The 144,179-nt window shown below is 39.6% G+C and overlaps 6 protein-coding genes and 1 long non-coding RNA gene across 9 annotated transcripts; 4 read left to right on the top strand and 3 right to left on the bottom strand.

The window, feature by feature from the left end:
- Positions 1 to 7,631: 7,631 nt before the first annotated feature.
- Positions 7,632 to 9,280, bottom strand: LOC310949764 (ras-related and estrogen-regulated growth inhibitor-like protein; the record flags this gene model as incomplete). The annotated part of the gene is made up of 4 exons (XM_083917312.1): positions 7,632 to 8,057; positions 8,941 to 9,017; positions 9,097 to 9,150; positions 9,232 to 9,280. 4 exons carry the CDS (start codon positions 9,278 to 9,280, stop codon positions 7,632 to 7,634), a joined length of 606 nt encoding a protein of 201 aa, XP_083773438.1.
- Positions 9,281 to 27,783: 18,503 nt separating this feature from the next.
- On the top strand, positions 27,784 to 61,323 carry slco3a1a (solute carrier organic anion transporter family member 3A1a). Its single transcript, XM_083917409.1, has 10 exons — positions 27,784 to 28,389; positions 35,049 to 35,505; positions 54,947 to 55,045; positions 55,134 to 55,406; positions 56,008 to 56,172; positions 56,263 to 56,461; positions 57,693 to 57,861; positions 58,224 to 58,396; positions 58,494 to 58,558; positions 59,516 to 61,323. The coding sequence occupies exons 1-10, from the start codon at positions 28,231 to 28,233 to the stop codon at positions 59,866 to 59,868; spliced, it is 2,112 nt and encodes a 703-aa protein (XP_083773535.1). The 5' UTR covers positions 27,784 to 28,230; the 3' UTR covers positions 59,869 to 61,323.
- Positions 61,324 to 69,343: 8,020 nt separating this feature from the next.
- st8sia2 (ST8 alpha-N-acetyl-neuraminide alpha-2,8-sialyltransferase 2) lies at positions 69,344 to 80,025 on the top strand (the record flags this gene model as incomplete). Its single annotated transcript, XM_083917213.1, has 6 exons — positions 69,344 to 69,453; positions 70,924 to 70,980; positions 72,220 to 72,360; positions 72,455 to 72,712; positions 75,368 to 75,661; positions 79,713 to 80,025. The coding sequence occupies exons 1-6, from the start codon at positions 69,356 to 69,358 to the stop codon at positions 80,023 to 80,025; spliced, it is 1,161 nt and encodes a 386-aa protein (XP_083773339.1). The 5' UTR covers positions 69,344 to 69,355.
- A 2,105-nt stretch (positions 80,026 to 82,130) lies between these two features.
- fam174b (family with sequence similarity 174 member B) lies at positions 82,131 to 86,389 on the bottom strand. The gene is made up of 3 exons (XM_083916061.1): positions 85,833 to 86,389; positions 85,036 to 85,167; positions 82,131 to 84,205 (listed from the first exon to the last, which is right to left on the bottom strand). Exons 1-3 carry the CDS (start codon positions 86,105 to 86,107, stop codon positions 84,202 to 84,204), a joined length of 411 nt encoding a protein of 136 aa, XP_083772187.1. The 5' UTR covers positions 86,108 to 86,389; the 3' UTR covers positions 82,131 to 84,201.
- A 6,076-nt stretch (positions 86,390 to 92,465) lies between these two features.
- On the top strand, positions 92,466 to 99,810 carry LOC310949230. Its single transcript, XR_014593272.1, has 5 exons — positions 92,466 to 92,634; positions 94,035 to 94,100; positions 94,240 to 94,308; positions 97,998 to 98,051; positions 99,532 to 99,810. It is a non-coding gene; the product is annotated as an uncharacterized lncRNA (long non-coding RNA).
- Positions 99,811 to 100,540: 730 nt separating this feature from the next.
- chd2 (chromodomain helicase DNA binding protein 2) lies at positions 100,541 to 121,786 on the top strand. Of its 3 annotated transcripts, XM_083917058.1 has the most exons (39): positions 100,541 to 101,476; positions 102,964 to 102,998; positions 104,940 to 105,174; positions 106,071 to 106,157; positions 106,370 to 106,431; positions 106,906 to 107,040; positions 107,356 to 107,541; positions 108,996 to 109,135; positions 109,245 to 109,470; positions 109,558 to 109,658; positions 109,763 to 109,804; positions 109,949 to 110,127; positions 111,081 to 111,205; positions 111,309 to 111,525; positions 111,613 to 111,702; positions 111,816 to 112,006; positions 112,101 to 112,289; positions 112,405 to 112,567; positions 112,716 to 112,868; positions 113,439 to 113,510; positions 113,866 to 114,015; positions 114,122 to 114,270; positions 114,356 to 114,452; positions 114,540 to 114,632; positions 114,736 to 114,909; positions 115,122 to 115,291; positions 115,387 to 115,428; positions 115,536 to 115,675; positions 115,761 to 115,899; positions 116,021 to 116,171; positions 116,771 to 116,893; positions 116,978 to 117,115; positions 117,612 to 117,752; positions 117,968 to 118,084; positions 118,186 to 118,364; positions 118,461 to 118,560; positions 118,667 to 118,859; positions 119,602 to 119,839; positions 119,935 to 121,786. In XM_083917058.1, the coding sequence occupies exons 4-39, from the start codon at positions 106,071 to 106,073 to the stop codon at positions 120,215 to 120,217; spliced, it is 5,175 nt and encodes a 1,724-aa protein (XP_083773184.1). In that variant the 5' UTR covers positions 100,541 to 101,476; positions 102,964 to 102,998; positions 104,940 to 105,174; the 3' UTR covers positions 120,218 to 121,786. The 3 variants fall into 3 exon arrangements, with proteins under 3 accessions (XP_083773184.1, XP_083773183.1, XP_083773182.1); XM_083917057.1 differs by lacking the exon at positions 102,964 to 102,998; XM_083917056.1 differs by lacking the exon at positions 102,964 to 102,998 and having other exon boundaries at positions 101,400 to 101,476; positions 116,993 to 117,115.
- A 1,621-nt stretch (positions 121,787 to 123,407) lies between these two features.
- On the bottom strand, positions 123,408 to 136,968 carry rgma (repulsive guidance molecule BMP co-receptor a). The gene is made up of 4 exons (XM_083916212.1): positions 136,473 to 136,968; positions 130,681 to 130,796; positions 128,275 to 128,792; positions 123,408 to 126,258 (listed from the first exon to the last, which is right to left on the bottom strand). Exons 1-4 carry the CDS (start codon positions 136,484 to 136,486, stop codon positions 125,551 to 125,553), a joined length of 1,356 nt encoding a protein of 451 aa, XP_083772338.1. The 5' UTR covers positions 136,487 to 136,968; the 3' UTR covers positions 123,408 to 125,550.
- Between the last annotated feature and the right edge of the window lie 7,211 nt (positions 136,969 to 144,179).

The following is a 144,179-nucleotide window of genomic DNA, read 5'->3' as shown; positions in this document are numbered from 1 at the left end:
CCCCATTTCATTTGACACAGAGGTGACTGCTGTTTCCCCAAATCTATTGGACCTTTTCTGCTTTTGACATTATCGATTGCATTCTGCTCACTCGCTTAGAAAATTGGATTTGGCTCACTGATAACATCCTAAATTTGATTAAATAACATCTTGCTGTGAAATTCAGTTGTGAATGAGGGTCTTTCAGGATTCAGAGTCAGTGGTGAGCTCTGCTGCCACAGCAAGAAGTCTTTAAATTTTCCACAGGTGTGACATGGCATTGTAATTAGTCCATGGTGTTTCTCTGCATTTGGCCCAACAACAGGAGATTTCAATGCCTGAAGCCTTAAGGATCCATTACTATTAAAGATAACTGTAATGTCTGTCTACGTAATATTTGACCTACCACTGGATGTCTTGCTGTGTGACCCTGAAAGTAGCTCTCAGAGAAATTCTTTGGAAATGCAAGCAATGGCATTCTTCACATTCAGTACACATTCCCTGCAACTCCCCTTTTCTCAACATAATTCAGAGAATGATTATCAGACAAAGGGGCTTTTACACCACATCGGACCCCTGCAGCAAGTTCATCTTGGGAATCAGCCAAAGCTGTTCAGATGTATATGTATATTGAGAGGGAACGTTATGCACATGCTGCGTGAAGCATGTTGCATGTAAACTGGATATTATTGACTGTCATATTAGGAGGTGTTGCAGGGACAGTTTATGGGGCCATGTATCTGACACAATCAATCAATGAAATCTGGTCCAAACAGATGATGAAGCCGATTAGTTGAAAATGTAAGTGTTAATTAAGTCTAAAAACATAAACAGAGGGTGACGGATTTGTGCTTATCTGACCATGAATATGAAATATTAAACACAACTACTTGTAATTTTACACCATACCAGTTTTCCTTATGTATGTTCCACAGTAGGTGAAATACAGACTCTTTTTCAACAAATAAATTAAAATATCAATACATGGTTTTATGTGTGAATCTGTATGAGACCACCTATGGCCAGTTACTGCAGACAGGGTGTGCTGCAGGGGGGCGACCTGGTCAACACCCATAACAGTGTGATGAGTCACTCATCACCATGCTTATTTCATTTACTAGCTCACGTGTGAAACTCTGTATAACCTCCCCTCAACATGAAACCTTCATGGGAGAGGAAACGTTTTTCCAACACAATCACCCACTTTTTATTAGATCAAAGCATCATCAGCACTGCCCTCCAGTCATGACTACCCTGCACTCAGTGGTGTGTCTGATTATTAAAGGCTGAAAGGAGCAAATTATATCTGCAGGATCATGTTAGTTATAATTAATTTAGATGCTAAACCTTAAATGCAGATTGCTTGTTTTGACATTTGATTATCGTTGAGAAATGTAGTAAATTCGAATCCGTTTTAAGTATTGTGTCACTTGCGGCTGACAGTTTGGCTCTATAGTAAACTCTGTAGTGTCTCTATGACAAATTTCAGAAATGCTCTCTGGTACGAGAATATTAATGTTTACATAATGGCAGAGAAACCTGCTGTGCCCGTTACTCTAACTACAAATGTTCTCATGAACCTATTATACGCATTAAAGAGCACTTGACAACTTGTCAAATAAACATTGACACCGCTGCCTTTAGTGGGTGTTTGAAATAAGAATAGAAAATGGTAGAATGACAATAAAATTGCAGTAACAATCTAGCACAATGCAAAAGGTACTCAGGTTTTCTTACTATTTGCAAAAGTGCTGTTGGGCTCATGAAGCACAAAGAAGCACCAGATAAGCCATTAAAAAGTGCGAGTTCTACTGAACTTTGAACTTTCACTACATTAGCGCTGAATTATGGTGACTTTGTGTACATGCCAGGACCTTATTTGGAAAGCTGTTGAGCTGCAGAGCGCTGCAGGGGGTCCTTAAGTCTTTGCAGGGGAGCTCAGCAATGTCCAAAGGGTATTAGCAAAGGGATAGTTGGCATTCTTGAACAGTTAACACATTTCTTATTAAATCTGGTTAAGGAAAAGGTTCATTGGGCACCTTAGTTTGTTATACAGTCCACACATTCCAGACCCCCTGTGTAAATCCAGTATTGGGAAATTAAAAGTCATTGTCAGGTTGACAAAGCCTGTAATGCCACAAGGTAAGAGTGCAGGTGTGAGTCTGCCTCGACAGAATCAGGGGACATTACATGCTGTTTGTTATGTGACAAAATTCTGATCATTTTCCTCCCATAAAAGTGAGTGGGCTTGACTTGTGGTTTACAATTTAAAGGAATAGTTTGATATTTTGAAAATTCTGTTTGCTTTAATTCTAGGAGTTAGATATTGACCACTAATGATTGTTTTTTCTGTACGGAACCCTAAGGGTTAAAGTGGCAAGTTGCTTAAAGTGTACCCTAACTCTGGCGAAATTGGACCCCACAGTCTTTTCAGCATTTCAATCTACCTCAAACAAGTGGATGATCACCTTATACCAGAGAAATCCCAGACAGTCACTAGGGGGTCACCCCTATTTTCCCCGGGTCCTATGTTCCCTGATCGCATAAGCCTATGCCTTTGCTGATTTAATTCAGCATTTCATTATAGTTAGGGGTTACTGTTAGGGTCAGGATTAGGGTCAGGGTTAGGGGGTAATGTTAGGGTCTACATAGGCCTATTTGCCGTGGAATTTGGGACTGATTGTGGAAAAAATAACAGACCGGGAAACATAGGACCCTTTCTGTGAAAAGCAGGGACTTCCCTGGTCACATCCAAAGCAAGGAACATAGGACGCGGGGACCTGGAGTACACTTCAGTCGCTAGCAGCCAGAATTGGTTATCACTGAGTAGCTTGGGGTGGAGCGCTAAACCATCCAAATGGCTTTCTTGAACCACGAATATAGCTCAAAATAGCACCAAACCTCTGTAGTAGCATGACAACAGTCCCTACCCATAAAATGTAGCACCAACAACGTAGTTAGAGAACCTGGAGTTTATAAAAAAATGAACACTTTTTAATGGTGCGTTCTATTGAATTTGAACTGTCAAACTTCTAACTGTGGACATGTTAAGGCGTTGTATACGTTTGTAAAACCCCACTATGAAATAAGTGGTTTTCCGACGTGTATTGGCAGGCAGTCAACTCGGTTGTGACGTCGTTCCCAGCTTCTGAGGTAAATGGAAAGCAGCATCAAGTTTCTCAGACAATACTTGTGGTCCCTAAAAACAAATCCAGATCAAACAATGAAGTCACCAGCAGTCGTAGTTTGGACTTTTTGATGGACTTTCTTAATTAGTTTTAAAACAAGACAAGTCTGTGGATTTTTCATCTATAATGTCTGCTGTCCATGTCCATCATACTTAGAATCTCATAGTCTCTTCTCTCCTGTTACATGAGAGTAGAGGCCAAGTGTATCACTCCCTCTTAAGCGGTTGAAGTGCATTTAACTCTCCTTTCATCTGAGCATCTACAAGGACAACATCATCAAAAGGCAGCCAAACAAGTCGATTATAGAAGTTCAGTTCTATTGAACCACAATATAACTATTACACTTTAAGGAAGTTAAACCAATATGTCTATTTCTCAGCTAGGAACCATTGTCAGATCCCAATAAACTATAAACTAAACATGAAAAACAAAGTTAATTTTAGCGAGACATGTTTTCCTTCCCGATGTCGATTCTGAGACCCAAACTTGAATTTCGACCAATACCAAGTAGCAATCTGATACCAGTGCATTAAAAATAACAATTATATATATATATATAATTATTTAATTTGTTATTGTGTGAATGTGATATGATTGCTATCATCATTGTATGGCCTGATAAATACATACAGAGAATGAATGCCATAGAACTTTATTTTATCATCCAGTTTGACAGAAAAAAAACACATAAATAAATAACATTACAGTAGATTGTTTTCCCTGCTTTTGTAGGTGCTGTATGGACCGGAGTGTCCTACTGCAACTAAACACATTTTACAAGACCTTTCAGTTCACATTTGTTCATTTTTGTGTTCAGCGCAGTACTGTCTCACCCTTTCTTTGATTTCTTCGTTCACCTGGTTCCTGAACTTGCCATATATCCTATTTAAGTTGCTCAGTAATGAAATAAGGCCTGCTTAGATTGAATAAGGGAAAAGACAATGACGTTGTGTGACTGCATTGATCAATTATGTCCTTTTGAAAACGTGCTGCCATCCAGGCAGGGAACAGTGTCCAGTTGAGGTCTAAAATGTGACCCGAAGCTTTGAGATATTGATGCGTGTGATATAATTAGAATGTTTTTGGTATATTTTGACTACATTTCAGATATACGATTTCTCTGACGTTATTTTTTCAATCAATCCTAGAAAGAATGCAGAAATCGTTTCATGCTGTTTTTTATTCCTTGTAGATGAAGGTTGGTTGAACAATTTTACTTCCATGGAGGTTTTGTTTCTTTGAAACCAAAGCAACAGAGACACTCTGAATACCTGCAGGCAAAGCTAGAACATAAATCTCTACAACAAATCATCAGCTGTCTTTTGATGATGTTGACCTTGTAGATGCTCAGATGAAAGAAGTTAAATGCACTTCAACCACTTAAGAGGAAGCGATACACCTGTCTGGTACTATCACAATAAGGCAATCATGTAACAGGAGAGAAGAGACTAGGAGATCCTGTATGTATGTATGTAACCTGTAAGTATGATGGAGCACAAGGACAGCAGGCATTATAGATGAAAAATCATTACAAATACATTAAAAGTCCAAACTTCGACTGCTGGTGACTTCATTGTTTGATCTGGATTTGTTTTTAGGGACCATAAGTATCGTCTGAGAAACTTACTGCTGCTTTCCATTTACCTCGGAAGCTGGGAACGACGTCACAACTGAGTTGACTGCGTGCCAATACACGTCTGAAAACTACTTATTTCACAGTGGGGTTTTACTCGCGTATACAAAACGCCCTAACATGTCCACAGATAGAAGTTCGACAGCTCAAATTCAAAAGGAACACACCATTAAAAAGTGTTCTTTATGTTTTTTTCATCAATATTATACTTCCTTGTGCACTCACTTACTAAGTGACTTTGGCTTAAAGCATCCTGTCAGGGTCCAGTGATTTAGTTACTCTTTGACTAGATGTTCAAAGGTGAGAGTCACGATATGCAATTTTATTAAAATGGTGTTGTTAACAAACATATCAAGCTGGATTTGTGACTCAAGATAACAGCTCAGTCTCACAACAATCACACCATCACACAAGCACATGTGCCAGCTCTACCTGCACGTCCGAACCCTGGTATGAACAACATTAACTCACGGATAGAGACACTGCAAGTACCGCATAATGATGTGAAGACTGGTTTCTTGCTCCAGGGCCTGTTTGAAAGCAGGTTCTAAACACTGTTACTGACAATACCATCTATTGTTCCAATATGGTTGGCAGTGTCATGTCATGAAGCACTTCCCATTAACAGTTAGTTTCAGAAAAATGATACCTTGTATTGTTATTCTGACTCAACAGATCACCCTCAGTCTGTTATAATATCATGTGTGGAATATGCAAAATCTTACAAAAAAAAGTGCACTTTCATTCGTTTTTGCAGAAACAGAATACAAAATAGAATAGACTGGTGCTACATGTCATAGTGTTCACAATCTGATCCGTCCCTATGGGCTTTTATAAAAATAAAAATAAAAATACAAATACAAATAGATCAAGGCAATACAAAATACATGTGCAATGATGGAGAAAATTCACACAAAATACAATTTAGAATAGGGTCTCTTAGATGAATGTGATAGATATCTGAGATGTGCTGTGAGGCATTAAAGTATTATATCTTTAAAGGCTGCATGACAGTGAACCAAACACAAATATTTTGTTCTGAGTCAGTGTCAGATGTAATACATGATGATGCACAGCTGTTTAAGGATCATCAAGTGTCACTTCTTGTACCATTAGCTATATGATACAAGCAACATGTACTGAGTTGCCAAAATATTGTGCCCACAGTATATTTTCGTGACACTTGGCTCGCAACTAATGCACATGAAGTTAATTTACCAACGTTAAGTGCTTTATAAATGCCCTTTGACATCTTTTTACACACACTTTGTTTTGCCTAAATGTAATTCATGCGTCTTAAAAGTGCATCTTGTATTTTGTGTGCTACACGTCCCCAAAGTATCTTTTGAGGTACAAAAGGTTTGTCAGGTTAATTCAGATTTGTGCTGTAAAGTGACCAGAGACTGTGACAAGGACCTGCAGGGGCCAGGCTGCTCCTGTCTTACTTGTTCCTGTCAGATTCCTCACACATGAGAATAGAAAAGAGGGGGAGCTGCCACCAGCTTACCTGTCATTTTCCCTCCCATGCTGCTGCCTTAATAGCCATAGAGATGGACATTTTCCTGACACCAAAAGCCAGAGGCCAAAGGGAGGAAAAGAAGAATAGACTTGTCTGCCGCCTAATGTTGGGGGGGTCAGACCAAGTTCACTGGAGCAGGCCGGCCATAAATTAGAGGAACTTTTCATGGTCTCCCAGTTTCAGAGAGGAATTCACAGATTGTCATAGGAAAAGAGGATGGCTCTAAAGTTTCAGCATGATTTAAGATTTGTGAAGACTGAGTGAGAAGTGAGAGGATTTACTCAGGTATATGAATGCTTTAAAGACAAAATCACCTGTGTGGATAATCCCATTCAAAGAACACAGTATTACCGAATACTTTATTATATATCTCTACATGCAACAGACTTTAAGAACTGTGCAATTGCTTTTAGAAGAGCATTTTCAATGTGATAAAAGATCCCAAAACATCTTTTAAGGCTGATTTGCTGTAAGAGAAAGTATTGGGATTGTCAGATAACGTAATCAGTAAGAGACCATCCTTCGTCCAGTCAATGACGAGGACACTGAGTTTCTCCCAAATCCTTACTGATCTGAAGTTGACCCATTATCAGCACTCCTTATAAAAAGGTATATGAATAATCATGCTACAGTAAAAAAACAACAACATTTGAAATGCTTTATTTAAATCCTGGTCAGCCATAAAACATGGTTTAGACAGACAATACATTTCAGTAGATGACCCATTATTAATGAATCAAACATGGGAGAGCTCATAAATATAGAAAACACTTAGTTTCACAGTGTTCAGACTTGAATAAATAAAACAGGACTGAGCAGGACATTTTTCAGTTACGAAAGTTTGTGAATTGTGACTTGATGAATCTTTGGTCATTAACATGAGTAAAGGCACATTTCATTTGTGCATAAAACTTCTCCCAATCTGAAGCCACAGCTTTGCATACTTCGTTGCACACAATAGTATATTAGTTACGTGTCAAGTGTCTGTATAATGAATGAGACAATCATTGCATCAGTCTCATGTAGCCTGAAGTGCGGCTAACCTCCGAGCTTGTTTCTAAAAAGCATCTGTGAATTTGTTTTGTCTCCAGGCTTTTTTTTCTCCCTCTGGAGTCTTTCCACACTTTGTAATAATGAAAAGCAGCTCCCATCTCTGCTGTGTCTTCGCTCCAGGAGACTTCATTGTTACCTTTGGCACAGTAACATGATAATCTTTCACTGAGACTGATATCCATCCAGTTGAATAAACATAATGTGTAACCTTTCTCATGCAGACTCATAGAAAAGTCCTTCCTCTTCTGTCAAGTTCTTACTAAAAGGAGTCCGTCCGTCTCCTGGTGAACACTGCAGACATGCTTTTCACTATGCCCCTCAACCCCAGAGACCTCTTCACGGTCAGTTTGGCATCCTTCAACCTGTCCACCAGCCCGTGAAACACCATGAGCACGCTGTGGTAGTTCTCAGCCGCTGACACCTCGTAGAAGTGGCAGTCCGTGTGGAGAGCCAGCAGACGGCCCTCCTCGCTCAGCACTGTACGTCTGTGGTGCAGGTCCCTCTTGTTACCCACAATCACTATGGGCACTTTGTCTGCATTCAAGTAGTCTTTAGTGGACCTGATGGTCTGAATGAGCCTGCTGACGGTGTTGAAACTGGCTCTGTCGCAGATGCTGTAGACAAGAACGTAGCCATCCGCCCACTGGACCTTCTTCTCAAAGAGTGACGTCTCCGAAGTCCAATCCTGTGAAACCAGATCATTTCAATTCATGGTGGAAAGTATCAAAATACTTTTAATCAAATACTGTTCTTATGTACAAAAATACCACTTGAGTTTTTCCAGTTTGTCACATTATACTTCTACATAGGGCCAAAAGGTTCTATCCCGATACAGGTATTTTCATATCTAGATAACAATATATAACAGGACATAGCATGTTTTCGGATTTCGGAACAAATAAATAGTTTATATGAAAAAAATCGCACAGTACAGCCTATTTTTGTATACTCATGTATGAATTATGACAAATGAAAAGTATTTTCTTAAGAACGTTAAAGTTTAAATGAACATAACGTGCAATGATCAATATGTAAAGCCAAATGGTGTAAATATTGTTGTTTTGCAATTTGGTTTTTCAACATTGTGATAGAAACGATATAGAAAAATATGTACAATAGACATTTTGAAGGCACATATTGTCATATCTACTTCAAAGCCGCAACAATTCAGACAGAAATAGTGTACTTTTTTTTGCATTACAGCTACAGTTATTAGTTACCTTGCAGATTAAGATTTTTTTGAAATATGATCAATTATAATAGATCACACGAAAAATATAGTAAAAATGTATTATGCATTTAAATACTGCTTAAACAACATACTGTTTTAAAAGTCCATGACCTTCAAGGCACATTTTGCTGCACTTTCACTTACACATGTTGAAGGAAGTAACTTTACTTGTCATGGAGTATTTTTACATTGTAGTATTTCTTTTACTACACTTTAGGATTTAAGAGTACTTCATCTGCCACTAACAACACAGCTTGTCAGCAGAATAAGAATTATTAAGCTCAGAAATGATCTTAATAATTCATAGCAACTGCCAGATATTTAGATCTCTGCTCACCTCTGAATAAGGTGAATCCCAAATATTGAGAGTGATTTCCCTCCCATCCAGGATAAAACTGTGGCTATAGATGGATTCTGCAAGACATAAGTTAAGTTAATGGAAAGTTAAAGTGAAATTTAAAGGCTGCATTGCATCGATAAAACAGAAACTTACCAATATCTCCATACTCTCCGATGAATCTTCGAGTTAAGAGACGCACAGTCAGGGCTGAAAGACAACACATTTTTAACGCATGTGCAACAGAAACGTATGCTACAACTATTTCTCCTGCTGCAGAAATGTATTCACCTGATTTCCCGACGCTTTCTGTCCCCATAACAACAATGTTGGCATCCATGTTCAGTGAGACAGCTGTCTGTGTGTGGAGCTGAGCTCCATGTGAGGCGGAGGAAGCGGCTGAAGCTCTTATTATAGGACACACAGGTGGGAGGGGTGGACAAATCACCCTTCACAGCAATAATTTAATGAGGTCTCCTGCACGTGCTCTCGCACATAGGCCCGTGTGTGGCAGGAGCTGAAGTGAGCAGGTGAGTGAAAAAAAACAACATCATGGCTTTTTGTAGCCTATATTTATGCTTTTCCTGAAATGCCGAATAGACGCGTTATTTTGTAATGACATTTTTAGGGAAATCTGCATAAACTCATATTTTCATTTACATTTCAGAGGAAAATATTGCACTTTTTATTATGTTACTATTATCTTATTATTTATCTGACAGCTACTTTGCAAATATTTACACACAGATATAACGTTGTAATATAGTATAATAAAATATATAAATAGCTCAAACTCAATCAACTGCAATATTGAGCTGCTGCTTACGTATGAATGCAGCAGTAATAACAATCTAATATATGATAAAACTCACAGGGATCATGTTTCTGCATTTGCATAATTCTAAGTTTACTTCTGATGTATTTTGCTGACACACTTTTATTTAAGTAATATTCTTTTAATGCAGGATTTGTACGTGTAATGGAGTGTTGTGGTATTAGTACCTGAATACTACTGAAAACTGGAGTAAATCAATAAACACAAGTTGCTCTAAAGCTAAAGGTGAAGGAAGTACGTCTGACTATTTGGATTACAGGTCTAGGTACATATAAGAGTTGCAGCAGTTCACCTTTTGTTGTACCACCAGTCCAATACATATAAGAGATCAATTTCTCTCTATTTGCTGCTGCGATATTAACATCAACCACAAGGGGGAAGTAGATTTCAATAAATGTCTTCGACAAAAAACTTTATTTTGCTTCCTGGAACCAGAAACGGAGACCGGCTGGAATCTGATTGGCTGAACGAAAACAGACCCACAGTGTGTGTGTGTGTGTGTGTGTGTGTGTGTGTGTGTGTGTGTGTGTGTGTGTGTGTGTGTGTGTGTGTGTGTGTGTGTGTGTGTGTGTGTGTGTGTGTGTGTGTGTGTGTGTGTGTGTGTGCTAGAGAGAGAGAGAGAGAGAGAGAGAGAGAGAGAGAGAGAGAGAGAGACCTTTATCATTCCGGAGAAAGAGAGAAAATAGTCTATCTTTTCCAGTTTTACTTACACTTTCCCATTTTAATCCGATCTCACAGTAGTTTCTCATATGCAGTCATGAAGGATCAAGTCAGGTATCATTTGAATATACACTTTTACTAAAACATGTTTTTTTCCTCAATGTCTTGTCGTAACAAAGGCTCGTCAGAGACAGTAGCCACTTATTAAAGCTGCAGCAGTAAAACCAGATCAGAGGCCCTTCATATCATCTTTGATATCAGTTCCTCTCTTTTATCTCATGTAAATAAGATTATTCTGAGACTGGAAGCTCAAAGAAGATGGCTATTCAAATATTTGGCTGTTTCCCAGTTATGATTTCTGGGCATAAATCCCACACATTATATGTTGAATAGTCTTAGTGGAGAACACTGCAAACATTGCAACGGTTAGTGTGCCATAGGATAAATGTGCTCGTTCCTTATTTAGCATGTATGTATATTAGAAATGTCTGAACATGTATTTGTGTTCATCATCCTTTATCCTGGTTTACTGGTGCATTAATTGTGAATGTAGTTATAATAAGGAACCCAGTATAATGGAAATATTACTTCATAAATGCCTGTATTTGTCATTATGAGAGGTGTTAGCATGTGTGACACAGTCTCATTAAAACAACGAGGTAAATAAGTCCATTATGTGTGAAATTACCCTAATGAAATATAAACATAAAAAGCACAATGCTGTGTAATGGTTTGAATAAACCAGTAGTCACATCATCCAGCATCAACGACCTTTATCATCATTACTTATCTGTGTGAAATTCATCACAGATATCAGAAGCACATTAAGTTTCCTGGCAGGCGAAGGTGCCACATTCATGAAAATTCCTATTGTGCAGCTGCAGAGATACAGTGGTGAGAAACGTTTTTGGTCCAAAGACATACAACTGATAGGGAAACAAACTAGTATGCAACGTAAACAGGGAAATTCATTCATTCATCTTCAACCGCTTGTAATAAATATTCATATTTATTTCCTTACAACAGTCTTATGACAGTCTGTTAAACTATATGTCTCCAAAAATACCTGATTTGTCTAACAATATAATCTATAACATCACAACAATGTTTTAGCTTTATAGAAAGACATTATTTGTGTTGTTTTGTCACTGTATTTGTTTTTTCACCTCAGTCTAGATAATTGATGCCAAAGGGAGAAAAATAAGGTTAAATGACAAACTTTGTCATTGTCTCAGTCAGTGATTACACAAAAAAAGCTACCATCGACTCAAAATGACTACAAGAGACACTAAATGACTGAAAATAGACACAAAAACACCACAAAGAAACATAAAACAACTGAAAAAATAGATGCAAAAACCACAACAAATAGATGCATAAAGACTAAAAACAGAAAGAGACGTAAAACAACCACAGAATGACCACAAGGCGGTGCAAAAAGCCTAAATTAGATGTAAAGCGACCACAAAGAGACACAAAACGTCTACAAAAGGCCCAAAAGACGTGCACAAGGCCAGCTAAAGTTGCCCGAGCAGCAGCCCATTTGCTCACTTTGGCTGAGTTGCCCCTCTGGATGAAAACAAAGGTTTTATTTTTGCTGCTGTGGTTGCATAAATATGAGTAGTCCATAACTGCTAAAGTTAGACCAAATTAAATAACCTTATTTTTTATCTTTTTATTATTTTTATTATTTGACATACAGCATAAGGTTGAGGAGAGAGTGGGCAACATGCAACAAATGGCCACAGCTCGAAGTCAAACCTGGGCCGCAGGTCGGCCTCTGTGTATGGGGTGCCAGGTGAGCTACCTGCCTCCCCAGGACACAGAGATGGGGGGACTCAGAGCCAGTAAAAAAACGAAAAAGGTGACCCTTTGTGCCCTGTCATGAGACACTGTAACATCCAAATTTGGTATTTTTGCCATTCTCCGACTGAAGGTGGTTCAAACAATGTGCAGCTTGTCATGTTTACATCACGTAGTGCAATATGGCCTGATATTGCCCTTCTGTCAGAGGATTAGCCTCTTAAAATGGCTGTGCACATTTCTGCCACAAAGAGACACAAATGGAATACACAGAAATGTAAAACATACAAAATAGATGCAAAACAACAAGGATATGCAAAATGACTGAAAGTAAACTCTTTGAGACTGTGAGTTTAAGTGCCTTGTTTTTATGTAGGGTCCTCTTGTTCAACTGTATGAACCTTTCCAGCATGTGATGTATGAAGAAACATGCAGTGAATATTGACTACAAAGACTGTTGAATGAAAGTGGAATGTTAAGGATTTAATGAAGCAAAACATCTTTATTTTGCATGTTTAATAATTCATTTACATCCCTCAGGGACTTTGAAAAGAGATACATTTTGGGAGTGTAATCATTTTATAAGACTCAGGTATGACTGTATTAGGTTGCTACCGAACATATTTAATAGAACATTAAAATTCATATTTTCATAATAAATTAGAGGGATAAAGACACAGACCTCTGCAGCATCCAGGGGTACAGAAGTTCTATACTCTTACCAAGGCCTTTTCATCCAAAGCTGTTTCACAGGAAGCTGCTTTGGCTGTGTGTGCTTATGCAAATAAATCTTCTTAGGGTCTTAACTTACACTCACTGTATGTGTGTGGTAATTCCACTTTGCCTGTTTCAGGGCTGCGATACGAAAATAAACTGAAAACTATCCTCCTGATAAAAGACGTCAGATGGCAGGCCTTATTTAAATGTACACTTGATTTGCAATTCCGTTTGAAATGTGCCACTTTAAATAGAAGAGGATAAAACAGAAAGGAAGTGAGGCAGTTAGTGTGATGCTCAGCTTGTCAGAGGAGTGCGCACATTAAATTTACATTCATGTTTAGCTTATTTTAAAATAAGTATGCAATCTTAAGTGTGTTCTAGGATGACAGTGAAGAAGCCATTAAGTTTCCATGCATCCAATGTCTAGAGAGTCATAATTTGTGAGATGGTTCATGGCCTCTGAAAATATGTTTCACCTCCCTGAGAAGATGCAGTGGTTCTTATACGTACATCAAGCTAAGAAACCATAATGCTCAGGGTTTCTAACTTTGGTTTAGTTGGTATATGGTATGCAACAACAGTTTGCATTTTCTTGTCGTAACAAACACATATTTTTGCAGTCTCTTCCCACTAAGTTCACATTCATGTTATAAACATGGCTGACCATACAGGAAAAATGCAGAAAGCGTTTGTGTGTTCATATCGTGCCCTGTGCTGTATTATTTGAGCAGCAGCAGAACAAGCTGTAAAACAACATCATTGACATATTGTCCCTTTATAAAGTTGTCAAATGTGTCAGCAAATATGTTGCCTATTTATACATCCAGCAGAAAGGAACATGCTTATTTGGAGTTTCGTGTCTGGTTATGAATGTTTGTCCAGTATTCTCGCCTGATTTGGTCTCCTCCAACTACTAAGTGAAATATCTGACTTACGTTGATTAAATTGCCACTATTTTTAACCACCTAATTTCTAACTATGTCCGTCTGTTGTTTGATGCTAAGTAGGAAGTGTACAGTGTGTTCATCAGACAAGGGCTATCTGCAAAACAATAAAATTGCTGGTTGGTAGAGTTGGGGGGAACTTCAGAGTGATGATAATTATATGTGGGTTCATCACTACATTACACAGTCAAAAAATCCATTGATAATAATACAAGACTAGAGTCTACAGCCATGCTAGCAGCTTTGTAAGGCTGTATATGTGTTCACACCATGAGAGATAAAGCAACAGGCTACAAGTCATTTTCAATGAAACTCATTAAAGGTAAATTTCTGTATTTTTCAACCTGGATCCTATTTCCCTGTGTCTAAGTGACTTGAGAACAACCTTTTAATTGGTCCAGTATTGCAGGTGCAATGAAAACTACAAATGTAGTGTCTGAGCAATGAACACTATGTAGTGTCTGACTACTACTGCCTTCATCCTGCTATGCTTTGGTGTGTAGCTACTGATGCCAAGTTAACAAAGCAACTTTAACTTATAGCATCAGCTCTCCAATCCTGGAACAGCATCTTTGTTCAGGAAAATGTGCTTTGGTAGGATTTCTTCCCTTCTTTGGCTGGCAGTAGTGTCCCGGGTCAAAGTGCAGACCTGATGGTCTGCAAGGGGCAGTGTTTGGATCCATTTGAGGTAAAAACTAGCCACAACTTCAGCCTGTCTGTATCCAAATGTAACATTTGGAATCTATGAAATTTGCATTGAGTGTAGCTTAACACTTTGCTGGCACGGTCCAATGGTGACTCAGCTGGCCACGCTTGCCCACTTTGAGCTTTTGTTCCTCGTAGTGTGAAAACAGCATTAGGTACAGCAGTGCTTTCAGCTAAATGCTCAACATTTGCTAAAACAGCACCAAATACAAAGCTAAACTGAGGCTGATGGGAATATCACTGGTTTTTGGTCCTTGGTAGGTATTATGAATATCTGGACCAGATATCATGGCAATCCACCAAGTTGCTTAGACATTTCTCAAGTGACATACACTGAATACGAAATCATAAATACTAACCACATGGTGGCGCTAGAGGGTAAAGTCAGAGGATTAACAAAATCTTTAGGGTACACTGTCTGTGAACCACAAATGCCTGTAAAAGAATTAATTGCAATCCATCAGATATTCATTAAATTTCAACCGCTTGTCCCTGTCGGGGTCGCGGGGGGCTGGAGCCGATCCCAGCTGACATCGGCAGTGAGGCGGGGTACACCCTGGACAGGACACCAGACTATCACAGTGCACATAGAGACGAACAGAGACAGACAACCATTCACACCTACGTGCAATTTTAGAGTCATCAATTAACTAACTAACACATGCATTTCTTTGGAAGGATACGGGGAGAAGATGCAAACTCCACACAGAAGGGCCCCAGCCAGGATTTGAACCAGGAACCCTCTTGTTGTGAGGCGACAGTGCTGACCACCACATCACCGTGTCGCCCGCCCGCCCCCCATCCATCCATCCATCCATCCATCCATCCATCCATCCATCCATCCATCCATCCATCCATCCATCCATCCATCCATCCATCCATCCATCCATCCATCCATCCATCCATCCATCCATCCATCCATCCATCAGACAGTTGTTGAGATATTACAGTCTGGACCAAAGCAGTGGACTGACGGCCAACAGACACCGCTGGGCTAAAAGCATTGATTAGGGCAGCTTTAAATATGTGCACATTGAACAGCACCGCTGCATTGTGTAAAACAATGAGAGTTTAAATGGGAATATTTCTATCACTGAAGGGTGCGGAACAGAAATCTATATTTGGACATCTGCAGACAAAGACAGATTTAGATTTCAGTCCAATGCAAAATCATCATTTTTTTTCAGAACTAATCAGTTGCTTGCAGCTGATAAAACTGAAGGCATTCATCATCAGCGGCCACTTATACACTGATGCTCTCATTAGACAGCTGTGATACAGGAGAAGAGGAGAGAAGAGGGAAGAGCGGGCCATTAACTTGTCATTTCCCAGGCAGGAAGGAAGCTTTCAGACTCATACCATCAGAATTACAGGATGAGGAAAAAAGACCAGGGCACACCAGCCTTTATATACAGAGACTAAAATAATTCCTCCTCTCCTCCTGCCAGCATTGGCAGCAAAAGAGGAGGAAAAAGGCCTCTCAAAACAAAATACAGCAAATATGTAGACGACTTTAAGCCATGTTTTTAGCTTGCATGTGATTGAAAATACTGTATAACAAGTTTGATTTGTTGTCCCTGCAGATACGATCATATTTAATCCCTCTTTGAGGTATGATGTGATTCAATGGCACACATGCATTACTGACTTCACTTTGCCAACATCCTCAATGAAAAAACATGTTTTCCAGGCTGCTGTCCCACTGCGGCTGAGTTTATCAAGCGACCATATGTTCACATGTTGCTTTTAGTTTGGTTGCATTTGACTTCAAGAATGGGTTGTGTGCTTACTGAGAAAAGCACTGCCTGAATATTTCATGGTATAAATATGGTAAGTGGTTTGTAATGGTCCCTGGAGGCTCTTCAGAATTTCACGTAATGTCCTCACCATCTCTCCCATGTCTCCACTCAGATTGTGCTCCAGGGCAAAAGAGCTGCTCAATGTTTTCCACACCTAAACCACTTTTTGTTTGAAATAATTGTAGATAGAAGAGCACACTGGTTAGCAAAACATTCACTATTTTAACGTTATAAGCATGAAGAATTATCAGATCAGGATTTTTGTGTATCTTGAGTTGAGAAGAACCAAAAAGTCTGTTGAAAATGTATTACATAATTAACTGTGTAACTTTAAAGATTCACTACCCAATATTTTTATATTAGCAATGGAAAAATTCTACTGTAATGTGGAAGGCTCACCCATGTTTAGTTTTAAGAAAGATGGGTGACATTTTGCAATCTGTAGATCAGAAGACCGCAGTATATTTATTTAAATGCTATAAAAACAAACGGGATAACATTTACCATTTTTGCTAAAGCTATTTTCCGTAGTTCTGGATTTTTTTTCTCACTAAATCCTTAATTCTCCGTAGATCAAAAGGAGAATCACATTTCTCCTGTGCTACTGCAGATTGTGGAGGCAAGAGGGTTCATGTGTCCTTAGCTTCCTGTTTATTTGCATACATTTACTGTATGTAAATGTGCTCAACTGCAAAAATACTGCCTATGTACATGGCTCTTCTCGCTCATTTTAATCCATGTTTTGAGCCAGGATTGCAGAAAAGAAATACCAGCCTATACTATCAAAATCTTAAAAAGCTGTGCTGAATTGTGATAGTAACAATATCAAATGTAAAAATGTATTAAACTTGTCAAACTACACTGAGGCAAGAGAATCACTGAGGCCGGGAAAGTCACATGAATGTCTTGTGCTGTGCTGGGCAAAATGTGCAAGTGAATTATCTCTTCAGTTGCCTGAAATCATCTTAACTCTGGACAGCCTCCAGTGACAGAGAGCCTTTTGGATGTGGTGCCCAATTAGTCAGCTTTTCAACGTGAATTATCAGCCCACCACGTGCCAAACATTGACAATCAAAATGTCAACGACTAAAATATCTCCCTTGCAAAGGGAGCGATGAAATCTGCTGAGTGAAGGGATGAAGCAGACAAAACTGCTTCGCTGTCACTATAGACTGTTTCATGCTTAAAGACCAAACTACAGAGGTCTGTGCTGATTACTGTTTCTCATACAATAAGGGTGGCTGTCCCCACCCAACCTAAACAAGCCTTTACTTTAACTTCCCCTTTAAGTTCAGAATGGCGACATTTGATTTATGAGTCTGTTCCTCCATAGTTGCCAGTTGTAGCTGAGCCGTAGAGAGAAGGTTTTAATTAAAGGGATTATAGGCCTGTGGTATTTCACATTTCAAAAGAAGTGACATGACAAAACATATACTTCTTTCACTGAATGCTTTTTAAGCTTCGTCTCCAGCAGCTGGTAAGAGCTGTGACTCTCTTTATTTCTGCTATTTTTCTCCTTTTCACTCGGGTAACTTAAAACCTGCAGCAGAATCAATATGTCCAATGTGTTGAACATTTTAGCAAACACTTTCACAGTTACACATCCAGCAGACACTGAGAGAAATGATCATTCATTCAGTCGTGGTTCTGTCCAATGTTCGCTCTTTTTTAGCTCTGTTTTTGTTCTCCACCAATTGCTGAGGGGAATATCTGCTCCGCTATGTTCACTGGCTAGTCACTAACTGTGTCTGTCTGCTGAGCATGCAGTGTACAGTGGGTTTTTAGAGCTTTTATGCAGAAAATAACGCTATAAGATCAGTGAGAATGAATAATAAAGTTCTTAGTACTACAAGTATTGCTGGAGTTTTGATCCCTTTAGACTTGTTCATTCAATACCACCAGACATATGATTACATCCTTATTTTTAAACAGAAAACCCATAAAAACGTACTGACTGTGTTCCTTGAGGATTGACAAAATTAGTTTGGGCTCAAGTGTAGGACATTGTGGTAAGAAAACAACTTAGAGGCATGTGACTGCTAAGACACACAGTGTACATTACTACCTCTGAATGTTAGTCTTCACATCTGTATGACCTAAGCCTTGTGACACTTCCATTTGAACAGCAAACACTGGATTGACCCCCCTGCAATAAAAGTACTTTAGGGTATTTTCATGAGAAATGTGTTTATTTCTGGTTCACATCATTATAAAGCTATGAAATGAGTCAAAGGTCATAAAAGTGCCAGTGCCACTTGCTCCAGGTTGTACATGTTGATGACATCATGTCAGCTGTGTGGTGTCTCGCTTTGGGAACAAGTTGTTCCTGTTTGCAAATATTGTTTTGACAGACAAATGGAGGCTGATGTGAGAAAAACACACAAAAAAACTGACTAGTCGAAGTCTGACTGAAATGTTCTCTTGTGTGCTCCCCGGGGCGATCTATTTTGTCCTGCCATTGTTTCCATCTCACCCCACTTGTAACTCAAAACTTTAAATGTGCATTTCCCATGCTCAGCCAGCCCACAGTGCTCCTTCTTCGCTCACTATTTGTTTTCATCCATTAGACTCGTTTGTCTGGTTTTAGCAGCTTTGCAGTTTTCCCTATAATTGCATTCGTGTGTCATTCCCATGAAGTAGGTTGGACTGGTGCCTAATGCCACCTCTGCTGGGTGTACTGACTTTTATGTGAATCTAACGAGTTTTTAGTGTCACATATTACATGACAGATCATTTGGATTAAAGCTGAGTGAAGAGCAGCTTCATGAGGCAAGGTCTGAAAATAAGCACATGTATCTCTCGGCTTTATTTACCCCCAGGGAGGAAACTGGACTACGTTGCTTTTTATGTGCTGTTTGAAACCTTCTCCCAGGCAGCGCAGACGGTATTACTCTATTTTAAAACCACAAGCTGGCCTCTTTATTGATATTTGTGTAAAAATAGACTGCAGAGTGGCAGCATGAAATGGTTTAAAATGTAGAACAGACAGCAGCACGCTATATTTAGACAGGACACAATCAGAAAAAGTGCCATGTGACATTTTAGTAACTCCCCATTGAAGCTGCAAATGCCATTTCACTGTCCTTACGTTCATGCAGTATTTATGTGCCCTGAAGATTTCTGCTGATGTCGGAGGAGAACATTGACTTTGAGGTTCACTTCTGGTCATTCCGAGTAACTGCAAGCAAGTGGACTATGGCAGTAAATACTGGTATGCAAATCTGCACTCTATGAGTCTGACCCCTCAATTACTCTTTCCTTCGTCAGCGTTGTAAGCAATGCAAGATGAAAACTTCGATCTGTTTTAAATGGGAAAAGAACACTCATGGTTGGTTATAAAGCCTATAAAGTGGCACAATATGAATCCAGTTAAAAGCAAATCCAACACATAACACAGATAGCATCTCATTACATTGCTTCGTTCTAGCAGCTGAAGCGCTGTCTGAAATATTTGTTGTGTTGCTTGGCACAGGATGAAACTAAATACTTTGCAAGTTCTCCTGTGAGTTATCTGAGGGAGCCTTGACAAGAAACATGTCAGGAGATTTCCACCAAATATTTCCTTGTGGGAACTGTTCGTTTTAAGTAAGCGTCGTTCTGTGCAGAGGCTTCTCCCTCCAGGTGAAATTCCAGTTCAGCAGAGCTGCATGGCTGAGTGATGGAGCGCCAAAGGCTAGAGTGGCTGTGCATCAGCCTGACAGAGACAGCTGTGGGCTCAGAATGAAGGTGGATGCTGTCGCTGTCTGAACACGCAGCGGAATTCATAAAGAACAGGATTCGGTCTGCTGTTAGAATTGAAAAACTGCATGACCCTTTGTGTGTTTGTGGATAAGTGAGGGGGTAACTTCGGTCAGTTCAGTCACCATTATTGTCTTCAGGTTACATAACAATGACAGTATCAGTTTAGATTATTTGAATATGTATTTTCCACTCCATACCATTAGATTGGCAGAATTTAAAGTAATAATCCCAAAAGATTTTTTTCCATTTAAACAAATGTCTGTTGAGTCACTAATTATCGCTGAATGAGGTTACACAGTGGTGATGTGAGCCTATGGCCCACTGACGAAAGCCCTTGCATTTGCAGTATTAAACTGGATGTCTGTAGGAAGAATCACAAGCAGCGCACAGTTAGTGACCCAGAAGTCTCCCAGCAATGGTCTGGTCCACCAGAGAGTTGTAGGAAGAGCTAACGCAAAATTAAGTTATTCAACTCAATTGCGTGTGAATCGGCGTACTGTTGTGTACTGTTTTTCCAGTCCCTGTTAGTTTGCGAGTTATTGGTTAGCATGGCCATAGAAAGAAAGAAAACGATCTCTTTGGTTTCACGCAGGACACGAACACCAGTCTCTTGGGTGAAAGTCATGAGTTTGTTTGACCCGTGTCTCCCTCCCTGATCCCAAACAAAGAGGAGTCAAATCTCACTGTCCACCCCACCTCTGTTGGACTAGTGCACCTGGCGCTCTGCGACACTTCATGCCACTATCCTATTACCAACATCACAATTTTTTCCCACACTCCCTGCTTGCACATCGCAGTTGCCATACTAGCTCTAAAGTCAAGATAGTGGCAAATCTAACAAAAACTGGGATTTATTAATGTCATACAGTGCCTAACTTAAGTGGATCATAACATTTCAAGTGTAGAATTAATCTGCAGATGCTTTGGTTCAAGAAGAGACAAAACTTTTCTATGGTTGTCTGTTTTTGAGCCACGACAAAGACGGTGAGGAGTCTTAGAACACTGTTAAGCTTCTTGGCATTTATTCCTTTAAATGGCAACGTTTATATCTTCATTATATCTAAATGTGCTTTTACAGTAACTCGCACAATCCCATTTCCAATTAAAGCTGTTGATAAGTTCACAACGTTTGCAGAAAGTCCCTCAGCTCTGTTCCCGCCGCCCATAGCCTCCCGTTTCCATGGCAACAGCTGTGATGTAAAGAGAAAGGCTGAAGATTTTCAGGATAGATGCAGAGATCTAATGACAGATAAGAAGAGGACTGTGGAGCAATAATTTGTATTTCTTTAAAAAAAACAAAAACTGAACAGTTTTTGCGGTGGGAGCATTCTCAGTGAGTTGAGTAAAGACAGAACTGCAGATGTCCCCACTACAGGTCATGTTTAAATTTGTGTTTGAGGTTTCAGTAGCAGAGACAGCGACAATAACTACTCTTGACAGCTGCAGGTAACAGGCAGGCAAGGAGAAACTGTCCTGAGCTTTTTCACTGGAGGTGAAACCCTGTGTTGGACCAATCGTGCAGTAAACCATGAAAAGTCAGAGACAGTGTTGGTCTGTGAAAGCGATGGTTCATGGCTCTTTTTACACACTGGAACTGAGAAAGAAAATGCTGTTCATAAGGGAAATTATTACACTGAAAAGATTCCAGTCAGAGTTTCCAGAGTCCCAATACTGTTCGTGCTGCAATGTTTATTATGCGAAAAAAATACTGGACACATTCAGGACCTTAACGTGTAACAGTCAGGAAAGAAATTTCACCTGAAATGTACTTTTTACTGAACTAAAAAAGTTATTTATGAAGCAGTGCAGCTTTATTAATCTATATAGCCATATAGTTTATGACTGATGAAAGCATATTACTTGTGCAGTGTTTTAATTACACAGCAGTGTTTGAAGATCTATCATCTGTCCCATTTCCCTTTCAAACAAGGACCACAACAGAAATAAACGTTTGGCCCTATTGTGTCAATAATGAAATAATATGTCAGGCATGGTTGATTCCAATCGTGCATTACTGTCAAAAAAAATCTACTCTCCAACCTCTACGAGGACATACAGTACTTACATGCTTTAATGTAAAACCAAATCACAGTCTTTTTCTTATATTGTCTGTCTGAATATACCTGTACTCACCCTCTGTTTAAAAGGCTCCATTTTAGCGCCTGTCTCTTTAAGCCCCCCTCCCAAAAAAGCCTAGTCTGCTCTGATTGGTCAGTGCTTCCATGTCTTACGCATCTGCACCCACGGCACCGTCATTGCAGACGGACAATGACAGTTTATGTTTCTAATATACGTCTATACAATTTTCATCATGGTAAAAGCAATACTGAGAATGTTTTCAGCATCATATCCAGGGTTATGAGGAATAGAGGAATAGACAAGTGAAATTAGAATCCATTCTTAATACAGTACAATGCCAATAGGAGTCCGCAGTGTAAATTTAATTTACTTAATCAGAATACAAGAGTATTGACGATCACACGACTTGAATTGCAACATAAACTTCACCTCATGTGCTTCACGATGGGCTTTCTAGTAGTTGTTTATATTAGGGAAGAGACCATTATCTGTTTGTTTTTTTTATCATGGATAGCACACACATTAATTTGGTCCATAACACTTTAAAAGTGAAAGTGAAATTGTGTAATTGCTGTATTTTTCACCCCTTCAGGTCCCACGCCTAGCTTACACTGAATGTACTAAAAAACACAACACTTTTCTTTGGTAAACAACAGGAAACAACAGGTAGAGTTGTTTTCCTCAAAAGTTTCAGCAGGAAAAGTTGCTTCACAGCTGTATTGTTTGTACTCCAAGTTATTCCTTGAGAAATTTCCCATTACCCAGTGTCTCCCAGCAGACGGGCTGGGCTTCTTTTCCAGTCCACCCTTTTCCAAATCCTATAAATAGCAGCTATTTCAGAGGGCAGAACAATAGTCTGCAGGCTTTTCCATTCATACATTCTTGGCACCGGTCCAAGGCATCTCCGCCCACTGCCTGTTACTACCTGACTCATGTCCCGGCCTGTCTACTGTATGTAAACAGTGCTATAAACACACACACTGACAATTTTATGATCACACACACATATTTCTGTACTGTTTTCAATCCTACTATTCTTGTTAAACTCTGATCTGAACAGACTACTAGTGTATAACAATAATAAGATTAATGTGTTTTTGCCTTTGCTATTAAGTATTAATGGATGGTACATAAACTGTACACTTAGATCGTTCTGTAACAGTTTGCAGTTTGACTTATTTTCAGCACATGCACAGCCTGATTTGAATGAACTCAATCCGTGGTTATAAGATGAATGCTTCTTAAAAGCATTGTTGCACTTACTCTTTACTTGATAGTGATACATTATATAGATAAAGACAGGACACATTGACAAGAGGGATGAAATGCACCAAACGCCCCAGACTGGAATCAAACTGTCGGCATATGACTTTCAACCACAAGACCACTTCTAGAACAAAATTATATTGATTGAATGTATTTTTTTTTTGTACTTCTCTCTATCTGTTTTATTGTGAAATGCTGGCCTCTAAATGATCTACGATGTTGAATACGAGAAGGGTAAAACTAACTACTAAAAACAACCACACATAAGGTGACTGATCACATGATGGGGGTTTTATGTTGACAGATTCATTTTAAAGCTCCTACATACCTGTAGCCCACCCAAACAGCTGTTTTTACCTACCTTGATGTTCTCAGGAACGAGTGGCCGCGTACAGTCTGACTTCACTCACGTTGGTTGCTCTTGTTAAGGCCAAGTTCATCCATGAATGCTCATGAAAAAGGTGATGCTAGAAAAAAATGCTAGCTGCTAAGATAAATGCTGTTGCAATAGCATTCTGAGCAATCTAGCTAGGTCACTGGTTTTGTTTTAGCTATTTAAATACTGGTGTGACTGCCTTTACCATCATTATTCACAGACTCTTTCAGGTCTTTTTAGGTGGAACATTTGAAAGCAACTATGTAGGTATGCAGGGCCTTTAGCACTACAGTTAAATTATAACCGTGCCTTCAGGGCACACACACACACACACACACACACACACACAAACACACACACACACACACACAGGTTGCTGTCGGTTACTGGGTCTTTGAACCATTAACCTTTAATCTACCACTAAATTTGCAAAAACATGTGGCCCAAACCACACTAGGGACTTTTAGTTATATAGGCCCACATTAGATTTTACATTTCTCATAACTCTGTTCATTTAGCTTTCGATATTTACATACTTTTCTTAGCTTTGGCACATTAGCGCTCGGTGGGATTTTAACACGGATTCAAGTTTCTAACTGTAAAACTGTCAGCTTGACAGTCAACGTTTTAAATCCTACCGGCAGGCTGAACGTATAAGCAACATGAAGTGTAGGAAGGATTTCTGTGTGGGAGTATGCTGGTCGAGAGGGAAGGAAGCCTCTACGATTGATGACCATTTTGCATTGGACACCTGCCAAAAAACCCGGCTGAGAATGAAAGGGCTGCCCTGAATCACAATCCGCTGTTAAATCATGTAGCAAGTAGCATGTAGAGTCAGTTTCAGGTCTCTGGGTTTAATATAAGAGCGGAACTGGGGACAATATATATATATATATATATATATATATATATATATATATATATATATATATATATATACATATACATTTTGTAAAAGAATATGCTCTCATGTATTCAAGATCTCAAAAGTAATGTATGTTGTATTTTTTAAACAAACTTCAGTCCTGAGTATCTCAATATCAGATCAAATAAGAAAATTAAAGAAGAAGTTTACTAACCAAGAAATAGTTCATGTCCAGGCAGTACTAGTTCTGCAACTAATGATTATTTCCATTATCAATTAATGTGCCAATCATTTCTTTTTAAATTCATGTGCATCACAGTTTCCCAGAGCCTAAGATGACTTCTTCTCATTTTTTTTTTGTCAGAGCAACAGTCAAAAACTAAAACAAAAAAAGACAATATACATAGTGCATACATAAATAATATAAAATGGACAAAAATGCAAACCCTTACATTGGAGAATTGCATTTAGGGACATATCCAAGCATTGATCTAAAATAACTTATAATAACCATCTTGAATGTCACTGTGGTGTTTGGACCGTTTTTTAAATGCTGACTTTGGTTCAATAACATAAATCAAAGTTCATCAGTTACCAGCTCATCTGCTCGACCTTTACATGTCCTCCTGCTGCGGCTGAGGCTGAGAGAGCAGCTGTGCAGAAAACGCTCGCAGCCTTTACTCAAGATTTGTTTATCATCCTGTGCAACGTGATGTTACCCCATCATGATGGCATTATGTGGTTACATTACATCATAACCACCGCAATACCTCATCCCAGACATGCTGACAACATGATAATCCAATAATAAATATTGGAAAACATACTGCGAAAACATCTCAGCCTCTGCTCCAACTTCATTAAAGTGCTGTTAAAGAGTGAGTGCTGCAAAGATTAGTCAATTATTAGGTGAGCCACAGATTTGATTTGAAAGCTGATTTATTAAAGAAAATGTTTTTGCAAATATTCTCATTCACATTCTTGCCAGTTTAGATGAAAAGATTAATCCCACTCCCATGTATGTATGATAGATATATAAAACTACAGCCAGCAGCCAGTTAGCTTAGCATAAAGACTGGGGGAAACAGTTAGCCTGACTCCGTCCAAAGGTAACAGAATCAGTCTACTGGATTACCTTTAAACTCACTAAAACATGTAATGCATTGTTTGTTTTATTCGTACAAAAGCCGAAAAGTAAGATCCACACATTTTTGTTTACAGGCGGTTTCTTGCCGGACTATTTCTTGGTTTGGAAGATCATCTGGACAGAGCCAGTCTTTAACCAATCTTCTCACCTTATCACCAAGACCGTCGTCCTCCTGAGAAATTACCCTATTGGCCATTAGAACAAGTAGCTTGTAACGACCCATATTTACGTTTATTGTGGTGGCGGCCTCTAGAGGTCATAGTATTTCTGACAGGAGGAGGAGGGAGTTAAGTGCTGTAGTATACGGGAGGAGGTCTACATGGGTAGATGGTCAAACTAACACTGAATGGGGAGAATGCAGAACGTTGAGTTGTTTGAACTTGTAAGTTAGGTAGAAAAAGTTACATAACCAGAGGAAGTTTTGATCTGCTGCCACCAGTAGGGGTGCTAATTTAGGAAACGAACCTGTGAGTGGTATTAGAGGGTAGGAACCAAGCCCCCACCACAGCGGTTCCCTGGTTAATCTAATACGGAAGTGCCAAAAATAGCAGTTCGCTGAATGGCCACTAGGCAGGTTTCCTTATAGAGCAATTTCTCATTGACCCCCATGTTAAATAGTCCGTTTCCACAGCATTATTAAACCTATTTAAGGCCTGGTACAAAAAAACATTCTAGTCTGTATGTTTAGGTCATATCTCCATGACAACAGTGAGTGGGGTGATTTTTTTTGTACAAGGCTAGTTTTTATTTTATTGGAGGTTAAAGTTTATGGATATTTATGAGCCAGGCTTCTTAAATGACCGCTAGCCGCTGGCCCTCACTTCTCCTCGGAGGTATACGTCAGCCAGATGGACGTATCTCCCTCACCCCAACGTCACTTATATGCCCTTTTTCGGTAAGAGGAAATCAGGTGAAGTCAAAGTCTGACAAGATAGCGACTTCTGCAGACAAGTACAATTCATTTAAGTTGAGAGAACGGACCTTGACGGGGAGGCTACATCCGTTTTTTTTATACAGTTTAGGTTTTTAAATCCAAACCATGATCTTTTCCTAAACCAGAGAACGTGTTGATCTAGTGCCACGAGTAGGGGCGCTAATTTAACAAAAGCCTTTGAGGGTGGTATTAAAGGTTAGGCTAACAGACGACCTATGTGCCCCTGAACAATGTTTGCCATATTTTGAAAGGTGATGTAATGGATTAAAGATGCAGTAGGTAAAAAGAAAAAAAAATGAAATTACCTGTGATTTGCCTCCCATGTCGGCTAGATTTTCTGACGCCTGGAAACCGAGCCAACAAGATGTGTGGACGTCTAGTTTTCCCTCAGAACACTTGAATTACAATACAATTAAAGGTTTATTTTTGCCCAACCTCGCCAAAAATAAACTGCCTACCCCAGGTTTGATTATTTCATTACTGATTATCAAAATAATTGTCAAATAATTTTGTGTTGATTGACTTTATGATGTGCAGGTAGTTTCAACATACAATAATCCTTAATTGCAGTCCTGAAACTCAACAATCAGCACCCCAGATAAAATCCCTGTAGGTTTATTGTGGGGGAAATTAAACTGTATCAGAAAAAAATACAGATCAGAAAAACTGAATCAGAAAAAATATAGATCAGAAAATGGCAGTGACTCTCTTTAAACACCACACACACACGCACACGCACACACACACACACACACACACACACACACACACACACACACACACACACACACACACGGGGCCCCACAGGACAACCGTAGTGATTTTTCAGAGTCAGAGGCAAGTTGAGCAGACTTGCGAGGCTGCTACACAGCAGTGCCTCTAGGGCCGTGCATGTGCTGACAGAGGAGGAGAGTAGTAGAGAGGGAGGTGGGAGCACAGACACGGAGAGCAGTCATTGTGCGTGAAGGACCTTGACAGTCCGGAGCGGCGGCAGGAGTTAGAAGAAGCAGAAGAAGATAAAAGCCTGTAAACTGGACCTCCTCCACCTGCAGCTGAAATTCACAAATCCGCGCGAAACATGCGATTTGACAGAAATTCGCCTGCGCGTGGTTCACTTGTGCCTCTGCAAACACCTTCAGGGAGTTCTCATGTCCCTGCGCGTCGACGACGAGGCAATGTTTAGCCGCAGACTACCGGAGAGCCCCGCGGAGTTTGGACGTGTGTTTCGCAGCTTGCCACATGTATGAAAACAATCGACTTGAACCAGGAGAAACAGCGACAAGCAGCACCGCGAATGTAGTCAGGAGGTGGGGGGGGACGAAACGCTGTACCTGCCAGTGTCTTCCTGCAGCCATCCTCCCGAGTGTGTGAGCGTTTCAGTGTGTCGCGGTGCTGTGTGGGGAAAGTGAGGGCAAGATGCAGGTGAAGAAGCACCGGGAGTCGGACCAGAGCGGCGGAGACATGCTGGAAGGAGACGGCCTCCGCAAAAACTCCTCATGCTTCTCAAATATCAAGATATTCTTGATTTCGGAATGCGCCCTCATGTTGGCCCAGGGCACCGTCGGCGCATACCTGGTGAGTGCAACACAAGCCGAACTCATGCGGGACTCCCATTTATGAGACCCTGTTATACTGTAGGTCACATTCAGACCTGTGCTATCCGGGTCTTGGCTTCGCGTTTGGGGTTCCTGCTGCTCTGCACGCTCTGGAGTAAAACGACACGTAGCATAGGAATGACAGGGCACATAGAAACCTCTCTGCTGCACAGTGAAGTACAGCCAGCAGGGCAGATTTCATGCCGCTCCACTGTCCCTTGTTTGTTACAGTTGTGAGAATATATAAGGTTGGTTGTGTGTGGCGATGTCTAATGTATCTTCAGTGTATCGCAATTCAAACTGAGCCCTTGTTTCAATCGACCCATGCAGCAGTCACTGACATTAAAACTCTGCTAAGCATCTATCACGATAGTCCCATCGTGTTCAGGGAGGCAGTTATTTGCTGATTTTACCCAAAATGTCATTCAAGGTCAAGGAGCCCTCCTCCCATCCCTTTAACTTCCTGTTTAGCCTTTATCGTTTTTTTTCTTTTTTGTTTTTTTACTTTTACTCCTTTCACTTTCAGTATTAATTAGTCATAATATCAGGGCGGTAGCCTATATCAGATAAGTCTGCTTTTTAAAAAAAAATACATCCTCTCTTATGAAACATCAAAATGTGTATTTGCAATAAAGACATCAAAACACGGGAGGATCTAAACTCGTGCAAAGACTCGTATAGATTTTGTGGGGCAAAATCTCCCCGAAATGCTCCAAAATATTCCTCAAAGCATCCCAGAGGAGCTTCACAGCCTCAGGCAGCCACTGTCAACATCTAGTTTTGACATTAGCTATGTTTATTCTCCAAGAATCACACCGCTTTCTCTGCACACTTGCAATTAATAGACTAAACCCTGAATGCCTTGACCATATTTGGAGTGGAACATCTTATCTTCTGTGTTAGTGGACCTGCTGAGCATCAAGCATCCCGCAGCTCGTAGTAGCGACAGCACGGCGGTGCAACTCAGTGTCAGTTAGGATGATTTCCTAAAGAGGACTTCCTCTTTATCATTTGTTTCTGATAAAACATACAGTGCAGTTGTTCTGCTTTTCTATGGTGAATTAGTTTTGGACACCTGTTCAAACAGATTGAACAATAAACCAGATGAGGCTCAGAGTCATTTACTCACAGAAACGCATGACACTTCCTAGCCTTTACTTTTGTTCGTCAGCACAACAGAGCTAATTTACGTGGAGCCTTATTTACACACTGTAGGAAGGAAATTAGGTAACTGATTCTGTGACAATCTGGTGAACTGCTTTCGACCTACATGAGCTTCTGTGGTATCTCTGATTGGATGATGGGACTTAAGAGCGCTTGGTGGCAGTGAAGGGACAAAACTCAACTATCATGGCTCCCTTTGCTTTCTGTGAGCAGCTTACTGTACAAGACACTTAGCCGCATGCTGGTGTCCTCATTTAGCATATGTTCAGTCTGTGGATGTGGCTGCATTCAGCATGATCTGAATCCCACTCACAGAATAAATGCATACAGCTCTATAGACCGATGTAATTTTCTATCTTTTCTGTAGTAAATCCATCAGATTTTAATTGCAGAAATTGATACTATATACTAATCCCGGGAGAGCTCTGTTTCTGACTTGTGAGTATGCAACACCCGAGGCTCTAAGTTTGGTTATCTTAACGCTTCCCTGTTAAGAATCATTTCTGATACACAGCTCAAGCTGCTAAGTGCAACTAACACCTGAACTTCAACTGTGTTCGTCTCAACTGAGCACACCTGTCAAACTGAGGTTGCACTAAAACAGCTGAGCGCTGGAAGGAGGGAGAAGACCATATTGATTAACAGAACATTATTGTCATATCAATATTATATATTACATATCAGTGTTAATAGCTATGTTCTAGTAAACCACATGCTTTTGTTCAGAAATGAATTATCAAGTCATTTTTATTAATTAATTAATTACATTTATGTTGAGATGTTAAATAATTCAGGTTAACATACAAACGTATATCAAAACAATCATCACCCAGGTAATATGTTACTGCTGTCAGCCTTGGGCCTTTTTCATCAAATAGCACAGGTGGCGCCATTAACAGAGTACCTCGTGTTAGGCATTCTTAAGAAAGTGTTCAAACTTTGAAAGACATCAGTGACAAGTGCCTTTACATACAGTTAGGACATTTGGTGTTAAGGATCAATAAATAGGCAGTCAAAATCTACTATACTGAAGTTAAGGCACTTTTCTGGCACATGCATGAATAAACTGAGAAAAGGGTACACGTGTTAACTTTGCTCATGTGCTCAAGAAATAAGGCAAGAAAATAAAGAAACTTAAAAAATATAAAATACGCTGTATGATATGATAGATGTATAACCCTGTTATCAAAAAATTTAAGATGCTGTGTAAAATATAAGTAGAAAAAGATTTAAATCATTGAAACCCCATATGTCATTGAAAAAAAACGTTGGGACAGGATCAAGTTTACCACTCTGTTGGATCACCTCTTCTTTTAACAACACTCTTTAAGCGTTTGGGAACTGAGGAGACTGTTTTCTCATTCTTGTTTGATGTAGGTTTTCAGCAACAGTCCTCCTTTATGTTTGCGGCAAATGTTTTCAATCACTGCGTTTACATACACATCAGTACCCCAAAAATGGCCTTACCCTGGTTAAGGGAATAATCAGGTCATTGAAGTTCCCCTCGTATACATGAGCAGGATTGAATGGGAAAAGGACGGGAGTAACTCAACCTTAGGTACAGTAGGTAGCTCACCGCTAACTGGTGCTAGCTGGTCGGACTACGGCTTTATTTTCCTAATGCACCCCCATACCATCACGGATGCTGTCTGTTGAACTGTGCACTGGTTGGTCCCTCTTCTCTTTAAACTGGAGGACGCGGCGTCCATGATTTCCAAAAAAGTATTTCAAATGTTTGTCTCATCAGACCACAGGACAGTTTTTCACTTCGCTTCGGTTTATCTTGATTGAGCTCAGGCCCAGAGAAAGTAGCAGCATTTCTGGATCTGGTTTATATACGTTTCCTCTTTGCATGGTAGGGTTTCAACTTGCAGTTGAGGATGCAGCGACAAACTGTGTTCAAAGAGAATTTCTTTTGAAGTGTTCCTGAGCCCATGCAGTGATGTCTACTTCAGAAGTGTGCTTGTTATTAATACAATGAGAGCCTGAAGATCATGGCCATCCAATATTGGTTTTCACCCTTGTCCTTTGCGCACAGAGATTTCTTCAGCTTCTCTGAATCTTTAACAATATTATGTACTTTATATAATGATACCCCCAAACATTTTTCTTAAATTATTGAACTATTTGTCAGTGCAGTTTTTCACAGAATGGTAAAGCCCTCCCCATCTTTACTTTAGAAAGACTCAGCCTCTCTGTGATGCTCTTTTTATACCCAATCATGTTACTAACCAGTTGCAAGTTAACCTCATTAATTGTGAGATGTTCCACCAGGTATCTTCTTTTAGCTTTAACTTTTTTTTAAAGGTGTTGCTAGCATCAAATTTAAAATGGGCCTATCGATTTAAAATAAATAAATTAATTCTCTGCTTCAACATTTGATATGTTGCCTTCTGTTTCTATTAACATTTGACACAGTCCCAACATTTTGGGAACCGGTGTTGTAGCTTATTTTAGACACCAATAAAAGAACTCTTTAAAATAGCTTATTCAGAGCAGTTAAAGTACCTTTAGCTAATCTTCAGTCAACTTTCAGTAGGTTACACCTCATAAAACTGAATGGAAATGATCCTCAATAGCCACAGCTTCAGTTATAAACAGCTGCCGTGCCTTTAAATGGCACCATTTCAGCACTTTGACAACAGTGCTAAACCTTAATGTGCTGAAGTGAATGTCAGCATTTAGTTGTTTTTTTGCTTGAAGTCAGGATTCCTCATGTTCAGACAAGACCCTCTCTTACTTGTAGGTGATGGGATGTGGCACTACTTTGAGAGGTTTATTTTGTTGCCATGCAACAGATTAAACATTTCCATAGTTTGAGTAATCTGGAGAAAATGTGGTTGTGACCACTTACCAGTATGCAATCCACTTGATTTTTCCTATATAATTTATTCTGTGTGTAATCCTACTGGAAGACTGTCTGTTAAAGTGACTGTGGAAGTGCAAATTCATGTTGAACCTGGAGACGAGAGCGTTTCCTCTGCCGAGCTGCGAACAGAAGCTTTCAGTCACTCTGCTCGCTCCTGTAACAGGACCGGATCTGGTTAGATTTGAATGATGACTTATCTGCTATACTTTGTTGCGGTGTCACTGTCTGTGTAGAGCTAAAGCTTTCCTGGCCTGGCAACATTTCTAAGAACAACATGAGACAATGTTTTGATCAGGTCCCAGGCGGGCTAAGTCAGCCAGGCATAAATGCAGCCCATCCAGTGTGTCCGCATTCTGTGTGAAAGAACCACCCGAGGGGCAGATACATCATGACTCACAGTGATGATTTCTATCCAGTAAACATCACCAAAAGTACTCGGTCAAGAACGGCTCCCAATAATCATCCTCCCCATGCTTTGATGTGTAGTGAAGGAGTGACTGCAGCTGTGTTCAGAGCGGCTGCAAGAATGACCAGCTGTCAATTATGCTTCATAAAAGTCACAAAGGGTGACTTTTTTCAACTCTAATGACAAAGCAAACAGGCTGCCCAGTGTTTGTTTCAGTTCAATTGAATTTTATTTATAGTGCCAAATCATAACAATAGTTAGTATAGAATGACATCTCCCCGTTTACTGGCCTGCATTAAGAGGACAGCGTGAAAAGAACAGAGATAAAAAAATAGAACACTCACATTTAAACCATCAATTTTATGTGTAGCCGGTCATTGTCATTGCAAAGAACTGTGATTGTTGTAGCTGTAAAACAAAGTAACAGCAATTGCCATTTTTGAGAATAGGGATAAAAGCAATGTGTTTGAATGTAACATTAAGTTGGGGAAAACACACCCAAATATAATAATAATAATAGTGCTTTTTTACCTAGATTTTCCCAACATAGGAAGATCTGTTACTGATGGGATTTAATATGCAGCAAAGTGTGATATTTAATGTCAAAGTGAAGGTAAAATTCAAGTGTAGTTATGAAGCTGAAGAAGTCACCACACACACAAAGTTCATTTCTCTGTTTAAACACATTCTGGTCCAGTCCAAATCAACTGTGTACATCAAGTTAGCCTACTTGAGCATTTGATGGTAACATTTTCCAACAGCAAAAACCACAAGTGGATTCGCTTTTTTTTCAAGGGATGTTTGTGTTGGCAGGATCTTTTTTTTTTTTTTTTGTAGCGCTCAGTCAAAACTCTTTGATGGAGTCCGTTGGGGAAATGGAAAATTGTGGTGCCCTTTCAAGGACAGTTTGGGACAGATCTGAAAATAGTTTCATAACTGTTTAAATATGACGCTGTGGTTCACATGGCACAGACAGACTGTTCCCAGTTCCCACGTATCACAAGCAAACACAGCCCTGCTCTGCTTTACAACAGCTTCTTTCTAATGTCTTTGACTTTGAGATATCGTTATGAACTTAGTATGTAACAATGTACTCACTCAGACAAAATTAATAATATGTTATATTATTTAGACTGTGACAAAAGTGAGCTTAGCTGACATTTTGCTGTTTGCTTCAGCTGGAAGTTTCTGGTAGGCTCTCGCTCTCGTGTGGATGGCAGCTGGTGAAAGAGAGAGAAGCTTGTGATGAGTTCTGTTCTCGCTAAAGCTAAATGTTGCTGTGCCCGGCTAATCAGAAACAGAGGTCTGTTTCCAGGGAGGAGTCACAGCGTGGAACATCTGAACAGCTTGTTATTCGGGTTATTCCAATGGAAAGACACTGTTTAAAACTGATGACGAATACACACACAATTTCTCCCAGAATATAAATCCCATTTTCACCTGTTATTAATGTGTGATGTGTATCTGGATAATGACATCAGATCCGCAGGCCTTTGAATGGCTGTGATCTAATCAGATGTGAACTGGCTGATCTGATAGCGCTCTGTTAACAACGCATTTTGCATGCATCCACATCTGGCATTAACATGTTTTTATTCATACACATGGTAAATCAGAAACAGACTGAATGTTAATGCCTGGCATAAATGGAGTCACTCAATAAACTTGACATTGATCAGTCATGCAATGAATTTTCTCTCTCAGTTGGTGACATTAGATTACCACATTTAGGGCTAGGTGATATGACCATTTATATTGTCAAAACAATGGAAACATTTCTGTTGTATATATTTTTCTATATCGTGTACCACAATGTTGAAGAACCAGTGGCGAAACTGCCTTATGGCAATATTTTTATCTTTAAGACACTGCTTTATGTTCTGATCCATGCACTGCAACAAAATAACAAAGTATTTTTCATTTGTCAAGTATTTCACAGGAGTACACAGAATAGGCTTTACCATGTGGTGATTTCATGAGGATTTTTTTTAATTTTCAATTAAATTTCAATTAAATTTTTTAATAATTAAACATGCTTTATCATGGTATATATTATTATGAATATATTAAATTATCTATATCAGGATAGAAGCTTATCGCCCAGTCTTACCCACATACTTGGTTTCCTATCTGTTATACATTTTTGCATCCTTCAGCATCATTCCCATGACCCCGGTTTGATTTTATGTCCTTCTTTCAGGTGAGTGTGCTGACCACTCTGGAGCGGCGGTTCAACCTGCAAAGTGCTGATGTAGGAGTGATTGCCAGCAGCTTCGAGATAGGCAACCTGGCTCTGATCCTGTTTGTCAGCTACTTTGGGGCCAAAGCACATCGGCCCCGTCTGATCGGATGTGGGGGCATTGTCATGGCGCTCGGCGCCTTTCTCTCAGCGCTGCCTGAGTTTCTAACTAAGCAGTATGTTATAGGGGAAATGACATGGACTGACATGGGCCGGGATGTTTGTTCCAACAACAGCAGCACGGACGTTCAGCTGGCTGAGGACACAGTATGCGGCAACAGGACCAACACCAACATGATGTATCTGCTGCTGATTGGAGCCCAGGTCCTGCTAGGGATCGGAGCCACACCGGTGCAGCCCCTGGGGGTGTCCTACATCGATGATCACGTGAAGAAGAAAGACTCATCACTCTATATAGGTGAGGCGCACTCATAAAAGTGGGAACAAGATGTTAAAAATCCAGATTGTAGGGTAGAAATCAAAGTTAGATTGCCAAAGGTGCTTAAGGAATGTTTGAAAATCTGAATTAAATTCTTGTTCAAGATAAGCAGTGTTGAAGGAAACAGATGATGATCACACTGTAAATTAAAAATCTAATGGCTGCGACACACTGATTTCCCAAGGCAACTAAAACTGGTCCAGCGGAAAGACAGCCGTGAACATGTTTGCTCATCAGGTTCAATGTTTGCACACTTTGAGTCAACACAGTATATGTGTGTACTCTTCAGCTGCACACCATATCCCTTTGTTCCAAGCACAGGCCTGTTCACGTGAGTACCAGGTGAGCAGATCTTGGAGCTTTTTAATCTCCATTACAGCCGTTTCAGTGGTGAAGAGGCCAGATCCGGGTTAAATGTCTCTGCTCCGCTCAATCCTCTCTCAAAGGCAAGATGCTGCTGATGTGGCTTCTTTGAGGTTTAAAGGTGCATTCAAAGTGCTTTCTGTGCAAAATTCTGAATACACAATGGCTGTTTAGGGATATGTATTTGCTGTGATATGTATATTTTGCCATTTCAGTGTGCAGAAGGTAGCTTTATTGCTTGGCTCATTAAACCAGCGAGGATTTTCACTTCTGGAGCTTTTTTCTGCAAATCCATGTCAGATACTTTACAGCAACTACCACCCAGTGAAATGTGTTTCAGTGATGATAAATATATATAGAAGAGCAACATATGTTAAACTGTGCTTATACGCTTCCTTGCCAAGAGTAAGATGAGAATATTAATACCACTCTCATATCTGTGCGGTAAATACGTAGCTGGAGCCAGCGGTCGGTCAGCTTAGCTTAGAAAAAAAAAAAAGAAAAGTTAAAAACAACAATTTGCCGTTTTACAGCGGTTATGTTCTTCTCGGTTGGGAGGCTAAGGAATCCGCGTTCCTGCATAGTACACCTATTTTCTTTCATTTTGTGGGTCATAGGAGCAGAGAAGTTAGCTTCGAAAAAACCACAGTCACAAATGCATGTAATAGTATGTTTACTTGTTTTGACATGGACCTGCCTGTTTGTTGTCCAGACTGCCATATCAGCCTTTGATGGAGTAGATGAGATGTGTCTGCATAGTGTGCGCTGTGTGTTATCAATGTGGAGCAGAGACAATGAGAGGCTGAATAGAGGATGAGTTCAGGCTGGCACTCACCCCTTGTCGAATGTGTTCACACAGTAGCATATGGCTGCCTTTTGTCACTCAAATACAGATGTGACCTGCAAACAAAGGCAACAGTGTGCTCTGTAATCTCAAGCTCAAAGCTGATTTTCTTGATTGCCATTCATTGTGTTTATTTATTCCGAACATGAGCTGTTTTTACAAAAAAAAAGTACCTAAAGCTTTGTTTGGAACAATACATAGCCACAGAAGGCTTTGACATTTTGGCACCACCATAGTGGCTTGTTAGCAGTTTACAGTGGGAAGTGGACTGCGAGTGATTGAAGTCTGGCAGGCGTAAGGGAGGCGAGATTTGATTCTGTCCTCCTCTGATAAGCTGCAAGGAGAGTTGGAGGAAAAACAAGCAGTGAGCATGGAGGAACAATGTGGTATTGAGTCGCACTCAGCTGATCGTCCTAATCCTTCTGCTGCAGGCATGTCATGTGCCCCCAGCTGCATGAATGGAGTAGATTGTCTGAGATTCTGTGAGATTTCCTTTCACATACTGGTAATGTATTTGGATTATTCATCAGTTTACGTCAACAGGTTCACATTGTTACAGCAGCGATAAAATGTTTTGCTTCAAAACACTTCGTCATGGCCAAATATTTGCTTATTTCCTGTAGGTTTTGCACAAGTTCTGTAGGCTTTGGCCTCAGTTTTATATTAATTTTCAATTCGCTTTAAACACTGTATCATGATCACTGTATGTATGATTTTCAAATCATGAGAGAGAATTAATCCATTGTCTCACTTGTGTTATTTTGTCTCTGCTGACAGGTATTGCTGATGGTTTGAGGGAAAATTTTTGGAGTGGTTAGAACAAGCCACTGCACTAGAAACTTTAAATCTGACACATGTCTCATAACAGCTGCAGATAGATTCTGTATGAACACGTAAAATAAAACTTCCTCCGGGCTCTCATTTTCACACTGCCAGATTCCAAGTGTGTATCTAGTGTATGTGCTGTTCAGCAGACTCTTTCACAGCTTTAAGTGAAGAAACTTTCTCACACACTCAACGGGAAACAAGGCTGAAAGCAAAGTATTCACTTTATTTGAAGTCTTTAATTCACACTAATTATCTGATATCACATGATTGGTTCAGCACAAGATGAAAAACATCACGATTAACCCTGATTCATGATACATGACACCAAGTGTAATTGAAACTGCTATTTTTCCCACCGCAACTGTTGCCTGCTGCTATTGTCAGTGCACATTTTCGCCTGGTGATGTGTTATTGTTAAAATTAGAGCCTGAGCCAAATAGCCAGGTGGACCGTGTGTGCCTTCGCCAGAGGCTGACCCCGCCCTTTAAGAGCATGGCAGGGCAGGGAGAGCAGAGCCGAGCGGCTTGGAGAAGAGCCATAATTACAGAGTGAGGCAGGAATGCCAACCAGCCAGCCATGAGGTAGGTCTGAGTGGGCTGGGACGCACATGCATACCTCACAGGCCTTTGAAAAACAACTCCTCCAGAGGCTCTGACTGCCTGCTTTTACTGTGTATACTGCAGCAGACACAGCTTACTGCTGTTTAAACAGCTGTAAAACACACTCAAGCAAAGTTGGCTGGGACTCTTTAGAGAGGTTGTTGTCTCTGTCTCGTTAAGATATGTCCACTGTCATCGTTTAGATTTTTTAGGAGCTTGTACTGCTACATGCTACGTGCTATGCCACATGTCCTTCTTAAAAGGAAGTACTTGTGTGTTCTTGAGAAACCGGTTCGAGTCCAACATAAACACATGTATTTTATGGCATTGTGTTGTTTTGGTTTATTTCCCGAGTCTAGACGTAGGCACTCGTCTCTGGCCAAAGGAAATAAATATGATTGGACAGATTGCGTCAACAGGATCTCTATTCCCACTGCTCTATGACCTTTCACTATCCATTGCTAATTCTGGCTCTTCCCATAGGGACCCCTGACTGCATAAATATACTGTACAGGACACACAGAGAAGGGTTTAGTGCTGGTGTCGCGATTTGTACAGCACAAACTCCACCCTGCTGCCTCCCCAGAAGCTTTTAAACAGCTTGAGATTCCTTCATGAAACTATAATGTACAGTATGTGCCTGTGGTACGGTGCATATATGGGATGGGGGACTTAAAAGGTGACATTAATTAATTCATCAGTGTCAGGCCTTTTAATACAAAATCCCACAGGTTTATGGACATGTGGACGTTGCTTGTTGCATAATAAATATAAGAAATGTATGATAAGAGTCAAAAGTGCTAATGGAAAGGAGGCTTCAAGTGAAATTTTCTAATGCAGCTTCTTTTACTGACAGAAGTGACAATCATGCTGAAGTTTTTATAAAATAATAAAAAGTTATTTTCTGCTAAAGTATTCATACTGTAAGTGCTCTGTAAGTTACACGTGCTGTTCTCACTACCACGCTAGAAACTCATTTTTGCAGTGAAGAATTCTTGAAATATCACAAAAAGGTTTTTACACTTTTCTGAGACAGAAAAGTTGTTGAATCGATAAAAGCAAAATGCATTGGAAACATATTTAGAGAATAAATTATGATGCATAGGAAGCATTTGCAGTGTTTAGATGCTAAATGTTATGGTTCTTACTCTGTAACACCACCACTAAAGAAAGCTGTCTTTGACTTGTAACAGTTTGTTTACATCATGTTCAGTGCGTATAGCTGTCAAGCTAACATATACACCAGCCTGGCCAGTCAGAGCCTTAAATACTAAAGGAGTTATTTCTAATATTTTTCCAAATACCCTTTTGCTTAATTTCAATAAGGCCTTAATATGAGCGGTATAGTTTAAATGAATGTGATTTTGAGTGCAAAAAGGAATAACTAATTCTGATTTCAGTTGACTTCATGCACTAATGTCAGACAGCAGTCACAGTTTTCAGCAGCACAACAGCTGAGAGTATAAAGAGCAAGCCTGTCAGAGCATCTGTGTCTTCTCTCTCTCTCTCTCTCTCTCTCTCTCTCTCTCTCTCTCTCTCTCTCTCTCTCTCTCTCTCTCTCTCTCTCCCCCTCCCTCTCCCAAACTAGGAATGACAGGCTATGTGAAGCACAGAGGTCCTTTTTTTCCATTGTGGCCTGAGACAACTGCCTCCACCTGGAGAATGATAGCATAAAAAAAGCTTTTCATATCTATTTGCTGCCAACCATTAGTTTGTGTTATATTTTCAGGACTTAACTCTGTCTCTTCCAGCAATTTTCTTGTGGTAAATTTCATCATTTTGTGTTCACCTCAGCTCTGCAGGGATAAATTTAGCTTCAGGTTTGTTAGGAAAACCAATTGGAGTTGTCGCGGTGACAAAGGTCTCAGAGGGATCCTCGAGAGACTTGTCAACATTCCTGCTAAAATGCTCTGACTCCAAACAGTTGCTGCAGTAGGGCGTTTATATAAGCTACTTAAACTCTGCGCATGTTAATGTCATCTTGAAGGATTAGATTCTAAATGGGTTTTTCCGTCCTTGCCATAAGCTGCATGCTGAGTTTGCCTAGCAACACCAGTTAGTTTTTATCTCAAGATGATAAACGGCATTGCGGTAAATGTTCATCAGTCAGCTGCTGCTCCCCTGCATCACTTAATGAACTGTGTGGGCTTGTCTTTCCGCCATGTGTGACAGGACGCTCAGCAGTCTACTGTGCTCTGGACTGACTGACCCAGAGACGTTTACTGTACCTTCTGCTGCAGGCCCGGACGCAGCGGCCGCCCCCCTGCTCGGTAACCTCGGGTTGGTAATAGGGAGGGCACTCAACATGAGATTATCTTGTATCCAACTGGTCAACAACAACATGCCACCGCTGTCTCAAAGCTAATCAGTAATTATCCCTGAATAATCATTACTATCGTGTAAAGGAGTCCGAAAGGAACGGGGCTGACATAATGCCGAGCAAAAGGAGACCGATCATAGATTTGTATGTTTCGGATGTGGCGGGTTTGCAAAGCTATCTGATGGTGTTAAATGAACCTCTGAAGGGTGTGGCCTTGGTTAATTATTACATTCCCACATTTCTGCTGTGCGTCAGGCCGTGTAGTAGCCTCATAAGGACTCGTCATCTGGCTGCTTGTCTGATGTGAATTACCTCCCCCAGTCAATCTGCCATTTTTCTGAGATAGTATTGCAGTGACACTGTAATTATGCCAGTGTATATTTTGTTACAGATTGTACAGTCCTGTCTGTTAGACGTCTGGCCGGTCAAATCAGATCAGATAAACATCTAAATGTTTCCCAAAATCTCCCATTTTGTTTTGTTTTTAACAGCGTGGACGCAAAACAGAGGGGAGCAGCTGAACCTTTGTGAACCATTTTCCATTTTAAGTTTTCCACAGTAGATGCTAACTAGTGGCTAGGGTGGGTAACCTTTTCTGTTTAAAATAAGTTTTATTTTTGAGAAACTGTCTAACATGCTTTAGGCTAATCTAATAGCAGAAATCTGGACTTGGCCTCAGTATGGCACATCTGGAGACCTTTTTAAAGATCATTTTTAACTTTTCTGGCCTGATGAACCTTTCATGCCTCAGCTGGACCATAAGGGAGCTAAGTGTCAGTTTGGAAGCCAGTAAATAGGTCAGACCTCTGCAGGAAATGATCAGTGTGGAATAACAGATATGAAACCCTCAGGCTGTGTCACCAGAGCCTGCAGAGCCGTATGTTGAAGCTTCTTGCTATTGCCATGAGCATGTTTTTTTTTTTTTAATCTACCAATTCGCCATCTGCAGCAGTGGAGATGAAGCCCAGCAGCCCGAAAGGTGCCCCATGTGGCATCTTGCTGCATTGTGGCTAGTATTTTGGCCTGAATGTGCTCGTGGCACCATTTCCTCTCCATCATGAATCTCTGTGGCCTCAGTTAACTTCACCATACCACCACACAGCCGTCTCGAGGCAATCTGGGTCAGGCTCTGTCACTGCTGATTAAAAAGGGGATTTTTGTCATCCAATAGGGGAGGAGCGTGGAGATGAGAGGTGGGTGGAGACAGATCATAAACACAGCAGCATTAGGCATCCGTTGCCACAGAAACGGCCAGTTGTTAGGCTGTTTTTTTGTTTGCTTTTTTTACTATTGGATTGAGATGCTCAGTCCTGCTGTGGTGGTTGCAGCTGTCACTCTGCACTGCCTGATCCGTAAACCACACAGAGTTTGAAAATCACTCATTCAATCATTGAATGGCTGCTGGTCAGTCCCGTCTTGGACTTCATACTGCTTTGAAAATTTAGCAGTTTTAAGTGCACAGCATGACCTGACCTTGGACAAGGACTTTGCTTAGGAAATACAGATTCATGCTGCGCTCGTGGCTTTACCACAAATCCCAAGCCTCATTGATTGAGTGGTGTGTAAGTGGTTGCTCTCTGGGCTCCTAGGATTACTCAGAAGCATGTTCAGCACTTAATCTCCATATCACTGATGGCGGAGAGTGAGGGATAACAGTACCTAATTAAATGGACACTGATCAATAGGTGGGCAGTAATTATAATTAACTGTTTTGATTCAGCATTTGATTCAGACACAGAAGTGAGTCTATTTCTTTCTGGCTTCACTCTGATCGAACCACATTCTGCTCCATTTGATAACAGAAGAATCGAAAGATTTTCCTGCCAAAATGCAGCTTGATTTACAACGAAACCACAAAATTGTAAATCATTTCCTTATGGTGGTGATTCTATGTAGAATCGCAAATGGACTGCTTTGTCAAAGTTCAATAAAAGAAATAGTGGGCTTATCGCAGCGAAAATCATGTAGCTAATGATGTCGTACCAGCTTCAGTCGTCTGAATCTCCCCAATTATGCCCTGCCCTCTGCCTTGATTTTCTCTTCTTATTTTGAGGTGGATGTGGACGATTGTGGGTGTTGATAAAGAGCCTTTGAGTCCTATGGTGGTGTTTTAGCCCCAGTCAAGAACAGCAGGCAGGGTGAGCAGCTCTTTGAATCCCTAACTGCTGCTTTGTCACACCCCTCCCCCTCAGCATCTTATACTGACAAACAACACACACATAATCTCACAGTGCTGCACCTTCCAGAAGGGTTGTGCGGAGGTGTCTGTGTGATCATTTGTGTTTGAAACGTAACCGCTATGAGACAATCAGAAAATAAAGTTGTTGTATTTTATTTGATTCACTGTTTTGTCCACACTGATTGGCACTCCCTTTAATCGATTTTAGTATTAGACTTTTAGTATTAGGCATTAAATTGCAAGGTATGGAATCATTGCATACACTTGCGTACTCTGCGATACCAATACCAGCATTTTAGGTAGTATTGGAGGCATCTCAGATACGGATATCAGTCTCAGAACAACTCTATTTTCTGTGAAATATCTTCCAGTCTTATGGCTTCTTTACTTCTCAATCAACTTTTTTATTCCTCAAAACACCTACCACATGTCTTTCCCCAAGGATCCTCCACTTCCTCAGGATGCGGCACAATTAGTGTCCCATTATAATTGGTGGCAGACATAGTGTTATACAATCATCCGTATATTGTGCACCTGCCTCTCTTATGTTCCTGGAGAAGGGGGGGAAACAGGCTGTTGGCATCTCTATCCTGATAATTAGACCAAGCCACCAGCTGAAGAAGCTGTTACCAGCTGCTGTTAAAGAGTCCCAAACCTCTCTGAGCTCCTCATCTTCAATAGAGCAGCTGCGACTCTCCATCAGAGAGACATATATGCTCTGGTCCTTTGACCTTTCTCCTTCATCCTACCACCCAACTGCCCAACAATGGAGACTGTGGGTAGCTGTTTTGGCTCCAAGTAAACATCTGAAGCAGGATTACAAACAGATCACTGTAGCAGGGCAGAGCGACAAGGCTTTGCTCTGTTCCATTAACTCCTACCCACCGTCTACCCGTCTTTCTCGCCCCTCTGACTCCGTCTCTCCCCCTCCTCTGCTGACCTGGTGTTCACAGAGCTGGCAGTCTGCTTCCAGCATCACATCAGTGCTCTGTTTGAAAACATGCCCAGTATGTTTATGTAATCTTATGGCACAGACAGGCCATGGTTATTATTGTAACAGCAGTTAAAGCTTGCATTACTGTAATTTTGAATTTGAAATGCACTGGCCTCCCACAGAAAAGACCTGGCAGCATTGATTCACATTAACACGCAGATCATTTTAGTGATGTGTGCTGTCGACTGCCTGGTTACTAACATGAATGAAGATTTAATTAATTAAGAGTGTGGATTTAAATCCGTTTGACATGAAACAAAAGCAATTGGACTTTCAGTTAGAGCACACTAATACTGATGCCATTTAGGTTAATAAGGGTTTTTACTGCCTCCTGGAATAGTTGGAGAGTGATGACTCTAGGTTAATTGGGCTCAAAGATTAAGTTACTGCATGTCAAGTTAAAGTAGCTTCATGCTGCTGACCTACAAGGTCGAAAAAGAAACTGGTTACAGGCTATATTGTTTATTTGATGAGGAAAGGTAGGGTAAGCAACAATACATCAATGTTTTACAGCAGTGTATTCAACAAAAATATGTTTTCACCACAATATCTATTTAATGAAACTAGTGCAGCGCCCATGTGGGGCGTTCCCATTCTTGAGATAAGCAAAGGACAGTCTTACATACACACTTACGTACATTCCCTTCTTTATAGTAAGAGGATGCTGCTACAGCGCCACTTTTTGGCAAGATGGCACCAATTGTTTCATGACCGCTCAGGCATTATATCTACGCGTCCACCTAGTTGCAATAGCACAAGTGTTCAGGAGGTATGACATGTTTTGTAAAATAAGCCCCACTCACAGCAGGGCCAGCTATAGAAAAACTGTACGGAACAAAAAAGGTCAAGAGATGTTCTATCCCAAATGTGATAATTATTACTCAAAAGTTGTAGGGGGAGTAGTGAAAAAGAACAGATTTTTAAAAGGAGGAAAATTGATATGGACGCAAATATGCGTGGCTTATATGGAAGAGATTGGTCTGGAGCCACAGAATCCAGGAAAATTGTTTCTGAGACTTACGTTTCAAAGGTTACAGCACAAAATGTAAAGTTTGTTGTTATAGCACCATCATCTGGCCAAGCTGCACCACATTTGACACTGTACTCCCCTGAGACCCCAGCAATACACCCACAAAGTCTGAAGTAGATCAGATGTACAATTCTCTAGATATGCAAATTACAGACAGACTGATGGTAATTCTGATAGTGTCAAGACCTTTCTAATGACCCAAAGGTAAACCCCTGAGACACCCACACATCCACAGGAGACATTTTGACTTTTGGAAAGACCAGGCGTTACTAATAACATTCATGATTCTATGACTGTATATTGTGCATGCTGACAGTGAGCCAGCATGACCTGAAACTGAAGCAGCTAAATGGAATTCAGCCATCATTTATTTCATTATTAACACCTGTGACGTGTCAAAATGTCTTCTGTGAAAAATACCTCTTCTCAGGTCTGTGTGGGCATATGCAAACTAAACTTGATAAACATCCCAGATTCTCCTGTCAGCTTTATTGCACCTTATTTAGGCCTAGAGCGATTACACTTGTTTTATTCTAATTAGTACAGGGAGCATCAGATGTTTGTATAACAGATGAAGAAGTTAAGACAATCACCTCTATATTTTTATGAAGCGGTCCATCTATATGTGTTGATTTAGACAGAATGCAATAAATGCTTTCTAAATAATAATTCACTTTTTTCCCCATCATGTCAGTTTGTTAACTTTTCTCTGATTTAATTATCAAGATCTAACATTTCCCTCCAATATTTATATGTGACACAGGATATGAACCCTCATACAGAGTTTGTTCTTTTCCCAAAGTTTATTATTATGACTTCACCCTGTGTTATATAATCTTAAGAGGGACGGATGTTGATTTTTTTTTTTAGATTAAAAAAGCATTAATTTCCATGACAAGGTTTCACAGTTTCAGCTCTGCCATGTATCTCACTCCATAAAAACATTTTTCCTTCCCTTTTCCGCTGCAGAGTGTTTCACTTAAGTGATTTTCCTCTTTATTGTCATCCAAAGAGTCCTGAGATGTGGCAGCTTGGTTGTCGCAGCCCCTGAATTATGAAAGAGGACAGAGATCTGTCGTGCACAGCAGAACTTCAGTTAGCATTTACCGTTTTTTTACTTCTAATATAAAGCCGCTAGTATAGATATAATTAAACAATGCAAAGGTCTTCATAGGTCCAAGGTAACGTCTTCAAATGTCTTGTTTTGTCTGAAAAACAGTCAAAAATATTCAGTTTAGTATGAAAGTATGAATAGTATGAAACAGAGAAAAGCAGAAAATTCTCACATTTAAGAAGCTGGAAAATGTTTGCTTAAAAAATGATAATCACAATAATTGCTGATTAATGTCTGATCGCCTAATTCATTAATCGATAAATAATTACAGCTCTAATAAACAGATATTTATTTTGTCACTTTAATTTACTACTAAAACTTATTATATTGAGCATATATTGGATTTTAGTGGGTCGTTTTTAATCCATGAAGGTTGAGAATATATAGTACAGTTTTTAAGAACATATTAACACCAATTCAAATAAAACTGGCATCTTCAAAACTGTTTTAGGGTTTCCAGACAGTATTCTGATCTGGTAGAAAGGATTGATAGTAAGTGAAATATTTGATGTTTAATTCTGCAATAAATGTTACTTCAAGTGGCATTTCCCAAATTATATTTATAGTCATAACACCTCATGTATCTGACATTAAGAAGTGAAAGAGTGGTAAACGACGGTGTGTTTGGTGTTAAACTACAAAAGATGATGTAGTAAAACACAAACGGTATGAACAGGAGGCTCAGTGAATGTCACTTGGTTGTCCTGCTACACATAAATAATTTGTTCCAGACTCATCAGGGGTCTAAATATGGGGTAGGGAAGCCTTCAGCAAGGCCCGACGACGTTGACCTGCCATTAGAGGCCATGACCTCTCTGAGGCTTAGATTGAGCCAGAGCTCAGCTTAACATGACGGGGTGTTGAGGTGAAGAGAGCCGATGAGAAGCCGGTGTGTCGGCCGGCCGACGCCCCACTGCTTCATCCTCTGGGTCAAAAAGCTAATAGTTTAAAACGTGTCCTTAAGCTGCACTTTCTATGTAGCATCCATTTGTGATCAGTGAAACAGTCGTCTGCTCCGGTGCAGGTTAGAAGATAAACGAGAAGAGGCTGTTTTGATGTCAGATCGCAGCCTGATGTGTGCAAGAGGCTGGTTTCAAATTTTAGATGTTTTGACGTAAGCGGAAGTTAAAGCAGGATGATCCTGATGTAATGGCATTTGAATTTGAGTTGAGAGCCTACTTTAAGCTTTGGCTTGTTATTTAGGTCATGGCTGTGGAGAGCCAACAGGGTTACTATAGGCTACAGCTGACCAACAAGTCATTTGTGTGTTTTTTTCCCACTCTGTAACAATACATTGAGAACTAATAATTATCTAACTAATTGGTCAACACAAAAATGATCCGAAACTATTTTGAGTCATTTTTTCAAGACCAAAGCCTGCTATTTCAAGCCTCACAAATGTGAAGATTTCCACTTGCATATTATAGTAAACTAAATATTTGGGGGATTTTAATTGTTGATCGAGTGAAGTAAAACATTTTTTTAATTATAACGGCCATTTTTCACAATTGTGTTGCCTTTTTATAGACAAAATAATGATTCAGAGTAACTGAAAAATGTATTGCAATATGTTGAAAACTTTCCTTTGCATCAAAACAATGGGGAGAGAAGCTATATTAACTATATTCGATATACAGTGGTACAAATATTTATTCTATATGAATCTTATGATATTGTTTAAAACACCCAGTAAGACCTCCTGCCCTCAACCGATGTTGACGTTGATACTAAAAGCCTGACCCTAAAAGCATTCAGGTGGGCCGAGCCTTCATTTCCGGGGGCCAAAATCCGCTGTCTAATGCTGTTAGTACTTACTTATGGATCCCTGAAGATTTGGTAGCCGGTAATATCCCCAGTACCTCGTCAAAACAGACTTCACCTTAGAGGTGACTTTTGCATGACTTGTACTTGTTTATTATTAATCCTGCAGGCATGAGGGGGGCTGAGTTTACAGCTATCTGCAGAAACTCCGATCATGTCTAATGTTTAATGTATTTAATCTCAGTAAGGGGTTTAATTCACTGAGATGATCCTCTCAGCAAGTTTGTTTTTTGCTGTTCACATCAGAGAGTCACTGTGCAACAGTCTGCAGGATTACGTTGTTAGTGGTATCATCCAAAGATAGAGAAAGAGGAAACGGTGCGTCAGTTAGATATTGTTATAGAAATGTAAGATAAGAATTTCATCAGTTCCCTTCAGAGTGCATGAAGACAAAATTACTTTCAGATTGAGATCAGATGTGGCAGCAGAAAAAGTAAAATAAAAGAAAGAAATGGGAATAGACAAAACTTTACAGAGACTGCTCACCCAGTTATTTATTTTTCCTGAAGTATTTTGGTTAACTTGGTTAAAATTCTAGGGAAGCACTGCAGTTGGTTATAAACTGTGGGAAATCCCGATAAATGAATGCCCGGTAAATAAAAAGGTCGGGTTTAAGCCAACACACGTGCATTTTTAGAGATAAACAATTGCTATTTTTATCTTTTTTTAGAGTTTTGTCAGTCCATGTGCCCCTTATGTGCGGCATATGTAGGCAACTTCTTATCATGTATGTGTGTTAAAAATGTCACTTCTACTCGAAAAAAAAGGCTTTCTGCCGCCAGTTTATTCGGCCTTTACATGTAACACTTATGCTGATAACTGTGTCCTGTCCTTATGCAGCAGAGCACTGATTGACAAGTTGATGACCACCAATCACTCTGATTGCATGTGGAAATCGTAAATCCTAGCTGAGTTTGACTGAATCCATCCATATTTACTGCCTAGCTTATAGTCAGTAGTCCACCTAGAGTTGCAAGAGTAAGAATGAGGCGGATGCATTTGTGAGGAACTGTGAAAGGTGCAACCAGTTATCGATACTCACTCATCACGGCCCTCCAAAGTAAGCTATATAGAACTCAACAGTGTGGTTCCACAAGTAAAAATCCCGGTTATTTTCTGCATCAGGATTTTGATTAATAGCCATAATGTGTAAACCATGAGCAAAGATAGACTTGTACTTGTACTACACTACCCATAATCCTAAGCATAACAGCGACGTCTCTGAGCTCATTTACGTTCAATTTTGTACCTTTGCCAGGTTGGCTGGGATCCAGGCTTAAAACTCTTTGTGCAAGGATTTTCTGACACATCAGTGGAGTATATTAATGTGGAAAATCACTTTCGGAATTGGACTGAAAAAAATTGGGTTGTGCTCTATTCCCTTCCATCACCTTTTAAGCTAACGAGCGTGTAGCTATCACTTAGCCCACCAATCAAACAGTCTTCCTCAGCTACATCTGCTTAACAAGCAACAAGCATATTTGTGTATTACATCACCAGCTAACAACCAAGGGTATATTATACTAACTGGATGCCATGGAAATCTTCATTTAAGAAGTTACTTTCAATATTAATTTGCAACAATTCAGAAAAAATGGCTTTAGAAACCACAGACAAGAAGCTGTGATCCACAAAACATTCTGCGGTTATTGTGGATACCTGGAAACACGCTCTTTCTTTGCAGTTGATGAGGGGACAGGAAGCGTGTTTCCATGGACCAGACAAATAGTTGTTAGGTGTGGTGGTGAGTTGAGGTGTGTCAGAATCTTTTGTGTAACCGTCAGTGTGAGTGATGCCAAATTACTTCAATGGATGCAGGAAATGGCCTGTGCTCAGTCTGACATCTCTGGTCTGTTTTGTATGTTTCTCCCGAGTCTCTTCAATCTGAAAAAATTCTTGCATGAGGATTGCCTGATGTACAGCAGACGAGGAAGACAGGGCTTTTGTTTGAAAGCTCTTTAAATTGTGGGGTCTTAAAAAAGCTCTTTAAATTGTGGGGTCTTAAAAGTTTATCGATACTTTAAATGTAACTTTGAAATATTGTGTCTGCTTTATGCGCTTCTTCCATCCTGAGACTCCTTTTGTCCCTGCTCTCAATTGACCTGACATAAACTCATTGTTAGGCCCAAGAGATGAAGAGCTGAGACACTTAGATCACTCTCAGTTTCAGTCTGGCCCCTCACACTGTTGTTTGGCCTCCAACATCACACTGTCCCCCTGCTCTTATTTAGCGCAGGGGATTATGGAGCCAACTTGGGCAGGATTAATGGAGGAGGAGAAGGAATTCCCTTTGTACAATGAGAGCATGAAATAAACTGAGGGCGGCACAGGCGTAATGCATCTGACATTTCAATAACCATGAACTTTTCTGTTTAAGCTCACGCTGTGTCGGCTTACAGTCTGGACCCCTTGGCTTGGATGGCCTAGAGAAAGTAAACTTTGGTCTCTGTGTTGAATGGCATTAAAACGGCCTCTTGCTGTGTTTCACCTGATTCCACATTAATCTCAGGAGTGACTTTATAAAGAGTTCAGGCCAACCTGTCACAGTTATCATCGTCACTATTGTGGCTTATTCTTTGCATTGTGTTTTGGCTGAGCCATTACGAAAGTCCCTAGGGTGGAGGTGTTTCTATGTGGTCACATATTTATAAGGAAACGCTCTCAAAGTGTGAAGAACATATACGTCAAGGGCCTTCCATTTTTGCTTAACCACAAGTGTTTCATGTGAAATACTCTTATCTACAGTTTACACAAGAAACTTCACTCTGTGTTCTTTGAAGAGAACGCACAGGCATTTGTATAATCAACATTTATTATGAGTCAACTTTCCAGTAATTTCCAACCAAAACAGTTTGTATAGTAGGATAGGGGATGCATCTGTGGGTTAATTAATATCCGGAAAAGGACAAGCCTCATGAACAGTAGCTTTCCCAGCATTTTCTATTGGTCTCTAAATAAATTAGAGGAAGACAAAAACAATAGAGTTGAGCTTTGTTATTGAATTACATCTGACATGCTCCCCAGCGAGTATAATTCACAGGATCCTAAAAGGCTCGGGCGAACTGCAACATGAACAAATTAGTTTGTTTTGTACTTATCTTGTAACAGGACCGCTGGAAGAGGAAAGGGATTTCAAGGCAGTTTAGAACAGTAGTGTGTTACAAAGATTACCCGTGGCTGTGTAAGTGTATTGACCTTCATGGAGATTTAATGTGCTTAACTTAGGTTTTGTTTTTTGTTTCTCATCAGCTTAATCCTGTCGTGAGAAACATTAAATGTCGCTTTCAAGCTTGTACAGGCACAGTTGTCTTTTTATCTATTACTTGAGGTTGGTTATCTGAAATAAGGAGAGAGAATTGCTGGAGCACTGAGATGGATGGGCAATAGATTTTTGTAATAACAGCAACCACGCTTGTCTGTACTATGTGCACAGTTGACTCCTTCATATTTAAAATCAGCTCTGAATTATAGTCACATGTTATTCGTCTCCTCTGCTCCGTTCTGTGCACAGAAGAATTTGCCTTGAAGGAATAAGGCATTTCTTGCTGCACATTAAATGAGAAGATAGATACCACTCTAAGGTCTGTATGTAAGGAACAGAGCTAGTTAGCTTAGCTTAAAGTGTAATTCTGGCAAAAATGGACCCCACTGCATTTATCGATGTGAATATACACCAAATAAGCCACTTATTAACAGAGAAATCCCAGAGAGTCGCTAGCAGCCAGACATTGCTAGCACTGAGTAGCTTGGGGCGGAGCACAAAACCATCGAAACAGCTTTTTTAACAGCTAATATTGCTCAGAATAACACCAAAACTCTGCAGTTACATGAAAAGAGTCCCTACACATAAAATTAAGCACCAACGCCGTAATAAGAGAGCCTGTAGTTTCTAAAAAACAGTGGTCTTTTTTCAATAAACTCCGGGTTTGCTATAAAAACTGTCTTGATGGCTTATTTGATGCATATTCATGCTGAAAAAGACAGTGGTGTCCATTTTCGCCAGAGTTACACTCTAAGCCAATCCAGCTATCTATTCACCTTATGCTGCTCCGCCCCCTTTTTTCTCTTCCAGTTCAAATTCACCGAGGTTAAAACGAGAAAAAGTAATGTTGATATATCGTGTCATATCATTGGAGAACAACACATGCTCAGTAAAATCTGGCCTGCAAAAGGCTCAACAGCAGATGCATTATTATAAAACATGTGGATGATTAACCCTGTAGAGAAAACATCCCTTTATTTCTAGCATTTCTAGCAGATTATACAAACACAAAAAAGGATATCGACCTGTTCATCTAGCAAACAGTACAGTTAATATGAAGCAAAAAAATTAGCTTAGCTTATCTTTCCCGCTGCTTATCACCTCCTGGCTCTAGCTCCATGCTTTATGGACAAACATAAAAGCTCTATTTATCTTCTCACCTCACCCCATAAGTAAGCAAATAAATATATTCCCAAAATGATGAATTATTTCTTTAGGCCAAACTGGATAATTTAACAGGGTTTGTGTTATTTAAAATGTTTCAATATAACCAAAGGTAAAAGGTACGTTTTTATCTGGAGCAGCTCACATTATGCAGATGAGGCTCTGGTTAGTGGAGTCAAACATGACTATACTGAAGCCATGTTGGACTTAATACTTTGCTTATGTTGTGACTGCGAGATCCAGTTCATGCCAGCCTAATCCCATTGTGGGAGACACAACTTGCTGCATGCTTTTCCTCTGCTGGATTTGACCTCAAGAAAACTATCAAACATATCTTAGTTAATCTTTCATGTCTTCGCCTTGTTTCTTGTGCAGAAGCAGCAGATTGATAAACAGTAGGCATGGATCACATAGATTTGTGACCTCCTCCACATGCTGTGGCACAATGTTATCATCGAGGAGACAGCGCTTCTTAAAGCAACCAGGGTTAGGCACGGATCTCGGTGGAAACATTTATTCTCTCAGTGGTTATGGACTCATGGGCTTGCTAAGCCGTCATCCCCTGCAAGGTGATTTCACTAACTGTATTTCCTCTTTGAGGTTTCCTGTGGTGAATGCAATTGTGGAGTTGTTGCTATGAGTAGACAACACTCAGTTTCTAAGGAAACACTCAAAACAGAGCGTGCACACAGGCCTCATTTGCAGCACCACAGGCAAATCTGCTAGTCACATAGCGACTGCAGCCCTCCTTCATGAAAGTGCTGTTAAACTGCACAGTTTCATTGGTGTCCAGTAAACACTCCCTGATGTGCCACAGCAGCTCTTTCCTGTCTGTTTGTGGGTGTGAATCCTTGTGTCTGTATATAGAGGATGTTAAATGCTGCTTGGGCTTAATTGTTTTAAACTTCCTTGTATTAAGACTGTCTGCAGATGAAATTGGACTTATTTTCATATTACAAAACCTCAGCAGCTAGACGAAGGAAGAGGTAAAAACCTGTCATGCTCTGGCGCCTCATGGACACACATCTGTGTCTTTGCTCCTTTCTGTACTGGTGTAAACCGCAAAGATGTTTCAGTTGTATACTTACGAGAAAAACTGAAAAACTGTTCCCGTCCCAACATGAAATCCCCTTTTTTCTTTTGTTTCACTCCTCATCCTGCCTAGATAATTCTGTTTACACCAGGTAGGGAGCCACACCTAACAAAGTCTGTGAGCCATTTCCTTTACGTGAAGAATAAACTATGATGTGTATTTGTTAACTCCCTTCCTATGTGGGTGGTCAAGATGGAAAGCAGTGCATTCACTCTCAGCAGTACTAGCAGAGACGCACAGAGCTTAGTCACAGTTTCCAGGCTTGTTCATTAAGTGGCTGCTCCTGGCATTCGAACAACATCTTACTGGAGGCGCGGTGCTGATAGCAGCAGTGTTCGGGCCAACCTGCAGCCAGTAAAAGGGGATGTTTAAGTGCTGCAGGGCCGGAGGAGGAAGCGGAGTAGCAGAGATTATTTCATATTATTTCGATGATAATTTGTAGTTTTTGTGAGGTGCAATCTTAGAGCAAGATCTGGTATGTCGCTGTGTGCCAGATACAGTCCAGCAGAGCGATCTAATAATATCACAGATCACAGGATATACAGTCAAGAAGAAATTTGTCTCCCAAATTGAGCTTTGAATCTTCATTATCTGCCTGCAGTCTGAGTCACAGCAGTAGACTCTCACCCCGCTGACTGCACTCTAATGAGGATTTTGGATCAAGCTCCACATTTCATCTCCAGCTACCCGCTAGAGCTGACAGGGACAAAACAACTGTTTTTCTGTCGTCAGGTGTCGTCCTAACAGTGCATTTGCATCTATTTGTTCAGTAAGTTACCCTGTCAGGGTGAGAACGCTGAGTCATATGATCATAACGAGTACAGTCACTGTGTGTGTTTATTGTTGCCGCCGCTGCATTCTCCTTTTGTGGTTTTTAACTGGCTGATTTGATCTTTCATGACAGCCAAAATGTTTGCTGTCTTGCTTCACACTGGACCTCCTGGAAAAGGCCACATAAAAGTAGAGCTGAAATAAAGCAGAATATTTTCTCATTCCAGCTTTTGCAGCTTTTCTGCGTTGTATATCATTTTAAATTAAATATCGTATTGGGTTTTGGATTGTTGGAAACAAAGCAAGACATTTGAAGATTTTTCAGATGTTTGGATGGTTTGGTTTTACGAACTAAAGGATGTTGGGCCTTCAAACACCCTTGTTTCTAGGCATTCACAATAAAATGTTCATTTATTTGAAAGGATTTTTGTTGTTTGTTTGGTTTTTCGGAGGTGTCGAGTGGTTAGAGAGAGAGCTCCATATACAGAGGCAAAAAATCCTCCACGCAGTGGCCCTGGGTTCGACGCCGACCTGCTGTCGCCCCCGTCTCTCTCTCCCATTTCCTGTTAACCTCCAGCTGTCCTGTCATAATATAGGCACGAAAAGGCCAAAAATCTTTAAAAATATATATATTATTGATATTGTTGTGTGCCACACTGGACTTTAATATGTTTCAAAATAAAACTTTATTATCCCACCAGAGCAGGGAATTTGTTCTTTGTCTGACCAATAAAGACAGTAGTAGACACAATACAAATAATAAACACAATAAGCATTACATTTTCCAAGCAATATATGATGAGGCTTACAATATTAATATTATTATATTCTACTATAGGTGTTTAATAGCGTCACTCAGAAGCCACAGTATTACACAGAGCATCTCATGGTTTTGACCTACAGTACAATATTCACAGCCGTTTTAATAAAACTAGCCTCCTTGTTTTGGAGCATGTTTTTGTCACCTACTTCTGGAAGCATCAGGTGAATGAAATTGGACCAAACAAACCAATAAAGTTGATATTTGTTTCTTTGCAGGAATCCTCTTTTCTACACTGGTGTTTGGGCCTGCCTGTGGCTTCATCCTTGGCTCCCTCTGCACTAAGCTGTACGTGGATGCCATCTTCATCGACACCAGTGAGTTTAGTACTTCCACAGTGTTGCACTATTTTAACGTGTTTCTCTGTGTATGGGGTGCATTGACCTCTTCTGTGCCTCTCCGCAGATGCGCTGGGCATCACTCCTGAGGACCCACGGTGGATCGGGGCCTGGTGGGCAGGCTTCCTCCTGTGCGGTGCCTTACTCTTTAGCTCAGCTCTCTTTATGTTTGGTTTCCCTCAGTCACTGCCGATCAAGGAGAGAGGGGAAGGGGCAGACAGTGAGCAGGTTATGCTTCCTCCCTCTCTGGATGCAGAATATGAGACTCCAAAGCCCAGCAATGGGGTTGTACGCAACCATGAGCCGGCCAACAGCCCCACCTGCTGTCAGCAACTCAGGGGTGAGTGTGCAAGATCCAGTGTAGTACTGCAGTTAGGAAAATATACGCTCTCTTAAATACATTACATATACTGATACATTTATTTTCTTATTTTATTAATCTTAAAATGTTAAGTTTGAGTTTTGAATGTTGAAAATGATCTTAAAGGGTTACAACTTACAACAGCAATGAAGAACATTCAGCTCATTTGATTAAATAATATTAGTAATACAACAATGAAGAATATTCCTTGAATTCCTAATGCACTCAAAAGTAAATACTAACAAAAAGTTTACTTTATATATCAAAAGTAAAAGTATTTATTGTAAAGATTGTCCAAAAGTAGAAAAAAAGCCTTAAAATCCTTGGAAACCTGCATTTTATCCATTCAGTATCCACCAAGTCATTGGTTTATTATATAATATATATGTTGTAGTATATTATTAGGTTCATTTTATATTATTATTATTATTTTTTTATGTTATTTGACCTCTAAACATATTTGATCAACTGAGATCAGAGCAGGTGCCAACACGGACGTAAAGGCAACAAGAGAATCCTGTCTGTCCTGCTAACGTGCTAGGATGTTATTAATCGTCCTTTCTTATTTCTTTACGACTAGTGATCCCAAAGGTGACCAAGCACCTCTTGTCAAACCCAGTGTTCACCTGCATCATCCTGGCGGCCTGTATGGAGATCGCGGTGGTGGCTGGCTTTGCAGCCTTTCTGGGGAAGTACCTCGAGCAGCAGTTCAATCTCACCACATCCTCAGCCAACCAGCTGTTAGGTCTGTATTCAGAGCAATCATGCATGTTTACGCATACTATATACAGGACACCAGTATATTAAACAGGCTTGGGTCAACTTTATTCCTAAGGTATGACAGCGATCCCATGTGCATGTCTGGGGATCTTCATGGGCGGTCTGCTGGTGAAGAAGCTCAACTTGTCGGCGCTGGGGGCCATCCGTATGGCCATGCTGGTCAACCTGATCTCCACCGCTTGCTACGTCTCCTTCCTGTTCCTGGGCTGCGACACCGGCCCCGTCGCAGGAGTGACCGTCTCATACACCAATGAGTAAGAGAGAAGCCGAATATATGGCAGCCATTTGCATTTAACTTTGAGCACAGGATAACACAGCATCAAGATAAATTTGAGGAGATGTAAGAGGAGGAAATCAGAAGAAATTATTATTCAATTATTTTAAAAGTTATACATAGTTTTTCCAGTGTTTCCCCGCTCATTTTTGGGTTGTTTTCGTAATTTACAGAATTATCTTGCTTTTTCAGGAATTAAAAAATATTCAAATAAAACAAGGGGAAATGATTAAACTAGTGACAAGTACAAGTAGACATTTCTTTATTACTAGTCAAAGAAAACTGTGAATCACTTCAGTCAGTATTACTTTGAGGTAAAAAGCTAAAGGGTCTTTATGACATTTTGGGCTGCAACATAGTAATGCTGTCACAAAATGATCTGGTTTCAAAAACTATAACTTCCTGGATAACTGGTCTTTAAAATTTTTCCAGTTGAGCTAAAAGTAATTTTTCCCATTAAAGTTAGTTAGTTAAGATGAGTCTAGATTCAGCAGAAGAAAGAATATAGATTATAAATCATTTTCAGGAAGTTTTGATACACTAGATTGTAATTTTGTGTCCTTTAATAAGGATCCAGTTATTCTAATAAATAAACATGAGCAGTAAACAACATTACAGCAGTGAAAAGCAACACTGCTGCCAAGGTTAGTGGACTTAATTGGAGGTGAACTGCAGATGGTCTAAATGTGTCCATAAAAATTCCTATCATTGCCGGTCGTTGGGACACATTGGGCTTTGTCATTTCATCGAGTTTATGAAAAGATTTTCTATTCAGAAGGTGGCCTTGGTTTCCCTGTGGCTGCACAGACTGAATACAAAAGCAACAGACTGGACTGAATTCCATCTGTCAAGCAGTTTAGATCTACATTAGGTAAATCGGCTGCACAGTAAAAACATACTTGACTGGTTTGTGCTACAGACCAAAAAGAGTATTTAGGTTTCCAGTCCAGCTGAACAGTTGCCTTTATGTGCGAGTGGTGGTCCTGTAGAAATACTGACTTTAGGGCTTAACTACTTTACCACTGGGTAGTCTGAACCCAGCCTGCTCCAGAGCAGGTTAGCTGTGAAGTGCAGTTTCCATGGAGATGTTTAAAGTGATCCATAGTATCACTCAGAAAACTTGAGTGCTTCTTCGATTTTGTCCGTGGCACATACAGATACAGTCGGTACTTACAGTAGGTGCTCAGGTTCCTCTTTGTGTCTCTGTTCAGGACTCTGCGGGTGGGAGAGAAACCAGAAGCTCAGTGCATCAGTCGCTGCAACTGCTTCACCTCCTCCATCAGCCCTGTGTGCGGCTCCAACGGCGTTACCTACCTGTCTGCCTGCTTGGCCGGATGCACTGGAACAGGAAGCCCTCGGACGTCTTCCAACATCCCTCAGGTCTTTAACCGAAGTCCACAGAATAAAAAGAAATGGCAAATTAAATAAAGATAATGCAAACTTTTCTTTTTGTGGTCAGCTGTCACATGCTGGGTAATCAGGTGGGGCTGTGGTTCTTAGATCAGATGCTGGCTGCAGATTAGTGTCTTTTATATTCAAATCACATAGAGAATTTCTCTCAGCTCAGCCCTATTATATACAGGATATGTAACGTTCTACTATCACCACGTATCACCACATATTCTTTTCTCTAAGTGCAGATATAAAGCACAGATCACAACATGTTTTCCCTGTAGTTTTTTTTCTCTTGTTGTTTTTCACCTGGTTCTTGGATGAAGCCTCTCGTCTTCTTCTCTTCACAGAACCTGACAGGATGTGCTTGTGTATCTTCTGAGAGTGAATTCGCCACAGCGGTTCCGGGGAAATGTCCGACGCCAGGTTGCCAGGAGGCGTTCCTCATCTTCCTGTGTGTGATCTGTGCCTGCAGCCTGGTCGGAGCCATGGCCCAGACGCCCTCTGTCATCATTCTAATCAGGTATGTTTGATATAAAAGTACGAGTGTTTATGAAAAAGGTCTGTTCTTGCACAGAATCTATAAGGACAGTCATTTATTCTAAATGCTTCTCTTGAAGGACTGTGAGCCCGGAGCTGAAATCGTATGCACTTGGAGTGTTGTTTCTTCTGCTACGACTCCTCGGTAAGAACTTTTATTGGATGACACATTAATTTCGGATACAATAGTTCTGTCTTAACACTCACCGTGCGAAGATTTAAAAGAGCTCACTGGCACACACTTAGATAATCTCACTCCTGCCAGTACAAACCTTCGTTGACAAACAGTGCTTTGTTGGTTTTATTTATTTCTACATACAGACAAATCAGATCAACTGTGTGCAAATTGGGGTTGATGACACTGGAAAAACAAATGCACATTCGGGGGTAGTGGGAGTAATGAAATTACGAAAGTTTAAATTAAGTTATCTAGAACCACGCAGGTCTACTTTTAGACCATTAAAGAGATATTAAGTGATATTATTTTTAATAATCTATGTGTTTTGGAAGTGTCGCAGACAGGAACGTTAAAAAAAATCTCATATTTGTGTTAAATATAACCGGAATAATTACTGTTCGTGATGAGACATGCATGATGTTTCACCCTATGTGTGGGCTACGCAGGTGCACCCAATCAGTCATCTAGGCTTTGTTTGAACACTGCCACCAGGTCAGATCATTACAAACACACCAGAACAATACAAATCCATAGTGTTGACACGTTCTTCATACACATACTGATATATATACAAATGTTAGCTCATACGCTGGGGATGGGACTCACCGGTACAGAAAGACAAAGGGATAGTCACAGAAAACACTTAATATCTAATTCTTTACTTAGGCCACTAGGGTGTATTATTTTAACTATAGAAGTTATATCTGCATTGGGGTTAACTTTGATTTATGTTTCCCCCACGATGATTAGGTATCATCACGTCAGTGCCACAGAAATTAAGAATGATTTGAACATTGGAAAAGTAAAAATCCAGGCCACCTTAATGGTTTGATATTGATCCAAAGTCCACATAAAGTAGTAGTTTATTATCTTTGACATTATTTTTGAGGAAACAGAAAGCTCAGTTAGTGTGTCTGTTTACAGGTTTCATCCCCCCTCCTCTGATCTTTGGTGCTGGGATCGACTCTACTTGCCTTTTCTGGAGTTCAGACTGCGGCGAAAGGGGTGCTTGCCTGCTGTACGACAACGTGGCTTACAGGCATCTGTACGTAAGTCTCGCCATCATCCTCAAGGGCATCGCCTTCCTCCTCTACGCCACCACATGGTATTGCTTACGCAGGGACTACAAGAAGTACATTAAAAGTCACGAGGGCTACATGACGGCGACCGAGTTTTACCCCTCGCTCACAGACGGCCCCAAACTAGTGGACAGGACAAAGTTTATATATAACCTAGAGGACCATGAGTTTTGTGAAAATATGGAGTCAGTTTTATAGTTTGTTATGCAAAGAAAAGGACAATATGGACATTCATATTCCCTCAAAGGATTATTTTATTCTTCTTTTCTTGAAAGGATAAAATAAGTTGTTTTTTGATAAAGGCAATCTATTGAACAGGTCAAAGGAGACATTGCTCTCCACTGCACTCCACGCAGGTCCTCGCTAAACTTTCAAGGGTCCATTTTAGTCGTTTACGTTTCAGCGAGGTGTTGTCCAGTGTTGCCGGTGAATTCCTGTGTTGACTCAGTGGTAGAAGACAGACGACAGTACTTTCCGGCTCAGTCCTAGTTGATTATTAGTGAGTGGACATGATGCTAGCTGCCATATTGTTTTAGATCTGTCATGATTCCAGTGATTTGTGTGAAAAATGACAGTCAGTGCACTGTGTGTTCTGTCTGTCGTTCTCAAAAATGAGATTTTTATGATTTTAAACAAATTTTTTTTTTTGGATGGCTCTTCAGTTATTCATATTTAAAAGTTGCCAAGTGTTTACAGACTAATAGTTCATCAGTTAATGCGTTTTATTTCAATGCAGGAAGGTTTGTTATTAAAAGAGAACAGAAGCACCCTGACTGGGTGAATTTTAGTGGCCTATTAGATGTTTTAACCGTCATAAAATTAAGTCTAATAACTTAAAACAAGGTAGTGATTTCATGTCATCATGCACTGTTCAGTTTCTCGTTCTCTTGCTGGATCACAGGCACCGTTTTTTGATACTGTTTCGACTAGACTGTGAAGTCTTGTCTTATAGGTGCAAATGCACAATTCATATCTGATACATCCATGTTTATGACTAGTTGTGTGTCAGACTGCAGGTTTGGTTTTCACGATAGCCGTTTGTTTCAATTCCATGTGTGTTTTTACATCTGCAGAGTTTATTCAGCCTAACGCGTCTTAATAAGGGATTATTCAAATAAGAATGTTTATTATATTTTCTTTTGACTTTTACATAGTAGAAGAGCAAAAAAAAGAAAACCAAGAGATATATTTCTGTGTTTGGACAGTCAAGTAAAAGAGATAAGGAATATAATAGTTTTATTAGGCCCTGAATGTTTTGTTAGATTTTATTTGAAAGGACTTTATGATTTATATATAATCTAATTGTCTGAGATGTGTGTGTGTGTGTGTCTGATGTCACAGAAGATTTGGGACAATTCACTGCAATGAAAGTAGTATGTTGCATTATTTGGGCAAACAAAACACACTCTGCCTGTAATATCTGGGATAAAAGCTACAGAAATGTGTGCAAGGTCAAATAAAGTGAACAACACAAAGAACACACTGAATTTATTCCTGGACTTGTATTTGAAGAGTATTTAACATAACTCGGCACATACTGTGCGACCTGTTACTCTACTGATCTCTGCATTTACAGTTTTGACATTGTCCCTTTTCTTACACTTTTTGTATGGCAACATATCGTTTATTTTGCTCTGGAAATAAATTATTTTTCAGAAAATAAATTTGCATTTGAGTGTTTTTGCATTCCTTTAAAATGACTTTTCACTTTAGAGAGCTGCAGTAGCAGCGTGGGGTTTGGTTTTATTCTGTTATTTTTTTATTGTTACCTGACTGACTCATAAATAAACATTCACAAAGAAAAAAAACTATGGTATAAACAAATAATAGAACTATAAATATAATAAAACGCAAACATGTTGTGCGTGAAATTTAAGTTACATTTAACCTTTAAAGCTTCTCTATTGTGAAAATTGAGACTACCGTGTATTTTTTTTAATTTATTATAAAGCAGATCCAGGTGCTAGGAAAAATATTTTGAAAGTATCAAAATGCTCAAATCACAAAGAAATGCACACAGCCCGGATTCAGAAACTGTTACTTTTCCTGATAATTCCTAATATATGTTATTGATTGTATAGGTTAGGCAAAAATAAGCCTTGGGCATTCGCCTGTGTCTTTCTCTATTAATTGTGTGGATTATACTGTGAGAAATGGATCGGTGGCAACATATATGTTATTGTTTTTGTCTGTTACATATTTACACAAACTGTAACTGTTTATAATGTACAACCAAAAATAAATCAATTCATTCAAATATAGGTGGAAAGTGCTGCTACAGCACTGTTACAGTCATTACCGGCTGCTGACAGGCGCTACAACGGAGTGTTTCAGACAGAAGGTGAATACAGGTATATTCCGACAGACAGTATGAGAAAAAAAAGGTTTTTTTTTTAACATTAAAGCATGTAAACACATTCTAGAAGAACCTTAAATACACGTATCAACCTGGAAGTTAGCATATGTCCTTTTTAAACAAGTGATGAAGCAACATAAAAGGAAGAGCATCTGTTCAGTCTGTGTCCACTGACGACTCCCCGTATATTCTCAAAATTGTACTAAGTGCTCACTCGGTAAGAAGTGAAGTATTGACCTGCAAAATGAATGGACAGCACAAGCACACAGACTTATAATATTTTTTGATTCGCACAGCAGATTTACAGCTTAGTTTAGCTTTTAGCATTCAATAAAGGAGCCATTGAGAATTTGAGAGCCTGTAAAATATGATGCTAGATATTAAATAAATTGCTCTACATGTTCACAGTCATATAAAGTAGATAAATATGTGAGACGTTCTCAACAAGAAAAGCCAAACAAAGACTCCTGTCATCCGCCCCATCTGGGTTGAGATGCTTTTTCAGACTGCTACTCAATGAACTTTTATCAGCTCATATTGATATATAAGCCTCTGATTCTCTAACAGCAAACACTGCTGAGGGAAGAAGGACAAAAGACACGGCAGACCAAGGCAAGTTTATTTGTGTTGCACCCCTTTCAACAACCAGGCAATGCAAAGTGCTTTACACAAAACCTATTCATATCATATTTTATCGATACCAATGCCATGTATCGTTTCTGCTTCTGGTCCGATTCTTTTATCGGTTCCCGTATTGATTCCTGTTCAGTTCTTTGTGTGGAAAGAAAGTCAGCCTACACAGGTTTTCACTGTCAGTGCAACTGTTTTATTTCAACAATTCAATTCAATTCAATTTTATTCACAGTGCCAAATAATAACAAAAGTTATCTCAGGACACTTTACAGCGTAGGTATAGACCACACTCTATGACTTATTTATGATTCACATAGACCCAACAATTCCCTCATTGAGTACGGTGGCAACGAAAACCTTCCCTATAACAGGCAGGAACTCTCCCAGCTCTCCCAGGGAGGAAGAAAAGAAGATAGAAATGGAGAAAAGACAAACAGATGGACAGAGAGAGAGACAAAGACAGACAGACAGACAGACACTTCCAGAGATGCAAGCAACCACAAAAGTAACAGTGATTATAGTGATAGCTAAAGCAATGTGAATATGACGTACAAGTTATGGCAGTTAATACAGCACAACAGCAATGTGTACAGTGTAGATAAAATGAGAGAATATTTGTACAGCGTTCTTTTTGATCTGTTTCAAAGAAAAAATGTGCTAAGCCCGCCTGTGTGGCACTAATGTTATTATGACGCATGATATGTTTGTTTTTTTCCTTACTGCCATGACTCCTTGTTGTGAGCTTCCAGCAGCTTTCAGTTTGATGCCATTGTTTTGCAATTTGCAAGTGTCAGAAAAACCTGCCAACGTGGATAAAAGCATGTAACAATTCAGATTTGTTTCACTGTCTGTTCCACTGAAACTAGGTTCCCGATTCCCATCCTTTAAAGACAAGATGTAAAAGAAACACAAGGCGATATAAAAAGGGACTTTAAAAGAGAAAAAATCAAAAATAGGAAAAATATATAGAAAATAAGAGTGATCTAAAATCAAACAAAACAGGAGAATACATTTTAGAGTGCAGATACAATGCATTACTATGAACTACCCAAAATATATATTAATAATATGATTTAAAAGAACTGAGAATTGGAGCAGATATCAAATTGTCTGGGATATGTGGTGCATAAAAACTGAATGCTGCTTCTCCGTGTTTAGTTTTGACCACGGAGGCTGATCTGTCCCAGATGATCTAAGAGGTTTGAACGGTGCATAACGTAGCAACAGAAATTTTGGCCTTAAACGAGTCAGTGCTTTATAAACCAGCAGCAGTACTCCAGGGCTTAGTGTTCTGGGTCTGCTGCATCTGTCTGAGGGATCCGTAAAGACAGCATTATAGAAATTAAGCCACATGTTTATCTAAATCCTGGTGAGACATACGTCCTTTAGTTATGATCTATTCTTAAGGCTGATTTTGTGATCGCCTTAATGGTTAATTTAGTTTTTTGCACCTTTCCTATTCCACCCACCGTGAGGCGATATCTGCATAATGGCATGAATACATTTCCACTCTAGATAATGTGGAAAAAATACAAAGCAGCCACGATGCAATCAAATACTGTCTCGTTTTTGTGAGTGATGATCATCTTTTCAGCCATAAACAGCCGATTGAAAAGCAAATTCTTCTTTTTTTTATTTTCAGGCACTACATTTCCTGATGAAAACATTGTGAGTGCACTTAACAAATCATAGTTCTGAGAAGCATCTATTCAGTGTACTGACAGTTTAGGTTTTAACCATGTGAGTGAACAGCATGATATAAGAGATGGATTTCTTTATAGCCAACACTGATATTCCCAAAATATTTCAAAGGTCACGCTCCACGTTCCAACAACAAACCTGCCGCACCTGCACACAGCCAATTAGAGGCTGAGCAAAGCCTTTCACAGCTGCAGAGGGTCGGGGGGGTTTAGTGCGTGTATGTTGCTTTTGCACAGTGCACATTTATTGTGCTGTGAGTTTGAGGACTGATCAGAGAAGCTTGCACTTAAAATGTTTAAATGAATCAAAATAATGAGTTGCTACCAAAACTGAAGCCCTGTGCAGCTCTAAACACCCGAGCCAAAACTAAGCTTTTTATTAATGCCAAACATTAATCAAGGCACCTCAAACATTATCAAATACAGCAAAACACATTCTGCTGGAACGGAATAAATCACATAGTTTCATTGAATCAAAGATCTCATTGGGATAAAATGAATAATTGATACCATGTAAACAATAAATAATAAATCACAACTTTATTCAAAACGTTAATGTTTGGCTCGTGTTCTAAGGCAGGCACAGAAACGTATTAAAACATGTTCTCGTCAATATCATTTCTCTTGTGAATGCAAATATGACATGCTGTAAAAATGAGTGTATAGTCTGTTTCTGTATGTGTGTATGTGTGTGTGTGTGTGTGTGTGTGTGTGTGGTTGTCAGGTGGCTGTAAAGTCTAATAATAGCACGATGACACTCTTCAACAAGACAAAAAGCTGGCGTATGAGAACAGCTACAGCATCAGCAGCATCAGCCTCTCAATACACTCTCGGATACACACTTCGCTCCTGATGCTCGTCACATTAAAGACACACAAAATGAAACTACAAGACTCGAGGTAAAAGTGTCCTTGTTGAAAGCCAAATCAAACAAAAAAAGGAGGCAACCTCTAAATGGAAGCCTCTGCAGGCAAGAGTTTTTTTTAATCTTTTTTTTATCAAGAGGCATCAATTAGCCTAATGGGTGCTTCAGTAAGACAAACTGTTGCACAACAACTCCAGCAGAAAAAAATAGAGCAATAAATCCTCCCTGGAGAGGTTTGACTTGTGTTTTTCTCATACTGTTGAGGGATATACTGTATACTGTATGTTTCAGTGAATATTAATCACAGTGGAGTGAGTGAGTTCAGCCTGGATGCTGATTTTTCAACACAATCTCAAACTGTGGCAGATGATTGCAACTGTGAGATTGTGTAATGTACGAAGGTGCATTACATAATATTAGATTTTACTACCAGGTGATTATGATTGATGAGTCGTGTCATTATGTGCACTCAGGGCTCCAGCTGCACTTTTCACTTCATGCAAATTAGCCCTTTAGTCATGTCTATGAAATGCACTTGTGTAGATAATATATGCATGGAAGGCAGAGCTAAAACTTTACATTTGCTTTGACTAATTAATCTTGAATTTGCAATTACACCCAAACCAACCAAGTGCCAACCATGTGGCCGGCTATCATGTTTGGTTTGGTCGTAGTCAGCGAATCAATAATAATAACAACAATTGACACCATATAGCTGAAGATGTGAGTTTACTTGAGGCAACTGTAAAGTCTGACAAACATCATTGGATGAGGATGACTCAGGGAAAGTCCTGAAGAATGCTGATGATTGATGATGTTGAACAAATGTATAATGCAATCTGTAGTCACTGTCATTAACTCTGATTTTATTTTTACTTTTAGTCATTTATGAAGTAAGTACTGGCACCACAACCACACTAGCTCTCACACAATAGTTCATTACATTGATCGCTTCCAGTGTAGTTAATGTAGCCGTTATAACGAGAATGGCCATTCTGTGCGAACATTTGTAATATATAGATAATTAACATGTGTTTACTCATTGCTTAATCACTCCTTAATTAAGCAGCAATTAGCGGATTCTAATGTAAGTTGTTGCTCTGAGTGAAATGAGTTTTTGCTCCAACATTACCATTTAGTTGCTTGAGGTCTAGCAAACATTTTAGGATGAAACTACAAGAAAGAGCAAACATGCCCAGCTGGCTTTTTCAGGATAAACATAAGCTTTAGAAAAATATATAATCAAAAAGAACCGTAGACACAGCAGCACAAAGATATATGGTCTGATGCATTTCTTTTTCCATCATCAGCAATTCTGCCATTTTGTACTAGAAAAGGAAACTGAAATACCCTGAGCGATGCAAAAGAACTGAGGAATGTGAGCTTCAAAAACACTTTTTGAAATGATAGCCGGGTCCAGCATTTATTACGTCGTAGGAATATCTCGGCCCAGAATGAAAAGAAAGTCAAAATGCTTTCATCTCAGCCTTCCTCCAAACTATTTAAGTGCTCCAAAAGCCTCTATCAGTAGTGGAAGACGTATTTAGATCCTTAATTTAAGTAGAAATACTAATCACAACAATGTATCAGCATCAGCAACCAGCAACCAGAGGAGCTTGTTCAGCGACAGGATGCACCTCCCCAACTGCATTTTTTTTCTCCCCCTTGCCATTAAACTGTACAACATCTTACTCGGAGGTAGGCGGGGGTACACAATATCAAACACAACTTGACCGTTTGATAGGCTGTTTTTATGCACTGTTTATGCACTCCCTCATGTAAATATCCGCTTGTATAGTATTTTTTCATGTATATCATTTCCCTGTCATTTTTTTGGGCTTTTGCATTCTGTTATTTTGCACATTTATACTTTTTTTCTATTCTATTGTCATATGGAGTTGTGCTGGAAGTGCAATTTAATAAAGTTCCTATCTATCTATCTATCTATCTATCTATCTATCTATCTATCTATCTATCTATCTATCTATCTATCTATCTATCTATCTATCTATCTATCTATCTATCTATCTATCTATCTATGTATCTATCTATCTATCTATCTATCTATCTATCTATCTATCTATCTATAACAATCCTCAAAACAATGTCAAAGGCCCGCTCCCAAAATAAGTACAAAAGAATCATCAGCAAAATGAACTCATTGTTGTGGCTGGTTGAGGTGGAGCTATTGTACTAACTACTTTATATTTGGTCCAGTGGTTCTCAATGTAGGGGTCGACCCCCTCCAAAGGGTCACGAAGACCCCTGAGTGGTTGTGGGATGATTAAGTGGATTGGAAAAAAAGAAAAAACAAAAGTTCCGCAACACAAATGTCTAGTGACTTCACTCTTTTGGGAATTGCGAGATCATCTGACCTCTTCTGGTATTGAACAGTTCTTAAAAACGAGACCATCTGAGAAGTTTAGAAGGGAAATCGCTTTGGTGGAACTGCTAACAACTGGAGACGGAGAGGGCTAGTTTTAAGGGCTTACAAGCAGAAAAAGGTAGGGTTACTGGTAGGGTTTTTTCTGGTTTAATCATGACCAATGCATGAGCTTACAGGGATTGGACCATTAAAAAAAACTCTCACAATAAGTTCATCGTGGCGAATTTCCAGTAACGGGATAACTGTGAATATTGTGAATATCCTCACAAGTGACTTGACCAGTGAACTGCCAATTCACAGTTTACTACAGTTTTTCAATAACATTAATTTGTTTATGTTTTTATGTAAACCCTTAAAGGGATAGCTCTGATGTTTTTGAAATGGGGTTGTATGAAAGTACTTACCCATAGTCAGTGGATGATGATTAGCACGCTGCCAGTTCACAGCTTTGCCTCGCTGTCAAACAGCCGGGTTTAAGAAGAAGAATAATAATTCCTTTATTAGTCCCGCAAATGGGGAAATTCAATTTCCACTCTATTATTTTTCATTTTACACACACACAGGCCTGAAATACACACATGCACAGACAGGATCTATATACATGCAACCAATGGAGAGATGTTAGAGCGAGGGGGCTGCCAGTGACAGGTGCCCCGAGCAGTTGGGGGTTCGCTGTCTTGCTCAACAGCACCTCAGCAGTGCCCAGGAGATGAACTGGCATCTCTCCAGCCACCAGTCCACACTCCATTCATGATCCACACAGGGACTCAAACCAGCAACCCGCCGGTTCTCAGCCCAGTCATCTATGGACTGAGCTACTACCACTAATCTTTAAGTTAACATAGGGGGGACCAAAAGCCTTTCATGCTCTGGTCCAAACCACCAGACTCCATTGATAAAAACATAATTTTGCCTGGTGATTTAAAGGATAGCCTAAGGAACTAACGAAACTCTGGATACTGGGCCTACCTCATAAAACCCTACTTCAAAATATCCAAACTATCCCTTAAATGTAAAAAACTAACTATCAAAAATTGTAAAGAATCAAGCAAAATTACCTTAAAACTGCACCTAAGCACATTACTTAGCGCGCCTCTTTACCCACCACCACTTGCATGGCTATAAAAAGATGTCCCCATTAAATCCAGTGCTCCACTGGGGCTCACTTGCTTTGTTTGGTGGCCACATGGGCTTCACTGAAGCTTTGACCTCTATTTTGAAAATGTAGGCAATCGGACCACACGTCGCTCATTTGATAAGTGCAATCTGTGTTTCGGATATGAGTGTGCTCGGTGCACATCTGTCTTATGTACCTGTCTGTTTCTACACTGCAGTCTCCTCACACCTGCTCCTCAACACCTGGAGACAAATCACTCCGGCGGAGGTAAAAGATGGAGTAGTTGGCCGCTGCGCCTTTAAGACCGCATGTGGTCTCCATCTCGCTGCTCCCATTGCAGGCTCTGGAGGTGCACGCTTTCAAAGTTTGACTGGGGAATAGCCGGAGTACCAGCGGAGACGGCGGCAGCATCGCCCCGCCGGGAAACAGACACAGGGAAATCGTCATCTGAAGCGGGGGGGAAAAGGACCGCAGCTCGCCTGGGAGTCCGACTCCGGCGATAAGAACAATGGGAGAGATCGCAGAGCGGATTTTCGATCTACAAATGGGAAACACAAGGAGGTTAACGTGAAACCCAGTGTTTGCCGAAAGGAGGGACTCCCGGCTGCAGCCTGCCCCTCTCTCAACCATGCCGCTTGTATTCCGCACGCTGTTATTCGGCTTTGTAACGCTGCTGGTTGTGGTTTTGATAATTGATGATATTGCAGAAGTGGAGGAAGAAACTGCGTAAGTAGCCCACCATAATTTGCCCATGCATTTTGTGTGCGCGCGTGTGTCCATTGTTTTCTTGTCCAGCAGGTTATTTCCTCACAGGATTGCATCTGTGAAGTGGTGGTGACATTAAATGAGTGAAATAAATGGGGTTGTTTGAATTGAATGAAAGTTCAGAGTTGAATGTGGAGTGTGTGGGTTTTGTTTCCACATTTGAAACACTTGGGTGCAGCAGTAGCAGCTGTTCCAACAGCAACCTGCCTGGGGTCCCCAAGGATTAGGCTGTTTGGCTTGCAGTAGTCTGCATGCGGGATAGGATACGTTTACACTAAAGAGAGAGATATGTATGTGTATGTGTGTGTGTGTGTGTGTGTGTGTGTGTGTGTGTGTGTGTGTGTGTGTGTGTGTGTGTGTGTGTGTGTGGCCCCTTTCACACATGCACTGCAGAGAGACAGACAGAGGAGAGAGAGGGGGGTAACAGATAGGAAACAAAAGGCTTTCCTCTTTTCTTCGTCTTCTTCATTTCCAGACTTTGAAATGTTGAGCAGTGCAGCAGAAATCTTCCAAGTCCCGCACATGCCCCACATGCATTCGACCCGCAGGAAAATACATTCTTAATCAAATTCATTTCCAACATATACTTGTGTGTCATATTGAAAACCAACCAGACCTCAACAGAGCCAACATCCTCCTCTTCCTCTCATCTTTACCATCACAGCTCTAAAGATGCCATGCTACCTTTATGTCTCTGTGAAGCTGTTGGATTCTCACATTTCCCTTTCAGCAAGAACATTTTGTTTTGAATGCAATTACCCGGCTGCGGCTCACATTGTAATGAGGTCATATTGGCTTGTGATGCACCGTGGGAGAAGAACCAGAACCAATTCCACTTCTGCATAAAATGCAACTTAAACACAATTTTGACAATGTGTTTTAAACCACCAGGATTGTGAAACGAGCGAGAACAACACACCTGCCCCAGAGAAGCACTCCACTGTTTCAGTTTTTCACTCCTTCAAGACAAGCTGGCATCTTTTATTACCATTATGTTACATGTGACCAAGGTCATGATAACAGAATAGAGCAGAATCTGACAGTAATCACTCTCACAGACAGTATGTTTACTGTAAATGTGTCTTTGCTGCTGTATAGAATACTCTGTTAAAAGACTGCTCACTCGCCTGAGTAAAGAAACATCCTCTCAGTATAATGGGGCTCCAATAAGATCACATTTCTCAACATTACATCAGTAAATGGGCCCACAGTGGATTGTATAAAAATACCTTTATGCAAGCTTTCCACCTTTTTTGTTTGTCTTTAAAGATGGAAGTACAGTAGAAAATGCCTGGTATTGAATTCAGTTTGTGCATTATTTGCAGGATATGGTTACAGGAAGCATCACTCCATTATCAACCAAGGCTTCAGGCTGCACTATGTGATTCATAATTCAATCTAAATCTCTCTCTTCACCCCCCCACCCCCCAGAAATACTGGACATTCAAAGAAGATGAACTTGCACCGACTCATCCCTAAACCACACAGGTCTGAAAACCAATTATCTCCACACACACACACACACACACACACACACACACACATATATATATATATATGTAGCCCACCAGTTGGGAGGTCACTGGTCTTCCTATATAATTTTTTTATAGTTGGCATTGGTGGTCAGTTGATTCCTTTACAGCCTCGACAGTGAGTCATTCACAGTGAGCGTCTCATTACTTTTTACAGCGACAAAGCAGAAGCTATAAATATCCCACAATATGTTGGGATCCATGTGATAACGGAAACATCTGCCATAAGAATAACGCTGAATTTAAAAAAAATGCTTTTTCAAATAACATCAACTTTATTGCCTTTACATTTTTCTAAGCCTCATTAAAGCCAAGTCAATATTGTTAATATACGATGGGGGAGGAAGTATTCAGATTAATGTATGATCTATGTAAAACACTCATTATAAGGTACATTAGTAATGTTGCTAAAATGTGTTTAAAGTGGTTTATATTATATTATGGTCTTTGTAAAATCTTAATGTAATGTAGGCCTGTGAATGTTCTCATTTGTCCAGGTTATCGTTATCCCCCAAAAAATTTAAGTCAAAAGCAACTGGACTTGGTTGTTTGTCATGGAAGACGTTTCACCTCTCATCCAACCCCTTTGTGCGCCAAGTGCCAACGACAGTCGACAGTCGTCGTTGGCACTTGCTTTTGCCTTAAATTTCTTTGGGGATAGTTATTGTAATGTAGTTGATGGCTAAAGCAATAAAATAAGTGTAGTGCAATAAAAATTTCAATAATTGTTCCATAAAAGAGTACAGCTTTAGAACAACTACGCAACATTTGTGCTTGAATAAATATACTGTGTTACATTTCATCACTGTTAATATAGTCGGGTTTATCGATTGTACAGTGCTGGAATAAAGCCTGAAATCTGGCATATCTGTCACGTTGTGACTGGTTTAAAGAAATACAAACCCAGAGTGTTTTTCAACCCTTCCCAGAAAGATAAAGATAAATCATGAATCGTGAAGATAGGTCTGGTCTCTATGCAACAGTACTGTTTATACAACCCAGAATCATAAATTCGTCTGAGAGGGCTTTATATTCTCTACAACATTTGACCCCCTCTATTCTTAGACCATTGATTCAGATAGGAGAAAAAAAGAAGAAATTAACACAATACATAAATAACACAACTAACGAGGCTTTTATATCTTGTCGACCAGAATTTTGTGTCAGTAACGTGACTTTCCACTTTCTCGTTTAGAAAGGCTGCAGCACACGTGTATCCGACTGCTTTCACAAGATTGAGCAAAGATGTAAATCACCTCGGTGCGAGCTACAATAGCACTGTCAAGCTCTCGTCAAACAACTGGACCTTCAACAAGACCCTCTCCAACCTTATCAGGCAGACTCATCACTCTCCACAGTTATCTCAACGTATTTCCACACTCCACTAAACAGAGTCCTTCATAACTAGCTCTTATTTCTCCTTTTTACAGGAAGAATATTCTTAGATTTCTCGATCCGGAGAGAGACATCTCTATTCTGAAGGGCACACTGAAACCAGGAGATATCATCCACTATGTGTTTGATCGCCACAGCACCACAAACATCTCAGAAAATCTCTACCGTCTTTTGCCAACTGTATCCCCCATGAAGAACCAACATCACAGGAGCTGCGCCATTGTGGGGAACTCTGGGATCCTGCTGAACAGCAGCTGTGGACCCGACATCGACTCTCACGACTTTGTTATAAGGTATCCCCCCCCCCCACAGTAACAGCATAAGTGATTTCAGGGTTGGATGTCTTTCACTTGAAATAAATCATAAAACATGCAAGTCAAAGTGGACCATAATTGAAATGGATTAGCACATTAGTTTCAGTTTTAGGTTTATCGCACTTTACTGAGGCTATAATTCACATTGGAATGATAATCGCCTTCTCGAGTTCTCTGTTTAATTCAGGTTCAGAGTTGGTGCTCACACAGCTGGAAATGTATTAATTGCAATTTTGAAAAAGCTGTCAAAGCATTTTAATAATATATAGTTGGATACGAGCTTCCGGACTGAGAGCATTTTAAAGCATGATTGTATATTAAACTGACATTTTGAACAGCCTTTGCATGCAGCAGAAACACATTTTGTTTTTCAGAGAAACACCAGCGCTCTCAGGGTCCTGGGTTCATATACCAGAGAGGTGTGTTTGTGAATCCATCTGCAGGCTCTGTCATTGAGTGGGTTATTTATCACTATTCATGCTCTGGAAGAAAATAAATTTGTCTTGCGTTATATTAGAATAGAAAAGAATGATTGATTGATCCCCACAGGGGAAATTCTTATGTTACAGCAGCGTAAGTTATATATATATATATATATGTGTGTGTGTGTGTGTGTGTGTGTGTCTAAGTATTATAATGCAAGATTCAAACAAGCAAATATTCTGGTCGGGGTTCTGTGGCGGCATCTTCTGTAAGATATAATGAATCAATGGCCTTAATGTTGTATGAATGGAGCAGGAAGTAGCTGTCTGTGGTAGCACCTCATTGAGCTCACTGATCAATATCTGTATAAGCCTTGAAATCCTGTATGTCCCTTTTTTATTCTGAAATTGATTCTGTTGTCGGCACATCTTGTCTTTTCTGAGTGCTGCGATGTGATGCAGATGAGGAGAGGTCATTGCTTCTAGACCACGCCAGGGTGAAAACAATGTGGTGGTAATGGTTGGCTGAAGGCAGACAACAGGAAATGTGACATTTTGAGAAGCTGAGGAATTTGCTCTGGCATTTATGAATCAGATGGAGAGATAATGCTTCAGCTAAATATAGTTCTCTGCCCCAATGCTGGGTATTCTACAAAGTAGGTTGACAGTATTTGGGTTTATAGATTATTTCAGCTCACTGCTGTGCTAATGTAATGGATTAATTTGATGTACAATTTATTGGGACTTACAAAAATAAATTAGTCAACTGCACATTTGTCACGTTTTCCGTTTACACGTAATCTTTGAACCAACTGTTTCCTAAAGCAAGTACAAACAAAAGCTGTCACAGTATATTGACACAACCATTAAGCTGTAATGGTAAGTCCTTGTCTAGTAAAAAAAAAAAAGCATCTGTTCATGCTGATGTAGAATTTTTCAGATGAAACTGACTGAGATGAAATGTCACAAAGCTGAAAAGTCGGTTTTGGAGATGTAGGGTTCTCACTGGACAGCGGCCACAAATATAGAATTAGAATATGCAAAGTTATTGAAAACAAGCACTGTGTATTCCTGACACACTGCAGAGAATAGAGGCGCTTCGCTGTGAAGAGAATTACCAGCTTTTTGTTTCCTGGTATTTACTTGAAGGCCAGGGTTTACACAAATAAACAAAATGCCATGCTGCTTTTCTGCTGAATTTCTGCTCAGTTTCACTCCTGGTGAAAATTGCTGCCAGGCAAATTGTTTGAATGGCTCGAGGACATAAACAGATGGGTGGTGAATTGAAGGGAAAAACGAAATATTGTGTAAAAACTAATGTTTTAGTAAGGTGTGAGTTACAGGAAAGCTAAGATTTTTAAAAGGGTATATGTCTGAAGTTAATGCAGAGTGGCAGCTTTAGTCCCTGTCAATCTGCTCGTGAAGTTACAACTTGCATATCATCATTCAGGCTCATTTTAAGGGCATGCACTATTGGCTATTATTTAAGTTCACTTCTGAGTCTGTTGAGCGAATTATTCTCATCATCTTCTTATTTATCAAACCATTCAGTGACCCCTCATGTCCCGCATTACATCTGCATTAATGCTTCTCTACTCTTTTGTCAGGTTTTCCCTTTAACTTGTCACATATCTGTGCATGTCGTAGCATTTAACAAAACAAATCAGGGAGCTTGCTCCACTTGCTGTCTGTATCTGTAAGTTTCTGAAATCCTCAGGGGTGGAGGAGCAAAAGACTGCTGAGTTTTTGTTAATTAAATGATTAAAAACAGTCCGCCCCCTACAGAGACGTGTGTGTGTGTGCGTGCGCGTGTGTGTGTGTGTGCGTGTGTGTGCGTGTGTGTGCGTGTGCGTGTGCGTGTGCGTGTGTGTGTGTGTGTGTGTGTGTGTGTGTGTGTGTGTGTGTGTGTGTGTGTGTGTGTGTGTGTGTGTGTGTGTGTGTGTGTGTGTGTGTGTGTGTGTGTGTGTGTGTGTGTGTGTGTGTGTGTGTGTTTTACCTGTCTCCTCCAAAGAACTATATTGTATCTATAAAACGTATATGGAGCTGGTTTGAAGGTGACAGTTGCTCATCATGGTCTTACACTTCATTGAGAACTTTGCATTATGTTTGCAGATGTTTATGGTACAAAGGTAAAGATCAAAAGACAGAGAAACCAGATAATAAATTTCCCATTTGCTGACACTGAAACTGAGTGACTTTGCTTTTTTTTAAGGTGTAACCTGGCACCGGTGGAGGAATACTCTCGGGACGTGGGGTGGCGGACCAACTTGGTGACCATGAACCCTTCAGTGGTGCAGAGGGCTTTCCAGGACCTGGTCAGCGAAGAGTGGAGGGATCGCTTTGTGCGGCGGCTTCAAAGCCTCAGCGGCAGTGTGCTGTGGATCCCAGCCTTCATGGCTAAGGGGGGGGAGGAGCGCGTGGAGTGGGCCCTTCGTCTCATCCTGCTGCACACTGTGGACGTACGAACCGCCTTTCCCTCGCTGCGCCTTCTCCATGCTGTCAGAGGGTAAGATGTAGCTCAGGCCGGCAGCTGCTGCTCCTGGTGGGCTGCCTCTCTCAAGAACACCTGTGAGCAGCATAATGAAAGCAAACTCTAATCTCCAGCCCACGTTGTTATTTTTAAACTGAGCATTAAAGCCGATCTCCAGGGGCAATCAGTGTGAGAACGCTACTTAGTCTCTCTTCACCCAGCATCTTCACCCTGGAGTCATTTCACCTAATCTGTGTTGATCGAGTGTGAAACGCGTCTTTGTGTGTTTTGATTCTGAAATGAATGACAGTTCAAACAGGCATATCAGTCTATTGTATGATTTATTTGTTAGGATCAATCTTGAAGGTCTTTGTCTCTCTTAAACAATACAGTAGTTGTAACATTTTGGTAAATGCATTAATTTGCTGCTTTCTTGCGGAGAGTTAAATGAGAAGGTCTGGAGCCAGACGGCCTTTAGTTTGGTGTAAAGACTGGAAACTGGGGAAAAGCTGGTCTGGCTCATTTCAAAGTTTAGAAATATGCCTACCAACACCCTTAAAGCTCTCTTATTATCACATTGTGTATTTGTTGAATCTGCACAGAAGCAGAAATTTAGGAAGAGTCTACAACCACACTAGCAGCTTTATGGGGCTGAACTTGGGCACAGCGGTGCCTTCAGCTAAATGCTCATGCTAACATGTTCAAAATTACTTATCTCAGAAGATAAGTCTCTTTAGAAGGTATAATCTTTGCCATAATCACCATTTTAGTTTTGTGTGTCAACACAATAACATTTGCTAATTAGCGCTTAACAACAAAGTTAAGCTGAAGCTGATGGGAATGTTGTTAGTTTTGCAGATATTTGCTCCTAAGCCAAAGTACTGGACACATCTAATTTAGCCCTGAATTGCTTCTGAGGGAGGCATAAATGCTTGAACATAATATCATAAGCATCTTATGGTTGTTGAGACAGTTCACTCGAAACCACATATCAGTCAAGTTCATGGTATATGGCTATAGGGGAAAGGTCAGAGGATCACAAAAGTCAGTAGGGTTCATCCTCTAGGACCACGAATGTCTGTAGAAAATTTCTCAGCAATTCATCTAATAGTTTCCCTAGAGCCTTTCCTTCCCACTAGCATGGCTGAAACACTTTGGGGAGTCTTGTCTGCACGATGAGGTTACCGGGTAACCAGCAGAGAGCTACATAGAACTTAAAAGAGCCAAGCGTTGGATAAACTGTTGTTCATATTAGGACTGGGCGATAATTCGACGTGATCGCCTTTCAATGGAATCGTTTTGTGATTAAATAATATTTTGAGATATCGTGATACACAATAACATCATTAAAATTGCTAATGATAAGCACAAGCGATCACATTTTTTGTTTTTTTAGTTTCTATTTTTGCAGAAAGTTCTTAATAAGACTAGAAAATACTTTTTTTCATTTGTTAGATATTAAATTCACACAGGATTATACAAAAATAGGCTTAACAATGTGGTTATTTCATATAGACTATTTATTTACCAGAACACTTGCTGTATCATGATATATATATATTATAAATATTTATTGTTATTGAGATATGAAATGACATATGTCAGGATAGAAGACTTTGACCATATCGTTCACAGTATCGATCCTCTATTTTAACTCTCTGCTAGAGAGCAAATAAGCACATTACCCAAAATGTCAAGCTGACCACTGTGACCAGATGTTCACTTTCAGCTATTGTGCATTGATTTACTGACAACATTTATGAAAATGCTTTATGAAAACATCAATTTTCTGTATGCTTAAATCATTGGCAAAATATATTGCTTATTTGTTAGCTCCAGATTGTTTTATTTAGATACTGTTGTTGGCAGGCCGGTGCAGTGGCTCAGGAATAAAACAGATATGAATGCTGCAAAGCTGTGGTATAAGAAGACTTGTGTATTTTGTTAATCCTTATTATTTGTGTGGATCTTTTTGCAGCTCTGGTAAATGCAGCCTTCAGCCTTTTTATAAAATCTCTCTGTGCAGTTAGTTTTGCTGTCCTTGCTTCTGTCTCATCATGACTCTGTTGGGGACCTTTCCTGCTTTGTTAAAAGCCGAACAAACACTGCTGGTCAGTGACCAAATTATGCCATTTTGTATGCCTCAACTAACACTCGGTATTGGGAGAAGAACTGGGCCATTATTTTTGCAGTTAACAGTTTCAACAGTGTTTTACAAGAGAAAATAAGTTGCCTGAAATCTTTTTGAGGATGAAAGGAATGACTTTTTACTGTAGTGTCTGATAAATGACCCACCTTGACCTTCTCCTCTTCTCAGTAAGACTGAACTTTGGATCCCTATCATGTGCAGTAGAGGACAAAGGATCTGCTCATATTCACTCCAGTCGAATGCTGCGCCACATTTGATCATTTCTCTGACAGTTAGACTATCTCCTCTGCTTTTTAAAATGCTGATCACCTGCTATAGTGTTTGGTTGGACTGTAAACCTGCCCTGTGGTGTTTGGCCTTCATGGCACATGAGCTGCTTTAAATAGTACAACCTCTGCATCTCATCACGACCTTCCACACTAAGCACAGCATGCACAGCCACAGGAGGCAGCGGTAGCCTCGAGGCTGGAGAAACGGGCGAGTGACTGGAAAGGAAATTGAATTTGGGGAAAGTGAACCTGCTGTTGAAGCTGCTCCTGAGGACACCATGTGGCATCTGTCGTAGGAGCTCCTTGGTCATCTTAAGTAGAATAATGTGTGCACTGTGCGCAGTTTTGTTTAACATAACACACCTGAACAATTAGTTATTCAGTCTTCAAGAGTGATTTCTTTACTCAGAAACATACAGCAAAAGCTCTGCCAATGTAGATAAATCCTCTTTTTACAGTGTGGTTTCCATTAAAGCAGGATTCCTTTCCTGGAAACTAGACAAGTAGAAATCCCTGTGCAGATGGCTGTCTTGGTTTCAAGAGTTTTGACTTTGAGGAAGGAAATGTGTGGAATAATCTTGTTTTGCTGGCAGCTGAAATAAATGTTTTTCCTGTAAATCTGTTAAAATGCCATTTTCTAAAGCCTAAAATGGCATCTTCAGATTGATTGTTTTGCCCAGTTAACAGTGCAAAACTCAAAGATATTCAATTTACAATGATTATAAAAGACAAAAACGTGGCACATCTTTATATTTCAGAAGCTGGAACCACAGAATGAACTTAATAATTAATTAGGAGGGACACATTTTGCACTTAATGCACTAAGGTTGTCAAAAGTATTGATACTACTTGTTTTTCAATGTGACCATTTAAAACAAGTGGGTGAGTGGGTCGGCCAGTGTCTGAAGGGTCGACGATGCCCGCCCTGCCCTACTTGTGTCATGGTTGTTGTGTCCTTGGGCAAGACACTTTACCCACCTTGCCTCAAGTGAATGTGGCCGTAGGCGCTTATTAGCAGCCGTCAGTCCGTCAGTTTGCCCCAGGGCAGCTGTGACTGCTATCGTAGTTTACCACCACCATGTATGTCTGTGCATGAATGGAACCTGGACTCTGTAAAGCGCCTCCAATTCATTATAAAAGAAGCGAAAGGTTTTTAATCCGAGGCTGCACCGATTGAAAGAAAAAAAAAGAAGAAAGAAATAGGGAAGAAAATCAACTATGTTTGGTATTAACATCCAGTGTACTGGGTGTACTGGGTGTTTAAATAAAAAAAGGAAAAAAAATTATCGTATTCTGAGTGACAAGGACTTTCTCCCTCTTTTTTGCTGTGATATCGAAGGAATTCTAGTTGTTTAGTTTGCTTATTGATCATCTCTGAGTGGACAGTCCTTAAAGGGGTTAGCTTGGTGGTCTACAGCAGAGAAATATATCAGGAAAGCTCTACATTTTTACTGTAAGGATTCAGCACGGCATACAGTAAATCCCAGATGGAGGACGGACTCACTGAAGGAGATAAGTGCTCCTTCCTAGTGAATACTGACTCTAATTTGCTACCTTGCAAAGAGCTCTGGAGACCTTGAACATGTTCTTTGTTTTGCTCTATTTCTAGGTTCCCGTTATGGAGTCATTGGATGAAGCTAATCACACACTATATGTCTTTTGTCAACAGGTATTGGCTAACTAACAATGTCCACATCAAGCGTCCGACTACTGGGCTCCTCATGTACACGATGGCCACGCGCTTCTGTGAAGAGATCCATCTTTACGGCTTCTGGCCCTTCCCGCTCGACCCCGGGGGCAAATCTGTAAAATACCACTACTACGATACTCTAAAGTATGAGTACACGTCCAGCTCCAGTCCTCACACCATGCCTTTGGAGTTCAGGACTCTGAGCGCGTTGCACAGACAGGGGGCGCTCCGGCTCCACACTGGGACCTGTGATGCAGAGAGGAGACCACAGAAGGAGCTCGAGAGCAAATAGCTGTCAGGAGGATCTCCCTGGAAACCACTTTTTTTGGACTGAGCAGACTCAAACAAACAAACAAAGAACTTTTATCAAACTTGAATTATCTTATTTTCAATAATTGGAATGAACTTTTTCTATTTCAAGCTATTAAGTGACTTGTTTCACTGGCATGTTTTACCTTTAATGAGATTTCTATGGTAACCTTTAAAACAATGAAACCCTTTTCTGCTGGTGTAACCCAGCTGTTCACGGAGGTCCTGTCATGTCCATTTGTTGGCCCCTTATTTTTCTTATACGGATCATTTATTCCCCCTTTATTTTATGATAGGGTTCCATTAAGAGTGTGTTGTAATTCACACATCATGGAAAGCTGCTGAGTTAACCTGTGAGTCCCTTTTTGGGCCACAAGATGGAAGCACTTAATAATCAGGGAGAACAATGTGGAAAGAAAACTGTTCAAACATGTTGCTCCTTTTTAAAACTAGGTTCAACCTGTGATGAGACATTATTCTCTGATAGAAAACATTTTATGCTTTTGTAGCATCGTATAAAGTACAGCTTTTGGTTTTTCCAGTAAAACAGGTAATTCATGAGCAACACAAATTCCAAAGTGCAGTCAACCAGAGCAGCCATGTGATAAAGTTAGGTTACCACGAGAGCAAGTGAAGAAATGGAAGCCCGTTGAATTGTACTCAGCTTCTGTGAGGATAAAGAGGGAGTGTACCAGCTGTTCACATAAGAATGTTTACACAGACTTAGCCGACAGCAAACTCACTTTGTAAACTTTTCTCAAAGAACACCAACCCTGTTTCTACACTGGAAATGCAGTGAGGTCAGACTGTAGTTGTATAGTGGTAGTAAGAAGAGCTTAGCCTTTTCTTAATGAATGTATTGGTGATATTCTTACAAATACTGTAAGAAAGGAGCCCCATAATGTACTTTGAATACAGTAAGCAACAGTTTCAGTGCAATAACAGTGAGAGGGGGTTGAGCTGATAACTTGTATGCCTTCATTTATAAATGATGTATGAATTATACTTGTATAGTGTGTTTGGGTACGTATTTTAACCAGTATAGATTGATACAGATATTTGTTGAAGTTGCCAGTATTTTGTGCCTATAATCAATCTATTTGACCATTCACATGCCAAGAAATAAACCTCTTCAGGGTTTATCCTTGACAGGAGGAGAAATATGGAAACATGTCTTAATAGTATATCCTACTTCTGAAACCTACATATTAGAAACGCACAAAAAAACTAAAAGAAAGTTTGTTTTGTGGGAGACTTGTTACTTTATTGTCATAAGGCAAGAAACTCAGCTCTGTATGTTTGTTTTAAGGCTTATTCCAAGCAGATTTGTCAAACCAATACATCTGCTCATTGCTAGTTTGGCCTTTTTATTTTTGTACTTTCGAGCTCTAATCTGTAAAATTCATGAAGTTCGGTTGAGTTTTTATGTTGTCTTGATACTGGGCTTTCTGCCAAATGCTTTGGGTATTTTTGTGCAACAAAATGCCTCTTTTAATAAAAATTAACGGAAGTATTCCAGTGATGTGTAGATAAATAAGTAGCCTCATGCGCTTCCAGCCATGTGATTTGTCCATGATAGTGTTGTTTTGACAGGGTGCGCCTGTTGACTTGCATGTTAAGAATAGATTAGAAAGTTGTACTAGAGCAGATGAAGCAATGAAAGATTTTTTTGTGAAAGCTTGTCTGAGCTTGGCAAAAATAGAAACACTTTGTGACCAACACAGATCAGTTAATTTACCAAGAATGTGGAATTTGCCACATCTCAGTAAACTTTCTGAAACACTGATGTGATTGTGCCGTATAGCGTTATCTTACTTTTTGTTTGTTATGTATACCTTATGTTAGATCTGTTTAATGTCCAAATTCCAGCAAACAAATACGTAGCTTTCGCATGTTTGGTCTTGTCTTGATACATACAACTTGAGCAGGTTTCATTTTGGTTGGTTTTAAAAAATATTCAGTATGACACAAGGCTACTTCAATTTTGCAGTGACTGACAAGGTGAATGTACTTTTCTGTGGCAGAAGACACACAAAAGATCAGAATGGAAAAAAACATTTCAAGCCTCTCCCTTCAAACGCTTCAAAGAAAGTAGTTTTATTTCAGTAGTGTTTCAAAGAAATGGAAACTGGGGTAACAGCTGTGGTTACACACGTCTCTGTGTCAAAAACCAAACAGGGACTTTTTTTCAATAAACTTCCAAAACAGTTTGAACATTTAGCGCTTTTTTTCGGTTTAAATGTGGGATTAGGGAAATTAGCTACAGTCTAGCTACCACAATGACTTTGATTCATTTTATAAGAGGAACTGTCTGTAGCAGATGATTCAGTTCTAATAAAGTTCCAGAATTAGCATCTTCAAATAAGCAGGGTTTTTCCACACACAACTAAAGATACAATAAAACTTGCTGCCAAGATAGAAGAGTACAACTGTACATGGGTGATATACTCGCCTGAGACACTGAAGGTCTAAAATGAAACATTACACAATACTGGAATGAACAGTGGTCATATAGCCTGATGAAAAACATAGAAAATAGCAGTCTGCTAAAGGACATTATATTAAAAAATATATACGGTTAAAATTTTGATTCACATGATTTAAAAACCTCAGACATACACACACACACTCCATACTGCGTGCATATCGGACAGTAAATGTATCCAGTCTTCTATGAATTTCAATCACTTTGTTTCAAACAAAGGAAAATTCACAATGTTCTTTCTCCTGGAAAGAAAATGTCGTACAAGTTATTTTCTGTTAACTATGATGGAGGTCATTCGGAAACAGCTGCAGCTGTAGGCCATTTTGCACTATCAAATAACAGTTTGGATTAAAGCAAGGTCACCTACAACACCCACATTCGCCCACACGTTTGCTGCAGAAACCTAATCTAGGTGTACTCTGCAGTGTTGTTAGTTATTACATTCAGGGTGCATACAGAGACAAGGAAGGTTTGTAAACTCCTCTGCTATTTCTTTTGTGTACTTTGTATCAGGCCTTTCTCAGTTGATTATTGTGTATTTGGTATTTGAGTTAAATGACCAATTCATTCCAGGGCTTTTTCAAGATCAGGTAAAACATCTGGATTAAATCTACACGTCAAAACATTTCCATAAAGTCAAAGCCAGTGTCGCCAGTTGAAAAAAAAATAAAAACAGCCTCTGTATGGCACTGAAACTCTTTTCAAGTAAGACATTAAAAGAGCAAGTGAGCCATTAATGGAAAGTGTTGCGGGAGACTTTCCATGATACTTTACTAGCTGTTCACTATCTCTAAGAAGAGATGCTAGATTTTGGGAATCAGTATCTAGACATTATATGGTGACATGATTTAGAAAATAAGACACCGGGAGCGTGTCGAACATGTTAAATACTGCAGCTACATCCCTGCGAACCTGTTGTCGGTATCGTTAAGTGGTTATTTGATAAAAATGACATTGTCACATGATTGAATGCACCAGATCACAACAGATTACAGCATTCACATTCATAGCAAATTGACGTATCCCATAAACACATTACAAATATACCCTGACTATATTATTTGAGCTTTAAATCAAATTTGAACCTCTAAAACATTAAACTTCAGCTGAGATAGCAGCAAAACAAGAACGTCTACAACAACAACACAGTAAAAAAATATACGCTTACTCCATACATAAGGACAAACTGCCTTTGACAGTATAGATGCACAATAAAGTGGTTAGTAGATAGAAATATATTTGGTATGAAAGTTAGTTAAAAATATCAATTACTGTATATCAATAGATTCTTCAATGTGCATATTTTTTTAAATTTGAATAAAGTCTTTTGCACAATATTTGTTGCATGATAAAATTGTATGCATTTAACTGACGGCCTTTAGTTTATCATAGCTTCAAAGAAAGCGTTGCTTCATACACTCCTCAGCTCAACACACTGTAGTGTAAAAATGACAATCATTTTCAGAAAACGTAAGAAAGAATATGTTATTTCCATGTAGTAAGTTGGCATCAAACATTATATCCAGGTGGCTCCAGTTCTTTCAACACAGATACAAGCCATGCACAAGCAGCATTATGAAGTTGCTGATCTGGAGGGACTTGGACAACACAAAAGTTACTTCAGTTGTCACAGGCAAAACAGGAGTTATCAAATATCGACGTCCATGCTGGGGTTCACCTGCAAAAAAACAAACATGAAAACTCACAGTTACTTGACAGAATTGTATCTGGTGTTAAGGAAATATGTTCGCCTGCAGAGTCCGGTCTGACTTGGAAGTAAAGAATGTCAGGTAAACAGGACGCCATATCTTCCTTTGAGGAAGTGGTTGTGGTGAAGAACAATAGAAAGGACGGAAGGGTGAAACCTAATGTCAATATCAGATAAACTAAAACTATGTTTCTTTAAAATAGTTTTTCCCTCAAAAAGAGCCAGCAGCAAATGCTGCAGCTTGATGTTCCTGTTCTGTCAGTGTGGTTTCATGCTGCATCGCATTACTTCACATTTTTGTGTGCTTAATAATAAGTGCAATAGATGTCTAATAAGAACAGTGCGACAGTCTGACATCTGTTGAAGTAGCACAAGCTAACTAACTTTGCCAAAACTATAGTGTCACCCAGCGATGTTTAATAAGAGTCACAGGGTGCTTTACATAGTCACAGTTTATGACTACAATGGGAACGTATGAGATAAGTAGAGGCATTGAGAAAAAGTAAGACAAGCACAACTAGGCACTTTAAAAGTATAAATACTACAAAACATTCTTTAAAAATAAAAGTACACTTATCTCCAAATCTACCTTACAAAGAAACACGTTTTCCTCAGGGATAGTCTACATTTTAGTGGTAAATATCTCAACTGTTACAGTAGCCACAGAATTATCGACCATAACCTAATAATGTTCTCATTAAGCCTGCAGTTGTTCTTATTTAGAAAGGAGAAAACAGTGGAGAACAAAGGCTTTTCTTCGCTCTAATAATAACATGAAGTATTTTTAAAAAAGAACAAACCTGTATTTGACGTCAAAGAGCGTTGAGTCATCCTCATCATCGTTCTCCTCATTAAGAGGGGCCATCTCCACTCGCTCCGCAGGTGTTGTTATAATGTCATATTTTCTTGTTTTTCTGATTCGTCTCCCAGATCTGTGGGGGAAGCAAACATTGCCAAACATGAGGCCAACACAAGAAATTTAGGCTGACTGACTCAACCACACCAACAGCTGTAAACATTGTTTAGCTGTTTTTTTTCTCCTGATGGAAAGGATTAAAATGGTCACATATATCCACGCTCAAACTAATGCTTTCCTCTATTTACGCCTTTCAAATGTGAAGATTTATTCTGCTGTTTGTAAAGCAATCCACACTGGGCTCTGGGAACTTGTACTGGAACTTTTTATATTTTCTGATATTTTATAGACTTAAATATCCAATGATTCATATAAAAAGAAATCTGCAGATTCATCAGTAATGAAAATGGCCATTCATTTAACTTCTAATATGAAATATGATTCCAGTAAACCTAAAAGAAATGATTTGTGATAAATGTAAAGATGCTGGTAATGAACTGTAAAAAACAACAAAAACAAACAAAAACACAGGTCACCATTTTTTACTCCAGTGCCTCCACACAAAAGTCCCTGTAGGACCATCATTAATAGGCCCAGACTTCACATAACCACATGCTCCTAATTGATTGATTTACCAGGGAACACTACAAAGCAACATTTATACCGCCTGCATCCTTGTAGGCTTCTTATTGTGGGCCTTAAAGCTGCCATAGCAGAAAACATTTGCATCAACCTGCCTACCTGACCACTTTGATGACCAGGCATGTGATGAGAACAGCTGTTAACACGCAGATGAAAATAACAATATTTTTCAGAGTTGGAAGGTGCGTCATTAGAGGTGAAATCCGGGATCCCAGGGGGGCATCGGTGACATTATGTGTCAGTCTATCTTCGCTGATGATGGATGATGAGGTTGAATTTAACTGCGTCGCGGGTGAAGAGTGAGTCTGTGGTTCGCCACTGACCCTCCAAAGAGCCGCGACAATAGAAGTTAAAATCAGACCGTATGTCACCATGGTGCTGGGATTAAGAAAAAGGCAAGCACGGTGTTCTTTCAGTAGTTGCTCCAAACTATAGGTGAAATGCGACAGCAGCTGTCACATTATATACGATCGGCTTATCACTGTCAATTTTTGCTATTTAATGCGAAATCCAAACATCCATCTCGTCCTGGTCTCAGCCTCTCCGTGTGGTGGACATGTAGGTCGGAACTTGCGTTTGTTTCCAGAACGTGTTTCCCTTGAGGTGAGTTATAGCGATTCCTTCCTTATTGCATTAGGACTGCGTGTCCAGAAAGATGGGGATTATCCGCCTCCGGAAGAGCTCTGCAGGCTGGCCTACTGTTCCCGGTGCTGAAGAGGAGCATTATGTGGGTTTGTGCTGCATTCAAGGGAGCCTCGTACTTCCTAACATCTACAGACCTGCTCGTCAACAAGACAATTTCAGTCGACTGTATCAAGTTGGCAACATCTACACAGTGGTGGGGGAAGTAGCCTTACCGGATTTTTTTTACTTTAGTCAAAGTAGCAATACCACAGCGAAGACATGCTCTCTAAAAGTATACAATACATAAAATGCAGACAATATATACAAGTAATACATACTTTTAAAAATAACCCAATAAATAACTATTGTACCCTTCTGATCTTTTCCCTGTCATCAACCTTGAAAGCCTCCTTTTTCTTGTACTTAATACACTGAATTATTATAGTTATTATAGTATTGGCACTGAAATATAGTCTACTTAAGTAAATGTATTCATCAGTGATGTAGTAATATGTAATAGCCTATCCCTGGATTATAACTAGTGAGGCATTATTGTGTAAGCATCACAAAGGTAAAGTGGGGGTTATTTAAAAATATATATTTTTTACATACTGCCAGATAGTTTAATCCATAATATAGCATCATAATTCCTTACTTGATTTATATTTTGCATTAATAATCTGAATCTGAAAAGCAACTAATGATGTCAAATACATGAAGCAGAGTAAAAGGTGCAACTTTGGCTTCCAAAATGTAGCCTACAGAAATATAGCATGGGAATTCTGAAGTGCAAGAACCTACACCTTACACAACCACACCTACTTAAACAGAGAAATCAAAAATCTGAAGTTAGGCCTAATAGTTCTATAGAATAATTTAAGAGCTCACTATTTTGTAATTGGCAGGTTGCATACAATGTCTGCAATGTATTGTAAACTTTTTCAGGGGGCCTTTTATTTTGAAATTCTTATTTTTTTTGTTCATATAGTTTGTAGGTGTTAATACTGTATTTTAATAACTGTCTCTAGTCTGTTTTCATGATGCAATAGATTGATTCTGTTTGCATTTTAGGGAGAAGAACCTTAAACTATGAAGTATATGACTTTATAGGCCTGTAATATCCTGGACTACTAATATGATTTGAAGCTTAGCGACAGTTCTATAAGGACAACGCTCTCATTCATTCACAATCTTTCCCTCTCGCACCCTCTGGCTTCTACTCCATCGGCTGACAATGGCCGTTCAGTTGTGTTAAACCAACCAGATATCCTTGCTGCCAAACTTTAAATCTGTTCTGATTTCTGCTGCGGTCAGAATGAACCATTCTCCTTTAGTCTCCATCACATCCAGTCTCCATTCCTGCTCCACAGTCTCCATCATCCAGATCTTCAACCAACTCTCTTCACCACCAGGGACTAGACCTGTTCTCACACATTTTTGTAATAAGGCACACCATTTATGAAAACAACTATTTCCAAGACACACCTCTACATATGATCCTATGTCAATATTTATAAATTAGACTAATTTCAGGGCAAACAGTCTGAGAACCACTGGTCTAGACCCCAGGGGGGGATGTTCCTAAACTAATCATATCATCACTACCCCCTAAATATACTACATCACAACGGGGTCTAAACGCCAAAGACGTGTATGTATTCATCACTCTAATTCTCACTCCAGTTCAAAAATATGTCAGAGAATATTTAATTATTTTAAATCATTTTCACACTTTATTAAGTTGTTAGTTGTGTAATTGTGAAGGTATTATTATACACAAAGGATCCCCATGCATAGTAGTCTAAATGCAAATTCCCCATACAACCAACTCAACTTTTGTGTGTGTGTATGTGTGTGTGTGCGTGTGTGTGTGTGTATGTGTGTGTGTGTGTGTGTAGCATGTTAATTCTTCCATCAGGCTGTTATAGCCGCACATTACCAGAAACAACAATACAGAGGACATGACCTTGGTGAGTCCTATATTTGCATTTCTTCACTGCATTGTTTCTTACTGTAGAGAGACAACACTACAGAGACAGCAGCCAATAGTTTTGTAATCAATTATTTTAAGTCAAATAACAAAACTTTGAAGATAATGCTAATTCTTGAGTCTAAATCAATTCTAAATACTTCATAACCTTTACTTTTTTTTGGCAAAGTGAGCCCTGGAACATCCCATCTTGCTTCGTTTTCACCGAGCAGTCACGTTCAGTTCAGCTTGTTACACATTAGAACAGTTATTTTGCATTTCCATTACAAAAAGTTGTGGATGGTAGCAATAGAACCGTTCCATCCTGTCCTGTTTCTTGTTACCCCTCTGTTGGGGTACCTAGAAAACTGATCCGATACTAGGTGGAGCTAGAACCACTGTAATCCACGATTGGTGCAGACGAGAGCTGGATGGCGCAATGAGAAATGAAACGTTTTTTCAGTGCATGGCTGTTTAGTTTACTATCTTGATACTTGAGTGTCACAGATAAGTTTAACATCTCTTACCACTTTTCTGCACATTTGGGGTTGGACTGTTAAGTGACAGAAATTCGACAGCATCTGAAGGCAACATTTCTCTGTTTACCCATAGACCATGGAAAACACAATTTTCCAGACCCCTGGGTCACGACCGCAGATTCCAGGGAAAATCTTGACCAGAAAAGACAAGCGATAAGGAGTCAATGGATCAGTGACGGTGATAACCATTTAGCCAATCCACATGCAAAACGTAAACACAAATTCAATCTATGTCTTTGTCTCACTCACTCAGACAGACAGAGAGACACAATGTAATCGTGCTATTTAATATGTAGGCCAATATATATATATATACTTATATTTACCACTACAAATAATCCCTCCCTCTCTTGAAGTGAATATTAGGCTACTTGGGAAAGACATCAGACACTATGTGCAAACCTGTATGGGTTCCCTTTATCGGAAAACAAAGCCAGACCAGAGCTTATTTTAAGGTCTGGTCGTATTTCTGTACATCTAGTACAGTGCTTTGAAAGCCCACCAGATGGCAGCACAAAATAACACCAGGAGCCTGCAGTTTCTTTCAATGCAGGTTGAAATTCCGCACTGACTGGTTTGAGGCCTTAAGGATCTGGAGCAGGAGAGGGAAGTGAGGAACTATACCGATACAAAACCACAAAATGCCTGTGCATTAGCTATATCTTGACTTTGCATGGAGATTTAATGCTTATTTAGGATGATGTTTTCCTCTTCCCCACACAGGAAGATACAAATCTTAAGCTGAAAGGGGGTTGTCACATTCTAAGATGACGGCCTGAACTTTGCACAGAGAAGCAGCTCTGACTGTGACCACAGAGATCAGGTTACATTCGCTTACACCACAGTATGATTTTTCACTCTTTACTTTCAGTTTAGCCGCTATTAAACACACACACAATAGAAAAAATAGGTTTAGCAACCACAAAAACTTCAAAACATGAACTTAAATCACTCAGATTTTGAAACACCACTCTTGTCCCTCCAAACTCCCTCGACATGCTTCACAATTGATCTTTGCTGTTTGTTGAACATGACCACACCAGTATACTGAATAATTTGTCCCACTAATTGAAAAGCAAACATAGAACATAGCCTGTTCTTATGTCAACTGCTAAAGGTTATATGTTATGCCACATGGTGTTCGTGTATGCATTTACCTGAAACACAACACCCATGAATGCATTCCTGTCTGTTGATGGTGCTGTTAAGGCAACGTCCTGCAACAGTGCTGTATCCATTACATTTTACAAAACAGAAGATTGCGTTTCTGCCTTCCCATTTTGAAAAAACATCCATGTTGCAAGTCCAGATTGTGCCTATGTATCATAAGTGGTACCATAGGGCTGGACAATATTGCCAAATCTTCTACCCCTATGTAATTTCCTGTCTCGATAGCCATACACAACACGCTTTAGCTGGTGTTTGCTGTAATTTAATAAATAAATAGTCAATATGAAATAACCACATGGTAAAGCCTATTTTGTATACTTCTGTGTTAATTAAATACTTGAAAAAGTACAAAGTGTTTTCTCCTTTAAATAAGAACTTCAGTGCAAAATTAACATAACGTGCTACGATGAGAACCTAAAGCCTCATCCAAATGACGTAAATATTAGCGATATGCAGTTCATAGACTAGATATAGAAAAATCTATGTTAGACATTTTTAATATTGCGTATTATATATTAAGCCTTTATAAAAACACTCCCTCCTGATTAGCTAATCTATCTAAAATTACATGTATCCTTTATTGACACATTTGTTTACAGCTACTACAGTAAAATCCTAAAATAACAACGCTGTATCAGACAGCAAAAAAAAAACAACAACAACCAAACTGACATCTGAACTATACAGTTCAGTTGAGCAAGCGTTTCATGCAGCACCTATGGTTACAGCCTGCCTTAAGTGATACCAAATTGGTGCCCTCAAGAGAAGGGTATTCACTAATCTGTGTGTTGCAACACCGGGGTCTATTAGAGTACTTTCACGATCTCTAAAAGCTAGAGATCGCATCATTTAGGTGACTTGCACATATAAAGCTAAAAGACCCTTTTTTATTGTGTGATCTCAACATATTTGGTGGGAAAGCACTTCCCCATTCAAACCAATCTAACCAGTCAGTCAATAGGCTATATGGCTGTTTGCTTCCCTATTGGATTTCTAAAGCACTTGCAGGACACTCTTGTTGCTAGGGTGATGATCTTTTTATAGAAATCTTCCACTGCAGAGAGCATGCGCAGTTGTGTCAAACCTCTCATTGGTCAGGGATGAGGGTGGAGTGCATTCCACAGACTCCATAGACCGTCTAAGAAAGGCTGCACTGACTGAACTAACGTTTGCTATATTTGGTTGTACCCATTAGATTTGGTTCACTCTTAAAATGAATATGTTCATAAATGATTTTGTCACGGGCAAGGCAGGCTTTAATTCTCAGATATTATTATCGTTATTCAGAGGAGCCTTAACGAAGCAGCGTTCCAGTCTCACTTTCAGAAGAATTATTTGCATTGTATGTATTCTAATATACAAATATAAAATATCAAAAATCCCTCCTGTGCATGGCATATCTCATTGCAACATAGAGTGGCCTATGACCATAGAGTGAACCTCAGAGTTGCTGTCTTGCCAACATAATAGGAGTATACAAAAATAGGCTTTACCATATGGTTAATTCATATAGACTACTCATGTATTGAATTACCAGAAGACCTTCTTTATTGTGATTTCACTACTGAGATATGAGATTACCTTTGTAGAAGATTTGGTAGCTTTCAGTAAACTAAATTTGAAGTCTGAACTATGTTGTAAGCTGCATAAACATGTTGTGGATCAGTTATTGACAGCTCTGTATACAATATTTAAAGAGTTTTCGAAGCAAATAGGAGGTTATTACACAGCAAATACAAGCTATTTACCTGTGTTTTGAGTTTTCATATATACCCGATGAGAGGGAAGTCTGAAAGCAGACACATTGCATAGAGAAAATGTGTTTCCCTACCCCTTAAAGAGAACATGTAGGCCTAGGCTACACCTATCTTTATATAGCAATATGTAGCCTAACACTATAAGATTATGGAGGTTAGAACTGACTGGGGTAAAAATGATTCAATAGCAAGCTAGTAAACCATAATATATCATCAATGTGCCATGTATTCATTTGTTGGGACAGTAAACAAACTTTAAAGACATTTCTTTCTTTTGCTTTTAGTTACTGCACTTTGGCTTTGCAGGGCAATATGTTACATAAGTATCCTATAACTTTTTACAAAATGAAAGATTTGTTTAAATTGTGCCTAATTCATTTCATAATGGTAAAGTTGACGGTTACTATCGTTCAAAGTTGGCTTGGTTTGATTGGTTTGCGGCGTACGTACATTCTGTCATTCCCCCAAAAAACAACAACGTTAAATTAGTTTTTGAAAACGTTTAAAATGTACTTTTGAGGACTTGGGCTCGGTAAAAGAAGAGTTTCGGTGGTTTTTCAGGTTCAGTAGGGCTGGTTGGAGCTAGCTTAGATGGGGCTGGAGAGAGGAAGTGGAGTTTGGCTTACGTTGAGAGCAAAGTGGGCAGAGCCGCTGAAGGATATGAGCTCAGGCTGAGGCAGAGGAGGACACACAACAAGAACAGCGAGGCGGCGAGAGTGGAGAGGAGAGGAAGAGCGGAACGATGCGGCCGAAAAAACACCACCAAAACGACAAAAAAACGCCCGAAAAAAGCTACAATGGCCGGGGTAGATGACGGCGGATAGACTCGGCTTGGGAAATGGGTAAGAACATAACGAGTAATGAGACTTTTGTAGCTGTAAAAGACGAATCGAGTGTATGGCAAAATGGTGGGTAGAAGGACAGTTAGACGCAGTGTTGTAAAAATGGCCATGGTGTGTTGTCAGTTTAGAGCCCAGAAAACGTTTTAAAGAGTGTATAATGTATCTAATCGTGTTATAGTGGATGTATTGTGCATGTTTGCTAGCTCTCTTTCGATTTAACTCAGTTAAATCTTTTGACAAGTACATTTTCTCGACCTGTTGGGAGTTATTTCAACCTACGCATTTAAAATTTGCTTTGTCCTTGAAAGGGCAAATGCCCTTGTGTGAATTTACTCGACAAAAACAACAATTATAAGCAAATGTTACGTCTTTTACATATTGTATTGAGGCAGAATGGCATCAACACAACAAACTGAAGCATATTTTTGGTTCTTTTTAATGTATTATTATTTTTTTTAGGTTTTTCATCGAATTGTAAATCAAAACGTATTTAAAATGTGATAGTTTTTCACATTATCTTTCCACACAGTGTGCAAATGTAGTTACTAACCAGATTTTTTTTAAAGAATGTTAGATGCTTAACACTTACTAATTTAAAATAGTTTAAATAAATTGTGACAAGTTGTCTAAAAGCTCAAAATAGGACTATTGACATCAGTTCTGTCAATGTAGACACTATACATGCACTATATTTTGATTTGTGTGCTAAATAGAGGTTCTATATGTGATAAAACCTTAGATATACTTCGAAATACAAAATAGGGTGTTGGCTTTTAACCCTTTCAGGCATTGAATGGAGAAATAATTTAAATATGTATATTAATTTTGTTTTCCATTTACATTACACCTGCAAGACATGTAAAGAAAGACTTTTATATCAGAAAGCCTCACTAGAATTAGTATTTGAATTTAAGGAAACAAAAATACTATATTAACATTAAATATAGAAATAAATGAATCTTAATATCACAGTGTCACGGACAAGGTTGTAGATGTATCCACACATGAAAGCAAATACTACAAAGAATAAAACGTGTTACATATTACATATAATCACTTAGAGTGTAGTTATATATTTAACTATATTATTAAATCCAAAGGATTAGTACTACCCTGCACATAACAATGTCTTCTCAAAGCTATACTTAAGTGAATGTTACAGCTAAAGACTAATTTTGTTGCATTTTGAACCAAAGATGAAACATTTTCCTCACTTATTATGCCATGACTTATTTACGATTTTCTTAATATGTTAATGAGCTCTGAAACGTTCTCGAAAATACGCTTAAAAAGATCCTTAAATCAAAAAGCCTATTCATTTCCTTTTTATGTCAATGTCAGTTGCAGTTTTGTTAATTGTGACTTCAAAAATGATCGTAATCATGTTTCGTGTTTTGCAGGGATTCCCTCGATGTTTCACAAATTGCGTCAAAGAAGAAAAGAGATCTACTGATCCAAGCTAAATGGTATGTTTCTTAACCGTTTTGTAAATGTGAGTGTTTTCAGACTAACTAGCGTTGTTGTCTTTACTGCTATATATATGCATCCAGTAGGGTGTGCTGTTATCACATTTCCTCTCTGAACCTTTATTTTTCTATTTTAAAGGGTTGAAATTCAGCCGCCACGATGTCGCGAATTGTAGGATTCGGGTGATTCGCACTGCAACGGGGAATTGTAAGTATAATTTTTAAGTTAGATTAAATTAATGTCATAAAATTACCTCAAATTTGTCAGATCAGTTTAACATCTGTCAACCGACCACTCAAACATGATGTCATTAGTACGACATGTCGTTCGACGTTATGTCTTTAGTATTTAGTTTTTCTGCATCATAGCAGTTAATTTTGACTGAAATGATGTTTGAAGGTAGGACAGTTCTGCCCCCTAGTGTATAATGTGGCAAGGATGTACATCAATAAAGAATTGTTAGCGATCCATCATCTGACTCTGGAAGAGACATTTCATGGTTCAATTCAAAATAAATTAGAATACTTTAGAAAAGAACAGTTTTACTTTTACGGGGTTTTGACATATCATTAAAATAGAGCGTGACAGTTAGGCATACTGCTGAAATATAATTAAAATCTTAGGTTGCGCCCAATAGTTGTCTTTAATGTCAGCTGTTGAAAAACAGGGTTTACGAGTTAAAACATTTAAACATTCAAAGACGGATCCTTTCATTTATTTTATAGTATTACACGCAGAGCTATTTGAAAATATCGTTCAGACTTGTAATATGTTCCTGCTCGTCTTTTGACTAGCTAGCTAACCAGTGAAGCGCTGGCAATCGCACTCTGTAATCGCATATGTAAATCCCTGACACAACACTAAATGTGGCTCCTTGTGGGGTTGCGCAATTAATCTAATATAAATCATTGCTCTAATGATGTTTAAAATGGATGCTCCACTTGTGGAAAATGATCGCATATCAAATTAGCTCTTCCTAAACAGCCAACCACAGGGGGCGCGCACAATCTTTTTGGGAGTTGTCGTGCCGCTGTGCACACCCTGCAGCGGTATCGTGTCCAAATGGTTACCCTGTATTTGCTAAAACACACAAACATTTTATGAAACTTGCTTCCCGGCGACTGTAACCATTAAAGATCAATACCCAACCTCAACCATCTAACCGTAACTATTTGCTGTCGATGTCTAATCGTAACCTGCTTGAGAGACTTTCTCAGTTATTGGGTTACCATCTAGAAACAAGTCTCCAGCGGCAGCCTGTGAAAGTGTTCTTTCATGTTGTGGATGGAATCCAGAGTAAAAGAGTATACAACAGAGAGCAGACATGCGTCACAAAAATTCAATGTCTGGAGCAGGAGGCGAAGAGCTAGTCCATCAATATAGATCATTATTCTTCAGAAGTATTTCAGATTGAGGGCAAGTGATGTTAAGCCAGAGGAAATCATATGCAAAGAGTGCACATGACTTGTCAGCAATGCAACACAACTAACTCGTTCAAACCCATGAAAAATCCATAAACTGCCGTACGATGAAGTCGAAGAAGAATAACGTTGCTAGCGTTACCTCGCTGAATCCCTTGTTCAGTGGCAACTCAGACATCGGTAAGAGCGACCACTGTATAGCCATAACACTGTATCCAGCTTCCAAAGACAGACTGAAATAACCAAAGCAATTCGAAAGTGAAAGCAGTGCTCTGTTTTAATTTAAATGCGAAAGTGCAATAACAATATTGTGTCCTGATCACTGAATAATCGTGACCGCAATATTGATCAAAATAGGAGTGATTATAATTTTGACCGTAATTGTGCCACCCTAGCTCCTTAGCAACAAGTGACTCTGGTGGGTTTGCAATCCCAAAAGATCTGATCACTCTTCAATTTCTACGGTGTAGAGACTGGCCATGCAAACTTTTGGTTCAGCACCAGTTTTTGCTGCTTTACTGCTGCATCTCCCTTCATAACGTTTAACTCAAATTCAAAAGTTTTATTAAGACACCTAGTACAAGTTGGCTGGGGTGAATCATGCTAAACATTGCTTGTACTTCTATAACTGGCAGGAGTTTGAAAGCATGTGTGAACATCCAAATTTTGACTAACATTTTTTGATTACAAGTTAAAGTTAGTATTGTAGGTTAGGGTAATTTGCGAATAACTGTAATCATGACCTGTAGAGGCATCTTAACAAAAGCCATAATTTTATTCAAATCCATTTGTTCAATGTTTTTAATATCAGGTGCCATGTGGTGCATTCGATGTGTGCTAATTATTATCTCATATCTCGCTTTTGGTTTTACGCCTGGAAAAATAATTCTCAGACAACCTCCAAATTTCCGCAAAATGAGAAACTGTCAGATGTGAGGAGAATTTGCCAAAAGAATGACACTGCAAAAATGTTAATATCTAAATATGAATTAAAAAGGCACATTTTCTCATTTAAGAAATGTCTTAACTTGCGACATAAAAACTTTTTTTCGTGATTAGGGATGAATTTAAGCAAAACATTTACACTCATTCACAGTCCAGATAGTCTGAAATTGCCTAAGCATGGATCATTGAACATTTCCTATATATTACTTAACTAAATTGATAGCAAGTCACTTTGAGCATAGAAAGGCAGAAAAGTTTGGCCGCCCTCCTCAAATGTATTTTTTTTCTTTACTTTTTCTTTCCGAAGTGTAAAAAGTAGCTGTAAAAACTGTCAGACGTCCTTACAACAAAACCCTGAGGCTATAGATCCCCCCAAAATAACATAAAACCATACAATATGCAATACGAATTGCTTTATCTGAGAATTTGGTTTTTGCAATTATGTAAAAAAAAAAAAAATAGCGACCATCTTGTGATTGGATAGCACCAGCTGCAATACCAAATCCGTCCAGGGGCATAAAGTGGTGTGGCAATGACCCCCTCCCTACTTTCTACCTCTACTTCCAGCCCCCTTTCTCAGATCAAATCAATTTTCAAAGTTGGCCGCCATTTTGATCTCAATTACACACCTTTAATGTCTTGTCACTGTATCTTGCACAGTTTTGATGCTATTGTAGTGACAAAATCTGTCTGAAAACAGACGGACCAATACACCTGGCAAAATACTCAAAACTGCCTCTGCTTTAGTTCACACTACAGTATGTGTCTCCAGGGCCACATTTTGCCAAGAGAGAGAGACACACACACACAGACACAGACACACAGACTTACAAGGTGAATACAATACCAGCTCTGATGTTGTGGCAGGTTAAAAAAAAAGTAGTCAATTGACAACTCAAGGATGCCTGACTTTCCCCAGAGCACACATACACTCAGTTACGTATGTTTGGTACACGTCTGCACATGCCGTAGTTAAAAATGCAGGGTGCTTCACTGACCATGTACTACAGGCATTGCTTTTTCAGTCTTGCAAAAAAGAAGTGTTGGCTAGGTAATCCTTGTTGCCAACCACCTCAAAACACTAAAGGATAAATTGTTATTGTTATGAGTAATTATTAGTTAGATTCCATTAGTGAATCTATAGTAAGAATCGTTTGCTTTATTTGGCTTCCCAAACATTGTAAAATCCTATAGTATGATAACAGTTGACAATCAGTCTTGTTAATAACAGATTGGGAAAGTTTCATGTTGGAGGTTGCTATTCTCAAGTAAAAATATCAGTTTTTAATCAATAGTTGTTACCGTGAAGCTGGGAGACAATGGTGTATTTAGTCAGAGATAAACTTATTCCTCACATTCAAATTGATTGTATGCTGGAATGTCAGTCATCTTTAGTCACTTGCAATTAACATTTTAAATCAGAAGACCCAAACGGCAATCGCATTGAATGGTCCACTTATTTTCTATATATGTGTGAATGTAATGTATGTTGATGAGAGTGTCATTCCTTATTTCTTATCTTTTCCACAGTTGCACGAGACTGGAATGAAGAATTTGAATTTTGAGGAAAAAGAAGACAGCACTGTAAGTTTTCTAAGTTTGGCTTGAGTATTTATTTACATGCTTATTGAGCTCATTGATGTAATGAATAGAAAATTTGACTTTCTAGGGATTATAGGTTCACTATATTTGATTCTGATAACGCACTCCTATTTTAAACAGACCGTACCCTACATTTAGGCCTATCTGGAATATTTATTGCATCTATTCCATTGTAATTCTAAAGGCTAGCAAAAGACCTGAAGTTAGCGGGTAGGAATGCAAAAACAAAGGCTAAGTTTGTAAATGTAACTTTATGGTAGTACATGAAAACCATTCACATTATTTGTCTACTTTCATTATTGTTAATAATATAAGCTATTTTTTACTGCTATAACGGCTTTATGTGGACATTGGCTGTGTTGCCTCCTGTTGGTATTTTACAGAAATGGCCACATTTCTCCACGAGGTTCTATCTTCTCCATTTTTGCTAAAAATTTCTGATTTGGTCTTAAAGTTGGAAACTTGATAAATATAGCCAATCCCATGTCACAGTTTTATTTCACTGCCATATTTCAAGATTAAGAAAGCTACAGGGGACATTTTGTTCTAATTTTGAATAGTACATATGTGAAAATTGCTAATGTTTGAAGGGTGTCTTTATTAGTTATTGGATGCTATTATGTTGTCTATCTATTGGTCGATCGTGTACCTGCTTTGATGGCTTTGTTGTTGACATTTTGTCCATTCAGACAATGGATCTTAATTTCCATACTGCATTGTTTGCTCACATGCCAGTGTTTTGTTCTTTTGATTGTAATTGGTTTGAACATCCATGTTGTTGTGTAATTACGTTTCATGCAAAAGCATGTTCCGAATCAACTGATTCACCACCTCTGGTGGTCAGTTGATGAATTTATTTGTAAATTATTGTCGCACTTACTCAACACTGACTTAATTTTGCAGACTCCTTGTTTGGTGAATTAGAAGTAATCAATTCAGAGCCTTACAACAATTCGACAGATCTTACATTATCAAAACTATCTGCATTTCACTGTATAACCTACTACAAAGTAAAAAGAATGACAAAGAATGTGCGCAAATCTGCCAAATCTTTTTATTTATTGCGTCACATCGACTAAACATCCTGAAATTATTAAACCGTTATGACGTTGGATTACACCCCCCACACACACACACACACACACTTGTTAGCTTGCTAAACATTAGAACTTTTAATAACAAATCAAAGAGAATAGCAATTTTTTTCCCCCAAAATTAAGTTTATACATTTTATATATGGTTCTTGCACAAGTCCTATTTCAGAATAATGCGCACTTGCGCCGTACTAGCTAATGCAACTGAAAGCTAACGCAACTGAAAGCTAGCCATGTATGTTTATTAGCTATCTTAATTTGAGTCTAGTTTAGCATGCCTTCTTTAGCTTTAGCTGCTGGACAGTGAATCATTCATTTCAGTTGCACTGTGGGCTTACAACTTTTCCTTCTTTTTTTATCCTATCAAGACGCCATTCAACGGGATATTGCTGAAGTGGAGACAGCGTTGTTTGACGTGAAGATGGCAAAGTGATTTGGCAGTTAGCCAAATTTTGACAAGATGAGCTTTTCTGACTGGATTTTGACGTTTGGATTTTTATTTTTTACGACAACGTGGAAAGTGGAACTCCGTTGCTGGATGTATAGTGGACTTGAAAGAATACACTGTTGTTTTTGGGAAACACAAAATCAGTCTTTGTACATTTGATACTCAAATGTTGTTTTTAAATAAAATGTATGTCCTCGTATTTTTTTTTCCTGGCTTTGTTTCATTTAGCTTATGTACCCAAAAAATCCAGAGGATTTTCGGTATAATATTTTCATAACGTTGAAGTCCATTAGCGCGGCTGTTTGTTTTAAAATTTCAGCAAATCTATACAACAAAAAGTTTGGTTAGCATTGACTTTGTGTCACTACTCATCAAGGTCCGCCAACCCCATTATTCATAAGCTAGCATAGATGCTTACGGTAATTGATGATTCTCCTTCTCAAATAATACTCTATTTTTGTGGTGTTCTGCAAACAAAATTATTCCTTGCTTTGTGAGATAAAAGGGAAAGTGGTTGATAATAAGCTAGTCCCACTGGATCATCTTAACATAATCAATTCAAACAGAGAAAACACCAATTTATTGTAAGGTATATTGCAACCAGAACAGGGTTTTGGTCTGAACAAGAAATGGTTTCCAAAGGCTCTCTAAAATGGTTCCTTGTCCTTCCTGTTTGAGCAGGAAGTGATGTCATTACTGCAACAAGAAATAATATACGCTTTTATAAAGCCCCTCAGTATTCTTACCTTTTTAATGAAGTTAGGATAAAGGGTTTCACAGTTGGAACCGAAAATAAATGTAAGTTAATAAAAAGCAAATTTTAAACATAATAAAAGGGGTGGGACTAAAACATCACCTGAGTGTGGGGTAAATGGAAATAACGTCAATCAAAGGCAAAGCTTTCAGAGCTAGGAAGGAGCTCTAGATGGCGGCTGAGCCTTGGGAAGGGTGCCATGGGCTTTAGTCAGACCGTTTCGCTTACTCGTTCTTCGACCGAAACTGCTTGATTTTGATTAAAATCAAAGCGCTGACATATTACGATAGGTGTTTTATCAAGATTTAGGCGTTTTTGCGTGTTTTTTGGGCTGATTTTTCGAGCCGTGCGAGCCCGTCTGTGCTGAGGGAGTGCTTGTCGTTGTTTTCCATACTGGGCTCTGGCAGCAGCCATGGCGACGACTCCATTTTTAGTGTGCTGCTCGCCTCTGTCGCTCTGACTCTGACAGCAGATGAAGACTTTTGAGGCCTATTAGCTTTCCGAAACTAAGGCTCTTATTTGTCATTTATTGTTAAGTTATTTCCATTTTTTTTACAGTTTATTTTTTTATTCGAGTCGGATAAAAAAAGACTGTGATAGAGCGAACGTGAATGTAATAGTTGGTTTATAGGTTACCATCTTTCTTCACATCTGAATCGGTCTGTTTACATTGTTTAGTGTGTAATTTACTGATTTTCTCTTCCTTAAATCTTATTTTCCTAAACCCTTTCTGTGATGACGCAGTTAGAATTAATTGCATGCGGCGGACTATATTGAGAGACACACACGATGGATATTTAATGTATTGTAGCAGCACCTGTCATTTTTTCCCCGGCTTTATTTTTAAATCAGCGATGTAAATAATGCCACTAATCTTTCGATTTAATACCTTTTTTCTGAACTCGAGTCGCACCGCCTGGGTTATAGCTGCCACCTGAGCCAAGGCAATCTTGTGGGACTTGCATGATAGTCCATGCCTCCTCTAACTTTTTGACAGTAAATACCAGGACAAAAGACCATCCTATCAACAATATTTCCAGGATACTACCATGATGAAGAATAAAAATAAAAAACAAGAAGATGAAGGATCGACTCAAAGCAACGCATCAAGGTATGATCCATATACTTTTGCTTACATTTTTCATATCTTGAGCGATTGTTTACCTTGTCAAGCATGGTTGATCACCTGTGTATACATTTGCGACGTGGTTCTCACGAAGTGCACCACTGTCACGAATGACCTTGCTATTGTTTAATAGCCACACCCTGATTTTCCTACCATTTCTTTCACTTCATACTGAGGTTTCAGGCCTGTGTTAAGAGATCATTGCCCACAAGATGTATGTGTTAGACCACAGGAAAACTCATTTGTCTTGTATTATGTTGCTAATGATTTCTCACACATGTTTGATGTCCTGTCGCTTTAATGTAATGACCTTGTCTTACAAGTTGGTACTGCATTGCACCATTTTATCAACGTTGTTACTTGTTTTATTTATTTATTTCAAAAAACAATGCATGTTTTACTTTGATGTGACTTCTTGCAGTAGTATGTTTTATCTAATCTTTTCTACGGGTTATAAATAACATGCTTTGACATTAGGTATTTGAAATTAAATCAGATTGCATGTGGCTTCAGTTAACTTTTTTTTGCTTTTATCTGGACCTGTACTTAAAGTTTTGACCAAGTTGAGTTTGAGGAAATCCAAGTTTGCTTATGCTTATTAATTTCTGCTCATTATACCCTTCAACCCAAATATTTGAATGCCTTGTAAATAATTTTGTATTGTTTTAGATTCATAGCACAACTTAACACTACTTCCCTCTTGTGTATTATTATGACATGTCAATGTTCACATGTTTATATAACCTATCCTTTTTAACCTCTAACTTCAGATTTTGTTTTCAGGAGAAGGTTGTTTTTACTTTTGTTTTGGGGCCTTTCTGCCTGTTTCAATTTCAAATATTTATATTGTCACACAATAATTGTTTATTATTATTATTTTTATTGAATGACTGCTTTCTTGTAAAGCTAGATATTTGATCCATTGATGGTCTAAATATATATAAATAAATATATATATGAAGGATATTGATGGTGTTAATTGAAACATGTCTGGATCATGTTTGTTGCTTGTGATGTGAATGTTGCAGAAAAAAACAATGTTCTATGCAAATCTGGCCTCATGTGTGTTACCTGTCAGGAAGACTATATTTAATGGCCTTTGGGCAAGACTTGACACTCAATATAATTATTTTTACAGTATAATTTTCTTTTCTATTTCTAAAGATGATTCATATTTGCAAGTGTGTATATCATCCTCAGATATATGAATCTTCAAATATCAAAACAAGTTGAAACAATTATTCTATTTTCAATAAAGATGTTTTTTAAAAATAATATCAGGTGCATTTGAATGGTTTCAGAGCAGTGCAGGAATTTAGAAACGGCACGAGTGGCTAGCCATTATTAAAGAAAAATGTTTGTATTTATTGCATAAATGCTATGGCTCAACATAAGTTCTTAGTGATAGGATTGCTGCCATGTTTTCACAACAAATAATGCAGCCTGATCACAATAGACTGTTGTGTTTTTAGATAAAGACACAGAGACGTTTGGATACTAAATGAAGGTAATCACCCTCACAGCATTTTACTGACTGTACACTGCAGCAGGTTACATCACACTTGTAGTTTTTATGTGTGATCTTGTGGCAGCCATTTTAGTATTTTCAGCTGTGTGTGAAATATGTCTTCTGCTACTGATGACAGCCCAACTTTTTCATACTGCTGTATGAGCACTGTGGGCATGCACAGCAGTAGAAAAAGCAGCAGAAAATCTGGTGACTTAATTTACCATTATATCTGACTAAAGTTCTGTATACATGCACAGTCACAAAATGGCCCTTGCTTGGTGTGCCCAGCTTGCTCACTTATCTGTATTAAAACTCAGCTCAGAACTACATGGAGGAGGAACAGGAAGAGTTCAGACGTTGAAAGGCCTGCACACTCTGCTGCTATAGGTTAGACTGTCACTTAGCAACGCCCCAGCCAATAATAATTCGAGATTATGTCCCTGTCCCGCCCACTTTTTACCTCTCTTAAAGCGGAAGAAGCCATGCACTTCCGAGGTGCTCCGGGGCAGACTGCGTTTCTGCAATCTTAGATGAAGGCTGTGTAATGTCATCATCTGGTCATAATGGTTACATTAACACGGTTATATTGTGATGATTTAGTTCCAAACAAATGCTTCATGCTCCTCTGCAGTATCATTCCCATTGTTTTATAAATGTCAGAATACAGATAGTTATTCTTTACACACTAAATGAAGTCTGAATTGTTCTTAAAAACACCCACCTAATAGATTATATTAGCAATCAAGTTTGTATACCAATTTTATTCTTTGTTAGACAGACCCATGTATGTAAGTAAGACAAGTTATTCCAACAGTTTTTTTTTAAAGTGAGTGCAGCGCCCCCATGTGCCCAGACGAGGTACTGCACGTGAAGAAACCCAGACAGAAAAGGTCACCATATCAAGTTAGATGTTTTATCCACTGGTCACACCATCAAAATGTATTCTCATCCCAAAATCGATACTTTTTGTCTCAAATTTGAACTTAATTGTATCAGTTAATACCATTTGACCATCTTTTTTTTCAAAGGGGTCCCAAAAACATTTAAAGTTCCTTATGTGACCATGTTTTTTTCTGAATAAATGACATGACAGTGATTTCCAGTGCCAGGGGGTTTGAACCTGTTAAAAAGACCCAATACAATCTGAGGGCTCATAACAAAAATTACTTTTTCTATAACACAAAATTATTAATTTACCAATTATTTCTATAATCTTATTTGTGAAAAAATCTAAAAATCATTCACATGAGAAGAACAAAAAACACATTTTGTTGAACTGCTCACAACTCGTGTTCAACTAAGACCACGACCTGTGATGAGGGGTTCACAAGTCAAAACTGCTTCAATTTAAGGAGTCATAATCTAAAATGTTTATGAACCATTTGCAAATCTTAAGGATGATCACAATTTTATTGAGGATATAAGTTGAGCTACAAATTAACTGTGTTCCTTCATTTCTTTGTTCCACTTGATTTAATTTCTGCTGTAGGTGTATGCCACAATAATCGCAGGTTAGCAGAGAGGAAAGATTTTTAATCTGTTAGAAGAAAAACACAAGATGTAATGTCTTGTTAAATTCCAGTTACGCTCAGCTTTAACTTGTTATTTTAGTGATAAAAGCATCTTAGGCTTTTCAAAATGATTAAGAGGATTTTTGCGCTGTAGTGAGGTTATTAAAGGAACATGCTGCATGACGTAATTAGGTTTCTGGTTCCTTTCAGGCTGACAGTCACAACTTCCTCATGCCATCGAGCTCTTGCAGTCCTAGTGAGAGTGTGCACTTTGAGTTTGACATTTTAAGACATTTTTAAGACAAGTTGCTGCCACAACTCTACTCACATTTTTTTGTCATGTTTATTTGTGTACAGAATTATGTAAAACATGGCTCAAATATGTACTGCGAAATTAGAAACAATGAACATGTTCTTGTTCCTCTAGCAATTCAGCCTCAGAGGAATCCAACCGCTCCGCATCAGAGTCGGGAAGTCAGTCAGAGAGTGAGCATGGCAGTGAGAGGAGGAGATCCCGCAACTCCGAGTCAAACAGCTCCTCAGAGTCAGAAAGTCACTCAGAATCAGAGAGCGGGTCTGCCGAGTCCAAATCACAGCAAACTTCAGCTGAAGTGAAAGACAAGCCTGTTAGGAAGAAGGAGCGTCTGGCAGATGTGAAGAAGGTAAAGGTCACTGAACTTTAGAGAGGTACCTGTCTTCTGTGGAGACTTATTGTTAGTCTAAAGCAGAAGGCTGCTGCCCTCTAATAGTGGACGTTGAGTTAACTTAGTTTGTGTAATCAGGCTCTTAATGTGATTGTGAAGGTTTGACGTGCAGGACAGTTAAAGCTGCAGCTTGAGTTTTACTCTAGCCATATTGTTTTTGTATCTATGTTATCTACTGTAACTGTGTCCCTGTTCCATACTACATCCTCGTACTAAGCAGGTTTAGCAAGTATGTACACTAAAAATGCTTTGAAACTTAAATGTGCGCCATTGTCCCATCATGCTATGCACAAACAAAATAAGATCCTATTCAGCTGGTAGGTAGCAGGTGGTGGTAAGATAGCTACAGAAACATCTAGAAAAACAGAAAGCATTGCATCTTAATGAAAATGCATGTTTTGGACAATTGTGTCTTTCATCAGCACTCATTGCATAATTTACCGTAAGCCCTAAACTGTAGAAGTATGTTAGTTTGTTTCATACCAACAGCAAAAACTGAATAGCACCAAGTATGCAGTAGAATAATTGGAGTGATTTAGGTAGAAAAAGAATCTGCAATTATTCTGCCATCTGATAACTAAAGTCAGTTATTTCCCAAGTCTTCTCTGTTGTGAATAGTTGCTGCCTTACTTGGTGGTGCTCCGTTATAAACTGGATATCTTTGGGTTCTGTTCTCTTGGAAAATGACTGGGACATTTGTCATTATTGCCCAATATTGTATTTTATTGACCTAAGATAAAATGGAAGTTCCCAATTTAGGGATTAATAAAGTGCTTATTCATAAACAATTAATTGATTAAGACTTTAATCACTTAATAAAAATAATCATCTCAACAATTGCTCTCTGTTTACAGATGTGGGATGAACATCCAGATGTGTACGGGGTCAGGAGGTCAAATCGCAGTAGACAGGAGCCGGCTCGTTTAAACATCGGAGCTGGGGTAAGCAGATGTAAACGAAAGCTTAAAGACAGACTGTGAAACAAAGAAACCGTACTAATTTGCACCACGAACCCTACAGCACAATTATCTCTGTTTGCATCAACAAGCCACTTGTGCCACCTAGTGGATGTTAATAAGAAGTGCTGTTTCATTTCATATGGAAACAGAGCACTTACTAAAATGCTCATCTGCTGTGCTGAATGTATTCACAGGGTAGCAGCGACTCCGAGGGTGAAAGTCCCAAGAGAAAAACATCCAGAGTTAAGAAAAAAGAGTAAGTGTGAAGACTGCGATTATTTGTGGGGATCTATATCATTATTATGTTATTATTTGATTTATAATTTATTCGACAGTACATCACCATATTTTTTTATATTCTGCCATGTTGAGACATCTATACACAACTCTTTTGCTTTAACACTCGAACCATATAGTTCTTTTGCCCAATTCATGTCAGTTTTTGTCACTGTGTTGCCAATCTGTGTATACATTGTGATTCTTATTATTTTCAAGCTTGTTTGTAAATGGGTATCTGTTTGTTCAAAATGAGCTCAGTGAGTGTCAGTCGGTCAGCCAGGTGATGTTCTACATTTACATCGAATTCGATTGTTCAGATCAGTGGCTTATCCCTGACTGAATTGGGTTGTGTTGTGGTGAACACCCCATGGCCAGTATTCATGAAATTTAAAATCTGGTTTTAGCAATGATGGGCCTTGAGGGTGAACTTGTGGCATTTCTTTGTTGTAAGAAATATCTGGAAAGATGATGACTCAAATGATGAAGAGGAGGAGGAGGAGGAGGCAGAGGAGGAGGCGGCTTCCGACAATTCAGACAGTGAGCAGGAAGAGAAAAAAGTTAGATCCAGACGACTTCCTGCTAGAAGGTAAGAGTGTAGCAAAGCCTGGCCATCAGACAGCTACCCACTGGTCATCTCCAAATCATTTCATTTTATGTGAGCACTTTCCCCCCTCCCTTTGGAGTGAAGCCTGAATGCTGCATCCTGGTGTTGTAAATATTTATCTAAAATGCAATTCTGAAATTTAAAATTGGATCATGGAACACAATAAAAAAATATTTTTCAAATTGTAACGAAATTGACCATTGGATGCAGTTTTTTAGTCGGCCAAAAGAGACGGAAATCACTGGGACGATGACCCAAGAGCTTCATCATTTCTGTACTGACTTCTGTGATTGACAGACCTCAGACCAAATCAGCAACTGCCAAAAAGCAGCTGTCTCAAAAAGGCCGGAAGTCCAGAAAACAGGACTCATCAGGGGAAGATGACGATGACGACGATGATGATGACGACGATGATGATGAAGACGATGAGGAAGGCACTCCAAAAAGACAGAATCGAAGAAGGGGTGCAACAAAAGTCAAAAGGTGCATTTCTGAACCCCAACTGTTCTATCTTTTCTTAGATTTTGATGTATTGTTCTTTTAAAAAAGTTATATCACTCATAACTCACTCACTCATCTTCAACTTCTTATCCGGGTCGGTTCGCGGGGGCAGCAGCTCTAGCAGGGGACCCCAAACTTCCCTTTCCCGGGCCACATTAACCAGCTCTAACTGGGGGGTCCTGAGGCGTTCCCAGTCCAGTGAAGAGATATAATCTCTCCACCTGGTCCTGGGTCGTCCCTGAGGTCTCCTCCCAGCTGGACGTGCCTGGAACACCTCCCTAGGGAGGCGCCCAGGGAGCATCCTTACTAGATACCCGAACCACCTCAACTGGCTCCTTTCAACGCAAAGGAGCAGCGGCTCTACCGCAAAGGAGCAGCGGCTCTACTCAGAGTTCCTCACGGATGGCTGAACTTCTCACCCTCTCTAAGGGAGACTCCAGCCACCCTCCTGAGAAAACCCTTTTTGGCCGCTTGTACCTGCAACCTCGTTCTTTTGGTCATGACCCAGATTTTATGAGCATAGGTGAGGGTAGGAACCAAGATTGACCAGTAGACGGAGAGCTTTTCCTTCCGGCTCAGCTCTCGTTTCGTCACAACTGTGCGGTAGAGCGGCTGCAATACCGCCCCTGCTGCTCCGATTCTCCGGCCAAACTCACGCTCCATCGTCCCCTCACTCGTGAACAAGATCCTGAGGTACTTGGGGTAAGGACTCATTCCCTACCTGGAGTAAGCAATACACCTGTTTCCTGCTGAGAGCCATGGCCTCAGATTTAGAGGTGCTGATCCTCATCCCAGCCGTTTCACATTCGGCTGCAAACCGATCCAGTGAGTGCTGAAGGTCACTTACTGGTGACTCCATCAGGACCAAATCATCTGCAAAAATCCAAGACGAGATCCTCAGCCCACTGAACTGCAACCCCTCCCCACCACGACTACGCCTCGATATCCTGTTCATGAAAATTACGGGGTTGGTGACAAAGTGCAGCCCTGGCGGAGGCCAACCCCCACCGGGAACGAATCCAACTTACTGCAGGGGATCCGGACACAGCTCTCGCTTTGAGTGTACAGAGACTGGATGGCCCACAAAAGTGACCCCCTCACCCCATACTCCCGCAGCACCTCCCACAGTATCTCCCAGTTTGAAAATATCTGAATATCAATTAACGCGCATTATGTCATAAGAAGGCAAACCAATACCATGGGAGTCCCAATTATTGTATTGTATTTTAGAATATCTACGTGCCTACATGTTACAATTTTTTTCTGACAATTTAGACGACTGCCCTTACCGACAGAAGTTTCTGAATCTTGTCGTCTTTCCAGTTATACATTTTCATTGTAATCCGATGTGTTGACTTAGGCATATACTTTATTTTTCAGGGCTCCAGATGAATGTTTTCCGCTTCATCCTTACGTGCTGTTCTGTTGTGTTACAGTTATAAAGAGGACCAACATGACTTTGAAACGGACTCCGATGACCTGATTGAAATGACAGGAGATGCAGGCGAGGAGCAGCAGGATGATGACAGTGAGACCATTGAGAAGGTTATGGACACCAGGACAGGCAAAAAAGCAGGTGATGCATTTTCACTTTTCTTTTACTATTTTGAAAACTGCTGCTCATCAAAATACATTTTTAGGATCTGCATAGACTTTAATTTAAAAAAAATGTTTTGCTCTTCTAGCCACTGGGGCTTCCACTACTGGGTATGCTGTGCAGGAAAATGGAGACCCGAATGAAGGCTTTGACCCAGAGAAAGATGAAGGGGAGACTCACTATCTGATCAAGTGGAAGGGCTGGTCCTACATCCACAACACATGGGAGAGCATGGACTCCCTGGTGCAGCAAAAGGTCAAGGGACTAAAGAAACTGGACAACTTCAAAAAGAAACACGATGAGCTCACTTCATGGTGAAAATCTATGTCTTCACATCACCTTATTTCTTTTCTTCCCATAATCATCTTTTGAGATTTTCACTGTTTATTCTGTCTTTGTAGGTTGAAGAGGGCATCCCCGGAGGATGTAGAATTTCATAACTGTCAACAGGAGCTCATATCCGATTTGAACAAGCAGTTTCAGATTGTGGAGCGTATTATCGGTGAGATTCATTGTCAGATGTATTTGCTTTTGTTAGGTAGTGCTGCAGATAATCTTTTTTGTTGCACCTAAGTGGTACTAAAAATTAAAATTTATTTTTTACAGCAACAAAATCAGGAAAGACACCAGGATCCACTGAATTCCCCTGTAAGTCCCCTTCCCCCCCCATCATCCTTGTTACAATCTATTGGCTGCCTTTTTTTAATGGTCTCCTGTGCCGTATCTTTTTTGTGCTTTTCCTTTTTTCCACAATCGTGGAAATTCTAATCATTTGTCTGCTTCTTTAAACAGCTCATAGTCATAAGACGCCATCCTCCAATGAGCCAGAGTATCTATGCAAGTGGATGGGCTTACCCTATTCAGAGTGCAGCTGGGAGGATGGAGCTTTGGTTCAAAAGAAGTTTCAGCACTGCATCGACAGCTTCACAAACCGAAACTCCAGTAAAACTGTTCCCTCTAAAGACTGCAAGGTAAATGGTCCAGCAGGTGAAAAACCTGGAGTATTTGAACTCCTCACTCAGATTGCCTGAATAAACTTGTAGAGGTGTGTATTTTGTTTGAAACCTCGACGTGTTGGTAGGATAAGCTACATGGTATGACGCTTCAAAGAAGTTGTACCGAACGCAAATAGGAAAGAGCAGTTTCATTTTGGGTCTCCGGTCAGTCCATCTGTGGAGCAGAATGCAGCGGCCTTTTCTACGTCAGGTCTATAATTTGTTGATGGTCATATATCATAAGTCATATTTCCAAAAACAATGCATAATTCATGCCAGTCAGTCTCAGGGTAGCCATATCATGCTTACTTGAATGGGAGTAATAATTAAATTAAATTGTACAGCTCCTCTAGATTTTCCAAAATGGACCAATTCATTGAGTTATATTATGCAGGTTGTGATGCTCAAAACAATGTATCTACTGTTTTACAGCAGAAACTATAGTATAGTACTGTATGATAGGGACATGGTTGTGATTGGCCAGTGAGCCCAGTCCCACAGCACGCTCTCATGAATAAGCAGGCCAGTATAGACACAGACACGGTTGGATGGACGGTAAAAATATTTTAAAGAAGTGGGTGAATTTTTCAATTCTTCTTCAGTCGGGGGGCCCTGGGAGGACGTGGCCTATTACAATTGAAACTGTTCATCACATCACCCTGCGTCATTAAAAAAGGAAGAATAAAACTAGGGTTAAATGTGTAATTACTAGGGGTACCATTAAATTATGTGAACATTTTGCGAGAAAATGCTATCCTGGATTTACAAGAAAAACTCCTGGAAATTTCCTGAAGATTGTGAACCCTGTCTAGTCTCCATGTTTTTTATTTTTTAATGGCATCCCTTATGTTTGATATTGTAATATTTTTCTCAAATCTCTCTTCTCTTTCTTCTAATTAAAGAAATGTGCGTCTTAACTTTCATTTCAGGTTTTGAAGCAAAGACCAAGGTTTGTTCCTCTGAAAAAACAGCCATCATACATTGGAGATGAGAACCTTCAGCTGAGAGATTATCAGCTGGCTGGGTTGAACTGGTTGGCTCACTCCTGGTGCAGGTACTGTGTGAATTAATATAATAATTTGTCCCATTTGAATAATAATGTATGAAAAATAAGCTTTGAAAAAAAACAATGCCTTTTTCTTCTTCTTCTTCCTCAGGTGCAATAGTGTTATCCTTGCTGATGAGATGGGGCTTGGAAAGACCATCCAGACCATCTCCTTCCTGTCGTACATGTTTCACCAGCATCAGCTGTACGGACCTTTCATAGTGGTGGTGCCGCTGTCCACGCTCACCTCCTGGCAGAGAGAGTTTGAGACCTGGGCCCCGGACATGAATGTGGTGGTCTACCTCGGTGACGTCATGAGCAGAAAATCGGTGCGTGGAATCCTGAATCTCTTTCAGTCTGTTCGTCTCTCCACAGTTGGTTACATGTACTTATATTGTTGCTCTTGTTTTATGTAGATCCGTGACTACGAGTGGGTGAACCATCAAACGAAAAGAATCCGTTTCAATGCACTATTAACCACTTATGAAATTCTACTTAAAGACAAGGTAGGTGCAGTGATCAGTATCTCTGTACGCTTGTGTTTATATTTTTATTATACGGTGTGTCTGTATGAAGAGTCGACCGCTTTGGTTAACAAGGACTTAACTTTCTTCTCCAGGGGGTGCTTGGGAACATAAACTGGGCCTTCCTTGGTGTGGATGAAGCTCACAGGCTGAAGAATGACGACTCCCTGCTGTACAAAACATTAATGGAGTTCAGGTCCAACCACAGACTCCTCATTACTGGCACTCCACTGCAGAACTCCCTCAAAGAGCTCTGGTCACTGTTGCACTTCCTCATGCCTGACAAGTATGTCCTTTTTTCTTAGACATTTAATATTATCTGAACAAAAGCAGCGAGAAAGCCATCAGTTTGAGACGTTTATCTGTGTCATGCACAACAGGTTTGATTCCTGGGAGGATTTTGAGAATGAGCACGGTAAAGGAAGGGATAATGGTTATCAAAGTCTTCACAAAGTCCTCGAGCCCTTCCTTCTGCGACGTGTCAAGAAAGACGTGGAAAAGTCTCTCCCTGCCAAGGTGGAACAGATCCTCCGTGTAGACATGACTGCTCAGCAGAAGCAATTCTACAAGTAAGATTTTATTTATCTCTTTTGACACCTTTTTACTACATCTGTCTTCGCAAACCTCTTGTACACTAGCTGCATTTCTCCTCCTCGTATTAAATTTGTTCCTCAATATTTCCAGGTGGATTTTAACGAGGAATTACAGAGCTCTTTTCAAAGGCACCCGAGGCAGTTCCTCCGGCTTCCTGAACATCGTTATGGAGCTTAAAAAGTGCTGCAACCACAGTTTCCTCATAAAACAGCCTGAGGATTCAGACACTGAAACGCAACAGGAACACCTCCAGGTATGTCTCCTTATGAAGCTTCTATAGCTCCCAGCAACACCTCAGGATATCTCTGTTCTGAAAAGGAAAGTAGTTGTGAGCTAACATCACAAAATAAGGCTCAGTGCTACCTAATTTTACCTGACACCCTAACTTTGTACATTTTCAGAGTCTAGTGAGGGGCAGCGGGAAGCTGGTGCTCCTGGACAAGCTGCTGACCAGACTCAGAGAAAGAGGCAACAGAGTCCTGATCTTCTCCCAGATGGTCAGGATGTTGGACATTCTAGCTGAATACTTAGCCAAGAATCGCTACCCATTCCAGGTAAGATTTGCACTTTTTTAGTGTATTTTTTTGTGTTTCTTGGAACATAAACACTGGTCAATGTGTGTTTAGTACCTTTTGTAATTTGTATGTAATAAAATCTTACATGTACATATTTACATAGACATCTATCTATTCCACTAACATTTTCTAAAAGTGTTACCAGCTGCATCACATGTATTTATAGAAACTGTTTCTTAAGGCAGACTATTTTACAGTGTGTGTTTGTGTGTGTGGGGGCTTTTGGGCTGGTTGTGTTGAGTGGGTTTGACTTGGATCAGATGTCAGTGTTGTTGCACACATACTCTGCCAGGCTGAGAGTTCATGTGGTTATTTATATCAACAAGTTATTTTCTGCTGAAGGCCACACATACTGCTGCAAGTCACTGGACTCGGGTTGTTTTTGCTGACTCGGTCTTCGGTGTAGGCTGTTGTGATCAGTCTGGGCGTATATACTTGGTACAATGGCATGTCAAGCAAAGTGATGCCAAGGTTAAAGCAGATAGTTGCCTGGGAAATCGTAACCTAATTGAAGGTTCATTTCTCTCTGTTTGCTTCTCTCCGCTTCAGCGTCTGGACGGTTCCATAAAGGGGGAAATACGAAAGCAGGCACTTGACCACTTTAATGCAGAAGGCTCAGAGGTATTTATTCATCATGTATTGTTACTGAGTTGTATTAATAAAGTAATACATTTATTCTCATCTACATACACTCCTAAAAACGGTCTTACTTATTGAGGTGATGACTATACGGTATATATTTTCTGCTTTTTATTTTAAACATTGGAGAGCAGTAGCAAGATACATTTTGTCGAATGGAACAAAAATGATCAGATATACATGATTACTTGAAAGAAAGTCTGAAGTATGAAATCTCATTACTGATTACCATTTCCCAATTTTTCTCTTATTATTCACAACATATTTACAGACGTTGTTGTCTGTTGAGGATTATTCCTCAATGAGATCTTTCTAAACATTTTTATCTGTTTTCCAGGACTTCTGTTTCCTGTTGTCCACCAGAGCTGGAGGTTTAGGGATAAACTTGGCCTCCGCAGACACCGTAGTCATCTTTGACTCGGACTGGAATCCTCAGAACGACCTGCAGGCACAAGCCAGGGCCCACAGGATTGGCCAGAAGAAACAAGTAATGCATGACTCTAATTGATGGCTTTCACTGTAGATATGCTAAGGAATTGAAAAGAATATTATGTAGTAAGTAAGAAAATTACACCTACGCTCTCCTTCAATAGGTGAATATTTATCGACTGGTCACCAAAGGGACAGTGGAGGAGGACATCATTGAGCGGGCAAAGAAGAAGATGGTTTTGGATCATCTTGTCATTCAGAGAATGGACACTACTGGTCGAACTGTACTGGACAGCAACTCGGGATCCACAAAGTAAGATGTCACATATCATCTTGTTTAATATTGAGATACTGATGCAATCTGTGTGTTGAACACTGCTGCTTTTTTTTTTGTACAGTTCCAACCCGTTCAATAAAGAAGAACTGACTGCCATTCTTAAGTTTGGTGCAGAGGAGCTTTTCAAAGAGGCAGAAGGAGAGGAGTCGGAACCACAGGTATTACAGAGACTAATTGTCATCTGTGCATTAAAAATACTTGTGACTTATTTTAAAAATAAAATCACAATTAATTTCTCCCTGTAGGAGATGGACATTGATGAGATCCTGAGGTTAGCTGAAACAAGAGAAAGCGACCAGGGCTCAAGTGCTACAGATGAACTTCTATCTCAGTTTAAGGTACCTGCTACTTTTTTGTGCTGTTGCGTTATTGTAAAGTATTTAAAGATCACTCTCTTTCAACTTCCAATCCATTCCTTTCTTTTTCCTCATGTCCCTGCAGGTGGCGAATTTCTCCAGCATGGAAGAGAGCACTCCAGAGTTTTCGGAGAAGCCCATACGGGAATGGGATGATATCATCCCTGAAGAGCAGCGACGCAAAATTGAGGAGGAAGAGAAGCAGCGGGAGATGGAGGACATCTTCATGCTGCCCAGAAGCAGGAGTTCTAACAAGAGGGTAAAGGGAGATTTCTTTTCAGATGTTTTTGAGAAAGGAAAAATGTTTGTTTGCCAATTTCCAGCACTGACACAGTAGCTGTCTTTCAACCACATTGCATCAGAATTTACTGTTACAGTGAACTCAGAAACATACTTTAAAATGCTTACCTTTTCCCAGCAGCATATTTAGATCGGGTCATAAGGTGTTGCTCTGGTTCCTCTGTCTTTCAGGCTCAGGCCAACGATAGTGACAGTGATGTGGGCTCCAAGCTGAAGCACCGCTCCTCAGGCTCTGAGAGTGAGACTGATGATAGTGATGACGACAAAAAGCCAAAGAAGAGAGGCAGACCCAGAGCCCGCAAAAACAATGTGGAGGGTTTCACCGATGCAGAGATCCGCAGGTAAAGTAGCTTTTTTTTGCTTTACTTTTTTTTGTGTTACAGTAGGTTTCCTTTCATGAACGCAATTTAAAATATACTCATGATATCATTAACAGGTTCATTAAGGCATACAAGAAATTTGGATCTCCACTTGAAAGGTAAGCATTAATATTAATAATAAATGGCCACATCGTTTGATTGCATAGTTTGTCAGATTACTTAATTGCTCTTGCATAGACAATAAAGTGCTCCTTTCTGTATCCAGGTTAGAAGCCATCGCCCGAGACTCTGAGCTGGTTGACAAATCCATAGCAGACTTGAAGAGACTTGGTGAATTGATTCATACTAGTTGTGTGACTGCAGTGCAGGAGCACGAGGAACAACTTAAAGAGAACCCAGTTGAAGGTTTGTTGGTATTCCTTGTTTGAGTTCTTTGAAATCACAGTATTTTTCGAGGACCCAAAAAATGATGCTTATGTTATTATTCCAGCCAAAGGTCCAGGGAAGCGGCGAGGAATTAACATCAAGATCTCAGGAGTGCAGGTCAACGCCAAGTCCATCATTCAGCATGAGGAAGAGTTTGAGCCCCTGCACAAAGTGGTGCCCTCTAATCCTGCCGAGAGAAATAAGTAAGATGGCACTGTAGATATGAGGAGGAGCACAGGCTTTCCTGTACGTTCAAGATATGATGTGAAGAAAAAGTGTATTTGTCTTTCAGATTGAATTTGACAAGTCTCTTGTTTCCCACAGGTTCAGTCTGACATGTAGGGTCAAGGTAGCCCACTTCGATGTAGACTGGGATCTGCAGGATGACGTTCAGCTCTTGCTTGGTACCTATGAGCACGGCTTTGGCAACTGGGACCTGATCAAGACGGATCCTGACCTTAAACTCGCTGATAAGGTAAATGTCTAATTTCTACATTTCTCACTGAATTGGAGATGGATGGAAATCCAAATATAAGCACATAAGCACACATTAGCTTAAATTAATGCATTTCCTGTGTACATTTAGACCAAACCTGAACTGTTTAGATGCTGTATAAAATGTGCTTTTATTTTAAGCACGGTTCGTACAGGTGCTGTAAATCCTTGAAAATGCTTAAATTTTAATGTTGTGTTTTAAAGGTTTAAAAAGTGCTTGAAATTGTATCCGCATTTCTTAGCTAGCTATAGAATATAAATATAATTTCATTTCTTATCTTTTTGGTAGTACAAAAACATCTTTAGTTGTTTATAACATACAATCTCTAATAATGTGATTTTTAATGGGTAAAAAGTGAAATAATAATTTATTCGTAGAAATATACTGTAAGGTTCTGGAAAAGCTTGAAAATGGACCTTGAAGGTGCTGAAATTTGACCTCGGCAAAGGTGTACGAACCCTGTATAAGTCAAAATGCCAGGAATGGGGCCATATTCCTCTATTTGTCTTCATTAGCATGCCATAATCTGCACGTCTTTTTAATAATGTACCAGTCTAACATGTACTTTCTCTACACAGATTCTCCCAGACGATCCAAGCAAGAAGCCCCAGGGCAAGCAGTTGCAGGCGAGAGCCGAGTACCTTCTCAAGCTGCTGAAAAAAGAACAAGACAGTGCAGACCTATCCAAAACAGGGGACGAGGTATGCTACCATTAATCACTGAGTAACTCATCCATACTCCACATGAAGTTTGCCTTTGACCTACCGCCCACACAGCTCATCCAGTCTCTTCCTCCTAAGGTCAAAGTAAGGAAGAGGAAGCCCCGGGTGAAAAAGGAGAACAAGATTCTCAAGGATGAGCAGGGCAACGATATCTCCTCTCCCCGCCTGTCCGATAACCCGTCAGAGGAGGGTGAGGTCAAGGTCAGTGTCACCTGCTACTCTGTAGGCTAAAGGCCGAGTTATGTGTGGAGGTTTTCTACTGATTACAGAACATGTATTTATGTGCACAACATGTATTTATGTGCTGTCTGTTGTAGCTGATGCTGTTACTATGATTGGTGGCAGCACTTTGTACTTTCTCTTTCCTTTTTCAAGTACGAATAGTGTTTATTGACAGTGGAATATTATTTCTTCTCTTCACTAAGGAGTAACAAATTTGACTACAAAGCCTTTTCCTCAATTACAGTGGTACTACAACAATCAGTGGATAAATTACACACCAAACTATAAATCAGGAAAAGTAGGAAACAGCATACTAACTACTGCAACACATTGACAAAGGAGTGTAATTCATCTTTATTTTTTTTTTTAGAAAAACAGAGCAATTGTACATTTGATTAGGTAGATCCTTGTCCTCTCTCCCTCGATGACCTTCTGTTACGTTGTTTAACATTTGTTGTCTTGTCTGTTCGAGTAGGATGATGGAACAGAGAAGTCTCCCGCCAAGAAAAGACAAAAGAAAAAGGATAACAAAGAGAACAAAGAAAAACAGGGAACCCCTAAAAAGGAGAAGGATGGAGACAAAGAAAAGAAGGGTACCAAGCCCAGAAAAGAAAAGGTATTTCATCAAAGTATTAGTATTATATCGTTCAGATTGTTCAGAATGTATAAGATTGATGGAAAACAGAATTTCACTGTGGCATTAATATGCAACATGCAGCTAGAGGGTCACAGCCTTTTGCCAGTCTGTCCCCATCCTTTGAATAATCTATTAAAGGTATGAATGAATGATGTGGGTTAATTGTCTCCATGTCTGGTGTTTTTGTATTTCAGGCTAAAGGAGCCAAAGGGAAGAAGACTCAAGGTCCGGTTCACATTACGGCTGGGTCTGACCCCGTTCCCATTGAAGGAAAGGACGACGATGAACTCGACCAGGAGACTTTCAGTATAGTGAGTTTCTTCTTTATTTCCCGTGTAAAGATTAATCCAGTGGAGAAGTAATTTGTCAGCAGCGCATTGAAATAACATCTGCAATTTGTGCATGCGTCTAGTGTAAGGAACGCATGAGGCCGGTGAAAAAGGCCCTGAAGCAGCTGGATAAACCGGATGAAGGTCTGTCTGACCAGGAGCAGCTCCAGCACACTCGCACATGCCTACTGAAGATTGGAGACCGAATCTCAGAGTGCCTTAAAGCCTACAGTGACCCCGAACATGTCAAAATATGGCGGAGGTGAGATGATTATATATTACTTTTACTTTACTTTTAAAAAATGAGTCTGGATGGCCACCTGTTTAATTTGCCAATTTGTTCTTTTTTTTCTGGCAGAAACCTCTGGATTTTTGTGTCCAAGTTTACAGAGTTTGGTGCAAGGAAGCTTCACAAGCTTTACAAAATGGCACAGAAGAAGCGATCGCACGAGGAAGAGGTAAGCCATTCCTATTTGTAGTTAACACTCTGGTTTGTCATGTTAGGAAGTGAACGTGATGTTTTGTACATGTACAAAACAATGAAAAATCCTGCTACATTTCCAGAAGGAGCAAAAGAAGAAGGAGGATTCTGGAGGGAGGACGAAGAACTTCCGATCAGAGTCCTGTGGTTCCAGTCGTGACTCCACAGGCACTCAGTCGTCCTCTAAACCTGGATCTCACTCGTCTCAGCCAGGTCCTCATGGACACCACAGAGAGTCTTACAACTCGGCTAATAAGCGACATTTTGGAAATGATGGTACGTGAAGCTTGAATTATGCAGGTCTTAAATTCTCAGGCATAGAACAGTTTTAATTTCAAGTAATACTTAATTCAATACATTGTACACATTCCTTCCCAGCCAACTTTTCAGTCGTTTGTTGCTTTAAACCCTTAGGGGGTACTCACACTGTCCTTCTGGCCGGGGCCAAAACCGTTTTTTCAGCTAAAGCCTAGTACCTTGAAGCAGTGTGAGTTTTTACTGCAGATTTGGTCGGATGAAAATATTCAAAAACAGTCGACAAGACTCACAAAAACTCTGAGGTCTGTGGAAAGATTTGTCACACGCGATCAATGCGTGTGACGTGTTACGGCTTGAAGGCGTCTGGACAGCAAGAAGCATTGGCCGGCCCTGGCAGTGTGAGTACAAACGGGGCTGGGGCGCGGGGGGGAGAGGGAGAGGGAGGGGGGACAAGTACCCTAAAGCCCGGGTGGTGGTGCGGAAGGACAGTGTGAGTACGCTCTTATTTTGTTAGTTTAAGGCACAGAAAATGATGGACAAAATGAACTCTTGGAGCTTTAGATTTTCTGGCAGGCAATTTTTGTAAACATTGGACAGAGTCACCCTAGCTATTCCCCTTATTTCCAAATTCACCATAAAGGCACAAGAGTGGTATCAACGTTTCTCTAAAATATTGGCACCATTCCTTTCATTGAAGTTACTTATTAAATCAGACAACAATGGCTATTTTAAAGATCAGCTTTCACCTGTTTCATTGCAGATAGAGACTGGCAGAGGGACCGTAAATACAATTACCCAGGTAACAGCAACCAGTCATGGCAGGGAGACCGGCACCATCAGTATGATCGCTACAAAGACCACTATGGTGATCGACGTCCACATGGAGACCAGTACCGCAGCCAAGGCAGTTACCGTAACAACAGCTCCCCTCGAAAAAGGCCATATGAGCAGTACAGCAACGACCGGGACCACAGGGGTAATAGACCCTATTATGACAGGTGAGAGTTACTCTGATTACATGGTTTAGTTTTTTGTTTAAATATCAGGGAAATATTATGTCATACCGCTGATATATAAAAAAAAAATGTTTCAGGCATTCTGACCCCAAAAGAAGACGACCTGATGAATTCCGTCCCAACTACCACCAGGGAAGAGATGGCCCTCTTCAGGACTTCAGGAGGATGCCAGAGCACAGGCCAACAGGTCCCCCTGGGTCAGAGCACTATAGCAGGCCATACCCTGAAAAACCACCTCCGCTGCTGGACCCTCGCTCTCCGCAGGCTCAGAAGTCTCCCCAGGACTCACGCTCTCCATCAGAGCGTCCCGCAGAGCAGAACGCCGCGGCAGATCCTAACTGGAACAGTAGGAAAACATAAAAGTGTGCCATTGATGACTGACAAACCGATCTGGGTGTTTTGTCCGGGGTCAAAGCCACAAAGATGCTGCTGATGGACAAGTCTGGACTCGCCAATCATAAGCTCACATTTGGAAAGGGAACTTAACATGCAGCCGTTTTACCAGCAAAACTACTTTGCTCTTTTCCCCCCAGTGACTGTGGCTGTGAACTATTTGTGAGAACATTTGTGAAGACGTTTGTTTTCCTCCTGTCATCTTCAAGGTGAAGAGAAAAAAAAAAGCATCTGTATTTAAATGAATGGACTCAAATCAGTCAGCCATGGTAAGACTGAGCGGAGTGCTTATAGATGCTTAGTCCCATGGACTATTTTCTAAGGAGAATTTAGGATAAATAAACTGATGACGGATCTCAATCCTAAAAGTGCCTGAAGGCTTTGGCCTTTCTGAATGGTAAATGTATGGGATTGTTCCCAGAGGAAGCATGACACGGACATTTCTTTGTTTGTGTGAGTGTGTGTTTAGCTTTAAGTCTTGCAAATGATGTCATTAGAAGGTTTCAGTATAAAAGAATGTGTAATATGTTCATCATCTGCACCTTCGAAATGTTTCTCTTGAACATGTAGCTGAACTGAATCACCGCGTGGTGTGATGGCACCGTCTAATTCTAATGAAAGTTGAATGATAAATGAAGCCAGTATGCTCCTCTAAACACTATACACGGACGTTTGAAAATGGTTTTTAGCCAATTCACATTGCTCATGTGTACAAATACGCATTGTTTCTGTAATTGTGAAGCTATATAAATCATTGCAATCCTCTTACTTGGTTCACTTTAACCACTTCCCCTCGTAGTAGGCCAATGAAGCTTTGTAAGCAGTATTTATTGCAACAACTTGTGCAAATGCTCATAACACTATGAATTAGAACAATCCTCTATTTTTGCCTTTCAGTATTCTGATGGTTACGAATGGTACAGGTACATAAGTGTCATTCATTCATATACAGTATGTGCGTACTCAATTATGTCTGAAAATACTATGTGACCATTTTCTTTCCTTATCTATGGTTTGGCGATGCTGTTGCTGGTAGGCTGTTAAAGGGTTCATCAGGAAGTTGTTGATTACATTTCATTATGTTTATTATTACCTTTGGTCACTCTTTTCCTGTGCCAAACCTGCTCTGGCCCTCAATTGTTTTTTTTATTTTTATTATGCTTCTCCATGTGTGCCTTATTTATGTGTATATTATCATACTGTATATTGTTCATGGACAGAACCGAGGCCTAACGCAGGCAGGATGTAGTATTACAGCTTCATTTTATTTTTTCTGAACAAACTGGTTAAGGGACCATGTATTCTGGTAATCGTCATGTGGTTCTGCGGTTTCCAAAAGACTTGATTTGAGGGAAAGGCGTAAATATAAAGAAATCATGTGTGTGTCGTCCAGGGAACTTAGCCGACATGTTACAGTGGACAGCCAGCGCGTCTTTTCTTCCATGTTAAGCAAGCTACAGTTCCTGTACCATATGTTCTTTAAAAAGCTCTAAATAATTTATATTTGTGACAAAACCACTCTACATGAGAAATGTGCTGTACATATGTTTGGACATATGTAATAAACTTTGTTACACAATGAAAATGTGTCTACTTTCATTTCCTTATGGCTGACTTGATTAATACTTGATTGAACATGTAGTCTCTTCTGCAGGACGCAAGAGATTTTCAGGACCGGTGTGTGTAAAGATGTCAAAATTATAAGACAACATGGGGTGGCTGTGGCACAGGAGGTAGAGTGGATTGCCCGCTGATTGCTGCCATCATCTTGTGTGGGTGAACGTTGGGATTGGGAAGTGCTTTGGATAAAAGCGCTATTTAAATGCAGTCCATTTTCTATTTACATAATTCTGCTCTTATTCATACAACTAGCATTAACATAGCATTCAGTCTTGGTCTCCATTTGAATTATTTAAGAGCACTCAAGAGGTCTTCCAAATCAGTACTATGTTAATTATAAAAAAGTTCAAGTTCAATAGTTTAAACTGAAATTAATTTGTCATTTCCGACTTCAAAACACATGGAAATGTTTCATTTTTACGTCAGCCACTAATTCAGTTATAGAAAATCATTCAGTTCAACGTTTTTACTCAAAAAGTTAACTATATCCTTTAACTTATTAAAGATGTTTATGAATAAAATCTCAAATAACATTGATAATGTCAACATAATTGTTTGGAAATTATCTTGTAATGTATAAAAGCAATGTATAAACGTACCTTGCGTATACTGTAATTTACTGATGCATATATTAGATACAATGTCTTAATCATGACGTGGTTTGTATGAAGTTGACAACTTTGGAGGTTGGCTATTTGCTGATTCAGTGCTTGACCTGATTGTAGTGCAACATTTGTCTGCACTGAAGAGTCTCACTCACAGCCCACTACACATTCACTTATGTGCTGCACTCTTCACTCTCACATACCCACACATTTATACTACAGCTCATAATGTTCTACAGTATACCATATATCTTGGTGTATTCATACAACATGCAACTGTGAATACTATAGATATCCAGTGTATAGTGTACAGTGTATATTGTACAGTGTTTACAGTGTATCGTGATAGGTTAAAATGTTTTTGTAAATGTTTTTGTATAGTTGCACTGTCGTTATTTGCTGCTCTGTGTGCCCTGAATTGCCCCCCGGGGACAAATAAAGTTTTTTGAATTGAATTGAATTGAATTGAATTGATACCCCTTACTGTTATTCCACATTCTATTTATTCAACATTTTATTCTGAAAATTCTGTGCATTACTGCTTTTTTGCACTTCTGGTTACATGCTGAACTGCATTTCATTGTTGTAGTACCTGAACTCTGCCATGATAATAAAGGTGAATCTAATCTAATCTAGAATTTTTCTCAAGTCACTTTCAATCTATTTACACAAAGGCGTTGTTGTTTAGTTCGATTTTATGGTGAGACGTTTCAGAATGATCTTGAATTGACGGTTATACTGTACTCTACAAACATTTGTTCATGTTCACCACTGCATCTTTACACCAGGAGGCAGTCAAACACTGCAGATTGGTGCAAGAAAACACACATGGGGGAATTTGAAGAAATGCTCTCAGCGACTGAGACAAGAGGTCACCTCATTAACAAGACATTTTCTTTTATTCAATAAATAATTTACATTATAAACAGCTGGCGTGTGGCACCACATTTGTTTTACATACAAACAGTTTGATCTTTCTGGCATTTTCCCATTCAGCCATTTTTTAAAACTCTTTTCTACCATTACAAGTCTGACACAGAATTTCAAACAAAAATAAAAGCTAAATGGAAAAGAAAACATAAAGTGCTTTAAACTCAAAAACATGAACACCCCAAAACATGTTCCTACATTCCCTTGATAGATAAAGTGGGCTGCATTCAGGATGTTTTATATAAAGTGATGAGCATTTGATCACTTCCTCCAAAGACTAGGTGAGTATACTGTACATAGTGAAGAATATTTTGTTCTGTGGTGTTCACGTTTTTGCAAAAATCCCTTTTCAAAAAAAAAAAGAAAAAAAGGTTCACATTCACCAAAACATCTGATGTACAAAAACAGGAGTGATAAATTCAAAACACAACTGGTAATATACAAATTTAAACTCACGAAACATATGTACAATCTCACATTTCACGTGTAGAACCGTATACTGTAAAATTCACAACACAAATAACATCTATTAACACAACATTACAATCATTTGTTTCTATGATTTTTTTTGTTGTCAAACAAATACATGTTTCCAAATAGCAGTAGTAAGGCCTGCCAAATACTTCAGTGTAAAGGATAAATGACCGTAAAACTGTGTCCGAGTAGTGACTGTATCTACAGGGATGATTTACACATTACCAGATACTGCGGCCAGGAGCCAAAGTTCAAATGGAAAGTGTTATCATGGAACACAAGAAAAGCAAAAGGTGCTAAAACGGAAACTAATGCTGCCTTTACAGTGTGTTACTGTAATGCCAATTCACTCTAAAACACAAGTTATATACAGTTTAAAATCCCCCTAATGTGAAGTGTTTGTGACTGAAAGATGGAAATTCAGTTGTTAGGGAAACATTGGCACATGGGCTTGTTCTTTGGCAATGACTTAAGCCATGAAAGCACGTCTACAGACATATGCTTATCATTTGCGCTATAAGCCACGGTCAGGTCAGCGCACTGGTAGTCTATAAAATGCTGAAGTGGCTAGCGGTGACATCTTTCCAGCTAGTACTAACAGACTTGAAATGTAGAGTTAAATACACAACATGCTATCAAAGAGGTGTCTTACTTTGGATTAGCCCATCTACATTCTGCAAACGCTATGAGTGCCCTCAACTATGGTTGTTCTTTTTCTTGTTAGCTACATTCACATTACAGATGTAAAACACACAAAAAAAACACTGTCTGATCAACATGTCAGCTCAAACAATGGAGTGAAAGGCTGTATGACACTGAAAATGAAAAGAGATTATTTTTTATCAGTTCCCTTTTGGGATATGCTACTTTGCTGATAGAGGCCATTTTGACAGATGCTGGAGCACCTCATCTCTTCTATTTCTGACATTTTAGGTGCAACAGAAAGACATGGGAAAGATTTCTCCCACTATAGGTTCATTAACTCATTTCTGGGGTCTCCTGCACCCACAAATTAACCACAGACGCTGAATTCTACACACACACACACACACACACACACGAACACACGCACACAATATGACCCATTAATCTCCACAGCAGACAACTGGAGACGCTGCTCTGACATCCTTTTGGCTGGGCACTTCCTCCAAAAAGGCTCAGGCTTTTGCAAAGCTGGAAACTAATCAAACATAGAGCTGCTTCAGGCCTTAGGTTAACAAAAGCCCCTGTCAGGTCCTCTTGCTTCGCCACATGAGCCACAGAGAGCTTCACTGGCTTGGCACCAATGTGTGGATCAGGGGAGGGAGGATCAGCAAACTCTTCTTTCTGCAAAAGATCATCTTGTCCAGCTTCCCATGGGCACGAAGGCCCGGTGAGAATGTGGGATTTAATCCCAGGTGGTTATCCTGAGCTCTGGGAGTAGCTGGGCTCTCTCACCGCTGCTCTCATCAAAGACCAGTCCTATGAACCAGCTAAATACATGCGATGATAGGTGGGAGCACGGTGACCTCGTCTTGTCATTAGACTGAAGTCAAGACTTGACAATGCGACTAAAACGAGACTCAGGGTCACAGAACCGGAGCAGAAACAGAGGAGCTGATGTACTACACAGCAATGGTACTCCTAACACTCACTGACAGACACACCATGAGGATACTGTTTTAAAGGGGACTATAGATGAGCTGTGCAACACTCAATCCACAATAAGACGGCAAAAATGTTAAGGAAGAGAAGAGAAGGGTAACCTTTGCCCCTCTGTGCTGCATTATTCAGAAAAGCATCCTTTTCAAAGATGTGGTATCTTTTGCTGTTCGAGTGGAGCATTTTTACATCCTCAAAGGCGTAGTAGGCTGCCATGGTGAAGTTTATGTCTCCAGAGGAGAGGAGGTCAAACACGCAGGACTGAAAGTACAGGTCCTCCACTGGAAGCCGCTCTTTGCACTTAGCCTTGGCGGACTGGTAGGTAAAGCCATGTGCAGCTGCGGCGCCGCTCCTGGGCCTGCCTGTGCTTTGGGCCTCCACCGCTCGAGCCTTGAAGTTCCTGAAGTCGATGCGCTGGTTGGCAGGGCAGCCATGAAGACACAGGTACAAGTCCTGGTTATCCCCTTCTTCCACAGAGTTCACAACTTCTTCCGGCATCCGCACAGCAAAGGTCAGGTAGCGGCCCACCTGCCGGACCACTATGGTTGTTCCAATGTACCTGGCCTGAATCTCCACATGCTGCCCAGGAACCTTCTCCACTACACGCAGAGTGTTCGCTCCGTGCCGATCCCCTCCGTTCTTGGAGCCATCTGCAAATGCAGCCGGTAGCTCGTCCGTCTCTGCGTGGTACATCTTCTGATCCACGCATTCCTGGAAATTCTTAAAGATGATTGTCAGCTGCACGAGGACAGAAGAAAAAAAGAAATGTCATTAACATTTAGCATAAATGATCACGTGTTAAGATTCTCAAAAATATAAGTTATTAGTTGCTGTGTTTTTCTGGTCACATACAGAATCCAAATGAACTGCACTAAATGTAGAAATTGGATATAAAAGTGGAAGTGTTATACTTTTGCATCAAGAACAAGTTCGAGCAATATGTCCCATCTACCCCACCACCCCACTTAAGTGTCATATTTCAGCACTGGCTCAAAATGGGGGAGGCCAAGGTAAACGCCCTCAAAAAACATGAGTCTCAGCCATGTAAAATCAGGCTTCAGTTTGCAGACACAAAGACGATCCATTCATAGTGCTGAAAAACCTGCCTGTGAACCCCAGAACTATGCTCCAGGGAGTGGCGTCGGGCCAGGACAGAGCGATATATTCTGCAGCTAATTAAGTGAGACTGGTCAGGACTCTGCAAGCTTGGTTTCATCACAGCACCAATGAGCCATTGTCAGAGCAGCGATACCAGGAGAGCCTAGGGACTCTGATGTCTGCTGGCTTTGGACAGAGGACAGGGGGAGCCTACATATTACAGAATACTTTTAACTTAACAATTCATCTGTTGCACCAGTTCTGTCTGAAATCCCCCGACCCTCGGCTAACATTTCCCACCTACATTAACTTCAGTATTTTTTTTTTCCCGTGGATCATATCCAAAGCTTTAAATGAAAACAAACAAAAGAAAAATGCATCCATTATCCCTCCATCAGAATGAAGATGGAAACAGCCAGCGTTGTATTTGCTGTAATGGGAGCAATGCACCAACACAGAGCTCTGCTAATGCAGATATTTTGCCAGAGGGGCCTTGTTTGCACAGGTGGCATTGGCTGCTGTCTTGTTTTTCCCCTTTGTCCAGAATCAAGATCTTAAAAAAAGCTTTCTCATTTGCTTCCAAGAACAGCAGTTTAAAAAAATGTCCTTTCTTTTAAAGCTAAAAAAACAACCCACGAATGCTTAATAGAGTATCATTAAGAAACGTTGATTGCAGAAAATTATACTTTCTACAAATGTGATTAAGGACAAAGTCCTCTTATACCTAAATACTACAATCATTGCTGTCAAAACTGCAAAATCGAGTCCAACTCTAAGTGAATTTGTCAACTATAAATACGCCTACCTCTTTGTTTTTGACCTCAAGTTCTACTGAAAGCCATCCAAACCAGCCAATTTACCACTAAACAACAATGATGAATGCACTGCTAATAAAAATTTGAAAGAACATATCCCATAATGTAGAGAACATATCTACAGCTATGTGCAGAAACATCTCTTAACATTAATGCTCTCAGTGTGGACTACACTCTAAGTAGGCCAAACATCAGCCTTAGCTGTCCACTGTGAAAAGTGAAAATGGAGCCTTGTGTTAACATTTGACGCAGCACTGCTGTTATAATACTAACATATCATTTATAAAGCTTATCAAGATCTTTGCAATTGAGCTGGGTTTGGCTTCTTTATCTGTCATTATGGACCTCATCCAAACACTAACCAGAGTCCACAGTTTGCCAGAGAAGCAGCCCCACAGCAGCACTCACAAACACACCACATGAAAGCAGAGATTCACACAAACAGAAATATGAACAGCGAGAGGGATGGAGAGCTGACATAAAGTCTCCGACAGCCAACATGTAAAATTAATGCAGGTAGGTAAAACTAATGGTTGCCGAATTATTTTCTTTTGGATTATTTTCCTGTTGAAAATTTGGTGCTTTTTTATGACTTATTTGATAGGAAACTAAATATTTTGAGGTTTTGGACAAACAAGACACATGCGGATGTCACCATGGAAATGTGATGGACATTTTTTATGGACTAATGGAGAAAATAATCAGCGGTTGAGTCCATAAATGAAAGTAATTGTTCAACGTAGCCCTAGTTGACTGGCTATTATGATCAATAGAGATATTGTTTCTGGGCCTAAGTAGACCGCATTGACATGCATACAGAGGGAACAGAAGGGATCACTACCTTGCTCGTAGCGGTGGCCAAAGACCCTGGCACTACAGGAGTGTTGGTCACCTGGACAGACAGATATTTGTTGTGGATAAGTGGCCATGCTCCTTCCACCTTACACGTCTGAAAGTCGTCACCAAATGTTCGGAGGTGCGGGTCTCCGAAGAAGCCACAGTGGGTGTAGTTGGGCGGAGCTGTGTTGCGTGGAAGACTGCGCTCATAGTGGCACACTTCCGGGCCGTCGGAGCGTTCCTGGCTGTCAGACGGGAGCTGCGGGGGTGGAGGAGGAAGTGGGGTGCGGGCACGTGGTTGGGATGTTGGCCCCTCCTTGGAGCAGTTGTGTTGGCTCATTAGATCCTCTATGCCATGCTGGGCAGAGTGGTATGCCAAGTCCCCCCTGCAGGTGCGTGCAGTCCGGCGTACACAGCTGTTGTACGCTCGCAGCGCTGTGCAAAACTCTTCTTCCGGTCCAGAGTTTGAGGTGGAGGCCCAAAATTCTGAATTACACTTGAGGATCTTGCACTGCAGACTCACTGTCAGGGAGGAACGAGATACAGATTGAACAAAATTAGCAAAACAGAGGTAACCATGTCATTTAGAAACATGCTAGTGACAAAGAAACAGCTTTAAATACAAATGGGCTGTTATTTAGCTGTTTAAAAAAAAACACAGATTTATATAATATTGAATCTAGACCAAGAACAATCAAGAACTTTTGCAACAAATGTGTAATGCCCTCACAGCCATGGTTGTACTCCATTCTTACTTTTCTTACTATACATCAAATTATGCATATTATAATATTAACATAGCACTAGTTCGTTCCCATATACTTTGTTTTGTCTATTATCTAGTTGTTATGAGTTCAGAATGTTATAAACACTCAAGTCCTAGAGAAAAGGAATAAAAATGGGAAAGCACCATTATACAGTATACTGCTTTCAAGTTTTGTTTGAAAAGAGACAAACAACATCTAAATCTATATATTTTCACAGCATAAAACACAGTTTTTGTACAAACAATGAACAAAACACTGATCTGAACCTCCCTCTGGTCAACTTGGATTAGATAACTTTGCTGTTTGTTGTAGAGAAGTGTACTTCCCTTTCACACCCAGTGGCTTTTGGTTTATGGAAAAGTAAAAATGTGATTTGTAATCCTAATCTACACCTTAAGTGATAATAAAGTGCTTGAATGACTTTAGATTGTTGTCTCCAGCTTTATTGCCACATCCGGCCAACTCTTTACAAAAATGTTCTTCAAACATTTCTCAGGATACCCTGTTGCCACACCATGTTTGACTAGTATTACCTTCAACTAATAAAGCATTTATTTGAATGGGTTGTGAGAAGTTTCACCCACAGTGTCTCGAGGGGGGGGAGCCATATCAACACTTTGAAGTGACACTTTAAACATTATCCTTCCCGAATGCTTCACCGCAGCTCACTTCAACCCCCACATCGCCTCTCCATTTACCACCCATTTGATAGATGGCAATAAACCAATCGTAATCTCAACTATCAGTGCATTATCACTTTGTTGTTTAACGGTAAGTGACTTAAGAGGAAAACTGATAAGGGTTTGGCAAACTTGCAAGGTGAGCTGAATGAGGTGTCCCCACTGCAAAATGTGATCCACTGCAGCAATCTATTGACAAATTACAGGCGTATATTAAGATGCATTAAATGCAGAAGGGAGTTTCTAATATAAGTTCACTAGCACTTTAGAAAAATCTTCTTACAAATAGTTGTTATTGTAGACTTTATTAACATTTCTAGAGACACATTGAAATCATAATCCCACCACCATTCTCTCTACGAAAATGTTCTTCAAGTTTCAAGGGCAGAGATAAAACACCTCCAAATGTAATGCCCTTCTTGATTAATAATAAAAAATAAGGTTGGAAACTTACTTTCAAGGAGCTCATGTGAAAGACTGAGGCATGCACCATCCCCCAAACAAAACAAGGGTTGATGGCTGCAGCAGCTCCAAACAGACTTCTCACTATGTTTTGTTCTTCTTTAGTAAAATATAGAACAATAAAACACTGAAAACTTAAACTGCTCCATGTTTGCGCTGTAAATGCATGGTTGTTCACGATCATCTGTTGTAATACTTCCCAAACGTCTGCCCGTAAGCACTTGGCCCTAAATCTCTGTAACCTAGTAGCTAGTATAGATTTGTATATTTTTTGTATTGGGTCTGGCGGGATTCCAACTGATTTGCTGCGGCGAATTAACGCATTTGGCTATTTTTTTAAAACAGTTGCGGATTTAAGCAAAACAGCGCCGTTTTTAGGTGAACTAAGTGTCTCTAGTTCAAGTATAATATCACTAAAATATTTCGGCTCATAAAAAGTTTCCGAAACTGAACTGAAACCAACTCTTGTTCCCAACGTAAAGTATAAAAGTAGCATCTTACCGGAGGGGAAGAGTGAGAGAAACACCGCGAGGACTCTGCACACGTCAAGCGCCGAGGGTCTTCCTCTTTCCCCCATAACCATCCATCCAGCTCGGGGTCGCACTTCACTCCTCTCCCTGGTCAAACCGGATTAAGGAAAGACAAGAGGAGCAGAGTTAGAGCCGCCGAAATCCTCGTTGAGAAAAACACACAGCAAGTCCATAAAAGAGGTTTGAAGTCGGTCCCGTCTTCTCATCACTATGTCGGTAAGAAGCTGTTTTTTGCCCCCTTAAGTTGACTCAACGGCGACTTAACAGTCAGTGCGGGACGACCGGCTGAAAACAGCCAGGCGACCTATCTTCCTTTGAGGGAGTGTCGAGAAGGTGCAGCCTCTGTGGGCCAAGCGGACACACTTGAACCAATCACGGCTGCCTGTTCTTCCCTTAAACCCCCTCTCCCCCAAGTTTCAAATTACAACTCAATGTGCAGACTTGTTCGTCGAAGACCCGAGTGTTCACGACCCACAAACAGTGGTAGTCCACATGTAGACCTTTTTTAATGGAATTCCATTGCCAGGCAACAACCTTGGTCCTTGTTAACTTCCTGTCAGCTGATGTCGCTCACGTTCACTGCAACAGGAACCGGACTTGTTCACATTAAGACTTTTTATGTTTACATCAAAGTGCAATAAGAAAAGGTTTGATTTACGGCCATGATCACACAACAACGACATCACTATGGAGTGAAAACCTGAAAAGGAAAACAGTAACAATCCCTGCACAGAGAATGTGTGTGGGGATTAATACAGAGGAGAGACAACCGACAATATTCAACATAACATTATAAAATCAAGTTTATTCTCAAAGTGCTGTAAGTAAACTGAGTTTGCCCTCCATAGTAGTACTAGTACAAAAGTATCAACATAATAATGTACTTGAAGTACAAAAAGTAAAAGCACTCATTATACAGAATGGCCCATTTCAGAATATTAGATTATTAGATTATAATTATTGATAGATGTATGTCAATAACACTTTAATATTGCAGCTGATTCAATTTAATTTAGAGGCTGCTGGGTAGCATAATCTACTAAAATATAGGTTATTTCATTTGTTGATAAACATTTTTTATTAATAATCTGAATTTGTCAAGTAACTAGTAACTAAAATTGCCAAATAAATGTAGAAGTAAAAAGTATAATATTTACTCTGAAATTATACTGAAGTAGAAGTATAAAGTAGATTAGAGTTGGTTACTGTGTGTGTTTGTGTGTGTGTTTGTGTGTGTGTGTGTGCGTGTGTTTGTGTGTGTGTGTGTGTTTGTATGTGTGTGTGTGTGCGTGCGTGCATGTGCATTTAATTAATATCATATTTATTTATTTTTTAATGCTGCAAACTGGTTTAATCCAATAGAGTTTTGTTGTATAACGAGCGATTACAATATCTATCTATCTATCTATCTATCTATCTATCTATCTATCTATCTATCTATCTATCTATCTATCTATCTATCTATCTATCTATCTATCTATCTATCTATCTATCTATCTGTATGTCTGTCTGTCTGTCTGTCTGTCTGTCTGTCTAACAATATTACCCTCTGAGTATTTGAGGACACGTCCTTAGTTACTTTCCACTTCTGTATTTTATTCTTTGACTGGTGAAAATCTATGAACATCACTTAAAATGGTGGCTAGAAGCCCAGTTAACCTCTTCAACCCCTCAGACCCACTGGTAGGTCAATTAAGCTCCCGCAGTGCAGCCAAATACCACATGACTTAATTTTCAATTCTAGTGGAGATCCTAAAGTTTCTAAAGATGCCACATTTGTCAGACTGAATGTTGGATAAATGTGCACAATATCGAGAAGATTCACCTTTGATCAAATGGTTTTGGGTGTGAATGTTTCACTCACTGTAAGCGTGTTGGAACAAGCTGTTACATAACATACATTATTAAGGATGCAACAAACAATTATTTTCATTATTGATTAATCTGCTCTTTATTGTCTCAGTTAGGCTACTACTTATAAAGCCCCAATCTAAAGCTGACACATTCAAATTTGTTGTTTTTTCCAACAAACTGCCCAAAAACCAAAATATGTAGTCTACTATCATGACAAAGGAGAGCAAATGTATTACATGTTTACTCAAAAATGGCTTAAAACCAATGATCAAAATAGTTGTCTATTAATTAATTGACTAATCAGATAATAGTTTCAGCTTTACAATATGTGTCAGACTGTCTCCCAGTTAGACGATGGGGAAAAACAAAAATGGGGGGAACTTTATTTTAAAGTGTTAAAAAGGAAGTTCAACTAATTTAACAAACTAAATATCACTGAGTGGAAGAATTAAGAAAGCACGTTCAGAACCAGCATTTAATAACCCACATTGTATAATCTGGCTGTAATTATATGATATAAACTCATCCTCACCCTGAGAACTTGAGCTGGGTGTTATCAATGATACAGCACTGGACACAAGTATTGCATTTTTTATTGATGGTGGTTTCCAGCAGGGCTGCGACTAACGATTGTTTTAATTGTCGATTAATCTTTCAAGTATCTTCTCAATAATCGAGTTTGGTCTATAATGTCCTAAAATGGTGTAATATATCGATCTGTGTTTCCCAAAGACCAAGAAGGCGTTCTCAAATGTCTTGTTTTGTCCACAAATCAAAGACATTCAGTTTACTGTCAGAGAGGAGTAAAGAAACCAGAAAATATCCACAGGTAAGAAGGGTTAGGGTTAGGAATCAGAGAAAATCAGAGAAATTTGAATTATTTTTCTATAAAAAGTACATTAACCAATCAAAATAGTTAATAAATATAGTTGATTACCGATGCAGCTCTAGTTTCCAGTCACCCGTCATATAACTATTCATACGTTATATTAATGTACCCAAATCACAGGTGTTATATTAACACCCCCCCCCCCCCCTTTTTTTTTTTTTTTCACTGGACGCTTTAACTTGCACATTACCACCTGCACTGGTCATACAAATACAGTCACTTATATTTCATGTATATAATTCAATGCCATATGTTTAGTCTTGCTTGTGTTCATATTTATATTTATGTAGGCACTGTCAAATCAAGTCAAATTCCTTGCAGTGAAAATTGTCTGGCAATAAACCTGATTCTGATTCTGATTCTGATTCTGATTCTGATTCTGATTTAACTTGCAAAACAAACCATGATTCCTTTGCGGTAGTTAGCGGTAAATGAAGTAATAAAAGCCCAAACCAAAGTACATGTCCCCAGGTGACCACAGGGAGTGCTTTGACTTTTACAACACATAAATACAAACTAAGAAAGCAGGACTTAAGATATGTTTTTTTTGCATATTACGGATTTTAATACATTTCCTTTACTGATCAGAAGAGCAGGCTGTGATCCCCTCCTTTGAGAAGGCATAACACCACCCTGTTTCATTATCTTGTACAAATGACACATTACTAATGTATTTTAATATACTACCATACAGATGGCTGCGCACTCAAGTTGTGGCTGGCTGTGCAGTATTTTTCCACAGTGCGGTGAACGTCTTTGTAAACGCTGTCCCTCTCGTGGATGATGGATACGTTGGTGTACAATGAGGTCTGAGCCTACACATGTTTTCAACAAGGGTGGCCTCGTTTAGACTGATTCCCAGCTCTAATATAGCCTACCACGCATTCCCAAATGAAATTAATGACTGCAGCTGAAAGGTATAAGCTGCTCTGTGTTGTGTTTTGATGAATTGTGGCATTTTTTTTGCCTTTTGGCAGCGTCACTGTGGATGTAGAAGCAAACTTAGGAATTATATTGTCCTATAACACTGTACACTGTAAAGGGCTTTGATGCAGATTTCTTGACAGTTTCATGTTAGTCCACTTAAAAGGTCAGAATTCTTCTTAAATCATATCATATCAGTAAAAAACAGACTGTACATTTGAAACCTGTTGCTGTGACTTTGCAGACAATGGTGCAATGGTGATGTTTTTACCCCTATTAATATAATTACTCACTTAATTTGTCATTAATGTCTCGGTTGAATCAGTTGAAGAAATCTTTAGCTGATTGCATGTTTTTGAATTGTCTTTTTATGGACATTTGTCAGTAAAAAAAAAAAAAAAATCACAATTCTGGAATCAGATTAGTACCTATACGGACTTTAATCATAGGTACTGTATGTGCATGACAGCATTTATCCAGAAAGTGACAATGATACTGGAAAGACAAAAAAATATTTTACTGATTTTTCATATTAATGGATGACGACTCATTTTGAAGTGCATGACCCTTTTTTTAGTCAGGGCAGCCTTATACAGAAATATCTAATTATTCTTATTAGCATTTCAACAATCACTCAATTAATATATTAGATAGGTCTAATCAAGAGAAAATGATTCAACTGTTTTCGTAATCCATATTGGTCAAGTCATTTGTTTAGCAAAAATGCCAAATATCTGTGGTTTCAGCTTCTCAAATTCAAAGAGTCAGTGTTTTTCTCCATTTTATATCACTGTCAAATGAATGTCTTCGGATTTGTTGGACAAAATAAGCAATTAGAAGACATCACTTTGAGCTATAAGGTCTCTTTTTACAATTTCTCTGCATTTTATAGACTCCACAGTTAATCAAAAGGGAAAACAGCGAACAGCTGTCGCCCTAATTCTCATCACAAAGGCTAATTTTATCAGTTGGACTACACCACGATCAAAATTAGGTTAGACCTCTTCTCTTCAATAGCCTTTTCTCATCATGTATCCATCATGCTACAGCTGTATTTTGGCCTTTGAATATTATTTAGTGACCAACCAATCAACAGCTTATTTGATTGCTTTTTAATTGAATGCGTTTTGGGGGTTTACCATCTCCATGCAGGGAAATGACAAACCATGTGTTCGGAAATGGCTCCACAGGGATATTTCTATAGAGACACCAGGTAGATCATGTGCTCCACATGCCGTGACAGGTAAAAGTGACATAATAATCTCCATAAATTCAGTAGATACGGGCTAAACAAATCACGTTATATGGTGCTCCTTTTAAATCTCTGATCACCTGTCAAACCTGACACCGTTTTTGGCATTGTCATGTGCTAAATACAGTGCAATGTAAGTATGACTGTTGCATCTCTTCTATGCAGTGTTCATTTTTTTGTGCACTAGCCTATTTTCATTATGCATCTGTCTTGACGGTCTGCAGCTGACGGATCGTCTTTTCCAACAGATGGCGCTTGTTGTGAGCTCTGATATGAAACCTCAAATCATGACACAAACGCACATGGCATTATGAGGACAGCCAAACCTGTCATTAAATTTGAGCTTTATGGACAGCTCGGTTATTTGTCTAATTACATGCTGTCATGCAATTAGGATTTAAAAGGTGTGCATCTGCAGCCAGCAGGCGCATTTGTCCTGTTGCACTGCTCTGAAGGTGATCATCCTTTTTATTCCGTGTCAGATAGAAAGTACCTCAGTGATTTATCTGGCTGGGAATAGCTGTAATAACTGCTGGCATTATGATAAATAAAATATTGCTGCCTCCCTTTAATATTATAAAAGGCACGAGTCGAGTGAAAAGCGTTTTTACGCACAGTTCTCGTGTGACACCAGCAAATGGATCAAGTTGTTAATATTGCAGAAATGCAGCTCTCCTGACTGTTCTTCTGGTTTGAGAATATACAGTACACATTATAGGACATAGACGTGCAGTTTGAAACCGCAGCAAGAAAAGCACAAACTAACAAGACTCCTGCGTAAAATCAACTCATATACTGTTGGTTAAGAATCAGAAATAAGTCTCCAACTAACAGACGAACCAACCTTGGCGACTGCATGGGCTCTCCGCGACTCTGGGAGTCCTGCAGGAACCCGGAGGACAGCGAACAGGACCGAGAGGAAGCAGACTCCTAAAAAAAATCTCCCCCTTAAAAAAAAAAACCTCGTCCTGTGTGTCACTGTAATCCGAAATCGAACGCACTCAGTGTCTTTCTGAGTGTTAAATCCGCCAATCTGTGCATGATGTCCACCGACCTGCTTCTCGCTGAAATGAAAGTGCTTTTTTTTTTCTTTTTTAGTTGGGATTCATTTAAACAGCCACTTCTCGCACCCGGGGGGGACTCAGACCTCTGCAGCCATTGCTTAACTAATTTGACTATCAGTCGATCGGAAAAGAGACATTATGATTATTAAGTCCAGTAATTGCCCTCATCCGCGTGTTGAATCCAAATTGTTAGTTATGGTCGGCGTCGGGGAGAAAAAAGCCCTGAGGGCAGAGCTGCTGCTGCTGCTGCTGCTGCTGCTGCTGCGGCTGCTGCGCACGGCCCGATCCGCTGTCTGGATGTTGTGAAATGGCTAGTTAGAAAGTGTGAGAGAGACAATGATCGGCTCTGCATGACGCAACTGGGAGCCCCAAACCTCAGCTGTGAATCCCCCCCTTTTCTCCAACTATTTTTTTCCCCCTGTCAATAGGAGTCCTCAGATTAGGGTTTAAACAGTGAGTTGTACGGGATTATTTCTGTTAAGGCAAGTGAAACTATATACCCATGTGAGCTAGCATGTCAGCTTCCACATGAATCACATGTCATTTTCTTGATAGTGAATATGTGCCCTATATATTTTAGAATATTCATTCTGCAGTTTTGGATACAAATTTCTGCGCCCTTGACAACACAAATGCTAATTTAAAGTTTCTGTTGAACTGCTTCCTCATTTGCAAACTGCTTTATTATTTTGTGATGTTGATTTCCAACAAATAGCCCCCTTTGTCAGATCTACACCCTCCCCAGATAACCTTAAGCGGACCCTCATCTCTGCAAATCACAGGTTGGAAAAATCCAAAATCCATGACAATCAGGATTTAATGGAGGATCAGGTGGACAAACACAAACACACTCCTCAAAGGCAGAGAGGGCTGCATGGGGGCTGCACCTGTGTTTTAGGATCAGACTGCATGCAGGAAAATACCACCAGAATGCCCCCCTCCCCTTTCCTCTTCAGCTTTTCCAGCCTCTACTCTTGTTCTCTCTGCTCCAGTTTCCCTCTGATCAGGAAAATCCATCACACCAGGGAGGGTAGAGACTTACATTCTGACTGAGGCAGCAAAATGACCAGTTCAGTGTTGTTACTGTCTCCAATCCAGCAGAAATATCGAGCCGATAGTTAAAAACCCCTGTGATTTCACCTTCTGTTAACGCTGATACAGTAGACGTTATTAGCGTGCATGTACCGGAGAGACCTGTCACATTACATCATCCCTTTGTGCATCCAGCAAGAAACTGACCCCTGTAATCCACTCGTTTACTATCACAGCCCAGACCTGCCCTGTCCAGATGGTCACTGAGAGGCAGCATATTTTACATTGATGTAACATAAGAACATGAAAGAGTGACACCCTGGTGTGAAAAGAATGGTTTTTAGAGGTGCCGAATACCGGCCCCATCTCAAACACAGCTGGTGTACTTGCTGCCTGGCTGAGGTATTATGGCAAGTTAACACAACAGATCTGCTTTACATATCACGGGATTAACCAAAACACTTTGATATTTTTGTGTCGCAGTTCCGTGTCTGCTTCATTTTTACAGAGCAAATCAATGACAGTTAGCCATGTAACTATTTCAGGCCCAAATGAAAGAAGCATTCTGTGATGCCCTTGGCGGTCTCTGTGATTTCCTTTAGCAGCCCGCGATTTCCAGTCCATTTATAAATCTGGTACGCCTATAAGAAACTATATAGAGGTAGAAACCGAAGAAAAATCTGCCAGAGAGCAGAAAATTCCGGTGAGACAAATGTAAAGAAGATTAGACGGTCATTGATCATGGCAGAGACATTTATTTTTCAAAAACCTTGTGATAAAGAAAGATTAGCTCACTGGTTGTTTTAGTCAAACTTTACTGAATAAAGAATTATAGAAAGTAGCTGCAAGGTTTCTCCAAGACAACTAATTGTAAACCGCAAACTGTAAGTTCAACAAACACATTTGAATGTTGCTTCACTTTCCGGGGATTTCTTCAGATCATCACATGCCGTATACTTCCCTATAGTGAGATCAAAAGTTCAGTGTGTTCTTCTTGTTAAAGGTCACTCATGATTTCAGATGTTGATCATCAGTTTATCATGAATGCAGTTTACTGACTCAATTTGTTTTTAATCTCATTCAAAGCTTTATATTTCAGTCCAGATTATTTCAGGTTTGTGTGCTAGTGAAATATTGATTATAGACATAAGACATATCCCTCAACAGCTGCCCACATGTTGGGAGTGAATAACATTATGGAAGACATGCGGGAAACTTTAGTCCACGACTGCAGTATTTCTGAGTCAGACATGGATTAGCAAACATCGCAGGCTCTTACTGACCTTCCGGTTGCCTTATGAACTCCCTCAGCATAACAAATAGCTTGTCACAGAGCGTTACGTTTCTTTTTTTTTTTTTCTGTGTCACACTGCATTTGGTTTGGAAGCCCTTGACAGGAGCCATGTGAGATTATACAGACACATCATTGTCACTTTAAAGGAATATGTTATGTTTTATGAATTGTACACCACTTAAAATATATTATCCCCTGTAATGTGGAGTTGATTAGGATGGCATACACATAACGCGTAATAGAGCTGATAAGAAGAGTCAATTAATGGATCACAGCAATTATTTTGATAATCAGTTAACCGTTGAAGTAATTTCCATCTTCCCAGTCGTGAGGATTTGTTACTTGTCTTTTCCTTATGTGGTAATAACCTTTGAATCTTTAGGTTTTAGATTTTTGGTCAGACAAGATGAGATTTGATGACATCATATTGTGCTTTAAGAAGTTTATGGACCAAACAATGAATAACTGTTAGTTGCAGCCCTAATCAACCAGGTATATCAGGTGATTTACCTCTGAAATTAAGAGAACCAAAGTCTAAATGAGCTTTCTTCTAAGTAATGGTGTAAAAGAACAAATTCAGTTATTTAGCTTTATGTGGATATTTCACATTTTTTAAAAACAAAAGCTGGGTTATCTGTTTTGATTTGATCAATCTAGCTATCTATCTATCTATCCAAATACAGACAGTATATGTCAGTATAAAATATATAACTGTGGCAAAACATACTGGAGCCTATGTCGATCTGCTCCTCTAAATGACACAGGCCTTTTATTTTATTCTCCACACAGCGTAAGACCTGTCCTCCGTGTGAAATAGTATCCATTTATGTATAAGTCACACATACCATACATGCATATCCCTCGGTGTGGACTGTTTTATTGCTGATATGGTATTATGAACTGAAACATCTTGCAGAGCCCAATAAGTAGTTTTAAGTGTTAAAATTGAACTGTTACTGCCAAAGGTTTCTCTTCTTCTAAAGGCTATTTAATGAGGAAACACGGTTAACCAGTGAAGGTCCCTTGACATTCAGTGAAAGTACAAATAGACTAAGATGTATGCTTCATGCACAAGACCGACGTTTAAAAAGAGGGGGTAGTGCATCCAGCAGCACCGTCTTTGGTAATAAGGTGTGAGCATGAATTCAAAAAATTCTATTAAGAGGTGATATGTTGAGCTCAGGCTCTGTGTGGAATTACTGCCACAGTCAGTAACGAAATGAATGCAAGACGCTTGCAAATTGGCCTGTTCGTGCTCACAGAGGAATGGGCTTGAATGTGCGAACCCTCATTACAGAATCTCCTTTCCCATTTTCAGCAAGAGTCTCTTGTTTTTTCCAAAGCCTGACTGCAATCCAGTGAGAATTATGCACACTGTTTAATTCCAGACATGGACAGAACCAGATAAATTGTATACAGACGGCAAGACAAATAATTGGCCTAGCTTCGCTGCTAAACAGAACTGATCTAAGTGAAAGACACAACACATCAAGTCAAATTTTAGGGAGGACCATTAGTGGATGAATAAGTGTTTTAGACCATGAATGATCATCACAATTTTGCACCTGACAGTTTTTTTTTTTTTACAAACACACTCATGATGTTGGTGAGCAGCCATGACTCCATTAGCATGCAAGATGCCATAAATGCGTGCAAGGCTTATCTCAATAAAACAGCTGCCTTTTTAATTTCCTGCTTCTGAAATTCTGTGCAAAAATGGAAGGGCTATCTAAATGTTCTGTTTATGAATATAAAATTAAATAATGATTTTCTCTGCGCAGTGTGAAATGCCTTTCCTTCTATTGAATTTATAGTAATCCACAACTAATCACTTTCAGAAACAATAAGCAATTTTGGCATTGTATCTTTATTTGTCTTTATTGTCATAGAAACAATCATTGCATTTTGTTTGCATTTTACACAGACAATGGTGCTCTAATTTCCATTAAAAACAGTCACTTCATTATGTTTTTTTGCATTTTAGACAAAAAAAAATGGAAATAGGTGCTGTAAGTCTAAGTTAACCAAAATTAAAATTTGGAAATTGCGTGAATCACATTCATTCTTCAGACTATATGGCACTTCTATATTAGGACACTTATCTTCACTGTCACAGCTGTGTTAGCAGCCCTCAGTTTAGTGTGCTTCTCTGAAATATTGATGTAAATATATCATACAACACAAGACATTTATCTGTAGCTTCCTATCAGAACCAATATTTCCTCTGGTTATCCATCCTTTTGGGTAAATGCAGGGCAATGATTCTCCACTGACAGAAATACGAGCACAGGCAAAGTGTAGACTTTATCACAACAAGCTGATTCACAATCTCAGTCCTGCTTTTATGTGGATTTGTGGAGAATGCTGCCAATGTCAGCCAGTTTGAATTCTTCACTGCTCTTTTATGTCTTGGCTTCTTCTGCTTGGTTGTTGAACTTTACTAGAGTTCTGCAGTGTTGTCCTGTATGCACAGCTGCAGGGGCTACGTCCTGCCCTTCCCTTTGTCCCGTCTTGTCACAATAGCTGCAGAGGAAAGCTCAAGTTTTTGCAGGTGCCAGCAAATTATCTGCAGCCTCAAAATTACTTAGCAGCTTTCATGGTCTGCCGATAGTAAGAAACAAGAATCAGGCTGATTCTTTAAGCTGCATGGGGAATCTGCTGCATGGAGTGTTTGCTGTTGCCTTAATGTCTATCATATGAGTAAACCTACATTTTGCTTTTCGAAAACATCACAATGCAGAAATCCAATAAGAGACAATCCTGACCAGTCTAGTCTGACTCAGTAAATCTTTCGCATCGATGGCTCACAGTTTTTCATTGTTAACCTTTAGTCTTACCTCCATGCAGCTCCCTCCCTTTATTACTTTGACCACACACATTGACTTTAAAGTACCCCAGCCAGGATAGCTGCTCCTACAAATCCCACAACTCGCTACATTACAAATTTTAATACACTAATTCTGAAAGCAAATATGGCCATTATTGCATGTTAAAGTTTGGAATCATTCCTTCCAATATCTGTGCTGTAAAGTAGATTTAATTTGCAATATAAATTGGCAGTCCTATTTTAGTTTTTATCACGGTTAAGCTGCTCGATAAAATTTTAGAACAACCCACCCAACAGCGTAATTGTATCCTCAGCGGGTGGAGGGAAATTAATTTGCAATTCTAGGGCCCAGCAAAAGATAATTTCCATGCTGAAATATTTATAGTCTCCTTAAAACTGTTGGAGAGTGGAATTCAGTGGTGGCTGAAAGAACAGATGAATCAAAACGTCATTAAGATGTATGCTATCTCCTTGGCAGGACCTATTTCCCCTTCGATGTGCCCAAACATTTGAAAATACCTCTTGTGTTGTTACTGAAGACAACAGGGCACCAGCACTACTAAATGTCATCCATGTTCATATCCCTGTGCAGCCTTGTAGTCCACTCTATCTTTGTAAAATGTGCGGTTGTTCATTAATGAGCTGTGGAAATGTCAGCACTTTCAGATTAATTAAAGAGCCCACAGACGTCTAATTACAGGAGAAAGACTTACAGATATCCCCAGCCATCAGAGACAATGGACCTTCCCCCCCAGGGCTAAATGATGCTGTTATTGATCGTCATATGTAAAATTACACTGTAATTTCTCTGTCTGGGCTGTAATAGAGGCAGGTTAATTGGATCAGACCCTAAAAAGGGAGAAGAAGAAAAACATTGGTGCTGTACAAGCTATAAAGGTTTGATTTGTTATGCCTTAGCCCGAGGAGTGTGCTTAATATGCAATGAGGTTAATTAACAGTAAGCTGAGTGGGTGTGGAGCTCCAGTCTGACCCTGCCCTCGTGTTGGCGATGACATCTGGTGTTTGGTCAGGTGTTTGTCGAACAGTGGAATGGCGATGGAGGCTGTTGATGATATTTTACTGACAGCTCTTTGCGGCGACCACCTCACACAGTGTGGCTCGCCTGAAAAGTTGTAAGACAGGAGGAAACTCGAGGGAAAAAAATCCCACTGCCAGTGCCAAAATAACATCAGTGAGTCATAGTTGCCTCCAGGCCACGTTGACTTTATCTCCTCTGTCTCAACACGCAGGCTGGTCCTCTCACCAGTAACTTTAATTAAAGCTAGAGTAGGAGTCGCCACATATTTAACGTAATATGTCTGATCCATGGCCAGTTTGCCCAAATTGCGTAGAGGGTTATAAGTGAGATTTAGATTTATGAGATGGTTAAAAGCTGTATTCAGATAACGTGCCACCATTGTGTAATACAGCTAAAATTATATCTGAAAATGATTTACAACTTCCCCTTGTCATGGGGCAGTAAAGTTACAATTTGTAGGGAAAAACAATGAAAGTAAATGTTGGTTTTCATGACTAATATAGTCTGATCAGTGTAATGTTGCTGCTTGCCCATATATTTTCCATATTTCCTCTCATTTGCACAAATAAAAGCAAACCAAGGAAGAAACATGCCTTTGGTTGATGAAAATTCAATATTACAAATGACGTATTAGCTAAAATAGGTTGAGCTATCATGTGTCCTGCCAGACACTTACTGTCAGGGCATATAAATCACCTAAACTGTTGTCTACAAAAAGAAAGAGGAAAGCAAAATCATCTCAATTCAAAGCATATTAATACCCATTTTAAATCAGCTATTCAGAAGGGCATGATGTACTGTAGTATGTGCGGTATAGATATGTACTTAACTGTCAAACGAAAAAAAGTCCTGTGCTGCTCTTCAAACAGCATACACTGTTTTTGGCTTGTGCAACCACTAACACAGTGAGCTGCCAAATTACCTTTGAGGGTATAAAGCATCCAAAAAGGCATGTAGGTACAGTAACTGAGAATATCCATGACAGGAAACTCTGATATCACAGGCCTTGCACCCTCAGTTAGAGGAACAATACTTGAATAAAGTAGCACACGCCACATTAAATTATGTTCATGTCACTTGCAGGAAAATATCTCCAATTAAATTGTTGTTTTTTTAAGTATCAGGTGCACAGATTCAGAAACCCTGATCAAGGAAAAAAAAATTCCCCTGAAGCCATAGCAGAGAGGTCTTTGCCAGTGGCAGAGCCCAAAGCTGTGCTGCTGCCTCTAGTTAGTCAGCTGAAAGCACCCAGCCATCAACATGGCTATTATGTCCAGCACCCTGATAGGAGCTGG

Source organism: Echiichthys vipera (assembly GCF_963691815.1).
Source record: "Echiichthys vipera genome assembly, chromosome: 7".
In the NCBI taxonomy this organism is placed as follows: domain Eukaryota; kingdom Metazoa; phylum Chordata; class Actinopteri; order Perciformes; family Trachinidae; genus Echiichthys; species Echiichthys vipera.
Note: the sequence above shows the minus strand (reverse complement) of the source record. Positions and strands in the feature narration are given on the sequence as shown.

Coding starts and splice junctions, on each gene's coding strand:
- rgma (XM_083916212.1), bottom strand. Junction 128,793..130,680: donor TCTCTCACTCTTCCCCTCCG/GTAAGATGCTAC, acceptor CCTCCCTGACAG/TGAGTCTGCAGTGCAAGATC. Junction 126,259..128,274: donor TGGCCACCGCTACGAGCAAG/GTAGTGATCCCT, acceptor GTCCTCGTGCAG/CTGACAATCATCTTTAAGAA.
- chd2 (XM_083917057.1), top strand. CDS start 101,415: ATGATGAAGAATAAAAATAAAAAACAAGAAGATGAAGGATCGACTCAA. Junction 106,432..106,905: donor TCCAGAGTTAAGAAAAAAGA/GTAAGTGTGAAG, acceptor CTTTGTTGTAAG/AAATATCTGGAAAGATGATG. Junction 117,753..117,967: donor CCAAGCCCAGAAAAGAAAAG/GTATTTCATCAA, acceptor TTTGTATTTCAG/GCTAAAGGAGCCAAAGGGAA.
- fam174b (XM_083916061.1), bottom strand. CDS start 86,107: ATGGTGACATACGGTCTGATTTTAACTTCTATTGTCGCGGCTCTTTGG. Junction 85,168..85,832: donor CTGGTCATCAAAGTGGTCAG/GTAGGCAGGTTG, acceptor CTTCCCCCACAG/ATCTGGGAGACGAATCAGAA.
- slco3a1a (XM_083917409.1), top strand. CDS start 28,231: ATGCAGGTGAAGAAGCACCGGGAGTCGGACCAGAGCGGCGGAGACATG. Junction 28,390..35,048: donor GCACCGTCGGCGCATACCTG/GTGAGTGCAACA, acceptor TCCTTCTTTCAG/GTGAGTGTGCTGACCACTCT. Junction 58,559..59,515: donor TCTTCTGCTACGACTCCTCG/GTAAGAACTTTT, acceptor GTCTGTTTACAG/GTTTCATCCCCCCTCCTCTG.